Below are 111655 nucleotides of genomic sequence, written 5' to 3'. Positions count from 1 at the left end.
TGAACTACTAAACACCGATGACAGCAGCTACAATCAACGGTTGCAAATCACTTTGTTGGACCAGTCATTTCATGCGCTCAACTCTGCATCTGCTTCATTTTCGAGTTCATGAATTACTCCACGAAAACGGTTTCCTTAAGGTAGAAATCATGACCGAAGGATCGTATTTTATGGGTGTCTAAATTCGATCGATTTTTACTTCCTAATTAAAGATAGTATTGCTCTAAATTAATGTCAGAGTTAATAATTCGAAATTGTAAATAAATTTTTTTAACTTATCTTCTGGCGAATGACATTACGAGCCATTCATTGAACGGGGATCCATCGCTGACTGAACCCAAAATTTCTGGCGAGTTTTTTATGTAAAAAATCGCTTATGTAAAAAAAAAGCGCAAAGGGAAATGGATCAAGAAAAAAGTATTAATAAAAAGACAGAAGGCTATAACAGGAATGAATTCGAATTTTTTTCCAGACCTTCGTTATATACTTCATTGTTATTGTGTACTTTTTCATGAACTTCGTAAGAAGCGTTCATTCGTTATGTGGAAAGATAAAAGATTTTTTACGCATAGTCCCTAAAATCCTGTGCATTTTTCTTCGTATTTAACCCTACACCTCATGTGCCTTTTTTTCATACCCTCAACCTCATGACCGGGGTTTGAACGCACCCCACTCTTTTTCTGCTTATAAATCCGGTCCTACGATGCTAAACTGACTTTATCCTACACCATTTTCTTCGTTTTTTTATAACGAAAAGAATGATGTACGATAAAAATAATTTCAATTGAATTTATATATAAAAAAATCCGTCGATAATCAGTCGATAATGTCGCTTGTTAGGACGGGAGCGTAGTTTGAAGTTCGCGTGGGGTGTGCTCACACCCCAGTCATGCGTTCTAGGGTTAAACACATTTATCTCAATAACCAATAAGACGAACGCTTTAAAATTTGATACGCGTGTCAGTCGACTAGCCATTTAAACACTGAGTAAATTTCAAGACTTTCTTAAGAAAATCGTTTCGTGTATGAAGTACCTTAACACCGTTTACGATCTTTGCGGAAAGATTGAATTTCGCATCGGATTTTGTATCTATTCGACGTTTTTCTCTGTGACGTGGAATAATAATTGCGTCAAGAAATTCACGTGAAAATATCGAAGTTTATTCGAATCGTGTCAACTTCGGGTCGCTTGCGATCACGTTTATCGAGAATGTCGTCCGTTACATCGTGGTACACGAAATATTGAGGATAGAGTAATCGCGAGGACACTCGAAAAATTCACATTTTTCGAGTGCATTCGAGTGTCGTTAATTTTACAATCGCTTTCCAAGCTCTCGCGAAACCTCGTTCTGCTTCGGGATTTTCTGTTCTTTTGTCCTTCCGCAGCGCCCCACTTATCGCTGCTTACATCCGTGGGTAGAAACGTTCCGACATGGTCAGACAATCGTTGCACAATTTTTCGTCATCTCTGTCAGAACGAAATTTTCGCTTAATTTCTGACTTCGGCCGATGGAAAATCGCTTTTATTTTCTCGTCGTAATGAAAGCTAATTGAAACTCGCAACAAAACGTTCTGATGAAGAGCCTGACAAAAGTGCGACAAGAAAGAGATCCGGCGTACCTTGAACATTCGTGGCAGTGCGATAGCACTGTTCACGCATGCTTACAAAATAAGAATTTCAGTAAATCGTACTTCTCGGATTCATTGTTCGAAATGTGGCTCAAATTGGACCCTGGAACTTGTGAATACACTCAAACGATAGTAGGTCAAGCAGAAAAGATTTACGGTATCGAAATTCGCTGGAAAATATTCTCTTCGCACGTAGCCCGAACCGATCGTGGATCCCAAAAAAAATGAGACAGCGGCATATGTTGATGGGAAGGAACGATTCGAAATTAGTTCCCCGTCAGCATCACGATGACACTTGCGAGAATCAAGGAAAAAGTTTTCGAGTTCAATGATTCTTTAAATGCTTTGGGATATTTCGTAATAAAGAAACGCCTGACCTTGGTAATCTCATTTCGCAATGTTGAAATACTTCAGAGACCAGCATAATCAGCTTCGAGGATCTTTCGGTCGGAGACGAAAATTGGTAAACTAAGGAAACCCGATTCGATATTCAAAGATGAAATATTTTTTCTCCTCACGGTGATATATTTGACTGCAGGGACAAGTTAACGAATAATATTCGCAAAATGTAACGCACTATAAAATTTCAAAGATTTTTCAAAATTTTCAGTTTTATAAATGTGAATATGGCAGATAGGACGTCAAAATTTATTAAATACTCCGGTAAAAGTTCCTACTTGGAACAATAAATATTATTTAATTTATAGGAAAATTCAATTCTTTTCCCATAATAATATTATTAATTGTATAGCTCGTTACCGCACTACCGTTACTCACGGTAATTTTCAATTTTAATTATCTCCGTGCAGGAGAGTCAATATTTGTCATGAGACATAGTCGAAAAGTGGTCTCATAAATATTCATCGATTGAACGATGACACCGCAGGATTTTTAATAGGAGGAAATACATCAATATTTTTTACAGTTCCACTAATCGACTGAAGTTCAAATGTCTTTTTCACTACTTTTGGTAAATTAAAAAAAAATCTTCAAAGTTAAATCGTAGGCTGTGCTCAGGCTTTTTAGGCTTCATTCTTCCCGTTTTTTTTTTCCGACAAAAAACTATCTTTTTACCGAGCATGTTTGGAATTTTTCTTCTTCCGACATGGAACACGTTTCTAATCGTTCATCGGTGATGAATTTCGCCCACACTACATTTTTATTCTAATCGCGCTCGTTTTCGAAAACTAATCCGTAAGATGGGCGCGACGACTGGTTCGAGCGCGACAAGATCGATGGGCATGGAGCGTGCGAAAAGATCGGTCATGGATTAGAAAAGTGGCCGATGTCAAGCGACGAAAAAGGTCAGTGAACTGTAGAAAAGCGTAACGGGAATTTTCAGAATGATCGCGAAATTGGCACGACGAAATTACGAAATTTTCATGATCGTTTATATCGACGATTCAATTGCTTCTTTTCTTCCAATTTAAACATATTTTCTTACACTTTCAACTTAACACTGCGATTGAGAAGTTAATTCTAAGTTTTCAATCGAAGTAAGAACCAACGACCGAATCCCATTCGAAAGAAGTTCAATAACTTTTGGCGCGCTAAGGAAGTTGAAGCGTTAGAACGAAAATGATGCGTCATCGCTTTTAAACCGACTGCATCTTATAGAGTGTGAAGTATAAAAAAAAATCAGTTAAATTTATTTGGGCCAAATAACATGTAATCTTATGGAAGTCAAGACACATTCAGTGATGTCTCCGTTAAAAATGATGCTAAAAATATGAAATTTTTTGGGCAACATGAGCAAGGCTTGCTGAATAATATCAATTTTTTCAGATTTATTAGGAGATTTGCTGAGATTATATTAATAATAATTTATTTCGCGTGCAGTTTTTTGAGGCTAGGATCGTCACCGTTCGTGTTTTCGAATGAGCTTTCACCCGTTTTTCGTCCTTTTTTCCCAACTTTTCTTTAAAGTGTATGCAACATTGCCAAACTCTAAACCGGCCTAACTTTTGAAAGGTACAAGGTACACTTTTGTGTAAAAAAAATGACTGTACAGCCTCAACTTGTGTCTGAAGCCACGAGCCTATGAATTTCGAATAGATGTTCAACCGACGCTCTTCTGGTGCAAATGTAGCGCCCGCAGGCACTTCGAAGCTCTCGGAATTGATGGCTCGCAAAAATATGGATTGGCTAAAATCATTTGCGTGTTCAATGCCAACTACGAAAAGGAAAGGAAGAAAAAAACGAATAAAACATTCAGCGGATTCTTTCAATACGTGTGCACACCGGGGTGATATAATACGACGCAGGAGATGACCGTGAAAAATACGTTTGACCAATTATATTGATAGACTCTCTGGATTTCAATCGTCGCGCATAATTTCCGATTCGATTTTGAGGTCGAGTTGGCGAGCACGTGCGGAAGGAGGCGATTGCGTTCATCCATAAAACGATTCCTTTTCGCGGGCTTACATTATTTTCGCGCTACTTTGTAAATATACAGTGAAAGTTGTTGAATCAAATCGAAAATTTATCGAGCGCGATGCACTTTTTTAAATGTATTCAATCAAAGCTCCGTTTCATTTCGGCGATTAAAAACGTTGAAATTTTTATTGAAGATAGAATTTAATCAACATCGAGTCTAACAAACGTCACAATTACGCGACTGTTTCAACTTCGTATATGAATATGCAAACCTCATTATGTGCTCCATTGCACATACATTTGTTTCAAACGCGAAATCATTAATCCGCAAAACTTTGAAAAATCGTAAAAATGAAGAGAAGTGGGAAAAGAAAAGGATAAAACGGATTTCTCGAAGGACACCTCGAGATCGGTGTATTCGCATTTCGTTAAAAAGTTATTTTTGCGCTAGTCTAGACGACTCCCGCGGCAATAGCCACTGTGAAATGTGCTATTTGACATTTCCATTAATATTAATAAATGATTTTATGCAATTAAGATCGGGGCTTATCGAAGTAAATGGTTTTTTTGAATGTGCTCTGAATCCTGGAGAATCTACGGTGCAACACGTTTTCAATGCTTCGAAGTAGTTTGTTTCGCATTTTCAATTGCTCAATCTCGCAAACAGTTCCGATCTGCATTCTGCAACTCTGTGCAGATTTCATCGCCGCATTGAAGAGTTCACATTAGTCGCGGTAACGCAAAACAAACGATTGCGGAATTCCAATGATCGTTTAAATATTCTGAGAAAAATATTTAGTTGTGAAGTCTCTAAATTGGGGCAAAAATTCTGCAAGAAAAATCGGTCCACCGACCCGTTTGTGATGACATTTTTTTTCGTATTTTTCAGCTTCTTCTTCCGTGATCATCGAGCCGCGAATCCGCCGCTTCCCACTGTCTTTTCGATCGAAAACTCGAACTTGATCAGGCGACACAAGGATTTCGTAATATCATCATTCTCGAATATAAATATGAATATATTGGCCAAAGCGTGTGTGCGTGTGTCTGAGATAGAGTCGCATAACACAAAAAAATAGCAGTGCGACAGAAAAAAGAAGAACAAAAATAACAAGAGAAATAAAAAACACTCATTAGAAATGTCTGCTCAGGCTGAATATTTGCTCGGAATTATTCGCCAAGGTTCCCTTTCACGCTTCATAAAAACGTGATGAATAACAGAAAATTATGTGGGGACAGACGCGCGAATAATCAATTTGGAGTAAAATATGATATTTTATGGAAAGCTTGGAAGAATATGAAAAAAATTCGCTTCATGCTTATTCGATTAGCAAGGGGAAAAAAACGAGACAAACAAAACGAAAAACAAACTTATCCGGTCGAACAATTTCGTTAGACAATAAAATGGTGACTTTCATTGTTGGTCTAGAGGAACGACGTCACTGAAAAATAAACATGTGACGAATCCAAATTGCAAGAGCTTAAGAATAAATGAGGTAAAAAATGGTGATGCGTTTCTGGAAAAGTTTGAAGCTGCAATCAAGCGACTGTGTAATCGCGCAATAAAACACCTTTTATGGAATGACACTCGGTGACTAGACTCGTCTCGGTGTGTTTTTTTATTACATCAGAAACGAAAGTTCCGATCGCCATACGGTTTCGGCACCGTTAGGTTCACATTGCTGTAGACTTCTGCGTAAGACAGTTTCTTTCGAATATCTTTAATTTCCCAATCTTTCGTTGAAGAACGATGCATTTATCCGTTCGCGGATTCTCTATTCTTATGCATTTGTATGTATTTGTCTAGCAAATTCACAGTTCAATGGTTCCAACAGCTCCAACAACAAAAAAGGTTTTGAAAAATTGGGGTGAAGACAGACGAAATGAAAAAATTTTCATAGTCTCTCACAGTCCTCGGTATTCAGTTTGAATTTGAACATTTTTTTCATTCGATTCCACGAAAATCGGGCTGCGGGCTATTTTTTAGATATTTTTTTCGAATACAAATATTTGCTGACAAGATAGATATTCATAATCTGTTTGCTCGAATATGTTTAAAAATGGAAAAAACTTTTGAAGTCTGTACTCGAAGCGTTAAGTTATTTCACGGAGAACATTAAAAGGATGGATCAGTCGCGGTATATCGCAACCGTGAGTGCGAGAGAGATAGCTGCAAATTTCGAAATCGAAATTCTTTGACACAGTTTGACCGATTAAAAAAAGGCTCTGTCAGTCGATTTTTGCCATCGTTCTGCGCAGGTTGACAGAGCCTTTTTTAATCGGTCAAACTGTGTCAAAGAATTTCGATTTCGAAAATTCCGAGTGAGGTTAGTCGACTGATCCATACTCTTAAGGTAATGGAGCAATCGCTATCTCGCCACCGTGAGTGCGAGAGAGATAGCTGCAATTTTCGAAATTGAATATGTTCGACACGGTTCGATCAATAAAAAAAAGCCCCTGTCAGCGTATTTTTGCCATCTTTCCGCGTCCGCTGACAGAGCCTTTTTTTGATTAGTCAAACGACAGCGGAGAATTTTCATTTCGAAAATTCGAGGTGAGGTTAGTCGACTGATCCATGCTCTTAAGGTTGTTGTGGCGTCTAGTCGTCGGGGGTGAAGCGTGAGAGGGGCGCCCTGTGCTTATACACGGGACCGATGAATTATTACCAACTGTTTGTTGTCAAATTGTCGTCGTATTTGATGTGATTTTTCGAGAAAAAAATCTGGATCATTTCAAAAGAATATGTATTTTTGACAAAGCAATGGTTATAAAAATTATTTCTATTTGTTTAAGCCATTATTTTCGATAATTTGTTAGAGATCAATTATTGCAAGACGAACCGGCAATAAGGTAAATAATGACCCATGATAATATGCTTGGGTTGGCAGCAGTCTCGCACAGCTGTCATACACGCACCCCGTTCCTAGCCTCAAAATCTAATGCCCGTTTTCTCCAACGTTAATCTGAGTTTAAACTCGGTTCATCCTATCCCGAAACTATATGAAAAAAATTGAACTGAGTTTGAACCGCGTCGGAGAAAACGGCCATTAGTGTTTGTTTCTCGACCTCTTGAACATCACGGTCCGGGAAAAAAATGTCGCTAAGGTAGAGAGCGCTTGTGCCTTCTACGCTGTTGCCATGATTCCGAAGCCTTACATTGAGTGTGCTCAATTTGTGGAAAAATTCGTGATTATAATCAGTTATAACTTTGAAGCGGTACTGTAAATGATTATTTTCAAGGCACCAAAAGTTAGTCCGATATTTCATATAACCGTACCTGTTTTTTCAACTCTGTGGCATCGTTTTCTCGGCAGATATATATAACTATATACTGAAAAATGTTCGGAACATTCCCATAAACAGAATGTGACGAGCACACCAAATAGTCCAACTTTGCGATTTTTTTAAAAATAACTGTACTGTGGATTGTTTTGAGATTTGTCAGGTTGATTAATAAATGAATAATGAACGTTCACAAAAAATTTCATCTCAGTCACATCGTTTCATCCTGACCCCACAACAACCTTAAGGTAACTACTGTATGTACTGCATGCTAGTCAAATAAGTGCTCAATTTTCAAAACGCTTTTAGACCAAGTTTAACATACCGATTAAATGTATTGTTAGTGGATTTGTATTTCAGCGTATCTCATTAAGATGTAAAAATATTAAAAACGCTAGTTTTGCAAAACCATCAACTGATAAATGCAAATTCTTACGCTGAGACATTTTCACTGGTATTTGTCAAAGAATTATCTACATTTTTTAATCGATTTTATTGCAACAAGTCTCATTTTGTTCGTCAACCGGTCCTCTATGAATCCACCATGTAGTTGTTTTTTCTAACTTGATCGTTTCACTGTTGCAGCTAATTGTTCATTAAGTGAAAAAACTTTTTCATTCATAATTTCTCTCAGGAATGAGTTTAAAGGAAAATCTACGTGATGAATTCGTAGAGGATCAGTTGAGGAACAAAATGAGACTTGGTGCAATAAAATCGGTTAAAAAATACAGATGATTCTTTGAAAAATAGCTGTGAAAATGTGTCATCATGGAAATTTACATCTATCAGTTGATAGTTTTGCAAGACTATAATTTTTAATATTTTTTCACGTTAATAAAATATGCTTTAATACATATCTACTAACAATAGTTTAATCGGTGCGTTGAACTGGATCTAAAAGCGTTTTGAAAATTTAGCACTCATTTGACTAGCATGCAGTACAGGAGTTACCTTAAGAGTATGGATCAGTCGACTAACCTCGCTTGGAATTTTCGAAATCGAAATTCTTTGACACAGTTTGATCGATTAAAAAAATGCTCTGTCAACCTGCGCAGAACGATGGCAAAAATCGACTGACAGAGCTTTTTTTTAATCGGTCAAACTGTATCAAAGAATTTCAATTTCGAAATTTGCAACTATCTCTCTCGCACTCATGGTTGCGATATGCCGACTGATCCATCCTCTTAAGGTAAAAATGATACAATTTATTCGTTTGTTTGTCTCTTTGAAACTCTTTCGTCATTCAAGTCGTAGTACGAGCTCGTAATAACAAAAATATATGAATCAGGAGAATCAAGGCTGCGGGAAACTTTCTTCCGATCGATCAACGATTTTCGGGGATTAGTGCGCACGTGCGATTAGGCACGAGTATAATTTATAGAAAATAATCATGGCCAATGTCTCATTGCCAAATCCACAACTCCAGCATCACCCGCAAACGACGGGTCCATTTGTCTATTTTGGAAGCGCAGCGAACCAGGTAGGCACGACCTCCCGAGTACATAATCTGCGTTTAGTTTCAACATTTTATCCTCAATCGTGACGCTCGAAGGTTTTAGGTTGATGAACTTTCCTGGCGACATCTCGTTTGTCGTCGTTCCAGGAATTCCCCGCGAGGAATATCCTTCGACTTTGAACAGCCTCATTGTTCTCAAAATATCTGAGATACAACACATCTGCACGGAGATACTTTTGTGTATTTTATACTTTTTATTCGCATATCGGAGCAAAAGTGATTTGTGTCTCGTGCGCAAGGACTGACGCAGTTCAAAATAAATTTACTCGCCCGATGCGCTTCCTTCGCTCTAAAGAATATTCACGTTTTTTCATTGTAACCCATTTCTAATCTGTCACCGAATTTCATTGTTCTGAATCGATCCTTGTTAGCATTTTTTCATTTGAAAAACAACATCGAGCCCCAACCGAACTTCGCGCCGTTCCAATTTCCTGAATTTTTTTGTTTTCTTTGTATGTCATTTGAATATCGCTCATGTCCACTCACTATCATCTGAAATATTAATTCGACCAATCTTTCATTTGAGTTCTTCGGTGCGTCAGGCTCTCGATGTCAATAGCCACATAAGAGTTGTTCAAGGCTCTAAGGATTCGAGGCGGCAGGAACGAGAGTCTGTACGACGTGCCAAGGCCATTCTTTCTCGGGTTACGAAGTGCATGTCGTTAGACATGTGTGCAGAAAGCCTAAACGAAGAAACGCGAAACGGAAGGGTGCTCGCGAAAACTTGATCAGTTTATTCTCATCGCTAAAAACGTGGAGAATATTGTTCCTTGAGACCGTCGTCAAGATTGCACGAAGAAAATCATTTTTACATTCAACAACGGTATTTTATGAGTTTCTTGTGCATTTAACATATCATATTTACACGTCGAACGAAATGTATTTTATAACGAGTAATGTAGAATGAAGAAATGCGCTTTGATCACGCTGGGAAATCCCAAAGTCCCACACGCAGGAGGCCTAGTGCCATGGGCGTATTTTAAGATTTTTTTTGGTCCGTCCCCAAATCCAATTGGGTCAGGGAACAGGTAATCGAGAGAACCAAGATATTTGCCTGCCGGATTCGAGTTCGCTTCTTTCTCATTAGTAGGAAGAAATCGAACGCGCTCTTGTTTTCAAAAATCATTCCCGCCAGGAAAGCTCTGTAGGAACACATAAAAAAACACTTTTTCCTTATTCCATGGATTATCCCACTGGAGCACACGAATCCTTCGAACCGATTGGCTCATAACGAACCTCAAATTCGCGTGAAAGGACCGCGCCCAAAGAAAGTGAAGGGATTCATCTCCGCGTGCATCCTTGATCGGCGATCGATCCGAGTTCCCGCGGAGTCCTTGGACCGATTGACTCCATTGAAATGGCGAATCGTTAGAAGATTAATGAAGCCCAAAGTGAACCCCGAATGAAATTTTGCGAAAGGCTTTCTCCGTTCCCCCTTAAAACACTTTGGAGTCTGCAGAGAAATCTATTTCGAACTTCATTCGATTAGAAACGTGATTGGGAGAAGGACTTTGAAAAAGCTTCCAGTCGCATCATGCCTGCAACGACATTACGAAAATGTGATTTTCCCTACTCCAAATATACAGAGTTTCGGATGCAGGCGCAGGCTTCAGGCAGAGTCGCCGGTGACTTCATTGGTTACATCGGAAAAACCGTGAACATTTGCGCATCCGTATATGTCGAGGTTTCAACGAGGCAGACACCTTCTTTTTTCGACCTCCAGCCTGGCTATTAGGCGTCGCACTGTCGTCACGTTCGCGAAACAACAACCGCAATGAAGTTCTTTGAGTCGAGACGATACCAGCAGAGCCTCCACCACCATCGCCTCGAACGAGTTCCCCTTCGCGAACGTGTATTGACATACAGTCCATTGACGTCCTGGTACACAGACAGCGACGCAACGTTGCCCGTCATTTTATACTCCTGCCCCCTCCCCCTGGCTCCCTTATGACGTTTTTCAAAGTGGGATGGTCTTAGAAAATTTCTCCTCACTTTTTCTCACGATTCCCCCAACTTCGAGTCAAATTTTGACGACCCTCAGAACTGATGACGGTACAGGCAAATAAATCATCGAACAAAAGAGCAATCGCGATGAGACATTTTCAGAGAAACCCTTTTAACTTGACATTGCTCATTTGAGAGGATACGAGGGTGTTCATCTGCACAAAATTCGATCGACTCCAGTTTCTGTGACACTTTCCAAGCTGTAGGGGACACTGAGTTTCAAGGAGTTGTAATTCATGAATTGGTCGATCTCAGGGACAGGTATTTTAGGAACTGCAGCGTCTAAGTGGGTGGGAAATGGTGCACGGAGGAAACAAATTCATTTTGGATGGTGAGGAATATATTATTTTTCAAGAATTTTCAAAGTATTTAGCCACCGATTACAAACAGCGTAGTATTTTTTGAATTTTTTAAATATTTCGCTTTGTTTTCGAGTGTTATTCGTCGTGTCAGACTAGCACTTACCGATAAGTGGAAATTTATTGTAAATCACAAATTTTCACTGTCAGCTTAATAAATTCTATGATAAATACACGAATATACACCGAATACGTGTGACATTTTTCCACGTGTTTTTTTCAGGGTTGCCTGAGCATACTTAACAATATAAACATTTGAAGTGACTGAAAACATTTTTACTATGTTTATAGAGAAAAAGACTCTTGAGTCTTTTGGTCAGTTTTCGGTGTTTCGTGCGTGGGCTGAGGCCTTTTTTCAATAGCTCAAGCGGTGTTGAAGATTTCCAATCCAAGCCTCTGTACTCTGTGAACTGGTTCAAAGAGTTCGCTGATTTATAGAAACTATTTAATCGACCTCGGTTTATTGGCTCGAGGATTCGGGTGGTTCCAGTTTTCGTAGTTTTGATCACAAACTGCAGCACGGTTTCGCTCATGGATTAAAAGCTTTTTTGTTCTGTCACTGTATGTGAATGAGGAGGCTGAAATGCTGATTTCATGAAACAGATTTGGGGCTACAAATGCTTTTCGGAGTCTTGATTTTTCCAATTCCCTGAATGAGCGCCTGCGAGTTTCTGGACAACTTGAAACGAGATTTGTCGGTCGGTAAAATTTGTGGTTTTCACTCCACATTCAGGCCGGCCGTTTCTCCGGCGACGATACATACACGAGACTCTTGAAAAATGGGCAACCGAAAAATCACGTCTCCCCGAAACGAAGCTTCGCCGTTGGTTTTACATCCGCGAAACGAAGACTCGAAGAAAGGAGCGTAACACGTGGCCGTTTATCGCGCGGTGGTGGTTGACAAAAACGTGAGCACGAAATGAGGAGGCGCGAAAAAGAGAAAGAGAGAGGGGACGATGGTCGAATCACTCGACCATAACGCGCGACGATGGAAACGGGGAACAAGTGTACGCGACCGAGAGAACCAAGCAATGGTACGGGCCCGAGGATCGAGAGTGGTAGGAAAGGGTCGCTGGGGTTACCCTACCACCGATAGTATAAAGCCAACAGTCTCATCGACACAGGCTCCTAAAGTCCACTTAAATATCGGAACTCGCCGGCGTCCCCAGTCACGTCGAGACGACGATTTCACATTTCGTTTCCCCGTCTCCGCATTTTATTTTCCGGTTGAACGAACGTTAAGATTTTGGTTTTCGAACGGACCGACGAGTCGATTTTTCTTTTAATATCTGAAGGATTTCATTCATTTTCCGGTTTCTTAAAAGTAATTTAAACAAGAAATAATCAAATTACTCGATTCCTTTCCGGCCGATTCAGTCGACCGTGATTTTGACCATTTTCCTTTATTGGAGCCCGAACATTCGGCGAGGATTACAGTGCAGTGCTTTTCGTTCCGAACTTAATCACTTAGACGAGGGCGACGACCCAGTGCACCGAAACCAAGCTTCCCTCTTTATTTCTTCCCTCACGTTGAACCCTCGGTCCAGGAACAACGATTCGGTGGGATCGTCAAAACTCTTTCGATTCCCCGTCTCACTGGCTTCGGCATTGGGAATCCCTTGCTGACTGGAGCCCACTCATAGGTAAGTTCGTCTCATTGTGAATTGAGATGCCAGAAGGAGCTCTTACCTCGAATTTTTTAACTCATTCATCTTCGAAAAGGAAGAAACGAATAAAAAGGGACAAAAAATTCGAGCGGAAAAATCCAGTTGAATAACATTTTTCGAAACGATTTTTTCCAACACTTTGAAACGAAGAACTCACCATTTTATCTTTAACGCGTTATTTAAATTGATACTTTTGTCGAATAACGTTTGAGCCGAAAGCATGAAGTTCTCGCCGGCGAGTTATCGGAATATACATCGATAAGTGAACGATCACAAATATCGCAAAACCGGTATAACACTGGCACAGGGAAAGTGGATCGAAAGTACATCGAACCGTTAAAGTTTTTATGACTTGACATCGATTAATCTTTTCGCGAGATAGTAATAATATGCATGATTGAAAAACTGAGATTTCAGAGCGGCCAAACAACGTGAAATTTAGTCGAGCTTTTGGAAGGTTCTTTCACAATCTGCGTGTCGATTCGTCAGACACGAGGGTGGCCGGAAGAGCTGAGAGACAAAAGTGAGCATCAGAAATCTCGGAGCATTTTGAGGTAGTTTATGCACGAAACGATTTTCTTGAGAAAGTCTTGAAATTTACTCTGAGTTTAAAGGCTAGTCGACTGACACGCGCATCAAATTTTAAGGAGTTCGTCTTATTGGTTATTAAGATAACCGTGTTTAAATACGAAGAGGAATACACAGGGTTGTAGGGACTTTGCGTAAAAATTCGTTTATCTTTCCATATAACGAATGAACGCTTCTTACGAAGTTTATAAAAAGTAGACAATGACAATGAAGTATGAAATGAAAGTTTAGGAAAAAATTCGAGACTCTTACTAGTAATAAAGATAAACGTTAAAGATTGAACGAAATTGGTAATGAGCACTCGCATAACTTCGCATTTGCTTATTTCGGCATTTTTTTTCTTCTTGGCTTGGCCCATTCCTGTCACAGTCTTCTGTCTTTTTATTAAAACTTTTTTCTTGATCTCTAATGCAATTTTTAACATGATAAGCTATAGGATTTTAGCCAGGGACGAATAAAATTTCGAGTTCAGTCAGTGATGGATCCCCGTTTAACTAATGGCTTGTAATTTCATTCGTCAAAAGATAAGATGGAAAAATTGATTTACAATTTCGAATGAATAACTCTGACATTAATTTAGAGTAATAATTAGGGAGAAAAAATCGATCGAATTTACGCACCCATAAAATTCGATCTTACGGGCATGATCTACGTTAAGACGAACAAAGAATTCAAATATTCATCAACAGAGAACGAATAAAACTTGAGAATTTCTAAGCTTCAGTGCACAACGATCATAATAAAATCCCGAATTAATTAAAGCGAATCGTTGCGCCTCTTATCATCGTAAATATTATGTTTTACTGAACCTCGAACATAATAATCCGCTGTTTTTTCCATTCAATTGATTATTATTTTCCAACTGGCGAGTTTACACGACTAGATTGTTCGATGATCGAATCTGATAATTCAATAAACATCTATTATTATACCGCGATCATAATATATCGTAATGATTCAACGGACGCGTCAATAAAGCCGACAAACCGTTTAAGCACTTTTGCTTTGATCGGTGTGTCGCGCGTCTAGCGATTAATGGATAGTTCTCGAGACAAATTCGCAAATCATAAATCTTTCAGTCTGTAGAGCGTGCATCCGCGCCAGTTTGCCTGCGGATATCGGCTGTCGAGACGCGAGCGATCAATTGTCTGATAAATATTTTTGTTGTGCATTGATATTATTAAACTTGAACTCCAGCGACGTCAACGGACGTCAACACACGTTGCATAATCGAGAAATATTTGCGGAAAGAATTATTAACTGTTTTTAATGAAGTAAAACATTTTTGTGCACAAATTCGCTACCGAGTTTCGTGGCCTCACATATTTTTCTTTTGATAGCGTTATCTCAAAATATCTGCGAATAAAAAAAATTTAAAAAAAAACAAAAAAAAAAATTAATTTTTCTAATAACTTTTCATCTCTTTCAGATTTTTTGTCATTTGATTTTTCCATCACTCCACAATCATGTAGAAAAACAGCCTTGAATCTGGAGGTTTTCACGAACGTGATACAAGTTAATGACCAAAGCTAATGTGTTCTACTTTTTTGTACAAATTAGGCCTTCGAAATAAAGATCAGAAGTCATTGGAAGCAGATGACTGATCAGAATAACACTCTATTCGATCGAGTTCGTTTATGCTCGATTCTTTCGAGAAAATAATAAATTTTTCAACGATATCATCCGTTTATCGTTTTACACTTTTGATCCATGCGTATTACCAGAGCGTATTTCTATAATAAAATCGCTCAGAACGATGTGTACTAAATGTGATTCTAGGAATTTTAGTGTCCGCACTGTAACAGGAAGAATGAAGAAAAAAATCTTATTCTTCTTGAATTCGAAGGTTATAAAATCTCAATGAATCGAACTACCAAAATGATTCGTCATCTCAGCGATTTTGTGCGATAATAATTTAATATTCGTGCATAAATATGCAAACATTGTCATGAGCATTAAGCCATTGGAAAATGCATTTTTGGCATAAATTCCTCGATACGAATTTCAATCACGTGCAATAGAATTGAATCATGAATAAATGACATTAAAACTCATCTACGAGCGCATGCATGGGTCCTGCGAGTATGAGAATCTTTAGCGCGAGCTGCAGTAAGAAAATTATTCCCTAATTCCCTAAAAGTATTCCCGAAATGATTAAATTTTCTGTTTTTTCACTCGTTTTATAGCTCCCTTACCGATTCACTTTTCCATCGTAGTAGTTACACTGATACAAACATTTAACGTTAACTTCTCGCCGTTACGTAATATTTGTAATAATTCGACGTCACTTCCCGGCAAAATGACGGAAGAATATCAGGGCTTGGAAATGAGTTTTTTTCTCGTAGAACTTTTTTCAAGTACGAATAAATGGGAAGAGAGGGGAAAGCTACGAACTTCGGACGCATAGTTGCCAATCACGTTCCAAAGTCATTTTCACCAACGGAAAATTCGCGTTCTCTGAGCGATTGACATCTTGGTGGGTTTATGTGTGGGACGTCGCTCACGAAGGTCGGAAAAGCGTCGTCCGAAGTCATCCAAGATCTTCCACAATGGGATTGGAAATTGAAAGTTTCATGGGAATTCGTTAGGATGATGACGGTTCCAGTTTTATGAGTAACAGAAAAACTGAGAGTTTACATAACTGAATGAAAAAGTTGATTATTTTTGGAAAAAGTCATTTCCAACTCGATAATCCCATTTTTTTTAAATTGCTTTTCAGATATTTTTCTTCGTTTCATCGTCCATTCGATCACTCCGTTTATCGCGTCCATTCATCCTCCCAACACTAATGTTATCAATTTTTTCTTCAGGACCTTGAGATCAAGGTGGATGAGGGTTTGAGAGGCTGATCTTAAGAGCGGTAACCGGGTCACAGCCATGAAAACCGCGGGTCAACTGCAACAGTTCAAAAGTGAGTAATCACGCACTGTTCACGACGAGAAGTGCACAGTCTTCTTTTGTTCTACCCTGCAGTTGAATGCGAAAATGAAAAAAATCATTGAGAACGACGTTGATAGAAAAGTTAATATTTTAAATGAATTTTAACCTTTTTTATGGTTCTCTGTTAATGTAGAAAAATAATTGTGCTTTTTTTCAAATCACAAAGACAAAAATAATTGACGGCTTGTTCGAAAGAATCTTTAATTCGTCATTTGGTGAAAATGCACAAACCAACAGTAAAAATAATTGGACTCATTAAAATCGAGGCTGATTACTCACACTTTGATTGGTTTAATTGAATCTTATTGATTACCATAATCAACTGTTTTTTTTTTTTTTATTACACTTCACCTAAAGTAAATGCTTCATTACTCGTGGTTGCAGTCATGAGAATGCTGGGGATATCAGTACAGTTTCAATCACGAATTACAAACAGAGTAATAAATTCGTAGTCGACTCATCCGGAACGATTGCACAATCGTTGCGACACGGTGGTTCCATTCTACTCTTTTTCTTTTCTTAATCTTTGACGAGCCCAACGGATGTTTTTATACACTTGTATCAAGTCGTCTCACGAGAATGCAGTTCGTAATGCCAGCGCGTTCATTCGGGGGTCTGAGATAGTCAGAAATGTTACAATCGGTCGAAGATTCCATCTCAATGAAAAAGCCGAATACGAGGCCGAATATATCTTTCGTTACATAAGATATGATCTCACATTCGGAGGCAACATTTCTTTTCTTTCGTCACAAATAAATTCTTCTAAGACAAAAAAAAGTTATTGTAGGAAGAGCGTGTCGCAGGATTCATTATAATCCAATAAAAAGTTGAATCTCTTAGATAATAAATCGTTTCAAAATTTGTTTGATTATAAGCTTCACTAATACTTTTGAATTATTCAAGTACATGAGAAAAATTACGTTTTTATCTATTGACAAAAAGTCAAGGAAAAATTTCACCGATCGACGAGGAGTGGCGAGCAGGAAAATTTTAGTCGAAACGTTAAAGAATTCGGACAAAAATTTCAGGGGTATTTCACATCGAAGTTCACTCGGTTTTTTTCCACAGAGGAATTCCGAAAGAAAATAAATTATTTGAAAACTGGGAAGAGAAGTTGTCATCCAATGGTTTTCATTCTTTTTTTACCGAGGTCTGCGCACTTTTTCTCTTTTTTTGTTTTTAAGGAGTTACCAAACACAGAATCGAACCGAAAGAAACGTACGAGGTAGCTTTTCGCTTTTTTTCTTTTCCGGCTGATCTCTCATTTGTAGATTCTTCTCGAAAATCTTCGTATACGCAAGTACATTTTTCATCCATTTTTAGTTTTATGTTAAATGCGTTTTTGTCACTGCATTCACGCCTCTTCACGGGCAGGATCAGTGCTAATGCCACTGTGACAAAAAACATGTTTTATGTGAGCCTCCGACTCTTGATCTCGGGCGAGGCACGCACGAGGAAAAAAAAATTTACCGTGTTTTTCACGGAGCAAGCTGCACCGCCCCAATCAGTTTCGAACTTTGACCGTCTTCCTCTCATTCTTTCTTTCGGTTCCTCCAACACCTTTGAGAATAATAAAACAGTTATCTGGACAATCTCGGATTCTCTGAACTCGTTCGCAGGGAAGTGAACAATTCACACTATTTAAGCACGAAAATAACAAGCGCAACGTGTCGTCAAGTTTCGTATGAGCGATTCTCAAAAACGTATTAAAATAACAAGCAAATTTTCCCAGTGGAGTTTTCCGTGACGACTTTTCTGCACGGAGAGAATGAGATTTGAAGCTGCAATTCATGATATTATGGGAGAAAAATTGAATTTTTCTATAAATTAAATAATGTTTATTGTTCCAAGTAGGAACTTTTACCGGAGTATTTAGTAAATTTGCAATATTTGCAATATTTACTGCTACAAAACTGAAAATTTTGCAAATCTTTGAAATTTTACAGTACGTTACGGGAATGAATACTCTTTATTAACTTGTCCCTGCACTCAAACATATTCCAGCAATATATTTCAGCAAAGCAAGAAAACAAACGTGTGTCTAACGGAAACATTCTTAAGGCCAGAAAACGGGTTTTCGAGTCGAACGGAATTACATTTTCCGACGAAAACCCTTGCGATAGAGGCCAAAAAATTTGACCCACTTTCTCAGAGGGTCCAGCGCTGTGCACCCGCTCGAGCTCAAAATTTGGCCGAGTTGAGATGCGGTGAAAACCGCACGTGTGGTCCGACTTTCACAAAAGTTTGTGTGCGCGACGCGCTGTTAATGTATGCAACGAAATCGAAAGGGAAGAAAAAATAAATAAACGAGTTGATTGTGCGCGCGATGTGCGTCGCGCCATAATCCCAGGTCCCAGGAGTCCATGAAACGGAAAGTGAAATGCGAGTAATTCGGGTCAATGTCGTATTATATGTGTTACGCGGTGAGACTTTTTATTTCTTCGTTGTCGTTGATGCCAATTTGTTTGTGCAGGTAACTGGATCACATATGGAAATTTATATCGAAACATTTCCATGTGCCTTGTGAACTTCAGCAACGATAATTTCTTTTCTCTGTCGTATCAGGATGAATTGAATCTTCGATGCTACGGAAAATGCTAAAATCATCAAATTTATTCTCAGCTGTTATAATTTCTTCGTCGCTAAATCGCCATTTCATTTACAATGCAAAGTGCCTCAGCCATTTGAGAAAATTAGAACTCTGGAATGAAAGAAAAATTCTCGAACATACTCGAATGACGAGAAGAGTATGATTGAGTAATTAAATACGTTCGATCAACGATTCCTTAGAATCATTTACGAAGCTGTTTCTATCGGGTGTCAGGAACAAACGTTCATTAGATTCTCGTCCTTCCCTCGTGATTTACGATAAAATAGTAACGTTCGAAGCGAACAATCGAGGCATGTGAGACGAGATAGAAAGAGTGGCAGAGTTGATCAGATTTTCATTGATTGAGGTGGCAGGCAAGTGGGTCAAAGATAACAGGAAATCGATGAGGAAAAGATTTTTTTTTTCAGTTTGATCTTCACGTTTGAGTGATTTTTCGATAAAGACCCACAGGCTGCTGGGATTTGTGGAAACGCATCGGTGAGCGTTGAGACAGAAGTTTCAATAAATTCGGCACTGAAATTAACCCGTGTAACAATCATCGATTAACTTACACCAGGAGAACACAAACGATATCGCGATCTTAATAATTGAAATCACAAGTAGCTTTTAAGTGACGTTCAAAGGTCTTTTGGAACGTGCTGTTTCCCTAGACTAGCAAATTTCTCACCATTGACACACTTCTCTGTCTTTCCGCGCGTTTTTCCCTCATTTTTTAAGTTCCTCCGTACGCACACATAATGGAATGCCAATGAGGATATAAGCGTCTCGGATTTATGTGATAAACGAAGATCGTCAGATAACCACTAATTAAAAAGAAATAAGAGCTAATGCCAAGAGTTATAGCATTGACTCGAAACGACCGCTTGCGAATGTGTTGACTTCCACCTCGAGCGATCGGTGTCTCGGTCATTAACGAGGCTGCGACATAGACTTACCTCGTCGTTCGTGTTCGTCAGATCGTTTAATACTCCATTGACACGTATCAATCAAAATAATTGTGCAAATATGAATCGGTACTGAAAAGATCGTAGTAAAATATCGTCTCGTCATGGTTCGCCAATTTTCTAAGTGACTTCAATCCTCGTCAAATCTTCGTTTCAATTTCATCAGATTTTTATTCCGTCTCGAAAAAAACGAGCACCTCAGTATCCATTTGTTTTTATTGAATAATTGTAATTGATATTGAAACGAAGTAAAACGAAAAAAAAAACGTTACCTGGTACCAAGTTCAGTGAGTTCGAGATCGTTCGCAATCACCGCGAAGAATTCTTCGCGCAGTAGTTACACACTGTTATCGTCAGCCCGGCCGAGACTCGACGGCGAGTAAAACTCGAGTATTTTCATAGAAATAAACATTCGAATAACGAAAGAAGTGGGTAGCCATAAATCGTGGGCGACGACACCGCGGATTCGGACTTTCGACGGAGATCGTTAATGAACTAAAAGAGTTCCAAAGTTCGCTATTATGAGTTTGAAGCTACGATTTGGAGGAGCGGTTCATCCGCAAACTCTTCGTAGTTTTTCACTTCTGAAATTTCAGTAAGAAAAATATTTGGTTTAGCCTTCAAGCAATTCCACCTGGCACTTGTGTCAAGAATTTTTGCGACCTCATCCTGACGAAACAAAATTCGACGCAACAGTTCAATGGGTTGTTTTCCGATATTAGTTGCCTCTTACGAATTAGCCTGTCTTACGTCATGGGAAAAAACGATTTTGGGTAAAAGAAAATTGGGTAGGCCGGAATAAATTTATTGCTGAACGATTGTCCACTAAAAAACCACTCAATTACTCGAACGCGTGCAACAAGAAGTTAGAAAAACTACATCAAAGCTTGGATCTGTGGCTGGTCTTCGAGCAAAACTTACGAAAATCTATGAGAAATTAATTGCTCAGAAAAATTGAAAACATTGTGACCAATTTGGAAAAACAATATTGCTGATCGCATTTGTCGAAAGGAAAAAAATCTGAAGTGTATGATCGATTGCTCTTTAACGTAAATTTGTCAGAAAAATAATGTAATTATATCCCTGTTAATTACAATCGTTTTGCATACATTGATGAGTGATAAAAAAAATTGAAAAAAAAAACATTTTTTTAAAAATAATAATCATTCTATAAGCGCACTGCTAGTCGGTGTGATGCAATCTCAATACCTGGAGGACTAACAGCTTTAAGGAAAATTTCCTTTATGCAATAGCACGTCCTTGTGTTCATGGATTGACGATCTTTATCTCCTCGACATTGGAACTGTATCGTTGGACTTGAACAACTTCTTCGAAGGTCTTGAATAATAAATCGCAGGAATAATGTGCAAATCGCGAATACTTCGATAATGAAGTATGCACGACGGGATTAAATTTCATTTCGCAGCCTCGTACTACTTCATTAGTCGTCAGAGCATTTATGTTTCCAATATATTTGGAGGCAACGAAACGATTCTCCGTTTATTTCTCTGCTTTTTTTATGTGCGGAAAAGACTGAATTTTACGACGAAAATGTTTCGTCAATTGAGGGCTCGACCCGAACGTCGAAAATCTCGTTTTTCCACAACGGTCCTTCCATACGGAACCACGGTTGCAAATCTTTTGTATATTTATATGCAGCAGACTTGCCAGTACGATGAAAGTTAGCGGACTTTATGGAGCAGCATGAAGAGGCGAAAGTTTCGACCTTCGATACCATTGAGCGTTATCGAACTACTCGAAATTATTTTCTCAATGTTACGATTCATTTTTATGAGCGATCCACCGGACCAAGGCGGGAATGCCCGATTGACCGTGAAATTCGTGCGACAAAAGGACATGAAAAAACGTTGCAAGCGCACGTTCTTTCCTTCGATGCTCCACGACACTTCGTTCTCAAGAGACGGATGAACGACTGACCGACTGACCGTCAGTACTTTTCTTACGCATTAATGTGAGTCAAGGCGATCTACCGGGACATTCTGGTGACCGTCAATATCACCGTACTTATATCTGCAATGGACCACCGTGCGATCGATCATTTGCTCACGCTTTTTTCCCCTTTTCTCACTTTCTTTGTTTCCCATATTTACTGAGATGACCGTTCATCAGCGAGCTCTGCCTCCATTTTTTCCCGACGTTCGTGGCGCTTAATTTATTCGTTGAGTCTTAGCAATGAACCCGAATAAAGCACGGTGTTCACCGCGTTTCTTTTTCCTTTGAAAACAAAAAGCTTTTCTCGTTGCAGCATTGGAATCCCCGAAAAATGCCTTCACGATTTTCGTCTACACTACGCACTCTAAGATCAATTTTAAAATCGATTTTGCCTTTGACTTTTGCTCGATAGCTATTTAAAGCGCGAGCAGACTCCAAAGAATTTGGCTTAACGCAGACAAAAAGTTTGAGTCAGAAAATAGACGAAGATTGCAGAGAGGCTCCTGCGTAATATTAACTTGTGGTTACAGTAACGAGTCAATCGCAATTACCATTAGCCTGTTGAGAGAGAGACAATGGGCGGTCAATGGACGTGATTGCATTAACGGACACAATGACTGGCTAGCCACTCGATCAGGATAGTTTTCACAGCGGTAAATATCTCGCCGCCTCATTATGCTGGCTTGCATTTAAGGTGGAAAATGTCGAGTGTTAGCACTCCCTGGACGCGTGGGCATGCTCCTGAATAAATTAAACTCGAACGAATTTTCACCGTGAGTTATGCAGGCGAGTGAACGATCTTTGACTCCACACGCTAATCGGCAGTGGCTCGTTGTTATTCCTCTTAAGGGGAAGTATTATTCTTAAGCGAAGTTCGTTTTTCAGTTCCGCGTGCTCGAACGCTTCGAACGAATCGAAATTCCGCTCAAAAAATCGGACTAAAAACCTCCGCTTCTTTCCCAACGACTGCGAGTAAAAAACGACCCGAAGGAGACCAAAAAACGTGGTTTTGATCCAGTTCGATGAAAATATAAAAATTAGGCTTTGCTCATTCATAATAGAACAAACTGAATTGCTACAGGCGTGTAGTCTTGTTTTTAGAGGTTTTTTCTTAAACCGAGTCTCTCGACGATTCGCTTGTTTTCGATCGATAATTCTGGACTTTCACCTCATCGTTGCAAACGTTTACACATAATTGTACCGATCTGTAGTCCCAATGGAGCAGGAAGTATTTAAATATTTCGAAGATTAAAGAATTTAAAAAATACTCGCGTGCGGCAGTTGTGTAATTCGCATACCTTCGAGTCGTCGAATAAAACTTAATTATTCTTCGATATCAAGCTTCGAGAGCAGCAACAAAATATGCTTATGAAAATATTCCATACCGATACAGTTTTCCGCAGCGATGAGTGTTCTTTTTCTCTAGTCGTGTTTTCCTGACGGGATAGTGCAATTGAAAACGACTTTATGAATGATGTCGAGAGTTTTTTGCTTCTTTATCCTCTCAAATTCCGAAACGAAGTAGCAGCATTCCTTTTTCCACGTTTCTTGAAAACCCTCCGAACCTTCATATTTTACAATGAAATTCATTAAAAAATCGTTCGATAAGAGAAAACCAGAAGATCGAGCGAGAAGAAAAGGGGGGGGGAGAAATCGCGCTCGTCTTTGCCTTCCTTGACTCTGTTGACACTGTTATCTTTTATAATATTTCATAAACCGATTGGAATGCAAAACTCCTCGGATCCCGAGTGGTTCCAGGAAATCTGCCGGGCGTTTAAGCCACGAGAGATTTTTGAAACCGCGACCAACTTTTTACTCCGCATTCCCGGTAAAAGGTATTGAAATTGATGGCAACGAAGTGCACTATTCATTCTGACGTATGAATCACGTCAACGAAATATCGAGCTAAAAACGAAGATGAGAAAAATAATCTTCAGTAACCTTCGATAACTGCGAACACCCTCAAAATCAAGTTATTTATGCCGTAACCAGAAATAGCGTGTATTCTTCCTGCGCGCACGAAGCTGCCAAGACTTTTTTCGAACTGCATAAAATTAATTAAAAATCGTATATTCACTGCGGAACCCGCCGCTTCAAGCATCCGTGCGTAGAATTGTAGTTTTCTATGTCTTTTTTGAATTTCTTTTTTCATCATTTGTCGTTCGAAATAGCCAGTTTTTAAAATGGATTCGCAAATAATTTTCATACACGTTTATGGCTTCTTTCAGAATGCATCATCTTGTTCATGGTGGGAGTGATTTCCAGTGCTCTCGCGTACGCAGTTCACGTGATCAATCCTATCAAACTTCTTTTCGATTACGTGAGTACCCGAAGCAGATCAGTACAAAAACTTTATAACTTGTATAATACTCAAATTTTTTTGCCCATTTGCATATTTTTTATGAGCCAAATGAGTAAATCCCGAGAAAAAAACCCAATCGGCTCAACATCGAGCGAGTGTGTCTCAGAGTTGTCCATCAATGTTGCGCAGATTGTTCATTTTTTCTAGGGATCCAGTCATGCTACGTTTTCCACGAGACAAGATATTCATTATTTTTTTGAATACTCCATTTGCTTTGCGACCGAATCCGAGTAATTGCGATCTTCTTATTTCCGACAGAATCTTGTGATGAGACCGGATTCGAGAGTATTCACGGTATGGCAAAAACCACCGATCGAGATATTCATCAGAGTCTACATTTTCAATATCACGAATCCTGATGAATTTCTGAACGGTGAAGAAAAACTCAGGGTCCAAGAAATCGGTCCTTACGTTTATCAGTAAGTTTATTCTCATCGTGCCAGCACCTCGACGTCGTAATACGATCGTTTTATTTTATTGTGACTCAAAACATTGTGGCTCGAAATTTGAATTTTCTTTCGAAATTCGAGAGCTTGAATTCAGCTTTCAAAATAATTTTTTTGAACGGCTGTATTCGAAGCCAAGTGGTCAAAATATTCGAAAATTTCTGCTCAACTTTGTCATTGGAAATCTCGGGATTTTGTAGTTGGAAAATATAATAATAGAACATTTTGAGAGTACGTAAAATCGAAATTTACCTCGTTTGCGTGAAACAACACTCCTGAAACTGCGCACAACTTATTCACTTGCACTATCATCGTTTGTTCGAACAGAGAATTTTTGGAGAATGGAAACGTAACGTGGAACGACAACGGTACAGTTTCGTATGTTCCGAGAAGAAGCATCGTTTACGTTCCGGAAATGTCAGTCGGTGATCCCGGGTTGGATATTGTTCGCGTGCCGAATATTCCAATGTTGGTGAGTACCGTCGATTAACGAAGACTGAAAAAAGTACCCTGTAATTGGTTAATGTTCCAATCAATAATTACATCGGTTTAATAATATCGTCTGCGTTGACGAGAGTATAAAAAACCATAGCTGCGGTGGGCAGAGTCACGCAGTTCTGCAACAGCAGTCATTGCACCACTTTGAGGAATGAAAATTGAGAGATTTTCTTGTCTGTACTTTAAACTAATATCGAATCGCGTTTTTATAAGATAGTCAGAAAATATTGTGTCCATTCGCATGTTCATGAGAAGGAAACGCGTGTCACAACGCTGATTTTCAACGTCGATATTTTCCATTTATTCCGAGTCCAACTCAAAGCACCATTTCCCTCTTTCTCTATTTTCAAAAAAAACTGTTTCCTCGCGATATCATTATTCTACCAAACAACAACAATATTTCGATGGAAGAAACAAAAGTTGGTCAATAATAAACTTGGGAACCAGAAAAGTTGCGGAACCTCGCACGAAAGGAAATACGAAGCCAACGTCAGAGGACTGAAAATAGAATGAGAAGCAATTGCTGTCATCAGTGACTGTCAGAAAACCGACTGTCAGTGCCAAAGAACTGAGCCAGAGGTCTCACAGCCCCGACAACCGTTACAATCATTATGATCACCTTCACGATCGTAATTCTATCAATAAAATGAAGAAAATCATCTCTACAGGACAGAAAAAGCGGTAGTTCCCCACGTATATTAAAAATTCGGAAACACGCTTCGATCCACGTCTATTTTTAATAGAACAGATTAATTATGCCATCATCGAACGTTCTCGCGTGTCATCATTTTTTATGTCAGACACACACATACCCGCGTATACGCGTACACACATCGATGTGTATATAAATTTGTATGTACATTTGTAACCATCAGTTCATGCGACATCTATCAGTCATAAATATGGATCTCTTCTTGCAGGAATTGAGAGCTTTTTTTCCAATTTTTTATCCGAACCACGCACGCTGCATTTTTATCATTCGCGGGGTCTCGGGCTCCACCCCGTAATGTCGTCGTGCCACGTGACACATGCGAATCGAGAAGTCTGCAAGTTTTATTCGTAGATGCGATAACTCCCTGGGACTGTAAGAAAAATTGTATGGAAAAGAATCGAATTTTCGAGGCTGTTCGCTGGGAGATAAAAAACGGAAAAACGGAGGTCGAAATTTTCAGTAGTTCTTTCGACGTGTTTTTCTTACATTACAGAATCGAGCAGGCACCAACTGCTGATCGAGTCCGAAGCTCGTATTTTCTACGGGAAAAAGAAAATAAATTTCTGCCATGCCGTTGGGAAAGCTTCGAAAAGACTCTTTGTTGTCTCAAATTAAAAATGGGAATTAACTAATTGGAAATTCGTAATCAAATCATCGGATGAATCCTCAGTCGAACGTCAGCAGTTAGTGGGCTCCGTAAAATACCATTGGACAATAATCATTTGAAAAGATGTCTCGAGTCGTGTTGACAATGGAGCAGAAAAAAATAACCACCCATTAAAGATCGTGCTACAAAACCCTGACCTTTGGTGATCCTTCGACAGAGAAATAAGAAACAAAAAAGAGTTCCGAGGGGGAGCAAAAAACTGGAATTGTAAGCGGACGCGGATTGCGTACGTTCGTTAAGGGTGGCACATTCGAATGGTCTTTCCACTTAGCTCATTGGTCGTTTCGTCAGTGAAGAATTGCTGGACCAAAAAAAGTAACAACTTGTTTGTCTTTGATGAACGATATGTCCGTGTATATAGATGAGCCCGTATAATAATGATGAGCTTACATATATTCGAGCCGGGATTAGCCTGAGGTCATACTAATAAAAACTCGATAATGAGGATAGCTCGATGCGAGACAGTTTTTACTCAGTGTCACAGGAAAATTGCGTGAGAGAGTATTATTTCATACGATTGACATTCGCGACGTACACGTGCCACCTGCGAAACGTGACACTCTTTCCATCGACTTATTCTTACCTGCGTGTGCAAGATACACATGGAAAGGAAGAGGGTCCAGTGGCGTTCGAAATTTATCGAAAAATGCCTGAAAATTCGAGTCAGTTTCGCCGAATCACAGCGCACCTGAAACGAGGAAAAATTTCGTGGCTAATTGGATTGCGATGCGTTTTCCTGCTCAATGATGTTTTATTACTAATGAATCACAACGAATCGTTTTACGGTTCGGAGGAAACTTCTCAGACGAGAATTTTGGCTCATTTCTTTTCGGACATCTAACGACGGTCACCGGAAGTTTTGTAGAAAAATTGTAATCATCAACACCGCGATTTTTGTGTCTCTCAATGTTTTGCAGCGAAGTACTGATCAGAGCATCGTCGATTCTGTGCTGTGGATGAAATGATCATTCTCATGTTCAAGATTTTGTTTGTCTGATGATTTTGTGGTGAAAGCTCACAGAGAAGAAAGAAAATTCTGTAAGATTCCTCGGGAAAGGATTCCTGAAGAATTCCAGGATTCGTAAGATCAAGGCTGGCTCTATTTTTTTTTTCGTAACCTTTGGAATAAGTAAAATAGGAGTAAAACCGATTTCACGTTCAACTGAAACTCGAGTCTCAGGGGAGCGTAAAACCAGAAAATCTTGATCTCAATTATCCGAGTTATTCTCAATGGAAAAAAAAGTAATTTTCATGGATTTAAAAAGCGTTTGGAGCAATAATTGAAAAAACGAATTGAGATGGTCGTATTTTTGTAATAACGAAATCGTACTGGTAAATTTGGTCTGGAGATTAAATATCATTTTGAATCTGTTTTCAGGGTATTTATTCAGCGATCCACGACGCCGGTTTTTTCATCAACTACCCCTTAACGCAATTGGCTAATTATCTAAACAGTCAACCAATATTGAACATAACGGTTTACGACTACCTCTGGGGCTACGAAGATTCGTTGGTGCGTCTCGCCAGTAGCATTGTACCGAATTTCATAAATTTCCGGAAGTTTGGTCTACTCGATAGGGTAAGTTTCAAAAAAGAATTCCTTACCGATTAATTTTCAATGGAGGGAGTAATGATTAACGTAACGCATCACAGCAGATGGATCAATAAGGAGAGGAAAGAAATGAACTTTCAAGAATGTTTTTGATCTAAACAAATTTTATTTTTCTCAACAAAATTATTCAATTTAATACGACCAACAAAATTGTCTGGGGTAAACCAGTGTAATTCGTGAATGCTGGGACAAGTTATCAGTTAATCCAAGAAAGTCTAAAAAAAAACGATCAAAATGTATGTGTAAACAAAAGAGTAATAGTATAAAATCGAAGAAAACTTGTTAAGGAAGTTGAGGCTGTACAGTCATTTTTTTTACCCAAAAGTGATGACCTGTACCTTTCAAAAATTAGGCCAGTTTACAGTTTGGCAATGTTGCATACACTTTAAAGAAAAGTTGGGGAAAAAAAGATGAAAAACTGTTGAAAGCTCGGTCGAAAACACGAACGGTGACGATCCTAGCCTCAAAAAACTGCACGGGAAACAGATTATTATTAATATAATCTCAGCAAATCTCCTAATAAATCTGAAAAAAATAGACATTATTCGGCAAGCCTTGCTCATGTTGCCCAAAAAATTTCATATTTTTAGCATCATTTTTAACGGAGATATCACTGAATGTGTCTTGACTTCCATAAGATTACATGTTATTTGGCCCAAATTGTTATTGATTTTTCTCAGCAACGACGCTCCTAAACTGTCTGAAAATTTAACTGATGTTTTTTTACACTTCACTTTATAAGATGCAATCGGTTTAAAAGCGGTGACATCATTTTCATTCTAATGCCTCAACTTTCTTAAGTTTGCTTGCACGAAACGATTTTCTTAAGAAAGTTTTGAAATTTACTCAGAGTTTAAATGGCTAGTCGACTGCCACGCGTATCAAATTTTAGAGTTCATCTTATGGGTTATTGAGATAAATGTGTTTAAATACGAAGAAAAATGCACAGGGCTTTAGGGACTGTGCGTAAAAATCGTTTAACTTTCCATATAACGAATGAACGCTTCTTATGAAATTTATGAAAAAGTACACAATAACAAGGAAGTATAGAACGAAGGTCTGGGAAAAAATTCGAGAAGATTGTCTTAGTAGTAATAAAGATAAACGTTAAAAATTGAACGAAATTGGTAATGAGAACTCGTATAACCTCACACTTGCTTATTTCGGCATTTTGTTTCTTCTTCGCTTGGGCCATTCCTATGACAGCCTTCTGTCTTTTTATTAACACTTTTTTCTTGATCCCTAATGCGACATCAAAAACTATAGGATTTTAGCCAGGGACGAATAAAATTTCGAGTTCAGTCAGTGATGGATCCCCGTTTAATTAATGGCTTGTAATTTCATTCGCCAAAAGATAAGTTGAAAAAATTGATTTACAATTTCGAATGAATAACTCTGACATTAATTTAGAGTAATAATTAGGGAGAAAAAATCGATCGAATTTAGTCACCCATAAAATACGATCTTCCGTGCATGATCTACCTTAACTTCGGCGATCTTGTTGATGAATCTATAAAACAAATGATGAATTTGAAGTAAACGAAATGCATGAGAATTAAAATGATTGTACTAATTTTTGGTTGGGGGTCACCGATAAAACGATGGGATTATGCGACTGTTCGTCGATCATTGATCCCGAGAGACTGGTAATCAGAGAATCGATCGTTGTCACGTTTAGAGCCGTCAGCACGTGTGTCGCGGGTAAATATAATCTCGAGAAAATGACAATTAGTATCTCCAGGGAACTTGATTTGTAATCAAAGCTCGACTGCCGTCGTGGTCGTGCAAATGTTTCACATTTCAAGCGCGCGGAGTCTCAAACTCGCATTGCAAAAGTGAGCAGATCTCCCTACCTCTTTTTCCTGCGTCCGCGTGTCGCGTTTCTCGTCTCTGCGCTCAGTGCATAGAACATTTTCGCAATAGATTTCGAGCCCCCCGGTCAAAATCCTTTCACTATTTACTCAGCGCTTAACGCGCTTGATTACATCTCGGCCCGTCGAGCTCCGAATGACTTTTTTTATTCCCGCGCGATGCATTTTTCTTCAAGCACAGAGAAAAGAAAAATCAAAATGTATTAGCTATTTCGAGATAATCAACGTGTTTAATTATATCGAACGCGCGGCTACACTAGTTGCCATTAAATACGAACGGTGATCGACTGTTTCTCAGCAATGTGGCGACACGGCACGAAAAAGTGCGATTGTGCAAGTGCACCTCGCGGGTGACATTTTGATTAATCGACGATCAATAGCTTCGAATGATCGATCGTTCAAAGACCCTCAATGATCCGATCGATTGCACGCCTCTACAGGACATTCTACCCCAACTCAGTCCCACAATCGCATTGAAGATTCAAGCTGCTCGAGTACTGCACGCGGATTATCTCGAAAATCCGCTCAACAAAACGATGTCACGTCCAGTGGCTTCCACCGCTGAGATCGTTATCGTTTTTTCCTTCTCTCTCTCTCTCTCTCTCTTTCTCTCTTTAAATGTACTGAAATTTATTCTTTGAAAAACTTGGTAATAACGAGTTCAGTAGTCACCTCAGTTCATTGACGTAGAAATATGTGTGTCGTATGAGCATATAAAATCTCGAAGAGAATGATGGAACGTGCTCGAATAACCGAGCTATTGATGACGTTCGGTCCTGCGCGAGAGCGCAGATCGTTGGAATTTATGACACTAGTTTTCTTCGCATATTCCATAAATGACGAAACGTCGTTCTTATTTGCTGTGCGGGGATTTGAAGTAAAACGCAGAACTATGCGTTTGTATAACTTATGAAAAATTCTTTGGGATTGTCAGCACTTAATATATTTACATTATTTATCACATCGTACATATCGAAGGTGGAGTATTTTAAATAATGGCCCACATACGAGATCTTCGTATCTAACGAAATTCTTCAGTCGTGATCGACGATACTAAAGCTCCGTTTTCCTATTCAATGATCGAGAAAAACTTGCATTGAGAGCATTTGTTTCTACGATCTTTTGTGACACGCGCGGAGTAACGTTGCTGTATTCGTTTCGAGACAGAGCACGACTCAGGAGAGTGCAAAAATGCTTGATTTTACTGGTCCAATAAAAAAGACGGAGTTGCTCGACGAAATGATCGAAGCATCACCGAGGAGAGCTTGAACGCGGCTTGTTTTTATGTGCAGATGTACGACGAGGGAGAAAACTGGGTAAATATGAATATTCGACCGAACAAAAATATGACGGAGGAAGTCGGGAGATACTTGAGCATAGAGAAGTACAACGGAAGTCCGGGACTCGCGCACTGGGGTTACCAGAAGGAAGAAAATAACGAGCCGAATCCAGCGTGAGTTTTTTTCTGTCAACTTCAAGCATCTTTGTCACGATGAATATAAACCGCATTTTTTTATATAAGCGAATGCACCATTTGGCACAGCAAACCTCAAGCCTCGTAAATGCTCGCATTTTCTGATGGGACAAAAACATGTCAATACTTTCTAGAGAAATACAGCTGAGACTGGCTGCTGCCCTAGATTTGACAGGAGCATATAACCAGCAACGACAGTTTCTGGGTCACTTATCTCCTTCCATCGCCCATCGATCGTTCCAACCATCAATAATTTTTTATTGTTATCTCATAACATGGTTGTTTAAATAGACAAAAGAAAGGCAAACGGTTGATTGATTTGGCGAGACTTTTCGACGCCCAATGACGGAGTCTGAGCTCTGAGTTTTGGGGCATTCAAATGAGGGGTACGAATAAACTGGAGCTCGGATAACAAAATGCTTTTTCCAGATATTTTGTTGATAAATGCATTTTTTTTTTTGAAACCCTTATTTTTTCGAAATATTGGAATATTTTTCTGGACGTATTGAACATGATTTCGTCGAGGCATCAAATTTTCTTCAACGTTCTGTCATACTGAGACGACAGTTCGTTGATACGATCAACATTTGCGGTGGCCTGAACGAACACTTTTTATGTATACGTCCGCAAAGTATTTCAAAGCAATCTCGTTTCCAACTGACTGTCACGATGACGAAACTATGTTGGAAAATCGATGTTTCTTTTGTTACAGGAATACAATATGCAACAGAATTCAGGGCGCCACGGAAGGCACGCTCTTTCCCACGAATCTGGACAAAAATGCTGTTTTCCGTGTCTTCAGAAAAGCCTTTTGTCGTGCTTTTCCGATTGAATTCAAAGATGAAGTCGAAACTGACTCGGGACTCACTGGTTGGAAATATTCCCTCACAGACAATTTTCTCGACCAGCCGGACGTGAATCCTGAGAACGAGTGTTACTGTCGAAAAATGAAGACTTGTCTGAAACGGGGATTATCCGATCTTACGCCATGTTACTACAGTGAGTATTTCCTCGAGTAAACAAGAAAACCATTTTTTTTTCACCCATCCAAAATTATTTTGTAATTTTCACGTACTTTCCGAAATTTTGAACATGTGTTTTTGCTTCTGTAAACAAAGCGCTTTATTTTTATTTTTTCTTAAGATACGGATGTTCAAAAACAATGCGAGAATTCAGACTAAACTTGAAATCGTTGATACTTTGAAAAAGAATTGAAAAAATAAATTCTTTTCACGATTCAACGTTGTTGCTACAAACGAAGCGATAATGTCGCATTTTTTCCCAAAGTTCCACTTATTCAAGAACAACGATTACGAAATTTGGCAATAATTTAAAAAAAGGAATATTTTATAAAAAAAACAATCAACGAAGAATTGTTCCTAATGAAAGGAAAAAATGACGTACGATTGGACATGAAACGCCCTGTGCAATCAATCACAATCAGCGTTGTTCCAAGTTGTTCATAGTCCTAACGGATAAATTAGAAAATTCATTGAGACGATGACTCAACCAAGTGCTGTGCTAAGTTTTTCAATTATTTCCTCAAACTTCCTGTTCGCAGCAAATGATTTTTTTCTGTAGTGTCTGCCTCGCCTTTTTTTCTGATAACTTTGCTTACGATGATTTTCATGTCTCATTGTCTGGTTTTATTCCTAAGAAAGCTGACGTCCCAGCTCGTGTTTTATAGCGCAGTATTTCAATATTTGATTTTCAATACGGTTTTTTTGCGTACTGCTAATAGAGAAATAATATTGAATTAGAGAGGAAAAAATGTGTATAATGAACTTCCTTGACGCAAAAGGACTCATCGCCGCGACTCTTCGATCACACTTTTAATTCGAAATTATTTAAGCACACATATATTCATTCCTGGAAAAATAAATCATTCTTCATCTCTGTGGCATTGAATGAGAGGAAAATGCAGCTTGAAAAGACTCCCAACTGTAAAATAAAGCCTGAGCGACGCCTGAAAAATCAATTATATCGATTCCGCATTACTTATAAAATCATCACGAATCTCTCTTACGTATCAGGTCAACGATTGTGAGAGAGTTTAATAAAAATCCAATGTATCGCGAAAGAAAATGTCAAGATGTGAACTTTGCTGATTCGCAAATATCACGCATGATGCAATTCTCGCGTTCAGGGTTTCATTGCACTCGTAAGACCTTCCGCTTATTCCCAAAGGAAGTGGGAACAAGACACGATACCACATGACGGCGATTGCGTGCACACTTGCAAGTTTCATTGCCTCGCATAGCGAACGATCGTTGTCTGTGACAAGTGCACGTATTCTTCATTATTTATCTTCGCCCCGGATAATAATGGTGAAAAATATTCAAGCGGAAAGTTACGAAGTTGCATAAAGAAAAAACAATTTTATGAAGAAGCTCGCGTTTCAGGATCATTCAAAACTGCTTTATTAATGTTGAATAGTTGAACTTTTTTTTAATTCGGAAATCTTTTATTGAGCGTTCGAGACACTTGAGACCGCGACAAATCGGGTAATTTTGAGAAGGGAATGAATTTCGAAAAAAGTAGTTTGTCAGAGATTCATTTTTTAGGTGCGGTTCAATATGTCGAATAACCGAATTGTAGAACAGTCGATTTTTCGAAATTTTAAAAGTTGTGATATCAGTTTGGAGAAAAATAAGTAATTCGAAATTCTTATTCCCGATCGACTATTTAGCAGATTGCGTGTTTAATCAAAAATTCCTTCTTTGAATTCGTATTTACTCGAAAATATATATTTCGATAGTTTTTATTTCGAATGGAATTTTAACAGACCATTCGAATGTCAAAAGTTGATATTTTCGAATTCAAAATGGAGAGTAATTGTTTTACAGACAGACCAGAATATAGAGTAGCAAAAAATCGAAAGTGAATTTTTTGAGCCTATAAAACTTAGATATGCTGAATAGCGATAGCTCGAAAAGGCGAAAGTCAAAATGGCGATGTTTAAAATTGGAGATCACCGGTCTGAGTAAGTGAGTGAGTGAGACGCGTGTATTTGGAGCTCCGCTGCATTTCTTTATTTTGATCTATCGACTTTCTAACGTTTCGCTATTTTGACTGTTCGACTTTTTGGTTTTTCAGTATTTAAACCTCGTAATATTTGGTCTTTCGTTGTTATATTTTCAAAATTGTGAATTTTCATAGTAACGCTGACCGTAGTAATTTATGAATCGAAAGAGTGATAGTCGAATTTTCGAAAAATCGATATTTTAGTCATCGTCCTATGGGCGATTGTTACATTCTATTTTCGATGCAAACGTGCTTCGAACCTTGGAGTTTCTGCTTTATTTATTTTCGGCATTCAAAGCTCTATTCGAATCTATCTGTCTCCATATTATCATTCCAAGTTTATAAACTCGAAATTTTAGCTGTTCGAAATTTGAATCATTCCAACATTTGATCCCCACCCATTTTTTCCATTTTTAAAAAAATTCTAAAAATTGGACGAATGAAAAAAAAAATTGGAAAAATGAAAAAAGAGAAAACGAGGAATAAAGTCAATGAAATCAAACGCATAATGAAATAGCACGGGCATCACGATGCCACTTGCATGACTGCGATCAATGATAAGTAGCAAACACATCAGGAATGAAAATGAGTCAAAATGTTCAAGTTGCTCGAGAAAATCACAAAAATTTCTTATAAATGAATCGTCCAAATCAATATTTATTTTTTTCACACATACGTTTCAGTTGCTTTGAAGAATATTCATTCGTTTCCATGACTTCCGAAATGTCCACTCCAAAAGTCTTGAAACAAACGAAACTACATTTTATGCCCTTCTTCTTCTGAACAGACAAGAACTCTAAATCCATCGTAACGGTAATTTTCTGATTCAAGAAGAATCAACACTCATGATCGAACTCTTATTATTTTAAATAAATATATCGTCTCTCAAAATTTATTGATTGGACTTACGAAAATAGTCTATAAATTTCAATGTTTAAATAAACGAAACAATAATTGTTCGAGTCAATAAGCTGAATTAGTTATCAGTCGTTGTTGCCTCGACATGAATTTGTTGAGCTGCATCGAAGCTTTTTTGCTTCGACCACCAAAACGTTTCAGCATTCACGAATCGTAGTGTCTCACCTCAAATATATGTTCCGTTGCCCTTTCAAGACTGAATAATTTGGTCGACAAAAAGGAAATTTGTTTGGACGAACAAGATTTTTGTTCTCAGGATCTAGCAAGTGTCGCCACGTTACATACTCACGCGATCCTTGGCTTTTACAAGCCTTGTGAAACGACGTGCATCTCGTCTCCGTCACATACGTTAAGTAGGACATAGCTCGTTGCGATGAGCACGCGATAAACATTTTGAAGAATGATACGAAGGGAGAGAATGAAGAGAAAAAGATGCAGCAGCAGAGGCAGTGGGGTCTTTCGTGATCGTGTCGTTAACGATGAAAACGCGGGTAATTTTCTTGTCACAAAAGTGCACGAGCCCACGTCAATTTATTTTGTAATCCGTCGAGATAATCGCCAAGATACGATGATAGACGATCAGGATGTTTGAGGGATTGGAGTTTGTAAGAAATATGGAAAAAACGGGTTCGAGATCGAGAAGTTTCATTTGTTAAAAAAATGACAAATTGATTATTCAACAGAATCGCGGCGTAAACTGTCCGCTCTTCGGCTCGAGCCGACCGACCAATCGTACAATCATATGTCGAGTCGTTGAATTTTATTTATTCTTCAAATCGCAAAAACTATACTCATACCGAGAATCAATGCAAAATTACAAGCGTTTTAATACACACAGACGATTGTCGCTTGAAAATGAAGATATCAGTTAAACATCGTTATCACATCCATTTCACGATAGCTTCTGATCAATATTTACGATCGTTCGACGGAGCTAATGGAGCGATTGGCAATTAAAACGCACGGTAATTGTCTCCGAACTGTCAACCAGATAATTTCATTCATAAGCGAGGTACTTTTTATTCCTAGTTCGTACACAACCTTTTTTTCACCGTCTCGTCTCGTCGGTATTTTTCATACCCTACCAGTTTGTTGTGCCAATCGAGAAGAATGGTTAAACTGCATTTCGATCCTTTTTTTTCGTCGTTGACATTGTAATTTCGCACAAAAAGAGCCTCGCTACGTCAAAACTTCTGGCATTTTCTCAACTGTGCCCGAGAATTCGATGACATCATTTATTCCTATACGTGGAGCTAACTTTTTGCTAACCATTTAATAATCCGCTCTGCCAATACAAAAACCGCAATTTTACTGCTGAACGACAACCATTCGTATTTAATTCGTTCGAGCCTCGATCGAGGCTCATTCAAAAAATGTCAATATTCAAAAATTTCTTCAAATTTTTCAAACTTTGCCACTTTTCACTCACAGATATACCTGCCGCAGTATCTCTACCACATTTCCTCGACGCGGACCCCAGCTTGCTCGAGGACGTTGACGGTCTTCATCCCGATGAGACGAAACATCGAACGAACATTATTTTACAACCGGTGAGCATCGCTGCAGGAAACAAGTGAATTTTGGGGCAATTTTTTTCGTAGAATTTTGAGGATTGTTAAGAGTGATTGTAGGACAGTCAGCTTTTTGCAGAGCGAATGTACTATGCACTGATTTGCTATCACTCATCTTGATTTTCCATGTTTCAAACCATTTTTCGATGCTCGTATTCGCTCTTTGGAGTATTTGGGATGCTTTGGTAGGATTTTCCCTTATACTCATAAAAAAAGAAGTAAAATACTTGGAATGAGCACATCAAAACGAAAATAAAAGAATTGGATTTAAAACTAAAAAAACTATGTCAGCTGATAGGGAGAAAATCACGACTTTCAATAGAAAATTAAATTCTTGAAATTCCAATCGAAAACTCTAAGAATAATCGCACGTGCGCCTTACTATGTGAACAATAAAACTCTAACAATTACCTCAAAACACCGTATGTCGAATCAACCATCCACAAACACAGCAGGAGATACACACAAAGATTGCAAAAACATCCAAATGCACTGGCTCGAAAACTCCTCGATCGAGCAATAAAATAAGAAGACGTATAAAGCCTCTCGACTTGATTAATTAAGCAAACTAACAATATGAAGAAAAACATATAAGATCATCGAGCCCAAATGCAATAATCGCTGGATGGAATACCAGTGGGTCATCCATCGTAAACCTCAAAATAAAATCAACAAATTTAATCGCACAGCACAATTATTTAATGTTTCCCACGAAACAGATTGTAATTAATAATATTGTTAATAACAAAATTTAAAAAATGGGATAAGCTGACGTGCGATTATCATCAGAGCTGAACGAATCCATTCGTTATTTGTTTCATTTGAAATTAATAGATTTTTCGTGTATGTTATTGATATTTTCGTTATTTGACTGTTCATTGAATCCGAATAGTGATCGAGTATTTTCGAAATTTTCCAATTATTCTTCATCAAACATTTTAATAAGTTGATGCATCTAATTATATGAAATATTGTGCAGGACATTGGAATGCCTCTTCACGTTCATTCACGACTACAAACAAATCTTGTAATGGCTCACACAACTTACAACTCCAAAATCAAAGCTTTCAACGATATTACTGTACCCCTCTTCTGGACCGACTTGGTAAGTATTTGAAAATGTTGGTCAAATCATTTTTGGAAACGATAAAATTTTATTTTATTAATTAATCATTTTATTTTTTTATTTTTTTTTTTTATCTTTTGCTCAAATCAAATTATTTCAGTAGTTGACAATGAAAATGATCGGAAGAGCATTCACACATCGCAAAAGTGTTAAATCAGAGCTTTTATCAAACATTCGAATTGCAGAATCTTCAACAAACCTGACATGTGACATTGCAGATGAAAAAAAAAAAAAAAAACATTTCGAATGCCTCGATTTTCATTATTATTGACATTCTGATTCGCGAATAATTGGATTTAAATTTACTTTTATTCACTAATTATTATTGATTTGGTTATGAATTTCTATTTTTCAAATAACCCGTTAGAATGAGAGCGAGTAAAGTTCAATATTTGTTTTGATGTAAAACCGCATAAAATTTACGAGAAACGCGTTAGCGAGTATTTGAGAAAAATATGATTTTATTTCAGTACATTCCCCGGATGCCGTCGGACCTGTTGCGCCTGGTGAAATTACTGGTTCAAGTAGCACCGATATTACAAACAGTGACGATCTGCATACTCGCGATCACGGGAGTAACAACGTTCGTTCTGTTTTTGATCAGTACACTGTGGGTTCTCAATCAACAGAACGAGGAAATGAAAAAGAATAGCGAAAGAAGAGAAAGTGCTGAGCTGAGAATACCCCTCGGTTATGGTCAATACACGGCCATTAGAATTTTACCAGCAATCAAAAAAATTACCTCAAAAACTGATCTTTTTGGATAATAATATTTTCTTGACTAAATCCAATTGCGATTTTCAGTTTTTAAATGAACCACATTTCGAACAAAATGATTGTTTCAATTGAATGATTGAAATGGCAAGAAACGTGACAAAATTCAAGAATTTTTTGAAAACAAAAGTCGATTAAGTTACATTATTTTTATTTATTTAAATTTATCGATAATTCGTTTAAATTATCGTTTTTATACCTACGTTAAAGTGCAAAGCTTTCACACAAGGATCACGAACAACTTCGTGTAATAAAAAAATTGAAAATAAGTCAAATTAATTTCATAATGTGTAAAAAAATGTATGTAGGATTTAGTGCTCTTTTTGTGAGACGATGCAAAACTTTCGTTTGCTCAAAAAAAAATCAGTCTTGTAAAGCTCATGAAGCTCGATTGTTTTTCTATTCGGGTAAGAAAAGAAACACAAATTCGCACCGTAGTGTAAATATTTATTTTCTCTTCTCTATTGTACGTGTCTAAGCTCAATATTGGCTCTCTGTCGCACTGCATCATGCCCGGTGAGTTGCTCAATTTTCAATGGGACGATCAAACCAGAAACGGACGCATTTTATATTTTCTGCTTAAAAACATTATTTCAACGTGAACGTTTGTCTGGCTCATTTTTGCTCAACTTGTCATAAAATTCGATGACTTTCAAAGGAATGTTGAAAAAAAAAGGAATTTTATCTCGATTCTAAGGAATGAATTTTATACGAACGAAACGCGATTGAACTTCGACTGGCAGAGAGCATAGCCGAGGCGTAAAAATATTGTTAGTGAAAAAAAAAGTTTTGGGACATCGATCGAATGACTGTAAAATGATTAAACGTGTCCCGAAATAACAATTAATAAGTCCTCAATCAAATGGACGAAAAAAGTAGTTTCATTCCTCCGCTCAAAAAATAGCCTTTTAAGGAATTTAATTTAAAAAATATTTGATATTGTTGAAGCTCAATTTTTACATGTTGTAAGAAACGAATAGATGTAACAGATTTCCGTAAGAAAAGTAAAACTACTGATTGACAGTGGAAATATTTTTCATCGCGAAGATCATTGAACAAAAATTTTCAAACAGTTCTCTCGATCGAATTTTCATACAATACGTCAACTTACAAATTCTTTCTCGATATAGAAATACAAATGTCAAGGGATAATATTCCGATTCACGACTCGAATATCAAGTCATATACAAATACATGACATTACAAAATAAAAAGAAAAAATTACAAAAGAGGGTCATAGCCAGTGATTTTGGTTAACTGCTTTAATGTGCATAATTTTTATCGACTCTTTTGTCAAGACGTAAATACTGTGTTAAAATTCTCAAAGGAGAAATCGTTGAACGTATTAATTGAAATATTATGTGAGAAAATTCGAAAATTTAAAAACGTTTTTACGCTTAAACAGCACCACTAGATCGTTCATTTTTGGAATTCAAAACACTGATATTCATTTTATGATTTAGATTTAATGGACAAAGACTGACCGGGACCATGGGTCCTGATTATAAAACTATTGCAAGGGACAAAATGAAGGATTTACCAATTTTAAATAAGGAAACACTACCGAGGGAGGCTTCATAGAGTGTTCTCTGATTTTCCTCCGTTTCAATTCTTCAGTTAATTCGTTGATTAACCAAATATTCTCTATGATAATGAGCCGTTAAAATGTTTGGAATGAATTCTGATGGTGCGAGAAAAAAGAACTTTTGCTTGTTCAGGGGAACTCCAGACTTATTTTTAACTAGCTAAAAAAAGAAGTAACAAAAATGACAAATTATTGTCAAGTTTTTCCTTGAATCACAATAACAAATATTCTGGAGCGATGACCTACAGATCGTTTAATGAAATGCAAAAAAGTCTTATCGAGTTTTTGAAATGTGGAGCCCCCTCAATGTCAATAATGCAATCGATCGGTGCTATATAATAAGAGAATATAACAATATGATTCTCAAGTCTTTATGTGTGAAGATCTAGATCCTATAATTCGTTGTACATATTATAGGAAAAATATAATGATTCAGAGAGGCAGCATCATATTTAAAGATAATTGATTGACAATAAGCGATACTGCATTCAATGACAATGTATTTGCTATTTTTCTTTAAGCGAATCATTGAAATTGTTTCAATTAAGAAACTCCACGAAAACAAATCACTCGAAGAAAAGTCAAAAATATTTTATAAAAATCCTTTTGAACAGGCCAATCTCTGAATCAGTTTTGTATGTATCGAGGGGATTATTTCATCGATGTGAAAAAAAAAATATTCATACTTTTTTTTATAAAGAAAAACGAATATGTCATTTTTCATAGCTTTTCACGATTATAATCGAATATATATGGTGGAAAGGGTTAATGCAAAACGGTGCATTATTATTGATAGCTCTACCTTTATACGTATTATTTATTTCTAAGCTGTTATACAGGTTAAGCAAAAACTAAATAATTGTTGCGTTTTTATCGGAATGTTTTGACTATGAATTTTTGCGACAATAGCGCAGTATTGCTGAACGAGCGAAGCGTATGAATAGCTGCTATACTTCTGTTTATATTATTTGCCTTCCAATAAATTCGTACTTCAAATCGTAGCGTGCTTTTTACATGCAAAACCATGCAAAACAAAATGTCTTTACATATCGAAAAATATTGTTTCAGCCAAACATCTACGTACGCATCGCTCGCTTTCATTTTTACGCATCATTTCAAAGTTGATACTTTTATAATAAAAGTAGTGTAAATATATATAAGTAGATTCTTTCAACAAAGAAAACGAATAAAAACTTCCAACCTGTGCATTTTCTGAGTCTCGTCTAAAAACAGCCTGATTTTTAGGAAATTTTTTCTCAGAATTTTTTCTAAGAACAAGAAGGTTGTCCCTGAGTGTTTGATGAATTCACCGCCTTTGACGAAGGGGTTTTTGTTTTATTTAATCAAGTATCTATTTTTGTTTGTACGTGGAACTTTTCATCTCCTGACTTTTCCGTTCAAATCGTGGTTTAAATGCAATCTAAATCTAAAATTTTGTATCCTATGCAGTGTAGCCGTGTAGCCAATTTTCTGTCGGCTAGTGACTTTCGACCAACCGGAAATAGTGACGACGCCATTTTCGACCCTAGTCCCTCTAGAGTCGGTACCAGTCGGTATTGTCGGTATTATTATATACTCATCGCATCGCGCGGTCATCAACGCGCGCGTGCACTTCGATATTTTTCGCCAATTCTCGATCTCAAAGTTGGCGTAGTTTTTTTTCTCTTAGTTCAGTCCATATGTTTCATTCGAAACAGCTGATGAGCTAATATTTTCAAAATCAGTTTGAGGTTATGTTTCATCGCGTGAACATTTTTACCGAACAAGAAAACATTAATTACTCTAATTGGACTGAAAATCCACTGACTGCATCACGATGGCATCCCCACAAAACAATGAGGGAACAAAAGATATCAAATATATTTATAACTTGCCCTTTTTCGAACGTTCCGAATTATGTAAAATATTAAATCAAAATGACAAGTGGGAGGAGCTCGCAGGTAAAGTTTGAAATGAATTTCACACGCTTTTCAAACTATTTACGAACATACATGCTTTTTTAGAACATACAAGAGTGACAAGATGTTTCGTCAATGCAAGTTGCAAAAGTCACTTCAGACGTTGAAAAGCAATTTTCTCAATCAATTAACTTTAAATAAACGATGCATGATTTGAAAATATTCTTACACTGGACGTTGCAAATCAGAACTATGACTCCAAAAAATGGGTCATAAGAAATTATATTCGTCTTTCCACTGTTTGTTGGAAAAAAAAAAATTCCTTTCATTAGTATAACTTGAAAATTATCAAAATCAGCAAAATCAAATTTGAATTGGAATGAACCAATGATAATCAAATATTTACACTGCTATTAATAAATTCTATAAATTTTTCATGTCACCAGCAACAAAAAGTAAAGCGAAGTTGAAATGAAATTTATATATAATAAGTACAGGATTTTTCAAGAATTTAATCAATTACAAAAATAACTAGTTTGCTTGTAAGGACTAATCGTTTTCGATCACACAGAAGCATTTTCTAAACCCAGACGATTCATGTTTATTAATAGCATTCATTTAATGAAACCAATTAAACAAGAATTTATTAATAAAATAAGTATAAACGATCAATAAACTTACAGGAAATTGGATGAAATACGATATGTTGACGATTCAAAATTTGAGAAAAGAGAAAAACCCAACGGATGAATTGTTAACATTATGGAGTCACTATAATCATACAATACTTGAATTATTTGTCCTTTTATCAAAAATGGAGCATTATCAGTCAATGGTGCCATTGAAGCCGTTCGTAGATCAAAGATTTCACGCTCTCATTGACAGTGGCGAAGGTAATTTGCGACGAGTTCTGGGCCAAAGGACAAAGAACAAAAATTCCAAGGATTTGAAAATTGGCACACAGAATTTCAATGAGAGTGTCCCTCGACCTCCTATGATTCCCAAAGTCGTGATAGCGGAAAGCACTCGAGAAGAGTCTCATAAAATATTGAACCAGCCGATACAACTTGTACAAGGGAGCGGAGTTGCTCCAAGTAATTCTAATAATTTACTGGTCGTTTCTCCAGTACCAGGCTCCCGTCTTTCACCAGTACTTCAAAATGTTGCCTCCAGCTCTAAAAACTTGAACACTGTGCCTTTTACTCATATTGAATCTACTCTGCCACAAATCACCTATGGTGAATTGGCTGTAGCGACAGATCAATGGAACAAACGTAATATTTTGGGAAAAGGAGGTTTTGGCACTGTTTACAGAGGTGAGTTTAGATTGTATGATAATTAAAATTCAGTACCATTTCTACAATTAGGAATTTAAAAACGTTTTGAAAAATGTAATCTATGTAAATTCTCATGTGTTATTTTTATGTGAATTGGTGAAATTTTATTTTGCAGGAATTTGGAAAAACACTGATGTAGCTATAAAGGAAATTGAACGTCGTGGACCAGAATCGGACAGCAGTTACATAATACAGCTGCAACAATCTCTAAGAGAAATAAAAATATTGAATTCACGTCCTCACGAAAACATTCTTCCACTTTACGCGTACAGTCTTGGCGGCGAATCCCCCTGTTTAGTATATCAATTTATGCAAAATGGTTCTCTCGAAGATAGACTGCTCTTAAGGCAGAAATCTTTGCCACTCAGTTGGATGCAAAGGCACGAAATAGCCAAGGGAACTGCTCGAGGTCTGCAGTATTTACACACGATCGGTGAAAAGCCTCTTATTCATGGTGATATCAAAAGCGCCAATATATTGTTGGATAAAAATTTTGAGCCAAAAATTGGAGATTTTGGGCTGGCACGAGAAGGTCCCGAAAAAGAATCCATGAAGGTAATTTCTTTATTCTTAAATGATAAATGATGAACTCAAATAATTAACTAATTATTTCGACATAGATAGTTGTGGTGTTTTAATGTAATTTTTGTTCGAAAATTTTTCCATCCGTCTACGGGAAATGAACATTTAATATACAAAATTTTCAACTCTTCTCAATATTATTAATTGAGACTCGAGATTTAAAAAATTAAAAAGATAATTAATTTTTGTGCATAAACGGGAAAATGATTTTTGCTTTTCCAACAGGTTAGTAAAGTTCACGGTACGAGACCCTATTTACCAGAAGAATTTCTTCGAGGAAAGACATTATCTACGAAGGTAGATACTTACAGTTACGGCATCGTGCTATTCGAGTTAGCGACGGGATTACCCGCATACGACGAGTCGAGACCAAAGTATCGATTTTTGAAAGACTTTGTCGATAACTGGACGGAACGATATTTACCTCGGCTCATGGATAAAAAAGCTGGCGAAGAATTAAAGGAAGTTTATCCTAATTTGATTGTACTGGGGAAATGGTGTTCGAATCGATTGGCCAAAGATCGACCGGAAATGGAGTTGGTATTTCGCAAGTTAAAGGATCTCGGATAACTATTTTTAACATTTTTTCATAACATTGAAACATCGAATGTAAATCAACATATTTTTCATAACGTATTTTTGTAATAATTTTTTACCTCAAATGTTACTTCAAAAGTACTTTGGTCGACAAATAATTAGGTCACTTGTATAATTGTATAAAAAAGAACGATTGACTCAAGAAAGCAACAATATCTTGTCATTCACGGATATGACGTTCAAGAATCATTGTCAAAGAATTTGTATTACTGACGAATTTCAAATTCGATGTACAAATATTGAAAATGTAATAAATTTGTAAATATTTGATATTTCATTCTTGTTGTTTTATAGAAAACTAATTAATCCACATGAATTAGTTAGCATTATAATTTTAATCGCAATGGTTTATCGATTTTGATTTTCCAATATTAAGAAATAGAGTTCTTCCGAATACAAATAAAAATAATACAAGATGTCTGGTTGATATATTTTTTATCAAATATTTCTGTGATTCCGTTTTAACAAAATTTTATACTGTACAATGTTCGACGTTCTCATAAAGGTTGTTACCGATTCACTAACCTCGGTATAACGTTTATTTTGGCGTGAAATCAGTTTCAAAATTATAATCATCTGTGGTTGAAAAGTTGAATCCCTCCAATTGATTGGCCAAATTCGAAGCTTCTTTTTCTATGGAAAGAAAATTACGAATTAGAGAAAATATCCCCGAGTACTGACCACACGAGTATCAACAAATTTACAATTTTCGATACTGACCTCTTCGAACCTTGTCTTTCTTTTCTTTTTTGAACGCTAATTTGTTCAATTTATTTAATTTCTGATTCCCTTCGATTTGGAACAATGGTTCGACTTTCTTTTTTCTCTGAGCGTTCGGTTCCTTCTTCTTTTGATCAACTATTTTTTTTCGTTTTTCGTTCATCTCTTGAATCTTAAATTCTTGCTGTAACGATATAATAAATCTTTTAAAGTAAATATTCAGAAAACAGTCTTCACCTTCGATTCCAACCACTTTGAAATATTTTGTTCTGGACACCGTCCCAAGTATTTTGATATATAATTATATTTAATAGTTTCGGAAATACCACATCAAATTTTTAGAATTCCGTCATACGAGTACTTTAGTAACAGTTATTAGAGTGCCCAAGACTCATCAAAATACCTGATTTATGTGTTTACGCTCTTATTAGATACATTTTAATTTTTTTTAAATTTTATTACATTGAATCAGCAGTTCGAAGCAATTTTGTATTTGATCTTTATTCAAAACAATGTAATTGAACTTGATTGAGATAAATTAAAAACATAAATTCCCAAAAAAATAAGAGTAGCAAAAATTGTACCTTTTTCTGATCGATATCCATTGCACATTCAACGGGTCCAGTGCTATCAATTAAGAGAGGATCAACCACATTGAGGTTGAACTTTGCAGCAGCAGCCTCAACGTCGTCAAGCATCATTTTCTCAGTAGCTGCAAAGTTTTCAATATCGAATTCTTTGGCGATATTGGTGACGATTTCTGCGGACAATTGGCAAGGCGCTGCTTCAGGTGGAACGGTGTAATATCTAATTTTACCAGAATTCCAATCGTTGATAACACTCCTAGCCGCAGCCAAAAGATCTGGTACACCACCTCTTTTGAACATTCCCATTCTTGCAGCTTTTTTTGCAAAGAATTCATCAGGTGTCGAGTATTCGTGCATATCGTACAGTTCCATGATTTGTTGTTTAGAGATTCTCTTGAGGATTGCAGTTGCTGGAGTGTAAGGGTCTTTGAGAGCTTGTATTTTAACAGCATTTTTTAGTGCAACAGAAGAATCGTCTGGATTGTCTGGATTTGAAGTAGCGAACACAATACCAGGGGAATCAAGTAGCTTTATCTTTGAATCAAGCTGTACAGCTTGCATGGACTTTGTTATTCCCGGTGTACTACCAACATTACAAGCTTTGCTTCTTTTCAAAGAATTTATTATACTTGATTTACCAACGTTTGGCAGACCAACGACACCCACTCGTATACTACTTTTGACAGCACCTGCATTGCGACAATAGTTTCCAAGAAGCGATAGCAACAGTTCAGCACCGAAACAAGCCCCACTTTGAATCATATCTTCTTTCTTTAAGCCCAATTTCTTTCGACCCAATCGTTTAGATTGATCTTGGGTCGAAGCTTTAAATGCCACTGCGGGCAAACTAGCTCTCAAATACTTGAGCCACTGATCAAGATTCTCTCGAGGCACCAAATCTGCTTTATTCAAAACCAGTACTAAACGCTTATTTCCTTTAGCAGACTGCACTGCCTCTTCAACTTGCTTGCATCTTGTACCCAAAGGATCTCGGGCATCCACTACTTCCAATATCACATCTGCAGAGTCCAATACTTTTTTGAATTCTTTGTAATAAGCCTTCAAAGAATTTTCTTCTTTTCCCAGAACCACTTTTAGCACATCTTTCTTAGGACCTGATGCCACAGCATCATGCCGCAATTGCTTATCTTCAGCTGTTGAAACTAGCTCTTCCAAACCCTTTGCTTTTTTCTCCTTCTTTCTTTCTTTTGCCGCTTCACGCAATTTTTGTTTTTCTTCCTCATTCTGTTTTTTCATTGCCTCTACCTCTTTTAATATGTCTTCCTTAAATGGACATTGATTGGGTATTTGCATTATCTTTCCTTTAGTTTCTGGAATGGAGTAATTTCAATTAACAACCATTTTTTGAAATAATTTTTGATAGAACAAAAATTTTTGTTGGACACAATGTCTGAAGTATTTCAATTGACAATCAATGAAAACTCTCAAAATTCATTAAAACTCGAAAAAAAATGCAATGTTCATTGAGGTAATAGGTAGTTATTAAAATGACACTCCATTTGAAAAATAACACATGAGAATACAAACTTTTAGGATTTTTCTTTGCTTCTTTCCGCAATTTTCTGTTGTGCTCCCGTACTTTTTTCTCGATCTTGTATCTTTGTCGTGCTTGAATCCTTTTACTTGGTTTTTCTGCAGATAATACGATTTCATTACTTTAGATAATTCATGCTAAATATTCCAAGTGCTTAATAAACATAACCTCTTCGAAGAGTTCAAAGGCACGTGGTATTCTTTGATTTTCGATAGAAAATACTTACTGAGACAAAATTTCGCCATTTTTTTTAAATTTATGAATAAAAAAAAACCAAGGAATACAAATAGTCAACGTATTAACCACTGAAATAATGTTTTAGTCCTCTCAAATCACGTGTACACTGTGTCCCGGTGTACTGCGGTCTGCACTCTGCTCTCTGCGCTGCTTCCACTGCTTCCACTGAGCTCAGGGCTCAGAGCTGCTTGCTGCTTTTCTTTTTATGCCTACGATCACGCGTCTGTATTCTGTCAATTCTGTGTTCTGTCCGCCGTAAGACTAGTCTGACCACCGGTGGTAAAGATGGTTGAGCGGTATGTGACGCGAAAATTTGTTCGAAGATTTGATAAATTGTATATGATAGAATTACAGTCATTCTCTCCGACATGATATTAATTCAAGTTAATTTTTAAAATATATTTGCGACATACGATGAACTGAGTTTAAACGGTTTGAACTCAGTCAGAGAAAACCGGCACAATAATAAACATTTTAGAGGTGATGATCATACAGCAGTTCCGAACCTATATTGAATATGCTCGTAATATTTATATTTTATTTTTCGATAGAACTGCAGAGATATGTGAACTTTACAAAAAAAAGTGTGCCAAGATTTCAAAGGGATTTTCAAACAATTTACAGTCATTCAAACTATCGCATTCAAAAGTCAGTCATGAGACATAACAATAAGAATTGAATTCCTATATCGCATGTTATTTACGTGAAGAAATGAACAAAATGGTGCGTCGCTATAACTGTCACTCGGTTGCACTTGTTGGTGTTCCGAAATTCAACGGCAACGAAGAATTTGACGTGTCACCAATTTGTACGAGAATAACAAGATACGTTGTGATCGAGCCAATCATCTGTAGATAAAAAATCTTAAATATTTCAAAATTTCGAGCAACTATGAAATAAAAATTATTCACTACAAGGATACTTGCCCCATGTATGAGACTACAATCAAGAGTGAACAGACCACATGCCGTGAACGTAACAGTGTGCTGTGTCATTTGAAGCAGAAAATCACTGATCTATTCAATAATGAAAAATGGAAATAAGATTATTCATTCGTGGTGGCGAGAGCGATATTAGTTGTAATTTACCTCATCGCGAAATGCTTTGCTCGTCGATGGCTCATGGAGCTGACAAATAATAACTGCAGTTTCCTTGCACTAAAAATAGTCAATAAATTCGATCATTTCGTACTTTTTTCATTAAGGTATAACTGGATGGATAGGCTCGACCAAAAATTATATCTGATCGGAATTTCCGTACTTTGTGATGCAATAAAAATCTGAAAAAATTCAGCAACATTTGGAAATTTATGAACTACAATTATCAATAATAGTATTGCCCAAAAGTTATTAATAAATTGTTTAAATAAATAATTTTTTAACAATTTTACAATAAACCCTTGTTTTTTTTAGCAATCGAATGTGCGCATTTTTTTGAATGCTCATGATTTTTTTCAGAATTTTCATGGATTTTTGAAATTCCCTTTTTAAATTTTTTAAGTGGCTCTATTTGTACATTTTTGATCCAGTAACCTTGAGACTTTTCAAAACTGATGGTAAATATGTCTTCTAAAACATATCCAAAATTCAAATTTAAAAAAATTTTTTTCAAAACTTTTTCAAGAAATTTCAAAAATCCACGAAAATTCTGAAAAAATTGATGAGCACTCGTAAAAATACACACATTTGATTCGTAAAAAAAAAACAATAGGTCACCGCAAAATTATTGAATAATTAATTGTTTAAACAATTTGTTATTAACTTTTGGGTAATATTATTATTGATAATTGTTGTTCATAGCTTTCCAAATGTTGTTGAATTTGTTCAGATTTTTATTGCATCACGAAGTACGGAAATTCCAATCAGATATAATTTTTGGTCGAGCCTATCCATCCGCAGTTATACCTTAAAAATCCATCCTGTATTTCAGTGAATGTATAAAAAAACGAAAAATTCAAAACAAGAGCTTTCACCATAGAATTTATAAAAAATCTTCGTTAACAATGGCAGCTTAAAAATTTATGGTGCACTACCCTCGAAAAAGTTTTCAGACAACATTTGGAGGAATGTTTTTGAGCGATTTCTGAAACGATTTTGCTGACATTGAAGATAGAAAAAATGGAATAATCTTCATCATAGGAAAGCAGTCTATTTTCAAATCTTTTTTCATTTTTCTGCAGCCATTTCCATCTGGTACACCATATTGACCATGCAATTTGTGGGTTTACACAATCAGAGAAAAGCATCATCAAAAAAATGGTTCTGCAAAATTTTCGTGATTTTATCAGGAAACTTTTCGCTCGCAGTTTATATAAAAAAAGGAGGATAAAACGTCTGACCTCTCCACTCGTTTGCGCGCATGCCGAAGTCATGGAAATGACTCTGTAGCTACTGAAAAAAACCCAACTGAATAGCATCACAACTTCTACACTGACAGCCTCCTTGTCATCGGTCGACCAAAGAAGCAGAGAAGAAGCACGGTATAGCAATCCAATGAGAAAAAAAAAGGCAAGTGTCATTGACAGCAATGCTTGTGTCCCAAGCGTTGTATTTATTAAGCTTCCAATCCTAACGAGCTCATAGTGATCTTCCGATGCTAGACGCATCAACTTTGTATCATCATTCGTAAGTTTTCCAAACTCATCAGCCACATTGCGTCGCTTAAAAATCGTGTATTCGAATACTCTTTCATGTTGAGGCGAATCATCACTCGTTTTCAACAGTTGTTTGAGGATTTTGTTGAGCTGTGCGAATCTCATGTGAAGGGAGCTGTGGAAAAAGTCAAATGATGTCATTCACCGACGAGGATGTATGCACGGTCGACATGTAGCTGTTTCCATCTGTCATGTTGAGCACAAAAATGCTTTGATCAGCCAACGTATGTAGAAACTTTTTGTTTACTTTTTTTCATCCATAAATTTATTTACATTTCATAATTCTTGTCAGTAATTTTGTTAGTTTTGATTTTTACTTGTTCATAGTCACACGTACTTGCGGCCACGTCTGCATTAAGGAGTTTCGGTACAGGCGATACAATGTTGCCATGCTAAACCATGCTAAAAGCATAAAAAATTTCAAAAAGTTCAGAATTTTATAAAATTTGGTGAACATATGCTTTAGTGCCAAATTTGACAATACAAATTTTTTAAGATTTTTCTTCTACACAGTTATCGAGTAATTGATCACTAAAGTTGACGTGTATAAGCATAGCGTTTTCATACATTCCGGGCATAAGAAATCTGCTTTAATGCATAATTACTCGATAACTAAGTAGAAGAAAATTTTGAAAAAATTTGTGTTTTCGCACTTGATGTTGAAGAACATTATCACCAAATTTGATCAATTTCTTAATATTTAGACTTTTGTACCGAAACTCCTTAATTTGACAACTTTTCTTGATCTTTTAATCAAACAATTTGCGACCATTGATTTTCATTTAATAGATTCGACTTGAGGTAGATGGGTGAATATTCGTTATCCAAAATTACGCGATGATATTTTTTCTAGGCAAAAATGAATCAATGAATATGTACTGGATAAATTTGCAAAATTTGGATGCCAGTTACCATGTAGTTTAGCAGCAAATAAATGATTAAATATCGACTTTTCTCTGACACTTATCACTCCAGCACATAAAAGTCGTACACACGTGAAAAGTTGTTGAATTTTTTCCATTAGTTATATCCAAAATTTCGGAAAAAAATCCATCGTTGTATTTCATGGATATTCAAAGATACATACGTATTTTAAAATACGAATATTAAAAAATATGTGATGAGAAATTATTCAGATTTGACGACAAATGGATTGGTAACGCTGCATTCAATATATGGTCATATTGTGACGTCAGTTCGACCTTTTGGTCATATTTTCTCTTACGTTTGCTTCGCCACGTTTTTTTTGTCAGTCTTTACAAAACTTACTTCATAGCTTATAAAATTTAAGAGCAGCGCTCAAACGTTTTTTAAATAATAAAATTGTTTAAAAATGTTGGTTCCCTACCGATTATATTTCTAAAATAATAAAATTATTATTCAAAGTGAGTTTCGTCTTTTGAAATTTTCGAAAAATATAGTTGGCCCAAAGATGACGTAGCCGTCATTCAGCAATTTTATTCAAACTCGTAATTCGTAGCTTTTTATTATGAACCTTTCGAACGAATGGTAACAAACCGCTGTGTCACGTATATATTTTCAGAAAACTTACCGAACGAGAGTGATGAAAGTTGCATCACCAATGCAAATGACGACCATTGGATAATGGAGAGCCACAATGGTAGCTACTTCGTACCACAATGTTTCGGTTTCCGGTGGGACCAAACAGTATGCCGTCACGACGATGCAGACGATACAAAAAATTTCAACAACCAGGGTGATTAAGTGACGTCGGTAAACGAATCTGTAGTCTCGGAAGATTCCTAGTTCGTTTATTCTCCTGCCTGACGCTTCCAAACGCTCCATTATCATTTGCACACCTTTGATGCTCTTCCAACCGTTAATCGTGTTGCACACGACGACACAAATGCTTACACAAATCGCTATGGAAAGGATCAATGACGTGATCTCGGATAACGATATCATAACCAATTCAGTGTTTTCCAACGTTACTTTACTCGTAGCACAGTATCCGAGTAGCAAGAGAAGCGAGTAGATGCAGCTGGCGATGGGCCAACGTTTTCCAAACGGCAATTCAATGACGCCGCTTCCGATAATCCAACCACTTACAGCAATCACAAACATTAGTTGTCTCAGATTTTTTGGCTTCGTTCGAAATTTCGAGATTGCCCAGTTAACCAACGCTCGAAATCCCATCTCTCTTCAATTCTTCTTCACTCGCAGTACTTTATGAACTCGAAAGACTTCCGGAATGCACACTAAAACTACTGCAATACTTCTGTCCGCATACTGCAATTTGCTGATTGAAACTTTTCCTGCTTATCTATCGTAAGAGCACGTAATTTAGAGTTTACAACCCACCGAGCTCCGCGATCAGGGAACTACATAATTCTCTTGGAATAACTCATCCCTCAGGGAATGTAGCGACTATACGCTGCGACGAGTATGTGCAAACATGGAACAAGCAATATGCACCAGAGGTTCTCGTTTCTCTATAGATATTTATTTGACTGAGACACGCCATCGCGATGACTCTTGAGTGTTTCTCATTTCGTTTGAAAATAAGAAAAAAAATCAATTATAAACAAACGTGGAAAGTCGTATGGGAAGAAAATTTGAAAAGTGTGAAAAACTGTGAGAAAAAAGTGAGAGAAATCTTGGATGATGCTCGGAGTATAAACGGAGCTCGAAAATCGAATTTGCAACGACGCGTTTGCAGTTCTTTATCAATCGGCTCGAAGCTCTTTGTCTTGACGGTAAAATATTCATAATTAGGATTTTCATCGCTCCATTGTTACCGTCACTGGGCTCGTGTTGGCAGTGTCTCGGAAGTCGCTGGTGAATGAGGCGTCGAGGTGTCGCCAAATTGCACGAGGATGATGAGATAGGTTGCGATGGTGCCAATCATCTTTGACAGAAGTCATAATTCAAGATTTCAATGTTTAAAGCAATTGATGAAAACACAATCGCGTTGTTGACATTGCTATGATTAAAAGTACGAAGAATCTCGGCATGAATTTCATTTTTTGTCACTGTTACATTTCGTATAAAAACAGTGAGGCAGAAAATATTCCAACTCTCGACATACCCCTTGTATGAGACTGTGGTCAACGGAGAACAGACCCCACGCCGTGAACTTGACCGTGTGCTGGGTCATTTGCAGCGAGAAATCATTTATCTTTTGAAGAATAGAAAGAAATTAGGATTTCATTAAGTTTAATAAGTTTTATTAAAAGAGAATTATCGATTTGCGGTGGTGTTTGCACCGCGATATTAAAACTAGGAAGCAATTTATACCTCATTCCTAAATGCTTTGCTTGTCGACGGTTCATGCAGTTGGCAGATGATAACTGCGGTTTCCTCAGACTAGAAAAAACAGAATTTCACTAACAATGAATTTGGTAATTGGGCATTTATTTGAAACAATAAAATAGACAATAAAATGTTTAATTAAAACAAAAATATATAAAAATCTCCGTTAATTTGACTGATTCGATGATCAACGAAAGTGATAAAATAAATAGCATGATAAGTAAAGCGACAGACCTCATCCGCTACCTTCGCGCACGCAGAGCACATCGTTATTATTTTATAAACAACGAATATTACCGAACTAAATAAAGTCATGATTTCTGGACCAATGGAGGTATCTTTGGCAGTCGGCCATAGCAATAAGCCAGTGATACGATGTAGAAATCCGATGAGAAGGTAAAACGCAAAGGTGATCGATAGCAATGCCTGCGTCGCGAATGTATCGTTTATCAAGTTTCCAATTGTAACGAGCTCGTAATGACCTTCCAACGCAATCCTCATCGTGTTTGCATCCTCGTTCGTACGCTTTTCATGCTCTTCAACCACGCTTGGACCGTTCCATATCGTACGTTCGAGTACTCTTTTGTGCTGAGGCGAATTATCGCTCGTTGTTGACATTGTTTTCAGCATTTCATTCAGCTGTTCAAACCTCAGGTTGAGCGAACTGTTTAAACAAATAGAAATGACTATTCTCGTTTCCTGGCAGCCATGGGTGGCTTTAGATTCTCATATTAAGTGCAGATGTGGACCTCGATCATTTTATTCAAAATCGAAAAAAAAAAAACATTATTCGAACGACCCTTCAAAATTCGTCTCGCCAAAACTGCATTTTGGCGAGACGAATTTTTTTGACAGCTACTAATAACTGTACAACCCAATAAAGGCAATTTTTTACCAATTTGCTTAGTCATTTAAAAAAAAAAAATAAACCGAAAATGAGTTTGAAAGTGCTGAATAATCGAAAGCATTCCACGTTTGAATGTCCATATAAAAGTATGCCGAAAGTGTATTTTACAAACGTTGTTTCAAGATTCTTTTTTTAGCCCATAAACACTTGGCATCGAACGTCTGGGGTGTGTCTTTTGGGGCAACATACCGAACGAGAGTGATGAATGCCATATCGCCAATGGTAAGCACGATCAATGGATAATGGAAAGCCAGAATGACGACGACTTTGAGCCAGAGCGAGTCAGCGTCGAGTGGAATGTTGTCCGAAGCTGTCGTGACATAGATCAAGTAGAGAATTTCACCAATCACTGTGATCACTTGACGCCGGTAAATAAATCTGTAGTCCTGACAAATTCTCATTTTTTCCAACTTTCTACCGGACGATTCGAAGCCATCGATTATCATTTTTACACCTTTCATGCTCTTCCAACCGTTCGTGGTGTTCCAGATGACGACGCACACATTGAAAACGATTACTGCAAATAGGATCGATGATCCGACCGTGGACTCCGATTGTAGGACTACCTCGTCATTGTCTAATGTTACTTTCCCCGTGAAACAGTACGACAATGTCAATAAAAATGAGTAGGTGAAGCTCGCTACGGGCCAAGGTTTTCCAAGCGGAAGTTCTACGACCCCCCTCCCGATCAACCAACCGAGTATGGTCATCGGTAGCATTAACTGCTTCATACTTTTGGGACTGATCCGGAATTTTTGAATTATCCAGTCAACTGTAGAAACCGACTTCATTTTCTTTACACTCTCCTCCACTGTTTTTTCAAACCTCTTTCTATAACTCGCGTGAGAAAGACTCCTGGCTTATGTTGAAACTACTCCAATACCAGAGTACTATTTGCAATTGGCTGATTAAATATTGACGCTTATCTTTCGCGAGAACACGCCATTCAGTGCTCACAACGAACCACTTTACAAATAGCCACATAATTCTCTCGAAACTATCTTCGCACATCCGTCCCTCAGGGAGTGTACTTACGACATTCTGGATATGTTGAAGTATGAAGGTCGTCAGGATAAATGGAATGGAAATGATTAAATGCACCGGAAATTTAAGTTTTTTCATTGAAGGAAAAAACAGCATATTTTCAGAGTAAAATTTCATGGACAGGAGTCTGGATGTGTAGAAGAAAAGATTATCAAATTTTTGTTTATTTTATCATCGAAATTAGCCAAAATGGATATTCGAGCTGGTATAGTTGAAATTTGCAAATTTTTCTAGGCGCTGACTGACGAGCTTATTACTGCTGATCGAACTCTGATCAGCAGCTCTGACTCACGAAAATTTAAATAATTTCTGAACTTCCGTGGATTCAGCATGGTTGGAGAACGAGCGTGTAAACTATAAATATCCTTTAACGAAAAGTTAATGGAAATGGAAATTTCATCATCTCTTTTCCTCGAGCCTGATTGGTTCACTTCGCTTGTCGTTGTGACTCTAGGCTTCTGGTACGAGAGTTTTGTGGGTTGCTGGTAATTTCGATATTGACGACGTATCACCAATTTGCAGAAGAATGATGAAGTAGGTTGAGATGGAGCCGATCATCTGAAACGGAAATCATCGACGTCATCGTTAGAAAAATAAATTATGGCAAGTCACTGTATAAATGGCGTTTCTTTGACTTCGTTAAACTTTGTATGAACGAATGATCGGTGGGTGTTCGAAACATATAATTATACTCACGCCATGTATGAGCCTATGATCAAGAGTGAACAGACCACATGCGCTGAACTTGACCGTGTACTGTGCCATTTGCAGCAAGAAATCACTGATCTTCAGAAGGACATAAAATTCAAATGACATAAAATTCTTTATTTCGGTGATCAGATAACTAGTAAAAAAACGTGATTCACCTCATCCCGAAATGCCTTTCTTGTCAAAGGTTCATGAAGTTGGGAGATGACAACTGCAGTCTCTTTGCACTAAAAAAAAAAAAAAAAAAAAAAAAAAAACAGAGAAAAGTGTATTGAAAACTTTATGTCTATTATTTGGCATATTAATTGAAGTGTAATTTTATTTTAATGATTTTGAAAACGACGGACCTCAGATGCGACTTGTGCACACGCAGAAGCCACGCTAATTATTTTATAACTGATGAAAATCATGTAACTTAGCAGAGAGCCGACTTCCGTAGCGACAATATTTTCATTCAGAGTAGACCATAAAAGTAAGGTAGAAGCTCGATGCAGCACTGCAATGAGGATATAAAAGGCAAAGACGACCGACAGCAATGCTTGCGTTGCAAATGTTTCGTTTATTAAGTATCCAATTGTCACGAGCTCAAAGTGATTTTTCAAGGCTGTTCTCATCATGGTTGCATCGTCATTCGTACGCTTTTCGAACACATCACCCTTGTGTCGATTCAATATGGTTTTTTCGAACACTCTTTTATGCTGGGGCGAATCGTCCGTTGCTGTTGACATTTTTTTCAACATTTCGTTCAGCTTTCGAAACCTCAGGCTCAGCGAACTAAAAAAAACGAAATCAACGATTCTTCCTTCGAATTTCATTGTAAATCACACTAGAATTGAACAATTTCAAGACTAATAAACAAACTCGAAACGCAGCAATCGCAGATGGCTAGATGGTCAAATTCATTTTATTTGATTCGTCAATGAAGTCACAGAATAACAAACCATCCTCTTTACGCCTCCACTCAAAAAGGACTCTGCTTCTAAAATCTTTACTACGAAATTCGTAACAACTCTACGTCCACTCATCTATGATTCATGATCTCTACGTAGCAGACGTTCTCTACGTAGATCCGCAGTTATTAAAGAGCGGAGTTGTTATCGAGAATGGCTACCGATAGGGTTGTCAACTAGCACTCATCACAGCTCTACTCGATAACAATTCCGCTCCTCGAACATGTATTTAGAGAAGTTGTTGAATACACTTACTGAGAGTAGAATTTTTGACTCGCTGCAACACAACTCGACTCTTATAAATCTACTCGATAACATTTCCACTCTAAAGATTTTTATTTCATGCATGAATAACGTCTCTACTCTTTAACATGTCGGGGCGCTTAAGGAGTTTCGGCACAGAAGTCTAAATATTAAGAAATTGATCAAATTTGGTGATAATGTTCTTCAACGTCAAATGCGAAAATTCAAATTTTCGATTTCTTATGCCCGGAATGTATGGACTATAATATATGGAAACGCTATGCTTACACACGTGAAGTTTAGTGATCAATTACTCGATAACTGTGTAGAAGAAAAATCTTTAAAAATGTGTGTTGTCAAATTTGGCACTAAAGAATATGTTCACCAAATTTTATAAAACTCTAAACTTTTTGAAATTTCTTATGTTTTTCTCCTTAACGTGATCTATCAGTTGTTCAGTCGGTAAAAATCCTGCTGCACGTTTTATTCCGAGAGTAGGTTGATATTTGAAAGAAAATAAGAGTTATTCTATTGTATTCTCACTTTATTAGAGAACAAGATGTAACTTTCATTTTTCTCAAAAAATTAAGGACGTCCGAGTAAAACGTGTAACCATTTTGCAGCTATCTCGCGCAAGCACCACGCGAGTGATAGATCACCTTAACACAGATTACTACACTGACAAGGAAAGGTACTTTAGTGTTCCCCTCCGATTTTGATAATTTTTTTATACGTTATAGTCCATCGAAAAATAAGAGACACGTATTTTCTTTTATCGGCTTAAAGTTATTTTTAAGGGGTGAAATCGACCCCCGAAGTTGGGCATGTTTTGCATCTGGTAGACTGTTTTATATAGAAGCACTCAACCGATCGAAACAAAACCAATTGCAAAATATTCTGCATGTCAAATAACCTATATGATATGTTCAACTTTTTATGCACCCTTACTGCAAAGGGGTGAACCACCCCCGAATATCCAGATTTTTGTCGTATAAAAAAAACTTACGATCCGATTCTAATAAAACAAACGCCATTTTGCAGAGCAAAAAAAAATAAAATTGACGTATTTTTGGGTTTTCCTCAAAACAAAAAAATTAAGGTAGTAAAACACTCTTAAAGTGTCAAATTTTATTTCGAGCACTGTCCCCTTCCGATATCAGTATTCTTTTTATAGAATGTAGCTTGTCAAATAATAAGAGACACGTATTTTTTTTATTGGCTCAAAATTATTTTTAAGGGGTGAAATCAACCCCCAAAGTTGGGCATGTTTTGCATCTGGTAGAGTGTTTCATATAGAAGCACTTAACCGATCGAAACGAAACCAATTGCAAAATGTTTTTCACGTCAAATAACCTGTATAATATTTTCAACTTCTTATGCACCCTTACTGCAGGGGGGTAAACCACCCCCTGACATTCATTTTGCATCTGGTTTTGTTTCGATCGGTTGAGTGCTTCTATATAAAACAGTCTACCAGATGCAAAACATGCCCAACTTCGAGGGTCGATTTCACCCCTTAAAAATAACTTTAAGCCGATAAAAAAAAATCCGTGTCCCTTATTTTTCGATGGACTATAACATATAAAAAAATTATCAAAATCGGAGGGGAACACTAAAGTACCTTTCCTTGTGAGTGAGAAAAAAAATATTGGTGATTCAATAACAATGTTATTGGAAGAGTTATCTTCATTTAACTGCAATGTTTTTGGAGAGAATGAATCTGCAGTTTGATCTAAAACTCTTTTGTTCCCATATTCAACCTTGGGATGATCATATATTTCATTGGCACCCCGTAATGCCACATTTCGTTGTTACAATTACTTTTTTTTTTTTTTATTAGTGTACTGACAAAAGAGGAGACACATTGCATTGTATTGATTTCGCAAATTTGAGAGTAGAGCCGTGAAAAGGACGGTTGTTATCCTCCCAATGAAGTTGACCATCCTCTGTACACATTCAAACTATGACGCTAAAGTTTCCAACGTTGGAGTCCAACGAAATGATGGAAAAAAACTCTCCAATAATTCCAGTAATTCCCCTATTTTGTTCCCTGCCAAATTTGCGATTCGTAGTTTTTCAAGCTGCACCAACGATTCGTGAAATAAAAAATTGGTGAATTGCAAACGTTTTTTTCGTTCATTTCGTTGGACTCGAACGTTGGAAACTTCGGCGTCGTTTCAAACTCTATAACTTCACGCGATATATTTATCGTAAGACTTTGTCAATGAACGTGCATCAGAGCCGAAGAATTTTTCGAAATTGCTGTTCAGTAATTCCTCTTGAATCTTTTGACATCGAGCCCTTTTTTGGAACAACATGAACATACCGTACCAGGATGATGAATGCCGTATCACCAATCGTAAGCACAATCAAAGGATAGTAAAAAACTACAATTAAATTAACTTCCAACCACAATGATTCAGTAGCGAATGAGATACTGCGCGATATCATAGCAATGTAGATGACGTAAAGGATTTCGGCAATCACTAGGATTGTTTGGCGCCAGTAGATGCATCTGTAGTCGTCAGGGATCCCAAATTTTTCCATTCTTTTACCGGAGACGTCCAAGCGGTTTATTATCGTTTTCATGGCTCCCATGCTCTTCCAACCGTTGAAGGTGTTGCAAATAACGACGCAAGTATTCGCGTAGATGGATATAATTAGAAGCGATGAACCGACCACAGATTTCGTTAACACGATGGTATCGAAATTGTCTAATGCTACTTTACTCGTGAAACAAAAGCCCATGATTAAGAAAACCGAGTAGATGCAACTGGTCATAGGCCAAGGTTCTCCCAAAGGAAATTCCACGATTCCCCTGCCGATCAGCCAACTCTTTATAGTTATCGGTAACATTAATTGCTTTATACTTTTAGGATTTCTTTGAAATTTCACCCCGATCCAGTTCACTATACCAGTCAGACCCATTTCCTGTTTACTGTTTTGTAACCGCCTTTGGATCACTTTTAATTTTTCACGTATCAAACGCTCCTGAGTTCTTCCACAACTATACTGCAAGACTACAGTACTACTTGCAATTTACTGATCGACGATTCGTGCTTATCTTTCGTGGAAACACGCCATTTCATATTCACGACTAACCATTTTACAACTGCGGCGATATAATTCTCTTTAAACTCTCTTTACATATATCTATCCCTCAGGGAATACACACTCGTGGTATATTCTGAATGTGAAAGTACCTGAAGATCGGCCGAGAAAGAATGAAGATCTTGAAGAAAAACTGGGCTTTGAGAATTTCTTTTCTCGATTCTTTTTCAGGAGCAGTAAGAGGAGTCGAGCATTTAAAAAATGAATATTATATTGTTCAATTACGAAAAATCAAACACATACATTGATTATTAAGAGTATGGATCAGTCGACTAACCTCACTTGGAATTTTTTAAATTGAAATTCTCTGACACGGTTTGACCGATTAAAAAAAAGGCTCTGTCAGCGTACGCAGAAGGACGGCAAAAATCGACTGACAGAGCCTTTTTTTAATCGGTCAAACTGTGTCAAAGAATTTCGATTTCGAAATTTGCAGTTATCTCTCTCGCACTCACGGTTGCGATATACCGACTGATCCATCCTCTTAAATCTGAATTTTTAAAATCTTACAACACTTAAAACAATGGAAATTCACAATAAAATTTACACATTCAAATAATTTCACTGCCAAGAGTAATTATCGAGTCTACCCTAACTAGACAATCAAAAAAACACTATTTTCACCAATTTTTTCGACCGGTATAAATTATAAATATGGATATAAAAAGTGTTGGGCCTAAAAAATAGACAAAAATTTTTTTTTTATTTTTATTTTACTCATTAAAAAATGGTTTTAGACTCAATAGGCTATAGGGCGTATCATACGATTTTAGATTTTCTCAAAAATGACAAAATGGCGGCCATTTTTCCATAAACTACGAAAAAGTAAGTTTTTTTCATCTTTCTTTGCAAAAACAATAGTTCCATTAAAAATTTCAAAATTCGTATGATATGCGCTATAGCCATGGTCATGAAGAACACGTGGTAAAATTTTGGTAAGGATCGGTTGAATAGTTTCGAAGATTTTTTCAACGAGCCGTCCAATAACGTAATTTTGAGAAAAAGGCGTAAACAAAGGCAGGTACGCGGTACCGCACCGGGCGGCGTGTATTAGCGCGCTCAGGCAGCCGAGTAAACGTCGCTCAATAGTACACTTGGACTGCTCAGATCTTCATAAATTTTTTTAGTTAGTTAAATATGTAAACTTTCGAAAAATGCAATTAAAAAAACGATTTTTTGAAAATTTTAATTGGGATAAACCCCTTAATTGATGTCCACAAATCATTCTGTACTCCCATAAGCTTCTCATCTCTGTATTTTTTTCATCATACAATCTTATTTAGTGCCACTCGAGAATGGTCGTCCGTTAATTGTTACTTTGATCGTAACGAAATATGCCAAATTCAATGAGATCGAAATAACCGTTTTCCAGCTAACGTTTTTTAATCAGATACTCAATGACACTTCTTCCGGTCACCCAACCGCTTATAACAACAAATGGTGACATGAATCCTAAACTATATTTAAGCTCACATGTGCGAAAAACAAGGGATACTTGAAGTAAAAAAAAATATATATATTTGGTATAAAGAAGCTGTGAGAAAAAATGTAGAAAATAAGGGTGTGTTTGATACACACCTCTGCTCACGAATTATTGATATTTCAACGATGTAATGCCAATCGCTCGTACATTAATAATTGCGATTCGCTAATTAAACTCACCCTGAGCTCGCGTGAAAGGCCACATTTCCACACAGAGAAAATATATTTCTCCACGATTAGTGACGTTCAATGCTTCGTTATACACATCCACGATTCTGTTATTTGGAAACTCAATTCGTAGAATTTTCTCCAAAATAATAAAACTAGCACAAGAACTGAATTTTCTTACATTCACATAATACCAGTGTGGAGTCGTCAGAATTGTGTCTTTTTTTATGCGTCTTGGAAACTCAAGGTTCCAAGAAATGTAAACAATCTTTCGATGTCAAAAGCGAGTATCGATTGTTCACACTTCATATGTTGGGACAATGCAAGGTCAAATGAGCCGAAAATTTTGAAGTATTTCACGAGAAAAAAAAATTACTTTTCATTTCGTCGGAGTTATAATGTTCGAAGATTTATAAATTGGTTCGAATTTTTTGAATGTTGCTTTCATCAAAATTTGGTAAGAGCGTATAAGAGTGTGGGTTGTGGGGCTTGTTTCGGTAAAAGAGTACGCAAAAGCGCCCTCGGTTTTTAATTTGAGGAATCGAACGTCATATTCCTTCGAGCTTTCTCATATCAAACACGATACAGAAAAAATTTAATGTGCACCAGGAATCATATTGATTTGTTCTTTTTTGCAATATCAGAAAATAGCATTTGACAAATTGACTATCATTTGATGGTCTGAAGGAAAAAAGTTTGGTTAAAAAGATGTCACGTCAGTTCACGATCGTCTATCGGTCTATCGTCTGCTCTGTCGGAGCAGTGCACGAGGAAGCCCTCTTGGGGATTCTATGCGGAAGATGAATTTTCTTTATTCTTCTTGGTTCCGGAAAAAATTTAATTTTTGCAGCAAGTTTTTGAGTGTATGACTCAATGGCCAGATGTTAATTCAACTATGCGAAGTACATAAATTATGCAATTTTCCGTCTCACTTTCAAAAACTAATGACCGATAGTGGTATGGAACTGCAAACTCGACTGATGAGCAGAGCGGCACACAGCGAGACTAGTTTTTCTAGAGGAGCGGCCCCTGCTAAGCTGCTTTAGTAAAGAAGGAAAGAAGGAAAAGGAAACTTCATCAACAATTGTCGTGAACATTGAACTTCTATTTTTTCTGAGATCGGTCGATAATACTATATTGCATATAATTTTTCATTTATACCCTGCACCCGCCCGCAGTTTGCCCGTCACAAGAAAAACAACAAAAATACGAAATGTGTTTGATGTGAACTTTCTTAATCAATAAGCAAACACCGAGTAAATATGTATTGTATATAGTTATTTGGTACTACAAATAATATTGTTGTTATCGATAAATATACATACTTATTTTGAAAATCTATCAGTTTTATTTATATTTGTAAAACGAATGTCACACTCTGTAATGTCAGTTATGCTTAGTAATTACGAAAAAGTGAGGTTAGGATAACCTCTTCTCCCAGCCCAACCGAAAAGTCCTCAGAATTAGAGCTCCAAGTCTATTCTATTCATATCTTTTGTGGGCCGGGTCACGATTTTTAACGAATATCCCCCTTCCCCTTCCCTCTATTTCCCCCTTGAACTGGTTTAGTGCTCAATCGAAAACGAACCACTTCCTTTAATCTATGATTTCTGAAAAAATCATTTCAAAGTTGTTATATTACACCAGAATTCCAAAATGGTAAGTGTCATTTCATTCTATTGGCGTCCATTTATAAAATCGAATCTATCTTTTTGAGTCCCATCATTCCATAAATACATTGAAAATTACAGCTGTGGCTGACCAACTTATGATTCCTTGCTGTGCACTCTTTTACTAACTTTTTACTTTGAACCTTTTTTAGGCTCTCCTCGGAGCACAGCTTGTCATTACTCTGGTAATGGTGAGCTTTATACAAAAACTAGGCCCGCATTTCTCATTTGCCAGATGGATACTTTGCTCAACAGGGTAAGAAATCGTATCACTTTTTCCTATTACTTCAAACAAAAAAGTTTTTCAGGCATAATCTAGACAAACTGAAAAACTCGGGGGTACGCAATTAGTCAAAGAAAACTCTTGCAGATGACAAAAAAGTTAATTCAGATGCATTATTCGTCATACTCTTCAATGCAGGTGTAAAATTCTGAAGCATAGTGAACAAATCCAGCATAAATAGAATAATCGAGCACAACTTATTTATTCTCAGACTCACCCGATATTTATATCCTACGGATCAAGAACTAAGAACATTGGCTGGAGTACCAAGAGAAAAACCAAAAAAAGGAAGACAACATATGGAAAATGGAAAATCTACTGATACATTTCACATTCCAAGGAATCTGGAAGTGACGCTCGAGAGTACAGCAATTACCTCGCTAGATGTGATACACTTAAAATTTTATACAGAATTCCAGTGGTTGTTGGACTTCTCAATTTATGCAACTATCGTTTACACTCTGACAGAGGTAAATATAAAATAAAGATAGTCAGATATCAGTGTTTCATGAAATATCATTTAAACCATGTTTGCTTTCTTCACAACAGATATGGAACAATTTTTATCCTATTGAGGATGAAATTAATTTGAGCATATTATGGTGCGTTTTGGTACTAGGATTCTCACTGTATCCTTTTTATTGAGATCAGCGAAGGGCATCGAGATTTTTTTGAGAGATTTTTATAATTTTTTCTGCACTCAAAAAATGTTTCCATCCAAACAAGTTTTAGAATTTAGAAGACATTTTTGTAACATATATTTGTCAATTTAGAACATGTAATCTTATGAATGCAAAATTTAACAGAGCTTATTTCTCATGTATGGGAAACAACGTTCAGTACACATTTTAACAGAATCTATTCTTTGGAGTAGCAAAAAATAGTCTTAATTGTGACAAATTTTTCTTGAATACATTTATCATAAATTGAATTGAAATATCCTTTAATAATTTTTTCCATTTTAAAGTAGAAGTTGAAAGAAAGATCTAGTGACTGATAACTCAATGAAATTTCTTCCGAATTAGTCTTCGTGATTAAAAATAAGATCTTTTCGACACTTCTAGGTGCATGTAAGCGCTCATATGGAGCACAGATAAAAAGTGTTGAATTTCCTTAATATTCGTTCATATACAGGAGGATGTTGTTCGCTCTATGGGCACAATACTTTAGAGGTGAAGAGAGTATCGGGGAACGATCGACCTGTATTGTTACAGGATTTGCTTATCTTCTCGTTGCCATGATTGTTCTCATAGTAGATGAAAATAATCTGGAGATTGGATTGGACAAGGCTTATACAAGCTTCAATCACAGCGCTTCTTTGTTTCTTGTTAATCAAGGCCTGCCCTCGACGTAAGTAATTTTTTCAGAACTGTTCGTCCTCGTAATCCTCGTAACTTTCGGGCTCGGTGATTAAACTATCAAAACTTTAGATCAATATATAGTTGTTGTTATTAAATTCTTTCAAATAATTCAGTAACAACTTGGAAAAATGAATTTTTTGACAGGGGTCCAGCATCTAAAATTGTATTAAAGTTCTTCCTGGCTCTGTGGTGTGGCTTGCTTGGTTCGTTGTTCACTTTTCCAGGACTACGACTGGCCAAAATGCACTGGGACACGGTGAGGTATGCAATGAAAAAAAATTTTCGAGTTTTGGTACCCCTTAAAATCTTTCTGTTCATTTTTGAAACAGTGCTTTCTTCTACTTTCAGATATTACAAAGACAGAAAGATTTTTACATTGCTAGCGAACATAAGCTTCGCGATGCCGTTACTGCTGGTTTGTTTGTGGATTAAACCGATCAGTAGAGATTATTTGACAGTTCGGATTTTTTCGGGTATGGATGGACCCATGTAAGTTTATGAAGAATCGCTAACAAATAAATTTGAATTATTGAACGTTGTGTATTGAAAAATAGAAAATATGAACATAACGCTAGTAAAGAATTTCAATGAGTTAATAAATTGGCGAAAATGAAGTGTCTCTTGATTAGACGGATCGATTAAAAAAATATATAATTCATAATAAAACAACCCGAATGAACGTATGTTTTGAATTAATATGAAGCAAAATTCCACAGAATGTCACCTGCTACATTCGAAAGTGCAAGACTCGTGGCTGTGATTGTGACGGTATTGCTCAAATTGGCTCTGATGCCAACGTATTTGCAATCTTATCTCAACATTGCTGAACAAAGATTAGAAATCCAAAAAAAAGAGGCTGGTCGCATAACAAATGTGGATTTGCAGAAAAAGGTATTGATTGCACAAAACCCATTTACGACCTTGGAAATATTGCTCCTTGTCAAACGAAGCTGAAGAATTCTTTGTATTACAGATCGCTGCAGTCTTTTACTATCTCTGCGTCGTGACGTTACAATTTGTAGCACCTCTCATGATCTGTCTTTTTTTTACGCTTATGTACAAAACGCTTGGTAAGAAAACTTCAAATGCTTTAACTTTTCGAATCACTTTATGAAACGTTGTAACGTTAACTTCTATTTGATCAGTTGGAAGATCAAAATGTTCAATCTTATCGATTCAGAGTTGAAATAACAAAACTGAAACGAATTTTTTTTCGAAATTTTCGAATGTTTATAGAAAAATATAAAGATATTTGAAAACAAAATGCAATGAATATTTACAGGTGGATTCACGTGGAATGGAGTAGCGTTGGACATGGACACTTGTTCTGCACATAGTGCGCGCGCTGTGGAACCAAGCAATGTACCGGATACGACAGAAAAGAATGTTTCCCAAACGGCGGATGATATTCAAATGGCTTTTGGCTCGTTGAAGCATATTTTCACGACAGAAGTTTTCCGGGGTATACTCGGGCTCGCCACGTGGTGGAGTTGCTTCACGCTTTTCTCAACAAACGCTTTGGGCATGCTTTATCAGTCCTATTTCGCAAACGCATAATAATATCAGTGTCATTAGTTGCACATATTGTGCAGCTACTGTAAAAACACCAAAGAATGGCAGCAAAACTTTTGGACACAACAAAAAACAGGCGTAAATAACAACAAATTTTTCTGACTCGAACGAAACGCATAAGAAATGTTGCCAAAGCCATTTGTCCAGTCGCACCATGGTCTAATTAAGGTATCCCGTAAATGCGGTTCGACATTCACGGCCGATATTTTTTATACGATTCATTTGACCATGAACATTTTTTCTCGAATACTCACGAATTAGTTTCAAGCTTCAACATTTTTTTACTAATCTAATACTGCAATGTTCGAAACTCATTGGTCGATGCTGGAACGAAAAAAAAATCACCGAATAACGTCGATTCTTTTTCCTGTTAAAATGATTCCAAATTTCCGATGACAAACGTGAAATCTGTCCGAGCATACATGATATTTTCAGTCTCTTATGATAGTTGTTTTGTTTGCTTGGCTGACCGAAGTCGATTTTAGAACAAAATGCGAAAGCGTGAATTTTATACGTGCGAATGAAAAAGAATGCGATATTTGAAATTAGTACGAAAAAGTGTGGCGAAACGATTCACAAAAATTCAAATCAACTCATTATTAAAGGTTTTGAGTTTATTTTTTTTTCGATTTTTAGAATGTTTAGCAGTAGTTTTCACACAGTGTCATGAAAATTCAACTTCACATAACATAAAAACGTAACGACTGATTATATAATATATAATATATATATATACGATTATATAAATTTATAATGAAGAATGCGTTGCAGATTTTAATATTTATATTCTACCTTTCTGAGTAACAAGTGATAAGACCAAGTGCTGAAGAAATCGAAATACTGTTTTTCACTATTATTGCTTACACCACTTTAAATTCTTGCTCCAAACGATTGTTATAGCCTGATATTTTCTCCATATTTTTGGCTCTCATTTATTGCTCAGATCTCAATGGCCTCCGGTCCCAAAGTCGTGAATGTTTCTTCTTGGTCAGTTTCCGGTTGATAAAACTGGACGAGAATGATGAGATACGTAGTGATGACACCGATGAACTGTGAATTTGTTTGGTTTTTTTTCCACGTATTATATATCGTTACTAGTACAAAAAATACCATTATCTTTTTGTGAAAATGTTTTAAAAAATAAACATAGAAAAAATAATCGACTGTTTTATCGATCTTTTTAATTTTTTGAAATTTTTCATCAGTTCTCACGTCCTCCACGTTCCAATAAACCTTTTAATATTAAACGCGATTTAGATTTTATGAAATTAGTTCTTCATAGTCGCGAGAATTTAGCTGTAACTGATTTTTCGGTTTGTAAAAATTTGGATAATGTTGTACTTACACTGCGCAGAAGTGCGTTATCCATGTCGAAGAAATCGCTGGCCGTGAAAAAGACATCGCGTGATTGTAGCTGCGAGGAAAAGTCATTGATCTCGTGTCTCAACGAAATTTCCGAATCCAATGATATTCTCGCAACGTCCACAGCGTACAAGTCACAAGGAGAGCGAGCTTTTGGTACCCGACTAAAATCTCAGCATGTCAATGACGAATTTATTTGCTTCTAATCTATTTTTTCAACGTCTATTTCAGATCGCGAATTACCTCAGGACAATTTCGTGAACGCAAACAATTGTCTTCGAAGATTCCTTTCCTGCTCTCGAGCAAACACCACACGTTATGGCGAACTGTGCTGCGTGAGTGATCCAGATTACGTTGTTGATTAACATGAATGAATATTTTTTCTCGACAACGCCCATATAAATCCGGAAGAGGGTTGCCACTACCATCGTGAACGAATTCACGGAGCTGAGGAGCAAGTGGATTCCATAGATACCGTTTAAAAATCTGACGATTTGACATACTCCTGAAAAAACAAAAATTTGGCAATAAAAATGAAGGCAAAGGTACGATTAATTGAAACGTCTTTTTCAAAATTCGGTAAATTGTGGTCGCTCCAATTCGATGAGAACACAAAACCACGAAATTAAACAATGAACGATGATTCACCATGGTAGAGTTCTCTCGCACGTCGAAGCTCGTGAACGATTAGCGCAGCCGTGTAAGTCTCATCGATTTTTCCAATGGCTTGATTGATCGCCCTAAAACGATCGTAAATCGCGATGACTGTCAGATCGAATGAGAAATTGACGATGAGCGATTGGGCCATTGTGTAATAGAGTAGAAGATCCGATGCGAAAATATCCTCGGGACGAATAAAATAGTAGTAAACGCCGTGAGATATCATCGACACTGGACCAATCATAATCGTTGCGAAGAGAGAAAATAGTTGAAAAAGTTTGATATTTCGGTTGAAATTCGCTGGGAAAAAACGCTTCAATTTCTTGTCAATGATCGACAGTTTTTCCATCAATTCCGGCCACTTTTCGTAATGGTGGAGACCGTGAAAGACGTAGTAATACGAGGAAATGTAACAAGCTACTTTGTTCGAGTAATACATTATTTTGAATGTGTCGCTTTTGAAAACGGCTCCAAATGTGAAGAAATCAATTGCCCCGTAAGCAACGATAACGGAGCACATCGCGAAGTGCACAAAACGTAAAATAATCGTCGACATTTTTGAGTATTTCAGGGGCCTCGGTACACCAACTCCCAGCAGCCAGCAAACGAACGTTGATGGCATCAGTATTTTCTCGATGGAGTTTCTTCGTTCGTCTTTTTCGATTTTGATGTTCGTTTCCATTGTGGGGAACGGAGAAAATAAACGACGGAATTTCAGTGTTTCCCTCGAGTTTGCAGTCGAACGTTTTTTGTTCTAGTTTTCTTATTGGTTATTAATTTTTTTGGAGTTTTCTCTTCGAATACTTGAGTGAAAGGATGTCACTGATTATTAGCGAGGTCACAATTTTATCGTAAGAATAATCGAACCCATTTTTCAATCCTCAATGAACGTTGCTAGTCGGTTGAAAAAAATGTTGATAATTGTTTTGATCAATTTACTGATTGCTCAAGGAATTACACGAGTGAATATTCAGTACAGATTAGTTGGCCTGGAATGAAAAACTTTTTGAGGCATCACAGTTTGACAATCACTTTTTTTCGAGCTGCACAACTACCGTAGCGCCACATAAACTATCCGAACTTTTTGAATTTGCTGATAAAATACGATGGAAATAATATTTTTTAAATTTTCAGCCAACCCTGACGAGGCAGTGCTCTGGTAGAAGCAAAAATGGAACTACGCTTTATTCACGAAATGAAAAAAAAACCCGGCAGGATTGAATCACTGCTACAAAATAATAAATTAGGGCTTTTGCCATTTACTAAATATTTTAGCTCCATAACACTTAACTCGTGATTATAACCTCGGGCTTTGTCTTGGGGGACAATTAAAATGATTAATTGAATTCTTCAACAGACAATGTATCATTGAATTTTCACGAATGAGTACTTTTGATTCGAATATTTTTTATTTTATCCGTATGATATCGAACGATCAATTATTGTGTTCATATACTTGTGTTTTTACACCGATTTTTCGTTCGATTAAAACATTCGTTCACTTTCAATAATTAAAATGTTTTTTCAATTGGTTTCCCAAAGCTGAAAGGTCGATTGTGAAAACGAATGAAAATCCGATCTGCCTTTACTCTCGAACGAACCCTTTTTGTCATTTCTAACGCCCATTTATTTTAAACGCTTTTTTCTCTATTGATGTTCCTAATTTACTTGGCATCTACGCATACTTCATTCATGAAGCAGCAATGGCAATTGCGTGATGCGTGACGATGAGCGAGCCTGGCAGGCATCGTGTTGCGTGATGATCAGGTGTTCAAATCTACGGCGAACCGTCGATTGATATGAAAATTTGTCCGTTTTTAGTTCGAAGGAGCGTGCGATCCATAAATTATTTGAGTGCGATGCTCAAGAGCTTGATTTTCATCGCTGTACAGCGAGTTTATCGTTTACGATGGCGTGCGGTTTCGCAGTTCGGAGGCGAGGAACGTTTAGTTGAATTTGGAAAAAAAATTACTACAGAGTAGGAGGGGAAGAAAGGTTTTTCTGTATTTCCACAAATAACCAACAAAGTCGACGGTATTTTCAACGTAATTTCTTGAAATCCGAGTGACACATTTCTCGCAGAATCGAAATACATTGTTCAATTTAGAGCGGCTGCGAAAACCAGGACTGGATATAATCGGCAGTTTTTCCACGAATTTTTTTCTTTCTCTTCTTCTTTTTTCCATGTTTTTTAAATATGAATTTGTATTTTTCTTTGTATTTCACATTTCATCTAAGTATTATGTTTATAGCGCGAGACATCGACGACGACAAATTTCCAATCATCATTTATTTTCGTTGAATTTTCTTCCTTTTTTTAAACTTTTTCGAATTAATGTCGTGCCTTTCATTAGAGTTCATTCGTACAGCGAAGGAAAAAAATATCAACGATTCATCAATAGACAAACTCCGACAACAAAAATATCTCTGCGTACCTATTGAGTCTACTGATCATTACAAAATCATTATAAAATAATTCGTTCAAACGAGGTTTTATTTACTCCGATACCGTTCAGCTTGGAGGTCAAAATACGAATTACTCGTTTTTCGCGCGCGCGCGCGCGCGCGCGCGTGTGTGTGTGTGTGTGTGTGTGTGTGTGTGTCTGTGTGTGTGTACGTTAATCGCCATAAGACTCTCGATCACGATATTTTAATTTTACGAAAAAGAATTCGATCAAAATAATGTTACGAAAACAAAAATCTTTCTCCCAGCATTGAATATCTAGTCCGAATATTTATGACTTAACAAATCATTTCGAATCGCACAAAATAGTAAAAATTTTCAAGTCCAACCAGAAGAGCTTTCCCTCTCGAGAATTTGAAATTTCTGTAACTTGACAGGGCATCCGTATGAGAAAATTCTATTTGTCAAATAATTAGGAACGATCAATCAATAATAAAAATAATAATAATAACAGTTCTGTTTCTTACAAAGTGATCTGCGAGTCCTTTAGCATCGAATTATCGAAATCCTCAATATTCAACAGTTCTAGCTACAGTAAAACTTATTAATTACTTATTTCGTATAATTTTAGTGTATATATATATACACATATATATATGTATATATATATTGTATAATATTCAATGAAAATGCCTCAAACTCGATGTAAATAATACTAATAAATATATTTAACAAGTGTAGAATCGATAATAATATGCGTACGTATATAATATGTATACATGTGAATATACATATGTATGCACTCGATGCAGGCAGAAGATTCAAGGATTTGCGACAATTATGAGCAAAAAAATTAGATCGTAGAATGCTCGGTCCTATTCGCATTTATCCCACCATAAGAAATACATGCATAAATACATATATACACACATATATGTCTATATATAATATATATATATATTCTAATTTTATTTTTCATAAATATAATGTAACGACGAGTTTTTTTCTTCGCCGAGTCATTAAATCTTTTTCGAATTGCTCTCCTGGCTCGCTCTTCTTCGTGTGTATAATTTTCATAATTTTGTTATATCTTTTCTGCTTTTCAATTCTTTTCATATCTATGTTTGATGATTGGGCGAATTTTCAACGCGACAGCGGCGGCGTTTCGGTCAAGTAATGCACCATTCAAGGCTTATAAATATTTTTTGCTTCTTTTCTTATTCTTCTTCTATGTTTTTTTATTTTTATTTTTCTATTACTGAGGAATTTTCTGATGAATGGGACAACGACAGTCGAAATTTTTCACTCTTTTGGTCAGGGGTTTTCGATACTTCAACTAATCATGCGTTGACGGTTTTGTGGGTTTGATATTACTCGGAAGGGGGTTTTTAGCGCTTTTGAAATACGCTGGGAATCACGCTGAGCGAGTGCACTTGAGAGGCTTCGTTTTTGTTTCCTTATTCTTTTTGGTTTTTCTTTTTTATCTCGTTTTTATGTTTATCACGATCCCAAAACAAACTTCACGTACTCACATATAAATGAATTCGAACGATCAGTTCCAGGAGAAATTGCGGTTCAAATGACTTTAGAAATCGGAGCAGTTCACGCGACTGAATTTTCACTGACGGATCAGCGAGACCTCCATAAAAACCCGAAAACGTTCCAACTTGCAATCAGGAAAAAATCCCATTTCGAAATCATTCTGGTTCCCGCTGGTCCACTCAAGTCCTCAGCCCTAATTGGGACTCTTCGGGACTCGTTGATCCGTTAGGTGCTGCTGTCAAAACTGATATAGAAAATTGGATGTAATCGCTCAGAAAGTAGAATGAATCGAAGTTTTTTCGGGATTTGAAATGTTAATGATCGCTGGAACGGAACCATATGTTTTGGAATTTAAAATTTCGTGGATTCCAGACCCAAATATCCTGGGAAAGCTTTGTTTCCCACCGAGCAGATCTACTCTCAAATTTACTAATTTTCATAGGACTTCTAAATAATTCCATCTCGAAAGTTTTCAACGAAATTGAGTAAAATCGAAAAACCTTCCAATTTTAAAATAGGATCATGCTCGTGACACGCTTCCATTATCCATGTGACATCGAAGATGTGAATTGATGATTCGACTAACCGTGAAACTAAGCAATGAGGATTGAGTTAATGACTTTACACTCAGAGGAATAATCGTTATTGCGAAAGGCGAATCAATTGAATCGTTGTCGTTAAGAGACTGTGACACATCGATCAAACGCGTGTAAATTCCTTATGCACAAATAACAGCAAATCCCTCAGACTCGTTTGTATAATTCGAAGAACGTGTCGCACTCGAGTAAAAATTGAAGGGTCTGTTCAGCCGATTTAATCGAGATGAGAATGTCGAGATAGGCCACGCGTAATGAGACGTTAACAGGCTAAGGGACGAGGGTTATGTCTCGAAAATATCGATCGAACTGGAGCGGTTCGATGACAGCTCACGGGTAAAGGCTGATGTGCAGGCTGAAGGAGCTGTAAAGGCCGTCTCGTGTGACATCGAATTTTTCTTGTTTCTCGATGAGTTTTCGTTCGATGTCATTGTCCTCCTTGTCGAGCCGAGCGCAGATGTTTCGTTCGAGGCTGAAGTTCTCCTCGGTGTAACTAGAGAGGTTTCAGCGCACGTGCTGGCTGAGCTCTTCTTTGGCATCGTCGAAGTCTCGTTTCCAGTCGAACTTTTTCTCGGCATCGTCGAACTCTCGATCGTAGAACCTGCTTTTTTCAACAACTCTAGACTCGAGGTCGACGTACCTGGACCCTCGTTGGCCAGGGACGTTGTTGCTACCTGCTGAATTCATTTTTAGAGTCCGTAAAGCTGTTCATCGTCCGGTACGATTTTCTATTCGAATATAATTAGAGGCTCGGGGCTGGAGATTTAACGCTAAAAGCTCGAAAAGTTTCAAGGTTTTATATTCATTACTATTTTATCAAATAAATTTGATAAAGTAACGGCTGAAATTGAATGCCAAGTGTTCCATCGAGAGTCAAAATGATGCCCTTCTTCCAAATAATATTCGGCTGAGAGTTCCGAATCTGTTAATAAAAGTATATTTCGAAGAAAGGTCATCAAAGAAAGGGGATCAAGAGTTAGATACCTCGTTGTAGAATACCTCTTTTCCTTCCTCGACCGAGGGCAGTAATTCGTCGGTCGAATGGGGAGTTCTGGGGCTGGGGGTTGGTGCGACTATTTGCTGAGCCATTTCTTGCTGTTCCCTTGACCTTGCGAGTCTCAATTCCTGAAGTGCCTGTCTCTGTTCTTTGTCATTTCTTTCGCGTTCGAGTCGTCGGGCGCTGTAGCTTCTGGCTGAGGAAGTCGAGCTGTGAATAGAGGCCAAGCTGGGTCGTCGGGAGCCTGCCAATAGAGAAATGGAAATTTGGTAAAGCCGATGAAAATCGGGATCGACGATTCTGAATCTATGCACCTCGATCGATCAGTAAATTAGCATTTTTATTTCAATTTAACCATAAAATTCATGCTCGCTGTGAATCCAATTCTATAAGCTCCCGCACCTCTTTCATCGCTATTCTAATTCTAATAATTTCTTTCTCGAATAAAAACATTTAAAAAATGCCATAAAAATTTTAAAAAATAAAAATGAAGCATTACTCATACGAAACGATTATTTTCTTCTGTTTATTTGTTTCTTTTGTTCCTACGTGTGTGACGAGGTCGTGAACTAAAGTAACGAGATAAGCGTGTAATAGGGTCAAGCCTAATGCCTCTGTCCATGCTCTATACATCGATTAGTTGAGCAAAAAGTGCCACTTGATGTGATTCACGCAGCCTCGGAAATTACAGTCACTATTCTCCTCGATTATTTTATTTTATCGTCAAAAAAATGATTTCGCGACTCCTTCGTCCATCATGATACTCGAATGTTTCTCAGTCAGTTGCAAATTAAGGTATTCCTTTCGCGAACCCGAATATTCTACAAATAACTGATTTTAAATGACACTGAAGTAAAAGCACATCTGAATAGATTCGCCAAGTTTCAGGTCAGGTTATCGAACATTTAATAAAGAATTAAAACTTGAAAAACTTCTGATATTAACGATAGAAGGTGGAAAAATGACAGAAGCAAAAGCTTTTCCTATATAACCTTGACTTTCTCAGAGGTTAGGAATCAGTCAAAATTTCGAGTGGCCCAATTTACGCCACCAAAAAATACGCTCATGCGAAAGGAATACCTTAAAGTGAATCCAAAATATATGAGAAAAAAATGATTTTGACGAGAAAGCACAGACGTTTGACCTGCTCAGCTGGATGAATTTTTTTTGCAGCACATAAAGCTTTTTTTTGACTGTAGAAAAACTAATAACGCTACGAATTTTCTCTCTCGTCATGCCAGTTACAGAGTGCAGCTAATTTAAAATTGTGTATCGTATTATTCGAAGCGTGAAGGTGGCGCATCACACCGAGCTCAATGGGTATGTATAAGTACGTTATTGGTGATACATACATACATAAAAAATACATGTAACGATGCTCGTTGAACGAGAATCGGGAGAGATAATAAGTGTAAATTAGTATTGGGCCGCCGCCATCTTGCTGTCTCGTAGCGCACAACACAGCAATAACATAATTGCGATATAAAATTGGGCTTTTATGGAATATGTCGGTCGATAAAAGAATCGGTGAGACAACAGATACGGCGAGCAATGAGGATGGCATATTGTGTCAAAAATTCTTCAATATATTTTCTTTTTATATCGTTCTCAAACACATTCCGGGTTTTAACAACGAGCAACACTGACAATCGCGCTGTCATCATCATAAATCAGTACACGTACAATAAATTGTTGTATGAATGAAAACAGCATGAACCAATGGATTAAAATATGTCGATTTCGAATGAAAATAATTGGTATTTGGATGCAAAACTATTCGAGAATGTCGGAGTTTCTATGAAGTGAATCTACGTCGTGGAGAATCCACGACCTGAATTATGGGGGGGGGGGGGGGGAAATATTGCGGTTTTTCAAAACTCAACACCAAAAACGTCCCAGGTCAGTGTGTGACGTAAGAGTCTCATTTCCCTAACAGAGACTCTGACGGTCGTTGTCAATGTTCCAATTCATACTGTCCAAATTCCAAGTAGAAAGAAAAAGTGACGATTGTACATAAAGTATGAAACGTTGCCTCGAGAGAGAGAGACGGAGAATACTCGATGCTTCTGTTGAAAAAGATCCGTCAAAAATTTATTTTAATTACATGAATTATTTCCGATAAAATGCTACCAAATGCAGTTAAATCGAGGCACTAGGTTGTTCACGAATCACCAGAAAATGTCGAATTCTTCTTTAAAGTCGAATCGTCACTTTTCGAAAACGTGAAATTTCATCGAATCCTCCTGCGGGTTGGAATCAGTGTGGGCCTGAGAGTCCGAAAGATTATGGAGAAAGTCATGTAAAGCAAAATGTCGAGAGTCTCCAGGTCACAGGATCAAAGAAAAAAAGAAATAAAAAATAAGATTGTCTTCAGCTAGCGATCGCAGGGATCATGTGTACGAGTCTGGCACACAGCCAAGGATGTCGTGGGGTGATCACGAGGGTTGTACGTAGGAAAGGAGATAAATCCCACAAATATCTACACCGCCTGTGGCTTCGTCATAGGTTACTGGTGCGAATAAAAAAACCACGCGTGATGAGGGCCGAGGATGAGTTTCTTCCACGTGTGTTTGCTGTTGAAGTTTGTATTCGTGCGTGTTCGTGTGTTTGCGTGAGAAAAGATGGGGAAAGTTATATACAGATTTTCAGAGGGTAAATTCCATGTGGTTTCTCCTCTCGTGTAGGCGAAACGCTGCCAACACATTCGCATACATATATCGGGCTAGATATGTGTCTGTATTTGTTATATTTAGAAAAATATATTCATAAATATATACATGTATGAACATATATGGGGCTTATCACGGCTGGTGTGCTTTTATCCGAACAAAAGTAAAGCAGAAGGCCGTGTGATGCTCTCGCATTTTTCCCACTCGTTGGGAGGGCTGGAATCCCTCTGGGGAGAAAACCACGAGATCGATATACTACGAGTAACATAATTCTATGCTATCTCCCAATGAGAAATTGAGAAAGAGAGAGAGATGGAAAGAGAGATAGAGCGCAAAAGTGGTAACGAAAAAAAAGAGTCGAACAAACCGACGTGCTGTCAAATTTCGCTGAAAATTATTCATTCGTCACTGGTGTTGAGCTTCATGAGATTTGAAACCTACTCGAAAGCTCTTCGGCTGTTTTTCCACCCACACTGTCATTTTTTTTTCGAATTCAGTCACGTATTGAGTCAATGCCTGAGGGAAGAATATTGATCGGTTTCGTAATTTTTCAGTGAATTCCAAGCACGTCTAGTGACTCAGTTCACCTTTCAATGGGGAGGGTTGCTATTTATTAATCGCGAGGGAGTATTATAGTTTTTATTCAGTTTAGACTGGCGAAATTTTTTAACGCTTTCTTCAGTGTTTTACATTTGGTAAATAAGTAATATTGACATGGATCGAAATGGCAAGCGAGTTTTTCCTAATCTTTTATTTGTTCCGAACTCAAGTGACCTCTCGTAATGTTCGATCATCAATCTTCTCTAATTTTGCAGTATTCAATATTTCCGATTGACAAATGAAGTTCGCATTGGACACGTTGATAAAACACGACAAATATGAATGCACATTAACAATAATACATTGATAGCACAACACCACGAGACACAACGGACAACAGGTAATTGTCAAGAGCATCTGGCACGTGAAATTAATTGATGGAAGAGAAGAGGAAATCGTGTGAATTTCATTGATAGGGATTCGTACAGGAGAGCTTTGCCAAGGCGACGGATGAACGAAAAATCGGGAATAAATTTGGATCAATCCCTTCGAGCACCCCACAGAAATCGCAAAATTTATCCGGAAACATTTCTTTTTTAATGGAGAAACTTTTTTTCTTTCTCGCATTAATTTCTCACGGATCAGCAACGAAGATTCGAGCATCGATTTTAATAAAAATATGAATTTCTCAAGTTTACTGAGAATATGAGTTTTTTGATTAAACTAAATTTTTGTCGACTCAACAAGCGACAAGAAATAAAATAAAATTCGTTAACTCAACTAAAATTTGGTTCAGGTTCAACAAAATCATTGTTGAATCAACAATTTTCTCTTCTCAGTGTTTATTCCGATTGTCCAAACTGATTGGGAATCCATCGGGTCGTGGATATAAAAAAATCAACGATAAAAGGAGGAAAAAGGCTCGTGGACGCGTCTCGTTTGTCTGTAAGAGTGGTGAAAAAATGAATGTTTAGTACGAGTCTGTAGAAACGAGGAGGGAAGTAAGGAAATTGGAAGAAAAAGTCAGTGAGATTGAGATTGGTCGTCTACCGAGGCCGTCGGAGGATCCTTCAGCCACGTCGCTAAGGGTACGTCGATGCTTGTTTCCATCTTTGGTAGCAGCTTGTAGATGGCACGATATAAGCAAGATGGCTGCGGCACGTGCCGCACCTGCACGGGAAGCTGGAACAAGAGGTCCTCGACTTCCGGCGCTGCTTGGCCGTCGACCAAATCCCGCGCAGCTCAACGGTCCCTCGTTCTCGCTTCTCTGGCTCGAACGAGATAAAGGTCTGCCGCCGTGCAAAGTCAATGGGATGCCTGAAAAACCGAAATTCACGAACACAAGACGTCTCGCTGGCAAATTCACTGCAATGTTAAAACGCTTCTCATATCAGTACAAAAAGTACGAAGATTATGACGAAAGCAACATCAACGATGACTGTGTGCATGGCGTAGAAAACAAAAGTATTCGTGAGACAGGAAACTCCAAATGAAGTCAACAAAACAGTGACAATTGTGGAGAAAAAAAAGAGTCTTTAAAAAATGGAAGAAAACAGTTCGAATTGAGGTTAATGATAAATATATAATCACGAAGAATAAAAAGGTAGACAAGTTTTCCGCATGAAAGGAGAAACGATATTATCATTAACACAGAATGCACGTGCCAAAGGTGTGTGTTAGAAATGCCTTGAAGTGTGTATTTTGTGATGTCACGCGTGTGTGTTAAAACTCGCATCAGTGATATATGAAGTAACGAGATCTGAGAACTCGAATCTCGATCAAGATCAGGGCTTGCGTTACTCTGCAACGACTTTGACCGACAAAGAGCCGAGAATGAAGCACTTTTTTCCACGGAGTTTCGAAACTCGGCCTACGCATATATTTCCGGCTTCGAGGAAGGTCTCGAGAAACTACGAGGCAGGGACAACGAACGAAAAAGGAGAAGCATCAAACGCTTGCAAATAATAGTGGCGAGAGGCGAGACAGGGATGAATAATGAATGACTGGTTTCAACTATTATTCACAAGGCTCAATACGTTGCTGCTGGTGGCTTGGGAACAAGAGAAGGAGAGAGAGAGAGAGGGGTAGAAGAGAGATAAGCTCTTTGCATCGACTAAATCTCACTCTCTAACTGGTTCAATACCGGTATTCGTTATTCTTGACTGCTTTGACGCTTGTGTTATTGAAATAGTCGTATGTAGAGGTTAGCACGTTCGTGTACATTGGGAATACTAGACCTTGGTGATTGTGACGGAGCCGATCTTGTGATCGAGGGTAAACAATTGTGATAGTTTGAATTTATTCAGTGGGAGATTGAAAAAAATATTGTCGCTAGCTGCACCCGGAAACTCGAACGTAATCGAATGAACTGGAACGAATAACTGGTTGGGAAGGATCAAACTGTCATTTTTCTCCATGGCGTGGCAGGCGTGTAAGCAGCTAAAAAAATGCCTCGAGTCCAGAGTACTTGATTAAAAATAATTTTGAAACTCAATCTCTATGAATTATTGCATTTTACGTCAAGCTGGATGAATTCTTGCTCCCAGAATAAAGGTCGAAAAACTTCGTTGAAATGTGGGATAGCATCTCTTCGAAGGATGCTTTGATAAATGATAGGCAACGAGCTTTCTTTCTTGTACTTCGTTTGAAAGTGTCAGCTCGACGAAAGAGTGGCTATTCCATAATTTAAGGGGTTTACCCTAGTTAAAATTTTCAAAAAATCGTTTTTTTTATTGCATTTTTCGAAAGTATACATGTAATGATACTTTTGTATCGTACTAAAATTTTATAAAGATCTGAGCAGTCTAAGTGTACTTTTGAGCGACGTTTACTCGGCTGTCTGCTGAACGCGATAATACACGCCGCGCAGTGCGGTTCGCGTACCTGCCTTTGTTTAAACGCCTTTTTCTCAAAATTATGTTTTTGGGTGGCTCGTTGATAAAATCTCCGAAACTATTCAACCGATCCTTACCGAAATTTTACCACGTGTTCTTTATGACTGCGGCTAAAGCGCATATCATACGAATTTTGGAATTTTGAGGGGAACTATTTTTTTTTTGCAAAAAACGATGAAAAAAACGTGCTATCGAATCTAAAAGCTTTTTAATTTTTTATCTTCGATCATCAATTCCAGAGATTTCATCAACAGCGCACGCCCATCTTGTTTTTTGGACCTGTCTTCTCCATTTTTTTATACGAAAACTGAGTAAAACAAATATAAAAAATTTTATTGTGCATTTTAAGAGTGTATTTTTTAGGCCTAACACTTTTTGTATCCATATTTATAGTTCATACCGGTCACTAAAAATTGTGAAAATAGTCGTTTTTTTTGTCCGTCTAATTAGGGTGGACCCCTTAACAGAGAAACCTCGCTATTTCGGGGGACGAAAGCTTCCATAAGAAGCACGGTTATCGTTTCTTTATTAGAAAATTCCATCGAGTTATCCGTTCATTTCGAAATGTGGTGTTGCATCGTGTAGTTTCGGTAAATGAGACTCTTCGAAATCACTAATATTCACAAAGAATCGATAAAAAAATCTTGGCTAACTACTATCGAGCAACTGAAGTTTGTTTTTTGGTAAATTGAACACGATTCTCCCAGATGTCCTTACGAAAAAAGGGTTCACAGCATCCATAAATAACCCTAAGAATCGAACGAACGTTTTATACAAATATCGGACTTAAATACGTTTCGTAATCTAATATTATTGCAGTGACGTTAATACATACACTCACCTGTGTCACTCGAAAATAAAGTTGGGGGTGCGTGATTTGCGTTGGCGTAATGACGCGGCCTCGTGTATCTCGCGCGACTGAATAACTTTAAAACGAAACATATTAATCCGGTGAATACTGCTAGGCCTGATGCTACTCCGAGCAGGGTAGGTACATCTGTAGTTATCAGCACCAGGTCTAGAAAAAAAATGGACCGTATTACAGCTGAGAATCGATATCGTGAAACGTACGGTTTTGGCTCAGGGAGTTAAATCGATTGCTGCATCGTGAAGGAGTTTGATGAGCTTCGATTTCATTTGAGTCTGTCAGTGAAAAACGTTTTTCTATGGAAATCATTCCTGATATTCTTTGAATATCAAAAACAAGACCGAACGTAACTTCTCTGGCGTTTCATCTCATTTCATGGATAAGGAAAAACGTGTGAGAACAGTTAGCGGCTTTTTCGGGATAAATTGGAGTTCCAAACGCCACAGAATTTTTATTTCACAACATTGGACGCATCGCCTCGAGCAAATAACGAAAGTAAATATGAATCCGAAGAGGGAAGGGAACTGAAAAAACGTTCTAATCTCAGAATTATCACCTTCGGCGCAGAAGATTTTCTTGCTTGGCCTGGACAGGGCAACCCTGTGATAGCCAACTTCGCAATCGCAGACTGCGTTGTGCTGCACCTGAGCGCATGTCGCGTGTTGATCGACCCATGTACACGTGGCTTGATAGAAACATTGCTCGCCGAGTTTCTTTGCTGTAATAAAGAAAATAAACGAACGATCATAATCATGAAGCAAACAAAAAATCGAGAATCAATACTCGTTAAACTCCTTGAACGATAATCACGACGAGAATATTCAGTTCGGCTGCTTACGCTTGGCACATCCTTTCGTAGGCCCCAAACGAACGGGATAAAATTGTTCGCATTCGCAGAAGCCGGTAACGCTGTCACAGAGTACGTGTTGCAATTCTGGATTACAAGTCTCCTCGCAGGGTGAGCCCAAGTATCGTCCTTTCTCTGTAAATAAACAAGCGATATGAAGATTGAGAAAATGAACTTTGAATATGGTCGTAAAGAAATGGAATGAAAACAAAATCATTGTTTTTAAAATTGCTAAAATTTCATGTAATTCAGCTCACTAATATTGCTCAGACATATAGAAATTATAGGAAGTTAAAAATCTTGAAATTTTCAACATAAAAAGGCGATAGTAAAACAACATTAATTCGTCTTGAATCAGCAATCGTAATGTGTTAGAGAAACTTGGTAAAACGAGATGATATAACAGACTATTGGCTCGAGAAGCACGATGGAACAGCGAGTCGATGATGATCCGACTTTCGATACTCTCTCACGGTCACGTGTGTACATTCCGATGATCCAATGGTACGGAATGAAGTTCCGGAAGTTCATTATCTATTGCTTCAAACGCAATTATACCGCACTCGGTTTTAATCGAGCGTGATATTCACCAACGATTATATACGGTGATTGCTGCGTCAGAAGTGAATTAGATCAGGCGTCGATTAGTTTAATCGTCCTCGGCCCTTATCCTTCGACCACGTGGGTACGAATGTTGTTCGTAAATACGTAACTCATGACTCCGTCCATTATCTCATCTCATGGTGATATAAGATCGCTTTTTTTCCAATTTTATTTCCTTTTTTATTTACACAATTTCAGGCTCTATGAAACTGGGTAAAGGAGATTGGATGTTGGATAATTCGGGGCAGTAAGAACTGACGGTACAACTTACGTAAGAGTCCATTAAGTTTTGTACGTAAGCATCCACACATAATCGATATAATAATTCATTGATTCGGCTTTGTTTCTCGATTGATATTTCTCGCTCGTCTATTAAGGGGCTCGACCCTGTGGGGCAGCCGAATTTTTTGGGGCTTTTTCGTAATTTTTTTGTGGCAAGGAAAAAAACATGGATTTTTGAAATTTGAAGAGTTTATTCATTGGTGTTATATCTCTGCGATGGAATTTTTGAACTCTGATATCTCGGGTAGATTCGGTGTAAAACTAATTTACGTTTTTCTAACTTTCTATTTTGAGTTTTCTAAAATTGTCTATAATTTTCTGAAATTTAAGAATTTTCGTGCTGTCACAAAATTGCAATTCTCAAAAATTTTTCAGAGCACGAAAATCCTTCAATTTTTAAAATTTCTGCATGATTTTAGTTCAGGCGATAGCTACTGCTTTACGAATCAAAACACTCTTTGGTTTTTTGACTTCAGATCAACCAATTCTCCGGAGTCGTGCATGGAGAAAAATATGCGTTCTTGGAGAGTAATTTTACACCGGATCAACCCGAGATATCTGAGTAAAAAAATTCTATCATAGAGTTGAAATATCGATAAATAAATCCTTCGAATTTCAAAGTCTTATGTTTATTTTCCTCGCCGCAAAAAAAAAAACGCGAAGACACCCCAAAAAATTCGACTGTCAGACGGAGCGAGCCCCTTAAGAAAATCCAAAAAAAGCGAATATCAGATGACAAAAAAAATGCGACGAAGTAAAAAAAAAAACAGAAAAATTACTTTTATCTGTGCCTTTCAGGGTTGTAAAAACATTAGGATGAAGTCGTTGAGAACCCGAATTTTCAGGATGCTCGAAATTTCCAAAGAATAAGTATTAAAATCCTTATACATCCGTACGCGAAAATGGTAACTGAAGTCAAGAAATAAATGTTGTAAATCTCAACGAGTTCGGGGCAAGTGTTTGCGCTTGAAAGCTGCTTATTCTCGCAACAAAACGAGTTCGCGAGAAAAGCTATGCATAGTAAGGTATACGTTGAGCTGCTAAGTTGTTCCAACTACCGACGGCTCGCTTCCACAGCGGGTGAGGGTTTGCAGCTTCCATTAAAAATCAATACATCCGAGACGTGAACTACGAAATACTTGCTCGCATGTGTACATCTGGCTAAATATTTGCATACTCTGGTTTGTACTCTACAAAAATCGTGGAGAAAAAAAGTTTATGAGCTCAACACTCACGGTCAACTGATCAAGGACTTGTTAAAAGTATGCTCAAACCATTTTTTTATATTTGAACACTCGTGAAATTCGAGCTCATTTTTTCTATGAGAAGTCATTAAACGGAGCATTCTGCTACAGTTTCTTTGAACAAAAAGTTTTTTCAAATGATTTCAGCCGTAATTGAAAGCTAGAACTTCAACTGTAACATTATAAACACGTTCAAAGTAATTGTAATTTTTTTACACTTTCCTGTTTAATACTAATCTTGAATATATGTAATATCATTTTTAATAGTCTAATCGTCTCTAAGGACACCGTAAAAAAATAGTGTATAAGTTGTGTCAAAAAGGTCCTGCCAGCATTTCGAAACGATCGTTCACGTTCTGCGAATTTTTTTTTCAGAAAGAGATAATAATACATTCGCAAATTATCGAAATATCGTGGCTTCAGTTGTTTGATATTGTAAAAAACAGTTTTGAGATAACAGTACCACGGAATGTATGATTTTTTCATAAATTTATAGAAGGATTTTTTCTAAATTATCAGGGCAGCTATTCTCAAACTGGAGGAAGACTAAATGTCTCGTCGATTATCATGACACGGTAAATATGACGCAATTAAGACGAACACGAGTAAAAACTTTCGAGTGGTACTCGCCGCCTGTTTCTGGCACTTGGCTTCGGAGATAAACGTGTATGTGTGTGTACATAGACTGCGTACGTTAAAGTAAAAGTCGTTCACGAGCCATTGAAGGGGATGAGGCATTGACGTCGTCATAGCGAGATGTCGTTGTGTGTCGAGACCAGGATTATGGGACGGTTGGAAATGAAATGCGAGTTTTACGATACGCGTAATGCGATTCAGTCGAGCGCCGTATGCAGTAAGCAGTAAATAATCGACTTGAAAATAATCCGACGTCGTAGCGAACGATTTCTATTTGCAGCAGTCGCACTATCGTTTGAGAGAAGAAAATAAAAATAAAAGAGAAAGCTCTAAATTCAATGGCAACATTAATTAAGCTGAAATTCTGTCAATTGACGATAAACAATGCATTTGGAATCCACCTTAATAAGAGAATGAGTCAGAATATCTGACTTTGTGGTACGAAGAAAATCGAGCGATGCTCATAATCCTAAAAACGTCTTACTATCACTGATTTTGTGATTCTTCATGTTTGACCTTTTCTCTAATTACTTGTATTCACGAGTGCAATATTATTCCACAACTCGCATACCATTTTTATTTTCCATTATTAATTGCTGTGGCATAAGCGCAGAATATTCGCTACTTTGTGGATAAACGATGCCGCGCGCTCTTTTGTTTCGAGTAAAGGAAATTTGGAGTAAAAAGCACTTCGCGTTAAAAATACTAGTTTACTTTACTTCTTGAAAGCGAAGAAAATCCGGGCATTAGCAGGAGTTAGATTCACCCCGTCTCAGATTCTCTCTCGCAGCCGTGGCTATACTGGCATTAAAATAATATCGCTCCTACGCTGTTGTGACATTTTTTAGCTGGGAGCCTTTCACATGACTTTTATGCACGATAAATAAATGAATATCTGCTTAACCCACAGGAATGTTTTCGCAAGTACGAATGTTGAGTATACAGCAGAAAATTGGGTTAATCAACTTGACATCATTGCTCGTCCATAACCCCAAGAAAAACAGTATTTTCTTTCACGGGCTGGAAAGCTTCGGCCCTAATTCTCTTGGACAAATATACTATCTCGAGCGTTGAAATTCAATGGTCGACGTTGTTCGTTCTAGACTTCAGAGGTCAAACGCCGGGATACGAAAAAGCATTGCCGGTGGCCACAGAATCGATTATAAACAGCCTTGAAGCCATTTAAAAATTTATGCCAAGACAATAAAAAAATTCACACTTTAGAGGAGGGAAATAATTGTCTTCTTTCTCATTACGCTCGGAGAACAAGTCCTGACATTTTGCACACCCACATGCATCCTAATTCACGGTGACTCTTGGATAACGTACATTCAGTGCGCACGAAGTTTGACCCACTTAGCATTCGTTACTGATTTTTTTACTTTTTCATGGGTTAAAAAACATTGTTTAATTTAGGTGCTATCACCCACTGCGTGCGTACGTCGTGCGATAAATCCACTTTGACAAGGATAATTCGACTAGACTGAACAGAGAATCCTGGAGGTTGTGAGTTTTCAACGTTTGCTTTATGCGTCGTTTACGAGTTCAACTATTCGATCACTCCCGATTGATTTGTCTTTTATTGAATAGCAAATTATAATCGACGTAAGATTCTGGGGATGCTCAACAAAATTCCAAAGATGTTGAACCGTCCTTCGAGGACCTCTCGCAGGCTTTCGCGAAAGGTCGCACTCACTGGATAAGAGCAAAAAAGAACAAATACGTAGTTTTCTCGGAATCAAAGTCGTAGCGCGTCGAGACAACGACGTTCTAGAAAAGTTAAACGATCGTCCACAGGGAAAAATAATAAAACGAAAAATTGGCAGCTCTCTGGCCGTTTCACAAGACGTATGCCGAATAAGGCGATGCCGCCTACCTGTGATGTTGGTTTCCGGATAATCCTCGTCCTCGTCAGCGTCGTACGATAAATCGACGTCATTGTCCTCATAGACAGCGTCAGTGTTGCCGGTAAGTTTCGATGCAGACGGGATATCTTCATGACGAGTGTTTCGTCGAGAGCGATTGTCGCGAGGAGTTTTGTTCTCTCGATAGGTAAGCTCGTCCAATCGATCGAGAGGTTTGACAGTATTGGGATTGTGATCTGGGCTGTTAAGCGTGAATACCGGTCGTACAATTATAACGAAGCAAGTTAGCCAGCAGCAACAGTAGCAGGTCAGTCTCAGGGCGAAAGGAAGTGCGCTCATCGCCCCCGCGGCGCGAGTCTACCCCCGAAACCGACCACCGGCGGCGCATCGACATCTCTTCTCTCCCTCAATACCACCTCGTATTCTCATGAAAGCCATTGCGCAATTCCCGCGCACACGCGTTACACACGACACTGATATGATAGTGCGAGATCCACACCCCTTCTTCGGGAGCAACTGGGAGGCGCGGCGGGAGAAGGGGGAGGCAGGATTCGTCGGGACGCGAGGGTGAATGGCAAAAGAAGATTTACACCGGATCCCAGCGAGCGAGCGAGAACACCGGAGTACAATAGCAACGGCAGCTCGCGAAGCAGCCGGAGCACCGATGCTTCGCAGTACTGACGCGAACAACCCCGTGCTCCGAGTAACACCGAGGCTGCCAAACGGGTGTGAGCGAGGGTGCGCGGTACGTTAAAGAGCAAGCGAAAGAGAGAACGTGAGAGAAAGCTGACGAGAGGAAGAGAGAAAGAGGGAGAGCGAGTGTATTGCACCCACGAAGAGGCTCGTGCTATCGTCGATTCGCCTCGTACACCGTTCGTAGCTTCTGCCTCTAATGCGCACACCCCGTAAACTCCAGCGCCACCCGGCGGAACGACCTACAAACCTTAAGAAAACTTGGCTTCATCTCTGCAAGAGTAGCCCGATGGTGCGTCCGACTGATGACCTCGGACCTGAGGCGACCAACCCGAAAGGACGAAAACATCGACGAGAAAACTTTGCTTACTTAGCGACTTTTTCACTCAGCTCTTGCTCTCTCTCTCTCTCTCTCATCCTTATTGTTAGGCTGATTAAGTTTAATGATCGGCATGCAGACGTATCGATCGATCGAGGACTGCGGAACATGCTCCTTAATATGCACTGGCCTCGATGGGCGATTTGGTGGATGCACTCGTCACGACTGTCCCGCTTACGTTGTTCGTCGCAGAATTCGTTTTTCCTGTTAGCTCGGAAAATGGGTCAGCAACTCGATTTTTCCGTCAATCCTCGTGTACAGAGTATTACGATTATCCTGAACGAGTATCGCATCAGCCAGCGCTGTTCGATACATCGGGGACGCAGGGAGTGAGAGTATTCGCGTAGGATCGATAGTTTCAAGCAGAGCGCTGGGTTAACAGGATTTCAGTTTTCTCTGCACACTCTCGCCAGGGAATTGTGGGTTTGGTTTCAATCTCTTCAGCTCAATAGTCCAATGATTATTATTAGAAAAATTCACGTTGATTATCATTTTTACGGGTTTTTCATATTCATCCCTACTCATCGTGACGCGGATGATCGACTACGAGCTTTTATAGTATTTTGGGTCTCAGAAGCCTCGTCACTGTCTGCGTGACTTTCAACGATACTGTTCCATCGTTATTTCGCGAGGGATGCACTGCTGGCTACCCTTAACACTACGATCCTTGACGTAACCGGGTTTGCAAATGCAAAAGTTTGGTCCCGAACAAACTCCGTTCGGGCAACCACCCGGGCATCCAGGTACACAACGGGTACGGGTAGGGTCTCTAGGATCGGGCATGTATCCACTGTTACAGGTACAAACATTCCATCCCGTACATTGGCCGTTCATGCAGGGTCTGTCGCATTGAGCCTGCTGGGAGTCCGGTCGTTGGTACGGGGAGGAGTCAGTCTGATGAGTTTGTGGGTTGACGCATGTACGGGTATGTTGATCCAGGACGAATCCGGGGTTGCAACCGCATCGATTGGGCGCCATGCAGCGTGCGTTCTCCGGACAACCTCTTGGACAATCCGGCACGCATTTGCGTGTCTGGTAGTCCTGAATGTAACCGGGACTGCAGGTGCAGACTCCTGGGGAAGTGCAGTCACCGTTGAGGCATCCGCTGGGTCCACAGTCAGGCAAGCAGGCTTCGGTTTCACCAGGTGGATTGACGTACCTGGAATCATCGTTGTGTTGAAAGTTTTTTTGTGGGGATTGAGAACGAATGGGTCAGCAGGTGGTTAGTTGGGGATGGAAAAGAACAAAATGATTCAGAGATTGCAAACAGTTTGGCAACGGCATCATGCTTCCATCGCTTTTTGTATCCGTACAATAAATAATAGTCGAATATGCTCGATATCTGGAAGCTGCACCAAGGAGCTCCTAAGAGAATTTCTTAACTAGTATCTTCGTCCACTAAAGCAACGAAAGATTCTTATTGTTCGATTGTTTAATCAACTTACCCACTGTAACAGGTGCACACTCCAGGCCTCGTGCATTCTCCGTGTGGGCAGCCACCCTCGCAAACAGCCTCGCACTTATTGTTTCCGTTCATTACGTAGCCAGGCTTACATCGACAAGTTTGAAAGGCGATACAATCGCCGTTTTCACAGCCACCCGTGCAGATAGGCAAGCATTGGCCATCAACACTCTCTTCGTAACCGTATTTGCAAGCGCAAACATCTGGCGCAAAGCAATAAGCATCTCTCTGGCAGGCTCGTCGACAGATCGGTTTGCAGACCCCATTCTCGGCATACCAACCAGACTCACACGTACATATTCCGCCGGGAGCGCACACACCACCGAAACAACCGCCTTCACACTGTACTGTACAATCTCCCGTAGCCTCGTCTCGAACGTAACCCTCGCAGCAATCGATTATCGTGACCCAACCACCACCACGACGATTCTAAATCGGAAATCATTCTCAGATGACTATCAATTAAGTAAAAAGTTGGGGCAAACTGCTCTTGGCAGGTCACTTACCGTTTTGACACCTTGCTGACTTCCAGCATTGTGGACCACATGGACATGACCTGTCGTGTTTAGTTGCACAGCTTCAGCGTATCTGTAATCAGATGATTTTCTGGATTAAGAATTTTTATTCCAGATCCATTGGTTTTTAAGGATGGAGAACATTCCGGAAATTTCGCAATGAACAAAAGAGGATTTGAAAGTTTCGAAGTTCTTTTTCTCGACAATTTTGCCTCGATTCATTCAAATTTCAGCAAAAATAGCTTCTCCCCCTGGATCACAAGTTTTTTCCCAGTTAAATTCTGTTCCTCAAACAAAATATCCGCACGCCAAGAAATTGAATACCGTAATAATAGTGATCAAAGATATTAGTTTCCGAAGCTTGCATCACTGATGATTATAATAGTTGATAAAAGGTCGGGGGCATGATACGATAGCTTTGTGTTTATCGCAGCATTGTCGCGTTTCGTAGAAGCAGTCGTCTTGTCTTTCAACACCGCTCTTTAGGTCAAGTGTATGTATGCGCATCGTTGGATTTTACGACGTGTGAAAATTTATCGTGGATGCTGTTCGATGCATAGAAATTATTAATCGCGTGAAATACAATCATGTTTTATTATAGCTTCATCCACAATTATCAGGTGCTATTTCCAAAGTGATGAAACCTGCGAATTGAGCATTTTATTGCATTTCAACATTTCAAGGTTCTTCGTAATTCAAATTAATATGGGATCCTGGTATTTTTAAAAAACCGAAGGATATAATCCGTAAAAAAAATCTCATTGAAGGATCACAGCTGGTAGGATACACAAAACTGATTCGAATCGCGTCAAGAATGCAATTTTCACAATCACAATAAATACCTGCGAGATCCCTGATCTTTCTCTCCTTTTCTCCAACTTCAATCTACTTACGGAAGCCTTTTGTAGCAAAAACCAGTTTCATTGGCAGGCTGAGAGTAGCGTTGTTGATAGCGACCTGCCTTGACACCCTCGTACTGTTCTCCATTAGCCAAGGATAATAAACCCAAAGCCAGGACGAATACAGCCTCGTACAACTGAATATTTCTCTGCATCTTTCCAACGACGTTTCTTAACGCGGACTGAAGAAATGATCTGACGAATATTGAGAGAATTACGAGACGCAATAAGCAAAGCGACTAGATAAGCTTTAGTAAAACACGAGCAAGTTTAATGAAAGGTCATCGGATTACGAAACTTTATTTCGTTGTTGTTTATGCTCTAATATCATGGATCACTCGCGTCATTCTACAGAGCCTTTGCTCTCATCAGAGCGTCATATATATCTCGACCGAGTTTCGAGAAATGCGAAGGGACACTCGTTACGAAGTGTCCGAATTGCAGATAACTGGCTCGGAATTCCCATTTTAAATTATCATCACAACAACGACAATGACCTCGTTTCACGAATCAAGTTTTTTGCCTCCGAGTAATCTAACAAAGTTTCCGTAGATATGGTTCCACGAAATTGATTTTTATAGTGACAATCATACGATTTATTGTCGAATCTTGTAAAGATTTTCATTTGAATTTATGTCTTTATTGTATGAAAAACTTGTACAATCATAAATTACGTGTTTATGACAAAAATACGCAGCATTCGTGTGAACGATTTCGTTGCTTCTTCGTTTCACGAATCTCTCTTTGGTGTGCTGAATGTCGTGCTCGTCTGCAAAGGAATCTCATCGTAAACGTGTTCCCCATCGATTTCGAACACTGCAGGACGAAAAGAACTCGGCGGCCTGTCGTAATGAGCTTCCAATAATTCTGAGAAAAAAAAATACAACGGATTTCAATATTTTTCAACCGAAGCACAACAAAAATGGTGTTCATGGTCGTGGAATCAAAGACTTCCACTCGAACCCACGTCCCATTTGAACAAAGAAAAAAAATCACAAAAATTGCATAAGTGTGGATGAAAAAAATTTCTTTTCTGAGAAAAAAAACAATATTGGGTTTTTCTTCTTAATATTTGCATTAGGAAAATAACGCGTCATCAATTATCGTATCATCAAACTTTCGAAGAATTGTATCAGATTGACGAGGATCTTATTCGCTGAAGAAATTTGTTTGCGTTTTGTGTCTTTCGACAAAAGTTATACGTCTTGATAGTTTAACAATGAAAGAGGAACTAAAAATTAGCATCGAGCGTTTGGCAGATGGGCTCCACAGAGCTCCATTTAACTAGTTAGAAAATGGCAAAGTTCCAAGATTAAAGAATCGGAATGAGAGGTTGAGAAAAAGTGAGGAAAAGATAGAAGATCCGTAAACGTTTACGGCTTTGAAACTTGGCATCTTCCGTATTTTCCACTTTCGAAAGAGCACATTGATGCCGTGCACGGTTTCGTGTAGATCGATGAGTCTTTGATACACGTTATCGATCGGAGAGGCTGAATAAATGAGACCCGAGAGATGATTAGCCATCTCGCTAGAAAGTTGTTAACGGAAAACTCGATTCTTTACTTTTCTTGAATTTTTCATGGGCTTTTTGCGATCACTATGATGTTGGGTGATCACGCGAAGTTATGGGAAAACCTGTGTTCTCAGAATTGTGTACTCATTAGATGAGAAAATATTGATTTTGGAACAATTTATCTTGCAATCTCATCAGTAGCTCAACGAAATTTATTTCGAAGAATTCATGAAAACGAAAATCCATCATACATATGAACTTTATACAAATGAAAAGGAACGTGGTAGCAACAGAAATTGTCGACATCCACACATACATACACACACACATTAGGTGAAGCTAGCACAGTGTTTAACTTGCATAAGAACGACGGGGTGCTGAGAAATAGACGATGCAACCCGCATAGATTCGTGGGAATTAAATGGCACAGAATGGGGAGCGATTGCACGTACTTTAACGTGAAAACCGGTGCGCAGTCGTGCAGCGAAAGCGCGAGCGCCTCAAGTAAATGCAACATTTAATATATAGATATGCAACGATGCGTTGATTTGATAAAACGTTTTCAAAATCAAGGAAATATTGAACAGTAATTGTTTCCGTTTGTTCGATAGACAATCGATGATTTTTTTTCTTGTTTTTTTTTTTTTTTCATCATTTATTAACAGCTTTTGGAACAAGGCGACTTTTTACTGGAATGCTTCTAATTCGGAGAGTTTCAGGGAATTGTGGAAACACTGATGGATTTTATGCAGCTGCTGGCTTGAATTGTGAGATTTTGATAACGGAATTGGATCTTGATAATAATTCATGGTTTATATATCATTGAGCAGTTAATGAGCTTATGGATTGAATCGAATTCCGAGTATTTTGGATTAATCAACCCGCTTGCATTGGAGAGCACGTGAAGCGTAGTTCAAATCCGTTGAATCGGGGACTCTCAAGATCAAAGGGTTTTGAATGCGTTGGTGTACGTAAAATAACCATTTAAGTTCGTATTGATTTCGGAGTTTTATTTTCCAAGCGGGTACGAGACGCGTTTGAGCGGTTTTGCACGAGTTGAAACGTTTGTGACTGAGTTTGAAAGCGTTTGAAATAGGAAAGCACTGCGGCGAGGAATAAAAAAATTCTAACTCCATCAAAGGAATCCTTTTACCTTGAAGATTACTGAATAATCGAATATTTGGATAATCGTTCGAGTAATTCGACTCCGCTTTTTTCCTGATTTCTACACTCGAGGCTGGACGTGATCTCGTCAATGTTTGATGCTCAGGAATCATGCATCTCGGAGTTTCTGAAAAACATAAATAAAAATGCTTGAAAATCTTGCTCAAATTCAAGCACAACTTCACGATGGACTATTCTCGTTCGTGTTTTTCTCGATATAAACAGAAAACGGATTAGACGAAATCTCAGTCAAAATATGGTCCCAGTGTCTTCCACCGACTGGACACTAAAAATCACAAGCTACAGAAAAAAATCAAAGCTCATATTTTTGAAGGTTAAACGCGGCGAGCATTTTGTTCAGTAAAGAAAAAATATTCCGACCGGATGTGTGTTGAAGAATCGGAATGACACTCCCGGTTATCTGTACAATTTGTCAGCATCGTAGTACAAGCAAAATTTGCCTTAGGGAGTGAAAGGGCGATACCACTATTGATACAAATGTTTGCGCGAACCGGAAGGTCTCAATTTACCAATCGTTCCTAATGGTTTATTTCTTTTTCCGGCAGCGATAGTGCGCTCGGCAAACGCAATTACGATTCGTTCGCTCGAGATAGCAGTTGCGAATTTCGTGCGAAGCATCGCTCCGATTTGGCCACTCTGGTACTGTGATTGGCAGGCGTTTGAACGATGAGAATAATCGTTGCATTGTGGCTTGAATGATCACAATATAAAAATATAGCTGATCGATCGAAGGAGCGAAAAAAGTTAGTAACTGTCTTCAGTCTTTTTTTGTATCAAGGCTCGGTCCAAACTTTAATCAAATCTTTGTTAAATTGGCTAACCAATATCTCGTCCATTTCGCAGTCCGTTCATTCCTCCGAATAGCTGCAAATAAAAATACGCGACGCAGTCACTCGACTGTAAAAACATTACTGTCATTTACGCACATGCTTTTCTGTTTATTATTATGTGCCTGGTGTCGAGTCATGTCAGCAGAAAACTGCTCAATACTGCGTAAGTTCGAATTCTTTGTTCGTTTCGAAACACCTTGAATTAAGTCATATCATAAAAACCCGCGATAATCATACGCTTTAAGCGTTTCAATTTCTCTTCTCCTATTGCGATTCGCGAGTTCATTTTACGTATGACTAATTAATGCAAGGACACTGTAAACGTGTTTGCCAATACTTGCTCATTTTTTTTTTAAATTTATTCATCAGTTGGGCAAGTTCTTTTGTCCGGGGATCGCTGATTTTATGGTAGACGATTTCAAGATCTTTGCAATATAATTTTTTCACTCGATTCGATCATTAATTCAACGAGAATTGCTTTGTTTTGGAGATTTTTATTTCGATAGTGATTTACCTGCAGATCAAAATCTTTGGTGTTACTGTCAATAGGCATTTTTCAATGTGAACAATTTCCGAGCAGAATCACGCAAAAAAGGTTTCACAAGCGACGACGATTTTCTAATTTTATTTTTCCTTTTCTCCTCATTTTTCTTATTTTCCCAGTAAATATTCGTAAGAAATGTGTTTTCATGACAAATTAGAAATTTCCTGTTCGCATACCGTATTCGCAGGCGAGTATAGCGTTGGTCGAAGTGGTTGATGAAATTCTACCGGAATTCCCTTTTTCGAGGCCTGCCCTCCGAATGGTATCGTTGCATATATCGCGTTTGTCCGCATCGCATATCGACAAGCGTATAGTCTCGAAAAGCTTTGATCGTATGTGAAGGATCGCGAGCACAGCGAGTGTTGTCAAGCCAAGAGATATTACAGAGCCGACAACAATCAAAGCTGCTACGTCGAGTGGCATCGCGACCGTGTGTGATGGTATTTTTTCTGAAATTGTTGATTCTTTCGTTATAAGAGAATTGAAATTTTCAGGAAAATTCAACAATCACGATTTCCCACGAAAGTTCGTCGTACGTAAAATATTATTGAAAATCAACCGAATTATAAATTGAGACGAACACGAGAGAAAGAGTTTGAAAACGTCGGTTGCAAACAATTTTCTCATTAGTTCGCTGACTTCTGTTAGCAGTCACTTTATACGTGTTCGATTCAATCCTCCTATTTCATAATCTGAAAATGAAGTCATGAGCAATAAAATTTCATTAGTGGAAATAAATTTCCCATTCGGAGTTAGAAATTTCGCGCCAGCACGTCGTTGAAGTGCATCGACAATTCCGCAGACCGCCATTGGGCTTTACGCTCAGACCGCTGTTTATTTTCACGTTCATGAGAGGTACACGGCAGGCAGTAATCATGGTGTTTGGAATGTCAATACTTGATTTAATCTAAATATATTCATTCGATCTCGGAATAAGTAACTGCAGGCTGTAAAAATTCCATATAACTAAGTGCAGTGAAACTGCGTTTAATCGAATTTGCATAGTGTTTTTAATGATGCTTTAAGAAGGCACACGTTTTTACTGTCATTGGAAAATGAGTTTCATATTCACATGAACTTCTTTGACCCGCTGAAATTTCGTTTTTTCAATGTGAATGTGTTCGAACACTTTCTACAGGTCGTGCACGAGCGAGATGTAAAATAATCAATTGACCTCACCTGCACCCAACGATGTCATTATCATTGGACCATCGTGATCGGGCGATCCGTTACCGGAAACGTGAACTACAGCGACTATCGGTCCAGAGGTCGATGGCTTTTTGACCCTTGGCTTTTTCACGTCGATTCTCTCGACTCGCTGCTGCACATTGTAATTATCATACTTAATCGTCTCAATCCTAACAGGCACTGGGCTCGTCTCAATCTCACCGATCTCGGAAAAAATCGTATCAGAAAATGCCTCGTCCGAGGTGGTCTCGAGTCTTTTGGAAGATTTCGAAGACTCATCGTAATCTGTAAATCGAAGTTGCGATGAAATGTTGCATCGAAAAGTTTCGGTATCAGCATAAACGAAAAAAAGCGAGTAAAAATCTACGTGAATTAAAAGTGACAAATGGTTCGAATCAAAGCTCATCTTACGACCGGGCGTGGACGATTCCATCGTGAACTCTCGGAAGTCTTTCGTCACTCCATCGCTCCGGTGATCGCCAATAACTTTGTCAACGGAATGTCTGTTTACATGTAAATTGTCTCGATCCGTATTAAGCGCCTGGCCTCGATCCGCGGCTTCCGTAGACGACGAAGCCATCGAGACAGTTGTGGAACTCGGAGTATCCAGCTCGATATTTTCCTTGCGATCGAACCGATCGTTCGTCATTATCTCTGGTACGGAGGAAACGATAATGTGATGAATATTTATGCAGTTTCCTGTCTCGTGATGACAAACTGACGCTAATTCTTGTCGTGCTAATGGTGACTGCTCGGTTCCGAAATTCGCTCTGTCACAGGCACACGATTGCTCACAATCCACTCCCCATTTACCCGGAGGACATTTTTCGTTGCAGCTTGAATAAAATCAGAAACGCAACACCATAATTTCGAATTTGATTGCTCTGTTATTGCATCAATGAAGAAAGAAGAGAATTAAATAAATGACCGAATAACGTTGAATCGAGGATTCTGAAATTTTTACTAATTTATTCACAGATGAAAGGAAAAACTGGAGCTACCTGGAGCCTTGCCATCCTGGCGGACAATGACACTTGCCATCGATGGGATTGCAGATGTGAACTGGTTGGCAATTACATGCCTGAGAACATTTTTCACCCCAAGTACCCGATGGGCATTCTATGGACATAAAAAAAACGATCGAGTTTCAAAATGACGATCCTGAAAAAGCAATGCATAGGATTTAAATAAGCTTGGCTGGGATCGAACACCTGAGACAAATTACACTGAGAATTTCGCGTCGATTTAACCGAGTAAATTCTGGCATCGCTTCCTATCGTCGTGCTATTGCCGTGAGGAAAATAGCGAGAGATAGAATAAGATGGAAAGTAACTCGGATCGATCGAAGGACGATCGACCGGGCTGCAGTTACAGAGCTCTCGTTACGAGTTGGCAATTCGCTTTGAATTATTGCAGTTATGTCTCGCGTGTTATTCAAGCGTTGATAATGATCAATCTTTCAAATTTCATTGCCACTGGCTTTACGAATGTTTTATTCGCTATTGGCCTAATGATCGGTTCATTTTTTTCTATCTAGATATTCCGACACTTGGAAAATGTGCTGAAAATCGAAAAATGTTAATGAACCGACAAATCAAAGGTTAGTTTTGAGTCTTCTCGAGTCTCAGCTACAAAAAATAAACGAATAAAAATGTGACAGTAATATTAGTAAAATGTCCAACGTGCTGAAAATCGTTTGGTGACTGTATTTTGCACTTTACTTTCTTTCACATTATCTGTGACTTATGAAGTTTGCAACGTTGAAGTCCAAATGAATGATCTAAAAAACCTTCCAATTATTCCAGTAATTCTCCAATTTCGTTCCGTGCCGAATTTGCAATTCGTATAATTTTTCAACCTGTACCGATACTTTCGTGAAATAAAAAAATGCTGCGAATTGCAAATGTCTTTTTCCTTCATTCCGTTAAACTCCAACGTTGCAAACTTCCAAGCCAACATTGTTTTTGATAAAAAAAAAAGAATAACAGGCATGCCCAGAATTTTGGAAATCGACTAAAAATCCCATTTTAAGCCGTGCCGGAAACCCCAAACTCTAGCATAACCGGGTTCAGACTCCGCAACGGCAACATCGGTGAAACGCAGACGTACCAAGAGTCACGCGTAATAATAATTCTCCAAATGAGCTCCTGTAACGATATCCATTCGCTTCCGGTGCTGGGAATGCGCAATATCTTTTAAAACTTCAATATTCCAGCGTACGATTTATCACTCGGTAACGTGTGATCGTTTGAATGGTTACTTTCACGGTAAGCCGCACGAGTCCGGCTGGCGATTCGTTTAATAATATTCGCAATAACGACAAGAATGTACGCAAAATGAGAAAAGATCTGTTCACCGAGAGCGCAAATATTTTAGTGTGCCTCATAATACGGTGAAAATAAATATTCTTTTAAGTACGTTGTCGTGAAAAAGGAAACTTTATTTTGACGTAAATATTTGTGGGATTTTTCATTACTACGAATTATTCGTGCACACTCGAAAGGACTGATTCTTATGTCATTTGGAAATGAAGAGAAAATCATTCCGTCATCCCACAAGTGTGATGTAAAAGTTTTCGTTATTTTGTTTCTAAAGTTTGTATTCATTTCTCCTTCGAAAGATGAATCGAATCGTTATTTTTTCCAAGTGTTTCTTTCATTACCGAGAATACTTGATTGTGTCGTCGCACTCAGGCGTTATCAGGTATCGTAATACGGAGTCAATTTAATAGCGAAGGTTTTACACGAGATACAAGTATAATATTTACCGTTGAAATCGTTTCCCTGGTACTTTCGCGAGCGTAATACAAGACACAAGTGAATAAGGATTCAAGTCCGGCAAGGGAGTTTAAAGAAGCAGGATATAATGTTCTTTCTTGAAGGCGAAGGCGGAGAAGGTGTTGGCGCGTATCCGTGTATGTTCGAGCTCAAATTCGCTGCTATATTACATTGCCGGTTTGTCTGAGCTGGACATTCTGTGACCACTTGATAACAGTCGATCGAATCTCTTTCTCTCTCCCTCCCTCTCGCTCTCTATCTTATTTCTTTATTTTTTGTTAACTCGAAAGTCCTTGCGAAAGTTTCGGACTCATGCTACTTCCGGGCTTCCGCAACTTTCGATGGCGTTCGTTCTGCCAATGAGAGGCAGTCTTTTCGCAAGGCGACCGGCACGTAACGACGTTACATGTCAGCCCACGTGTGCAGTCCCTCGTACATATGCTTATGAAGCGATTTCTCACAGACATAAGGACACAAGTCTCGAATCTATCCTTGGGATCAATGCCATTTCATTCGCGGTTTGCATCAGTGTATATTTCTTTGAGAAGCCTACTTCGTATGTATCTTTCAAACATATCTTGTAAAGGCTGCATTGAAAATCGCGCGCATGACATTAGCGTCGACGAGGAATTTCATTTAAGTCATTTCGTCCGTGTGTTCCATTGATGGTGAACTTTGAGTTTTGCAGTTTTAAGATTTATTGATGAACCGAAAACGGAGGCTAGTGATCTTCGATCAAAAGCATACTTCGCTGGGAAATTGAGCCATCGAATAATTCATCAAGCAGATTATTGATCGAATGTAATCAATTCGCTTTTTATGAAGATTCTACGCTTCGGAGGAACCAATTTATCCTTATTTTTCATCGATTAATCCCATGCAGTTGGACAGTGTTTTATAAATTTTAACATATTCATCATCGATTTTTTGTTATTTCATTCATATTTCAAGTATCCTCACCAGAGGCGCATCCATCTCCGCGACGACCCGGTTCGCACATGCAAATATTCGGTGCGATGCAATTACCGTACTCGCAAATATCGCAATGCGGTTTGCACACGCCGAAATCTGAGTTTTGCGTATCCACGGATTCCCCAGTGGATTTTTTCACCTCGTAACCTTCGCAGCATTTCATTGACTTTCTCTGTCGGACTTCTGTCTACATGGAAAAATAAATACGTGATTAATACTCGGTCACGTTCTCTATTCCCTTCAATACTTCTCTTAATTTCCCCATAAATTTCCCAGACGACGTCGTTTCAGTACTAAGCACGTGACTCAAAATTCTCTCCAAATATTCAACCATGCATTTTCGTGAAAAATCTTGTATCTATTTAATCAAGAGAATCCTTAATTGTTATATTTTAATTGACAGTAGAACGAAGAAACTTTACAGTGAAGAAAGTAAAAAAAAAACGTTGCAGTTTCGTACATCGCAAGGTGGCACAATAATAACAAAATAAATTGCAGTCTCTGATTTATCGATGAGTGTGGAGCAGCTACGTGTACGCATGCACGAGAAGGAGCTGCGAATATTATGTATAACATGGTCATTCACGTATGTTCATAGTGTTTAATACGATAGTATAGCACGATGGAATCGAAAGAGTCGTAAATTGTGAACACAGGAAATGTTAAATGAGAAAAAGGCACTTGTCCGAGTAGAATTCGGTGGGAAATCGCGTGACATACGCCTTCATGAACGATATTACGCCGGTTAATACGCTTTACTAATCTATCCCATCTTCCGAACAGTTATTTAATTAGGAGCTCGCGAGTTATTTACAGCTGGTATAGACGGCTCAACCGAGACCGAGACTACTGCAGCTTTCCCCATAATGAGCGCTCATAAAGCGCTTCGAATTGCGCCTATTCTACGCAGAACATTATACACGAATGTACTAGTATTTCGTGGCTATTAGTATGTGAGAACTATCGAAGAGATGAGCGACTTTACTTGGGAATAGCTCTACCAAACTTAGAATTACTAATTAGAAATAAACGCAACGTTCACCCATTTAATGAGGATACTATAATTATCAAATTTGGATATATATTCCATTTAAAAATCGTAATCGAATCCAGCTAATAATTCGTAAAAATAAATCTTATTGTCTGTTCCGAAGAGTGGATTCGACTCGACGAGGATCCTCTACGACATTTGATCGAATCTCATTATTTTTAGTTACCAAATAATTAGTCAGACATCGTTCCCCCTTTGAAAAGAATTTATATTTAAAATGTATGTAGTATTGTATGAAAAGTATTTTCCACATAAATAGAAAATATTTTTTTTAACTTTCACACATAGAAATATATCAATCATGTATTTATTTTATCAATGATTTTTCTGATTTTAGTATATTAATCATGTATTGTGTTGTTATTAACGATATATTTTTTTAAGATTAAATATACATTTTTAATTAATTATAATTTCTAAGATTTTTAGATAATATTAAGACGTTAACGTGTAACCTTAAACTAGCATGTAGACATCGAAAGAATATATTTTTCCATACATTAATCAATATATTAGACTCTTGATATTTCATATAAAAAAAAAGTATTTCATATTTATCAAAAATGTATATTTAATATAAAAAAAATATATCATTAATAACAACACTGCACATGATTCAGCATACTTGTATGTATGAAAGTTTAAAAAGACTATATTTATGCGGAAATACTTTTCATACAATATTACATATATTTGAAATATAAATTCTTTTCATGGGGGTCCCTTATTCGCTCCACTAATTAAATTAGCTTTTCAATTTGGAAATGAATTATTAATTCGAAGTGAGGTAATGAAATCCTGAAGAAATATGGAGTTTTTCGAAATCTAAATCATCGAGCGAAACTCGCAATTTTGTCACTTACTTTTATTCGCCATCGTTGACGCATTTCCATGCGAGATTTCGGACACCGCGGAGGTATTTGGAAACACCAGGTGAACGTGTGGACGACGACAGGTTCCATATAACTCTCTTTGGTGGTCGTGGTGTAGCTGAAAAGTTGTTAATTTTCAGAACATTCAGTTTTTTTGTTGAAGCAAGCTTGTAAATCAACGAGACATTCGGATGGTTTGGAAGAACAATTTTCCCGATAGTTGGCGTGCCGAAAGAGTTTGGTTGGATGAAAAAAGAGAGTAACAGCGACATCAGTGGTCCATCGATTCCTTGGATTTCACTTGGCATACAAACAATCTTTGTCCTCCAATTGAGAAACTTCAGATATAAAGCCAGCGTGGGAAAAAACGGAGAAAAGTATACGGACAGAATGACTTGTGTGTACGATGTCAAAGCGATAATTCGAACGTTGTTTTTTCATCGTTAGAATTTTTTGCTCACCCTCGGCACTGAGCTGTTCCATTTGCTGTTGGAGGGACGCGAGCTTGAAATTATGGACAGTCGAATGATGGAGTGCCTTAATGAGTGCCATATTGAGTAATAACAGTCCCGAAAAACTGGTCTATGCGAAGGAATTCTTTTTCTTTCGTTTGCTTCTATCGTCTTACTGGTAATTGTTTCGTGTGTAAATATTCGGGTGTAAGTAGATTTGTAAAAAGTTCTCGCTTTTTTCATTCGCCGCGGATATTTTATGAAAAAATTGTTTTCCAGATTTCTCAAGGGCCCCTTAAATGCATTTTGGACGAAAATTCATGAGCTGTTTGCCGAGCTGATTGATTGAAAGCAATTTATCAGCCTCTTACAAATTGTTTTTTTTTCTAACAAATGAATGAATTAATGCCATCAAAATTTCGCCTGTTGTGGACTCGCTACCATGAAACAAGAATCACGCGAAGGAATATCGCGCCTGTCTGGTCACGGGGAGTGCATACATAGATCGCATGTTTTAAAGATGAGATTCAATGCCACCGAAGTGATAAAATCAGGTGCTGAAAAGCGAAAGGCCCTAACCCAATTTTTTCGCTTATTAAACGTTCGTGGCTCTATGCTTCTCATTTTCCGATTGAAAAAGAGAGAGAGTAATGAAAAAATATCGAACTCTCGTGGAGAGTCGAAACGACGACGACAAAGGGCTCGAAAATCCCTTTGTATATTCATGCACGCGTGCAATGTTCCTTCCACCGTCGATGTAGTTTACTTTTTTATTTTCTACTTCGGCCTTTGGAGGACGGGTCTCCTCGACTGTTGCTCACGTTACCGCGATATATGCGATATTGCAAAAGCTTCCTGTCCGACTTTGGAAACTCTTAATCGCGTTGCTCAAAGCGGATAGGACATGCGTGCACGTGCAATTTACTATCGCGATTTACGGACGGCAAGACCATAGATTTTTCTTTCTTTTTTACATATATACCTTAATAATAATAATAATAATAATAATGATAATGATCGCCTCACAACCTCAATAATTTGCCTAAAAATCCAAAGGCGATTCCAGCTCTAAACTGTGCAGTTTCGTTGATGACGAGCTTCGATATTTTCCTCGATTTTTGCAAGTGATTACTGATTTAAATGACACTGAATAATGGAAAAATTTGCGTTCATTTTCAAAAGTTCACTCACGGAGAAAGTGGCAAATTTCCAGAAACTCGGTTTTAATTAATGACTCGGTTAACTAAATTAATGACTGTATAATTTGAACGAGCTTTTGAGATTGCGAAGCAGAGTGCCTCCGATAAATATTCGTGATTAGAAATATTTTCCATCGCGTATTCTGGCCAGCAAAATGGTTGACCTCATTACGGGGCTGCGAGGATTGTTTTATTATTGAGCAAGTGAAAAACTGTTCTAGATCTGACGAGAAATAATTTGTTCATAGCCAACTGAGCACCCGGAGCTTTTTATTCATATTTTTATATAAGGAACGACGGGCAAAGAAATTGTTTGTTTGATCCTTTTCGTTTGTACGCGTGAACGCAGAACACAATATTCCCATAATTGTTGGCCACTGGAATTCCACTCTCGATATTGCATGATGATTATATTAAAATAATAGCAACGATTATTCAAACTGTCTTTGCCACCGGCCATTCATACAGGAAATACTTGTCTTGACAAAACGACGGCAAAAATATTTGATAACTTTGCATGGAATTTTTTATGCGGAATAATGTTCAATGAAAGAGCAGCGAAGAGTACGGTGAAAAATAATTTGCTGTAATTACATTACGCACTTGGAGCGTTCGTTTGGTTTATTTTCCTCGCAGAGATACTGCGTAGATGAATTGAAACTAAACTTTCTTAAGGTAGTTCGATAGCTAAGTGTCGTATAAAAAATAGGGTGCAGCCCCCTTCCTGTGTGAACATTATTCGTTGTGAAATATCTTCAAAAAATCATTCAAATTATCGTTAATGATCGGAAAAACAAATATGGCTACGATGTTTTACTAAAATTTCATAATTGCTCATGATTTTGAAATTTTTATATTTCTTTTGCGCACGCCCCTGCTGGAATACATTTTCATGCCGTATGCACATTTACGAGCACACAAATGAACGCTCAGAAGCGCGTCTATCGTGGCAACACTGTACACAGACAGTTGTCTGAGACGAGCGCAGCGTTCTAAAGTATAGTGATAATCATGGCTTGTCCCACGGGACAGCGTTGCCACGATGCGAACCTTGAAATTCTTCCACTCAAATTCTTATACGATTTTTATTACAATAATAATTTATTTCTCAAAAGATGCTCTAACAGTGGTTTTTTTTTAAATAAAAATCGTAAGAACCGTTCTCGAGTTATTTCGATACAGATTTTTTGTTTGACGATTACCATCTGCTCAGATGGAGAAACCATAGAATTGAACTTGCAATATCTGAAAATCTATACGGTAGAACTACTTTTTTAAGTCGATTCGTTAGACTTTTCTTAGCGACATAAATTTTTTTCGAAATTTCCGTAAGAAATCGGGTTTTGTTGTTGAACAACCTTAAACAAAGTACGAGAAACTTGAATGATTTTAAAATACAGAGGCACGCAGAAGTTTCGGAGAAATTAATCAACGGATTAATTGAAAGTGTCCTCGCGAATGAAATTCGGACGACTGCTGAATCTTTCGGATAATGAGGCATCCTCGTCGTTCAAGTTGTCTAGACCAAATGAAACAAACAACCGCACTTGAACGTTCATCCGTGTCACTTACACGTGGACGAAAAGTTAAACGGAGGGAAGCGCAGTGGGGGTGCAGGGACGATAACAGTGCGTGGCGCGAGAACTGAAGTATTCATATCCGTGGACCAGTGAGATATTCAATAGACCCGGGTTCAACCCTCGGTAATTTTCAATTTTTCGGAAGTAACAGGTGGACGATTATACATTTCGATAAATTAGATTCGTGTGTGTGCGTGCAGTAGAGAGAGAAAGAGAGCTGGCGATGCAAATGCGATATTATACATGACGTCATGAAAGCAGATTGAAAATGAAGTGAACAGACATTCAATAATCACTGTCAACAGGACAATAGAAAACAACATGAAAACGTAATTAGGGATTAGAAAAAGCAAGAAAGAATTATGCCCAAAGTGTCTTTTATTAGAGATGAAATTTGCAGTGGCTGAGAATTTATTTTTATTAAAATGAATGCCACGTCGAAGGGAAAAAGTCATGAGCAGCAGCAATTTCGATCTGGACGCCATAAAAAATATTGAATTTCATAAATTTATGCACTGAGAAAAAAATTATGGATTCAACAGAAATTGATTTTATTGGGAGAGTTTTCTTAATTCAACTGCAATGTTTTCGGAGATAATGAAAATCTGCAGTTTGATCTTGAACAATTTTGGTCATTCAAGCATTTTGAACGTTACGATGATCTTATATTTCATTGGCACCCCGTAATATCACATTTCGTTGTTTCAATATTTTTCTCAGTGCAGCATTATAGAAGTGGTTTTACGATTTTCATTGTAAATGAAGTCTTCAAGAACTAGCTATAAAAAATAGTACTATTTCAATTTATATAGCAGACCATATGAAGTATTTCAGCTATTAAACAATAAGTAAGTCAAGGCGGAGTAATATAAAACAAAATGAAAAATAAACTGTGCAAACGAGGGCTGACAGTGGCGAAGTACTAATATAAATTCTGCAGAAGGTGTTTACATCGTAGAGTAAAAATAATGATCAATAACGTCGACAGTGTACGGTGAAACTCTACTAATTTTTTGTCAGACTGTTGGGCAAGCGAAAAATGAAAAGCGAGCGGTTGCAAGGTGTGGCATAACGCAGTACAAATAGTGACAATTCTTACTGACAAAAAACATCATCAATTAAAATGAACGCTGGAACGCAGAGTAAATCTTGAAAAAGAGTTACGAAACTCGGTGTCTGATATGAAATCGGAAAATCCTTGTCAAGAAATATTAAATTAAAAACAAAATGAATTTTCTACCGATGAATCAATGATTTCCTTAATAATGAAAATAATTTTTGTACGAGTGGCGAAAAAAATTGGGATTCATCTTCCAATTTCGATCTTTGACCCCGAGCTTAAAGCAGAGAAAAGAAAGAGAAAATTCTAGCACAAAATGAGTTTTGATGTGCACAGCTCACTTTTCCAGTCCGTGACACACGTTGTCTCCAGTAAGCTCGATAGCCGACGATGATACCATTATTACGAGAACAAGGACGAGGACGAGGTTGCATTCCCTCAACCAGGATAAACCCATTCTCGCGGGTTGCTGACCCACTGCCAATTTCACACACTGTGCTGAATGCTGTGTTATAACACACTAAAATTAATCGAGAACGATGTCAAACGACGTTAACAATAAGATGCACTGTTTGCAAGTGTGCACTGCAGATTGCATTATTATCGACGAAAGCTGCATCAGAGTCGACGTTTTTGAGCTTATTTTACCAAAACAATGATTTCATCTGTCAAAAGTGACTGACCATGAAATAAAAGTTTCAGAAATGAAGGAAGACGAGGAATGAATGAATCAATAATTTGACAAAAAATTTTAAGTTTTCCTTTTAAATATTGAGGCCATTAATTGGAGAGTAATTTTTGTTTCTTTTAAATGACTTTTGTTCGATCTTGCGCCCCGAATTTCCGTAACTACACATTTTCGCCTATAAATGTTTCTCCATACAACTCTCTGAGCGGCCTTGAATTTTATTTAAAATAATTTATAATTATGTAAAAAAAATAATTTTATTTGAAATCTGTCAAAAGCGAAACGTTTCCATTGCTTTTTGTACGTCCCAATGGGGAGAGGCACAAAGTTTTGATTCGATGGGTATCTTACGGTATCTTTGACGAAAGGAAAGACAGTATCACAAAAATAAAAAGACTTGGTTCGGGCCTCAATTGTATATGCGTTTTGCGATTTCGTTATCAAACGAAGCTCCGAGACAAGTTTATTCGCACATCGTTTGTAATTTGTTACGTGTTTTTGGCGCGTTCGTGCATACAAACCGAAAAAAGTATGTGATTTATCGCGAGACACGATTTTTTTTTTTTTTTTTTTTTTTTTTTTTTTTTTTTTTTTTTTATCGTCTGCCAATGCTCGAACGTCGGAAAAATAATAATGAGGCACTCGATTCACTCACCGTTCCGGACACACTGTTTTCTTATCTTACAAGTTGAAATCGTATTTTTTTATTCGTCGATCGTGGATTAACAACTTCGTTGTACGTAATTATGTATTTAATCAAATGGAACCGAATGAATAAAATCTTCACGCACTGTCGAAACGCGCTCGTCTCTGTCACTGCAATGCACCGGGTTTCGAACGATCGACGCGTCACCAAGACGATATTAGAGCAATGGGATGACTAAAAAATACACAAGGAGAGAACGCTTCAACCAACAGCGCGACGTCCAAACGATTTTAAAGGGAGATCGTATTACCATAACTTTAAATTTCTATGCCAGATCCACTTGCCAATTATTTATAAAACAGATCGTACCGCTGATTGACACTCTGTACATTTGCCCATTGTCTATTGTGGCTATATCAGTCGCTGGAATGCTTTATCTCTGCTCGTGCCTGTACACATATTTATTTAAATTCGATATTGAGCGATCTTATTTACGTTAAGGGGGTCACCTCGTGTGGGAGCCGGATTTTTTGCGGCGAAGAAAAAAACAGGCTTTTGAAATTTAAAGAGTTTATTTATTGGTATTTTAACTCCGTGATAGAATTTTTTAACTCTGATATCTCGGGTTAATTTGGTGTAAATCTACTCCACAGAAATCCATATGTTTTTCCATTGTCTCTACGATTCCGGGGGATTGGTTTATCTAAAATGAAAAAAATCAATGAGCATTTTGATTTGTAAAGCAGTGGCTGTCCTGAACTAAAATCATACCACAATTTTAAAAATTGAAGAATTTTCGCGCTTTCAAACACAAGATTTCAATTTTCAAAAATGTTTCATAGTGCAAAAATCCTTCAATTTTTAAAATTGTCGTATGATTTTAGTTGAGGTAATAGCCACTATTTTACAAATCAAAACGTTCTTTGATATTTTGATCTCAGATAAACCAAGCCCCCAGAATCGTGGGGACTATGGAGAAACATATGGGTCCCTGTGGAGTAGTTTTACATCGAATTAACCCGAGATATCAAAGTTAAAAAATTCTAACATAGAGTTGAAAAACCAATAAATGAACTCTTCAAATTTCACAAGTCTATTATTATTTTCGAAAAAACGGCGAAAATACCCCAAAAAGTCCGGCTGCCACATGGGGTGATCCCCTTAATTTTGTTTACGACTGGCAATGGAACCGATTGAAATTTACGACGAAAATATTTATTCGATTTTCAAAACTTGGCGCTTACCCTAAAGCAGCAGCTCGAAAATGATTCCGAAAATATTTTATTTTTCTTGGTAAAGAAGATTGGAATTTATTTTTAGTGCACTAAACGTTTTTGTTTTTCAGAATGTTCGAAATGAACTATAAACTCAATGAACTCATTTTGACGAGCTGCTAATTAGCGTGGGTGTATTTCGAGGCTGAAATGCCCGAAGCCTAAAAAAATAACGGAGGTCATGGTCGGCGCGGACTTGCAGTTGAATTGTTCATAATTGCACTGGGAAACTCTAATGGCGATAGAGAAATACATTCCGTACATACCTTGGTTGACGAAGGTATGCATAAATCACGTAGAACGAGTGATTTTCAATGGAGAGAGGACATGAGAAGAGAAAAAGGGAGTCGGAGATTTCTGACGTTTGCTAACGAGTCCGAGGAGAATTTCAACGACAGCGTAGCAAGTGCGTGACGATTGGTTACGACGAGCGATCGTGGTGCACAAGACGAGCGGATAGTTCCCGAGGAAATTGCGACACGTTCAACGTTCAGGAAATTTTTTTCGTCCCTTCCCCGTTTCGCCGTAAAAATAAAATAGCGAATCGTATGTTTCACTTATAAAAAACGGTGCACATCGATTAACGTTGCACACTCGAGTCACTGGTTAGAATTCTGCAGCGAATAGCTATAATATCAGCGAGAATCACTGGATAAAAATTGCTTCTTCTCAAGTCGTTTCCATCCGAGTTATTTCAACTCTCCCTCTAAAAAGACAAACATTTTTTGTAACTGAAAAGTTTTAGAAATCTTGCCAAGAACTTTCCTAACAAAAGAAAAAGATACACAAATTTAAAAACGTACCGCGCTTACATCACTTGTTCCCGACGTTTCATACCGCACCGTCTCTCGTTAAACGAATGGCACTTGCGGAAATTTATTTATTCCATTGCTCCCATTCCGTCGTTCAACGTTTCCCGTAACTTCTTCTTCCTTTTCCTCGTATAATCCCACGAAAAATAGGAATTTGATACCACTATAATCCACACAGTTTTTCAATGATCCTATGCCACGAAGAGCAGCATTATTAAGGCCTAAGAAGATTTCAATTCACTTGCGAATATAAACTGCAACAGGTTTCACACTATTTACTTAGTTTTTGAGCAAAAAAACAGGTTAAAAGAGACGAAGATGATAAAATGGTCAACTAACTAATGCTACCAGTTGCTAGCGACTACGCTTGCTTGAATTTCTTCTTTTGGTCCACTCTTCCACAAGAGAGATCTCCATATTCCTATACAACTTTGTATGTGTGTATACATACACAGAAACGAACGAGGGAGGTTCCCTCTATGAAAACCGAAGCAATTGGTCGCGTCTCTAAACTCGGAATGCACTTGTGGCACAATGAACTCCGACCCTCGGGTTCTCTCTCTCTCTGTCTCTCTTCAACACTCACACATACTTTTTCTCTGTTCCTTCAGCCTCTGTCCCTGTCTCCCCCATCTGTTGGCGTGTCCATTCGTTTTGCTCGTCGGCTAGTTAAAGGGTGCGGTACACTGGTGCGTGGGGTTCACAACTACATCGAGAATCATCGTGTTGAATTATGTACGTCTGAATAGATCATCAAAGAAAACGGCGCGATTCGCATTAATTGGCGTTTTCAAACATCCAGTTCAAGCCCTTTTGTGTGTTAATAATCGTGATGTATCCATTCGTATACTTATATAAATTTCTTCGCGAAGAGAAACGACCACAGCTGACACTATCGTAACATTGTGACAGGCATAGAAAAACTTTATCCAATCATAATACAGAGCTTCTATTTGCATTACACTTTCATTTTATTTACACTTAAGGGGGGCTTGCTTTAGAGAGTCAAAAAAATCGATTGTTTTCGGAAATGTTTTTAGGATGGACGGAAATAACTCAGCGTAGCGAACTTTTCAGTATAGTTTCAAGGATATTTAAAAAGTACAAAAACATTTTTTTCGTGTGAGAAATACTCATTTTTACATGGTTTATGCGCCAAGTCTGATCGTAGTAGTTTCTCAGCTGGGTACGATGTGAAGATTGAAATTATTGTCTGCAACGAAAATTCGAATTTTTTTTTTCCATTTTCATATATTTTCCTTCCATGTAAACCTATGAAAACCCGAAAAAATTGAGAAATTCTGTATTTTTAGCGAGTTTGAAAAAAAATGCTTCTTAAGAAGAAAAATTTCACTTCAACGTGCTGTAAATATAGAATTTCCCAATTTTTTTGGGTTTTTATAGGTTCGTATGGAAGTGAAATATATGTGAAAATGGAAAAAAAATTCGGAATGAAAAAAAAATTTGGAGACAATAATTACGATCTCCGCATTGTACACAGCTGAGAAACTTCGACAACAAAAACAACGTTTTTGTACTGTTGAAATATCCTTGAAACCATTTCCATATATCCAAAAATATTCCCGAAAACAATCGATTTCTTGGACC

At 37.8% G+C, this 111655-nt stretch overlaps 11 protein-coding genes and 2 long non-coding RNA genes across 28 annotated transcripts; 4 read left to right on the top strand and 9 right to left on the bottom strand.

Annotated features, from left to right (window-relative positions):
• The first annotated feature begins 12286 nt into the window (after positions 1–12286).
• Positions 12287–41717, top strand: LOC122417598 (scavenger receptor class B member 1). Its single transcript, XM_043431241.1, has 11 exons — positions 12287–12809; positions 16232–16332; positions 24098–24189; positions 24490–24650; positions 25005–25149; positions 27933–28133; positions 31330–31490; positions 32224–32510; positions 36885–37003; positions 38004–38129; positions 38621–41717. Exons 2-11 carry the CDS (start codon positions 16299–16301, stop codon positions 38915–38917), a joined length of 1623 nt encoding a protein of 540 aa, XP_043287176.1. The 5' UTR covers positions 12287–12809; positions 16232–16298; the 3' UTR covers positions 38918–41717.
• Positions 23380–42027, bottom strand: LOC122417628 (uncharacterized). Its single transcript, XR_006262322.1, has 3 exons — positions 41711–42027; positions 24930–25173; positions 23380–23434 (listed from the first exon to the last, which is right to left on the bottom strand). It is a non-coding gene; the product is annotated as an uncharacterized lncRNA (long non-coding RNA).
• Positions 42028–42085: 58 nt separating this feature from the next.
• pll (serine/threonine-protein kinase pelle) lies at positions 42086–45200 on the top strand. The gene is made up of 4 exons (XM_043431254.1): positions 42086–42449; positions 43091–43723; positions 43860–44299; positions 44552–45200. The coding sequence occupies exons 1-4, from the start codon at positions 42326–42328 to the stop codon at positions 44894–44896; spliced, it is 1542 nt and encodes a 513-aa protein (XP_043287189.1). The 5' UTR covers positions 42086–42325; the 3' UTR covers positions 44897–45200.
• Positions 45201–45341: 141 nt separating this feature from the next.
• Positions 45342–48170, bottom strand: Ns1 (Nucleostemin 1). The gene is made up of 5 exons (XM_043431145.1): positions 48012–48170; positions 47779–47883; positions 46228–47561; positions 45644–45827; positions 45342–45556 (listed from the first exon to the last, which is right to left on the bottom strand). The coding sequence occupies exons 1-5, from the start codon at positions 48028–48030 to the stop codon at positions 45462–45464; spliced, it is 1737 nt and encodes a 578-aa protein (XP_043287080.1). The 5' UTR covers positions 48031–48170; the 3' UTR covers positions 45342–45461.
• Positions 48012–52760, bottom strand: LOC122419112 (putative gustatory receptor 28b). The gene is made up of 5 exons (XM_043433398.1): positions 52228–52760; positions 50361–50790; positions 49111–49179; positions 48949–49038; positions 48012–48870 (listed from the first exon to the last, which is right to left on the bottom strand). Exons 1-5 carry the CDS (start codon positions 52758–52760, stop codon positions 48763–48765), a joined length of 1230 nt encoding a protein of 409 aa, XP_043289333.1. The 3' UTR covers positions 48012–48762.
• Positions 52761–53125: 365 nt separating this feature from the next.
• On the bottom strand, positions 53126–61024 carry LOC122419111 (uncharacterized). The gene is made up of 11 exons (XM_043433397.1): positions 60127–61024; positions 56955–57381; positions 56766–56834; positions 56596–56685; positions 56365–56457; positions 56146–56264; positions 55045–55596; positions 54183–54612; positions 53934–54002; positions 53725–53814; positions 53126–53544 (listed from the first exon to the last, which is right to left on the bottom strand). Exons 1-11 carry the CDS (start codon positions 60726–60728, stop codon positions 53437–53439), a joined length of 2649 nt encoding a protein of 882 aa, XP_043289332.1. The 5' UTR covers positions 60729–61024; the 3' UTR covers positions 53126–53436.
• Positions 54600–55764, bottom strand: LOC122417619 (uncharacterized). The gene has a single exon (XM_043431293.1). The coding sequence runs from the start codon at positions 55644–55646 to the stop codon at positions 54960–54962; it is 687 nt and encodes a 228-aa protein (XP_043287228.1). The 5' UTR covers positions 55647–55764; the 3' UTR covers positions 54600–54959.
• A 2451-nt stretch (positions 61025–63475) lies between the features above and the next one.
• emei (transmembrane protein 161-like emei) lies at positions 63476–68606 on the top strand. Its single transcript, XM_043431266.1, has 10 exons — positions 63476–64220; positions 64384–64487; positions 64726–64984; positions 65064–65143; positions 65649–65864; positions 66020–66136; positions 66224–66364; positions 66592–66766; positions 66849–66945; positions 67158–68606. Exons 1-10 carry the CDS (start codon positions 64218–64220, stop codon positions 67430–67432), a joined length of 1467 nt encoding a protein of 488 aa, XP_043287201.1. The 5' UTR covers positions 63476–64217; the 3' UTR covers positions 67433–68606.
• On the bottom strand, positions 68387–71326 carry LOC122419110 (uncharacterized). The gene is made up of 4 exons (XM_043433396.1): positions 69458–71326; positions 69053–69338; positions 68793–68973; positions 68387–68497 (listed from the first exon to the last, which is right to left on the bottom strand). Exons 1-4 carry the CDS (start codon positions 70149–70151, stop codon positions 68387–68389), a joined length of 1272 nt encoding a protein of 423 aa, XP_043289331.1. The 5' UTR covers positions 70152–71326.
• Positions 71327–71503: 177 nt separating this feature from the next.
• On the bottom strand, positions 71504–88846 carry LOC122417571 (uncharacterized). 8 transcript variants are annotated; one of them, XM_043431161.1, is made up of 7 exons: positions 87468–88846; positions 82818–82961; positions 82536–82697; positions 81947–82129; positions 79268–79534; positions 74996–75252; positions 71504–74688 (listed from the first exon to the last, which is right to left on the bottom strand). In XM_043431161.1, exons 1-7 carry the CDS (start codon positions 87793–87795, stop codon positions 74296–74298), a joined length of 1734 nt encoding a protein of 577 aa, XP_043287096.1. In that variant the 5' UTR covers positions 87796–88846; the 3' UTR covers positions 71504–74295. The 8 variants fall into 8 exon arrangements, with proteins under 8 accessions (XP_043287096.1, XP_043287107.1, XP_043287124.1 ...); XM_043431172.1 differs by having other exon boundaries at positions 71504–74685; XM_043431189.1 differs by having other exon boundaries at positions 75011–75252.
• On the top strand, positions 83097–84274 carry LOC122417631 (uncharacterized). The gene is made up of 3 exons (XR_006262325.1): positions 83097–83511; positions 83628–83724; positions 84188–84274. It is a non-coding gene; the product is annotated as an uncharacterized lncRNA (long non-coding RNA).
• A 127-nt stretch (positions 88847–88973) lies between the features above and the next one.
• On the bottom strand, positions 88974–91607 carry LOC122417613 (von Willebrand factor D and EGF domain-containing protein-like). The gene is made up of 4 exons (XM_043431281.1): positions 91399–91607; positions 90497–90578; positions 89974–90419; positions 88974–89687 (listed from the first exon to the last, which is right to left on the bottom strand). Exons 1-4 carry the CDS (start codon positions 91557–91559, stop codon positions 89129–89131), a joined length of 1248 nt encoding a protein of 415 aa, XP_043287216.1. The 5' UTR covers positions 91560–91607; the 3' UTR covers positions 88974–89128.
• Positions 91608–92022: 415 nt separating this feature from the next.
• Positions 92023–110422, bottom strand: LOC122417523 (uncharacterized). Of its 9 annotated transcripts, none has more exons than XM_043431073.1 (12): positions 110039–110422; positions 109502–109941; positions 108331–108410; positions 106969–107147; positions 102328–102454; positions 100402–100600; positions 97666–97783; positions 97076–97500; positions 96656–96949; positions 95653–95925; positions 94071–94208; positions 92023–92271 (listed from the first exon to the last, which is right to left on the bottom strand). In XM_043431073.1, the coding sequence occupies exons 3-12, from the start codon at positions 108358–108360 to the stop codon at positions 92135–92137; spliced, it is 1920 nt and encodes a 639-aa protein (XP_043287008.1). In that variant the 5' UTR covers positions 108361–108410; positions 109502–109941; positions 110039–110422; the 3' UTR covers positions 92023–92134. The 9 variants fall into 9 exon arrangements, with proteins under 9 accessions (XP_043287008.1, XP_043287016.1, XP_043287052.1 ...); XM_043431081.1 differs by having other exon boundaries at positions 110048–110422; XM_043431117.1 differs by lacking the exon at positions 100402–100600.
• Between the last annotated feature and the right edge of the window lie 1233 nt (positions 110423–111655).

This window comes from Venturia canescens, chromosome 1 (genome assembly GCF_019457755.1).
Source record: "Venturia canescens isolate UGA chromosome 1, ASM1945775v1, whole genome shotgun sequence".
NCBI lineage: Eukaryota > Metazoa > Arthropoda > Insecta > Hymenoptera > Ichneumonidae > Venturia > Venturia canescens.
The sequence above is the reverse complement of the archived record's forward strand: the minus strand, read 5'-3'. Positions and strand labels throughout refer to the sequence as shown.

Excerpts from the sequence above, each read along its gene's own strand:
- LOC122417523 (XM_043431073.1), bottom strand. The coding sequence starts at position 108,360 with ATGGGCAAATGTACAGAGTGTCAATCAGCG. Across the intron at positions 107,148-108,330 it reads GTACAGAGTGTCAATCAGCG|TGTGTTATAACACAGCATTC; the intron begins GTACGATCTGTT and ends GATTAATTTTAG. Across the intron at positions 100,601-102,327 it reads GTCAACGATGGCGAATAAAA|ACAGAAGTCCGACAGAGAAA; the intron begins GTAAGTGACAAA and ends TTTTCCATGTAG.
- LOC122417619 (XM_043431293.1), bottom strand. The coding sequence starts at position 55,646 with ATGAAGTCGGTTTCTACAGTTGACTGGATAATTCAAAAATTCCGGATC.
- pll (XM_043431254.1), top strand. The coding sequence starts at position 42,326 with ATGGCATCCCCACAAAACAATGAGGGAACAAAAGATATCAAATATATT. Across the intron at positions 42,450-43,090 it reads CAAGTGGGAGGAGCTCGCAG|GAAATTGGATGAAATACGAT; the intron begins GTAAAGTTTGAA and ends ATAAACTTACAG. Across the intron at positions 44,300-44,551 it reads CCGAAAAAGAATCCATGAAG|GTTAGTAAAGTTCACGGTAC; the intron begins GTAATTTCTTTA and ends CTTTTCCAACAG.
- LOC122417613 (XM_043431281.1), bottom strand. The coding sequence starts at position 91,559 with ATGCAGAGAAATATTCAGTTGTACGAGGCTGTATTCGTCCTGGCTTTG. Across the intron at positions 90,579-91,398 it reads TTTTGCTACAAAAGGCTTCC|ATACGCTGAAGCTGTGCAAC; the intron begins GTAAGTAGATTG and ends ATCTGATTACAG. Across the intron at positions 90,420-90,496 it reads GTCAGCAAGGTGTCAAAACG|AATCGTCGTGGTGGTGGTTG; the intron begins GTAAGTGACCTG and ends TTTCCGATTTAG.
- emei (XM_043431266.1), top strand. Across the intron at positions 65,865-66,019 it reads AATCAAGGCCTGCCCTCGAC|GGGTCCAGCATCTAAAATTG; the intron begins GTAAGTAATTTT and ends ATTTTTTGACAG. Across the intron at positions 66,365-66,591 it reads TCGGGTATGGATGGACCCAT|AATGTCACCTGCTACATTCG; the intron begins GTAAGTTTATGA and ends AAAATTCCACAG.
- LOC122419112 (XM_043433398.1), bottom strand. The coding sequence starts at position 52,760 with ATGTTTGTGATTGCTGTAAGTGGTTGGATTATCGGAAGCGGCGTCATT. Across the intron at positions 50,791-52,227 it reads ACTTTCATCACTCTCGTTCG|CTCCCTTCACATGAGATTCG; the intron begins GTAAGTTTTCTG and ends CTTTTTCCACAG. Across the intron at positions 49,180-50,360 it reads GCGCGCAAACGAGTGGAGAG|TGCAAGGAAACTGCAGTTAT; the intron begins GTCAGACGTTTT and ends GACTATTTTTAG.
- LOC122419110 (XM_043433396.1), bottom strand. The coding sequence starts at position 70,151 with ATGGAAACGAACATCAAAATCGAAAAAGACGAACGAAGAAACTCCATC. Across the intron at positions 68,974-69,052 it reads GTTCACGAAATTGTCCTGAG|TCGGGTACCAAAAGCTCGCT; the intron begins GTAATTCGCGAT and ends CTGAGATTTTAG. Across the intron at positions 68,498-68,792 it reads ATAACGCACTTCTGCGCAGT|TTCATCGGTGTCATCACTAC; the intron begins GTAAGTACAACA and ends ACAAATTCACAG.
- Ns1 (XM_043431145.1), bottom strand. Across the intron at positions 47,562-47,778 it reads AGCAAAGAAAAATCCTAAAA|AAACTAAAGGAAAGATAATG; the intron begins GTTTGTATTCTC and ends ACTCCATTCCAG. Across the intron at positions 45,557-45,643 it reads GAAAGACAAGGTTCGAAGAG|AAAAAGAAGCTTCGAATTTG; the intron begins GTCAGTATCGAA and ends TTCTTTCCATAG.
- LOC122417571 (XM_043431161.1), bottom strand. The coding sequence starts at position 87,795 with ATGAGCGCACTTCCTTTCGCCCTGAGACTGACCTGCTACTGTTGCTGC. Across the intron at positions 82,698-82,817 it reads TACGAAAGGATGTGCCAAGC|CAAAGAAACTCGGCGAGCAA; the intron begins GTAAGCAGCCGA and ends TCTTTATTACAG. Across the intron at positions 74,689-74,995 it reads AAGAGGTATTCTACAACGAG|CAGGTAGCAACAACGTCCCT; the intron begins GTATCTAACTCT and ends AAATGAATTCAG.
- LOC122419111 (XM_043433397.1), bottom strand. The coding sequence starts at position 60,728 with ATGGGTCTGACTGGTATAGTGAACTGGATCGGGGTGAAATTTCAAAGA. Across the intron at positions 57,382-60,126 it reads GCATTCATCATCCTGGTACG|TTCGCTGAGCCTGAGGTTTC; the intron begins GTATGTTCATGT and ends CGTTTTTTTTAG. Across the intron at positions 53,815-53,933 it reads GCAAAGCATTTAGGAATGAG|ATAAATGATTTCTCGCTGCA; the intron begins GTATAAATTGCT and ends ATTCTTCAAAAG.
- LOC122417598 (XM_043431241.1), top strand. The coding sequence starts at position 16,299 with ATGAAAACCGCGGGTCAACTGCAACAGTTCAAAA. Across the intron at positions 28,134-31,329 it reads AGTTTGGTCTACTCGATAGG|ATGTACGACGAGGGAGAAAA; the intron begins GTAAGTTTCAAA and ends TTTTATGTGCAG. Across the intron at positions 31,491-32,223 it reads AATAACGAGCCGAATCCAGC|GAATACAATATGCAACAGAA; the intron begins GTGAGTTTTTTT and ends CTTTTGTTACAG.